Source organism: Lepidochelys olivacea (genome assembly GCF_965140295.1).
Source record: "Lepidochelys olivacea isolate rLepOli2 genome assembly, chromosome: 5".
NCBI classification, from domain to species: Eukaryota; Metazoa; Chordata; order Testudines; family Cheloniidae; genus Lepidochelys; species Lepidochelys olivacea.
Genome location: NC_140415.1, coordinates 35,917,551 through 36,030,671, shown reverse-complemented (window position 1 = coordinate 36,030,671; position 113,121 = coordinate 35,917,551). Strand labels below are relative to the sequence as shown.

The following is a 113,121-nucleotide window of genomic DNA, read 5'->3' as shown; positions in this document are numbered from 1 at the left end:
GGGATTGTTCTCACACCTGCAGCCCTGCTACCTAGTAGTGACTGTGGTCAAAGGAGTCTAAAAGATGAGACCTTTTTGGTAGAAAGGTCTACTCAACAGGGGCCTGCAGCTGAGGATAGCTAACCAACAAGCTGTCCCCAGCAGATATAACTTCAACTCATGGGCCTCCATGTTGAAGTTCAAGGAGCTAATTCCACCAGACTCCAGGGCTGAATCACGGCCATTGTTGATGAAGGGAAGACGGTGGCACGAACCTCTCTTCAAGCCTCCCTTGATGCAATAGACTCTGCTGCCCGCACCCTCTCATCGGGGTTAGCCTTGAGAAGGGGTTCATGGACAGTGACCCCTATATAGCCATATGCAAGAGTGATCCCTGTATAGCCATATGCAGGTATGGGACTTGAATGGGGATAGGCAAAGAGAATCTGGTGATGGGCAGGTCTTCCAGTGCTTCTCCACAACTGAATGGGGGGCTAAGGACACAGACTGCTCTAGTTCTTAGAGTGGTGTAGTTTCCATAGCGCAATCCCATGGCTGTTCTACAGCCTGAGGATGGAATTCCTGTCAGCTTTCCCCTGCAGACCTTGCCAGCATCTGACCCAGATAATGATCTCTGGGCATGGGAATGTGGAATTGACCTTTAGCTGTCAGCCTCAAGAGTCTAGGTATAAAATGGATATTAGTGTTTCTTTGGGGCCTGACTATGCCTACTAGGCCCTGCCTGACATGGGGCAGGGAGCATAGCTGCACTACCTGCCTCTGATTACCAGCCAATCAAAAAGTATATTCACAGAGAATCTATTGTAGTATTTGCTCATTTCTTCCAAAAACAAATGAGGAATGGAACTCATGGAGTGCAATAGCTTCTCCGGGACTTTGTTCTCTTTTCTTTGAGCCATGTTCAGAGGTGGCATAATTAGTAGTTTAAATTATATTTTGGTAAATTAGTGTGAGTGTCAGGGTCTTCCTTACTCATTCTTACACCTGCCTGTTACTTGTTTTCCCTGCTCCCTTGGGAAGTCTGATCTGAGTCTTACTAACACAGAAGCTCCTTTACAGTGCTCTGTCAGTACACGGGGGGCTTAGTATAAATGAAAATCAAACCCTTAGTGTTTAAGATACACACGAATGTACCCTGACTTACACCACCACTCATTTTACCTATGGATGTGGTCTTTTATCTCTGCTACCCACACAGTCTTTGCTTCCACCCTGTTATGCATCATACACATTGCTATGGTGAACAAGGGTGACACCCTACCCAGGGCCATCCCTAGCTATTTTGGTGCCCTGTGCAGCCCCAGGCCTTCGCGGGGGCTGGGCCCAGGCCTCCGTGGGGGACGAGGGCTGCCCACTTCCTGCGGGAAGTGGAGTGACTTGGTCCCAGCCTGCTCTGCTCCACTGGCTCACAGCAGCGCCACCAGCGACTGCTGGGGGGCAGTTCCCCCTCCCCCTAAGCCTGGGAGCCAGGGGAGCAGAGCAGGGTGGGGCCGGGTCCCGCAGGAAGTGGCCAGCCCCCGCCCCCCATGGAGGCCTGGGGCCAGCCCCACTCCTGCCCGCGGAGGCCTGGGTCCCCAGGCTGCTCTGCTTCTGCGGGAAGAGGAATGACCCAGCCCCAGCCTGCTCTGCTCCACTGGCTCCCAGCCGTGCCGCAGAGCCGGGGGAGCGGAGCAGGCTGGGGCCAAGTCGCTCCACTTACCAGACGGTGAGTGCAGGGTCGGGCCTGGCTGGAATCTTCAGGGGAGTGGGGGCGGGGCTGGGGCAGAGCGGGGAGGGGGCTGGAGCAACACAGCTGCGCAGGGCGCCCTATGGAGCTGTGCGCTTTGAGTATGGGTAAGGACGGCCCTGATCCTACCGATCCTGAATGTAAAAGTTTACTAGTATTTGCTTTCTCCCAAAGTCCAGTGGCCTGGAGAGTGAGAGTCCAGAAGCCTTCCTGAATTACACTCTCCTGCATTGAAGCATATGACGTTTGTAGTGCTGACGTGTGCTGTTACACAGCTGCTGTGTTCCATCCCAGAGGTGGCTGAAATATAAACCTCATATATACCTGAACCTCTCAGGCTTGTTGTAAAGATTAATTATTTTTAAAGTGATGACGCTAATGGGTTGAGCACCTCATAAGGAAACTATTGCACAAGTGAGTGTACACTGGGCAATCAATGTCCCACTTTGCAGGACATGGTTTGTTGCAATGCTTGTCCTTGCAGTGGCTTAGTATGTCTACACAGCTTCACATTTTGACAAAACCATTTTAATCTACCCATGCGCAGCATCCCTTGTAATAGCAATTGCACGATTCTTTCAAGAAATTTGTAAAGCTCCTAAAATTCACAGTACTATTTCTAGGAGCAGGGCATTCTGGGTAATCTGCAAAAGGAAGAGACTATATTGTGCGACAGAATAAGGAAGACTGGCTGAATTGATGCAGCTGCAACTCCTGTGGTTTTCTGTCAGCACTGGTTTGAAGCCATTATAGACTGCACTGGTTCAGCCAGACCAGAGCTGAAGACTTTGTCCCAGATGTTGTAAGCAACTTACAATCAATGTTTGTAAAACTCCTGGAAGAGCTGCTGTGTGTGGATCCAAGGCATGGTCAAGATGGTCCGCTACCAGCCTAGTGTGGAGGCAGGGGGTGGAATACTTTTTTGCTAATGTCACCAAGACCTCAAGATGCAGACTAGTATTAATTATTAGTAGTATTATTTATGTGTTCACAAGATATAGATGTTATGCACCCTGTCACTGAGCTGCAGGATATTTAAACTATTTTTTTTATATATAATCTTTCTTGCCACTCCTTTCTTATGCATTCCTCTGGTGAATAAAAGTACAGTGTTTGCCTTTTGCCAAAGAGATGTCCCCTGCCTCAGTGACAAATTAGGATGAATGAATCACAGATTTTATGGCTGGAAGAGACCTTGCCCATTTAAGCCAGCCTTCCCCCTCCCCCCGCACAGTTGCAGGAGCCCTTCCTCTATTCTATTTATCTTGGTGTTGTATCTATTTCTCACTCGTGCTCTTTAAGAATGACTTCCAAACTTACTGTCCTTGGTAAATGACTCCACTCCCTGCCCGGCTTTGTAGCTAAGAATTTTCTAGAGAGTGATTCTATATCCCTTACTCAAGAAGACTCCTTCTGGCTTCAAATGGGTGCAGGACTAAGAGCATGATTCAAAGCCCACTGAAGTCACTGAGAGTCTTTCCACTGACTTCAAAGGGCTTTAGAATAGGCCCTAAATGTGTGTCTCTAATTTTCCTTCTTTCGTTTTCAAGCAACTTTTCCTTGTTTTACCTCCCTCCTTAAGCTACTCTGAATAATTACTCCCTTATCCGTATTAATTTGAGATGTTACTTTAAAATAATAATAATGAATTCTGTGGCTCAGGTCTATTTCTAGCATTGTTATCTGCTTTCAAGAAGATGCTTGTCTGTCTTTATATAATTTAGATTGTATCTAGTATTTCTATTGATGGTTTTAAATAATCACGAGAAGTGACATCAGTTAGGTTCAATTTAGACTATTATTTATACACACATTTAGCAAAGCGCTTACATACATGCTTAACTTCAAGTATGTGACTTAATCACATATTTAATCACATACTTAAGTGCTTTGAAGAATTGGGCAATAGTAGTCATACTTTGTTAGGCACTTTACAGACATCTAAGAAAAGAAGAGCTTGCCCCAATGAGTTTACAGTAGAAGGCCCTGACTCTACAATCCATCCATACAAGCAGAATTCTGCACCAGTGCAGCGCTCCACTGACTTCCCTGAAAGAGTCTGCCCGTATGGATCAAATTGTAGAATCAAGGCATAAGTAGAGGGGAAAAATAAGGGATTGGGCATGGGATGCAAAGCAACTGAGTAGAGGCTTGGCCTGGGGCTAGTATGGTCCATAACTTTTGTAGGGTGTTTTGTTTTAATCTCTTCTTTTGCCTTCACGCCACACCTCTCCTTTTACCTCTCAAGGCACCCTGACCTTTTGCTGTCAAAGGGAGCAACAAAGAAAAACCTTTCCTGTTTCTACATGTTAGATATGCCTGTGGCAACAATTCTGTGAGCTGTTTGCACTGATGAGCAGGCTTACAAGAAACAAAGAGGAAATACTATAAGCAGTACCCACAAGCTCTGACATTTTTTTCACGTAGAAAATGGAGAGAAAAACACCTTGTTCATCAAATAATATTGATTTTTTTTCATTTTAGGACAAACTCCAATTTAGGCCTCACCCAAATCGCCTGCGTAGTTCTAGTAACTACATAAAAGATGCTAAGATATAGATTTTATGCACCCTGATACTTCCAGAAATAAGGTTGCCTGTCAAACCATTTGAGGCTTTAAGTCCAACTAGAAAATGTGGCAGGTGTCCAGGAGCAATGTCAAGTGAACTATACACAGAGGGTACTTTCCTGCACAGAGTGAAATTCACCCCTCCCTCCTCCAAGTCAGAAAAAAAAACCAGGTTACATGCCAGGAACTAAAGGTGTGTGAAAGAATGGCAGTCAGCCTGAGGAACCGCAACACAGTCCTTCCACACCGACTGCTCCAGAGTATGGGTTGGAATAGCAGCTGCTTTCCCCCCATGAAGGTTGGAAGCCATGAAATATTATCACAGTTCCCATGGGCTGTCCCTTGGCTCGTTCCCCCCCACCCCCCGAATTTTCATGTTGGCCTATCCCAGGGTTCTCAAACTCAAATGACCACAAGGGCTACATGAGGACTAATACATTGGCCTGAGGGCTGCACCACTGACCACCTAACACCCCCGCTTCCCCGGCCCCGCCCCCACTCCACCCCTTCTGTGAGGCCCCACCCCTGCCCCACCTATTCCAACCCCTTCCCTGAAATCCCCACCCCAACTCTGTCCCCTCCCTGCCCCCAGGGGGTGCAGGAGGGGTGCAGGGTGCAGCAGGGGGCTCAGGGCAGGGGGTTGGGGGGCAGGAGGGGTGTGGGGTGCATCAGGGGGCTGAGGGCAGAGGGGGTCAGGGTGCAGCAGGCGGCTCAGGGCAGGAAGTTGGGGTGCAGGAGGGGTGTGGGGTGCATCAGGGTTGGGGTGCAGGAGAGGTGTGGCAGGGCTTAGGGCACGGGGTCGGGGTGCAGGAGGGGTTTGGGGTGGAGCAGGGGGCTCAGGGCAGAGGGTTCAGCTGCAGGAGGGGCTCGGGGGGGGGGCGGGTCTGGCCCGGCGCGCACCGGGGGCAGGGCAGGCTCCTTGCCTGCCTGCCCTGCCCCCGCGCTGCTCCAGGAAGCGGCCGGGACCTGGGGTGGGGGGGCACAGTGGTCTGTGTTTTGCCCTGGCCACTCCTCCAGGTACCTCCCCCAAAGCTTCCATTGGCCGGGAACGGGGCACCGCAGCCACGTGTTTGAGACCCCTGGCCTATCCTGTCTGTCCAGGCCTCCCTTATCTAGAGAGGATGCAGAAGCCTAATTAGCAGCCACTCTGCCCACAGTCCCTTTTTCTTAGGCTATGTCTATACTACACAGCTTTTAGCAACATCGCTGCATTGCTACAGCCATGCTGCTAAAAGTTGTTCAGTGTAGCCACTGTTTGTCCTCTCTCCTGCTGACAAAACACTTCCACCCCCAACGAGCGGCATTTGCATTGTCAGCAGGAGAGCGCTTCTGCAGACAATGTGCTGTTCACACTGCTGCTTGTCACAGCAAAACTTTTGTCTTTCGGGATGTGTGCAGGGGGTTAATACCTCTGAAAGGCAAAAGTTTTGTCGTTCAATTGCCAGCGTAGACATAACCTTAAGTTTGCTATGGGACTTAAGTGTTCCCGAGAGCCCTGTGCCAGCTTTCTAAATGCCAGTGAATTTAACCAGGATGATTAGAACTGCTGATTTGAATTAAATGGCTGATGAAGAGATCTGGGAAAGCAGATTTTTCTGCTACCACAAGAATTTAACCACAAAGATAAGACTAGTGTTACTGTTTTTCTTGCTCATATGCCTTAGGTTCAGTACAGAATTGCTTTACTGTGAATGTACTAACATGGTTGCTAAGAAAACCCATATCTCTGGTCTAATCTCTCTAAGGAAGGGGTTAAATCAGTACTCAAAATGCTTATAGGAGTGCTCCAATTTTTCTTTTCGGCAGCATTGCAGAATAAAGGTGATTTCCTCCCTCCTTTCTCCCCCTCCCCCCACCCAATTTAAAATGCAGAAGAAGAGTGTTAGATTATCTCATTGACAAATTCAAACTTAGCAAGTTACAACCAGCCAAAATTCCTTTGCAGTTTCAACTGGATATCATACGCTTAAAATGCCTGGTTCGAACGGGTGTGTAGAATTGCTATACAAACTTAAAAAGCTGGTGCTTTCCAATCTTGTGGTGGTGGTGATAGTGGTGGTTCATACATTCATACTGTACCAGAGTGTGTGTTGTGGGATTTTCTTAACTAGTATAGGTAAAGGACTTTGAGATGCTATAGAAGTGCAAAGCATACTATTGGTTTCTAATGTTAAATCACTAGAATCTATAGCAAATAGTCTCAGTCATAATGTGCAATTTGCCTAAGTCATGTCTACACTAGGAAAAAACTTGGTGTTTTTAAAACATTTTAACTAGCACATCGTTGAACATGAATTTGTCCTTTGTGTAAAAAAAAAAAAAAAACATGATTCCTGGTCGTGATTAACATGCTTTTTGCTAATGCAGAAATGGCCATGAGAGGTAGTATAATAGGAATGGGGGTTCTTCTATGCACCAAGTTGCTCCAGGAGGTATTGTGAGTGGCTCTACACCATCTCCAACAGGTGCCTGTGCCTTTAGAGCACATTCTGGCTCAAAAGTGAGCCATAAGAGATGGGTAAGGCAGTAGTTTCTCAACAATAGCATCAAGTCAGAGGCACCCATTGGCTCATCAATACTTGGAACCATCAAAGAAAACTGTTATGAAACATTATTATTTCTGTTACTGCCAGAAATAGACATCAGCATTCTTTGGAAATGTGCTGAATGTGAGGGAAAGGAACATTGGTCCACATTTGCTGAAAATAACAGCCTTATTTATTTTGGGAGTAAGTATGGGGAAGACATACTGGAAATATTTTTTTTAAATACAACAAGAGACACTCACAGAGGAGCCCTTGCTGTCCCACTGGCATAGCAATTAAAAGAAATTATAGTTTGGGAAACTACGTCTACTGATAGCTGCCAAATAGCTAGTCACAATTAGTAGTGAACACAAGCCCCTAGTTTGGTGCTCTGGCTTAGCAAAATAAAAAATGTCCTTAAAATTGAAAATTTAATAGGCTGTAAGAGGCCTAGAGTCAATAATTTGGCTTTATACCCTTGATTTAAAAAGAAAAATAAATCCTGTAGATTTACAAAATTAGCAAACTCAAATTTTTTATTTAAATGTATTTTGCCTCAGTTTAAAATGTCTATTCTTCCTTGCTTCTTTTACTCCTCAAGACCTTCATTATCTAAGGAGGGCAGGATAGGATATATTCTGTTACTAATAATAACACTTATAGCTTTCACTGCACAAGCAAAAATAATAAAATGATCAGATCTCATCCTCCATGGCATAATCTGATCACTGTTGTGGTCAGGAGGATTTCCCCTACCAGCATTAGGTGATAGAATATTAATACTTTCATCTGTAGATCTCAAAGCACTTTACAAAGGCAGATATGTATTATTATCCACTTGTTACTTTATTTGTATTACAGTAGCACCGGTACAAGTGCCCATTGTACTAGGCACTGTACAAACTTCTTATAAAAGATCACCCTGCCTAATCTTAACCCAGGAGAGCACCAGAAGCTCCTTCTCTCCCTGTCTCTTGTGTGGAGTTCTCTATGTTATGTTAAAAACCCTATGTCACATATGTTCATGTGTGTCAGGCTGTGTTGTCCACACTTTGCAGTTCAATGATAGGTTGTTATACTAAGGAGTAGGGATAACACCTTTATTTATCTAAGTAGGCTAAGCAGGAGTTACTCCAAGAAAGCATAGGGTCACCTAATAAAAATAACAGATTTCATTAATAACTGGATAAACAAAGTTGTTTTTCACACAAGAGTGAGTTGGGCCCATGTGTGCCAGTTACTCTATTACTGTAAATGGAAGCTGACCAAGGCCCCAGGTATTTTAAAAGAAGAAACAGAATGGGCTTCAATCTAAGAAACGTTTAGGAAAATAGTCCAGAAAATGTACTAGAGTTTTAAAATAAAGTGACCAGTGATTTTTTTTCTATAGAAATGATCTAAAAGTCCTGCTTCATCCAAAGATTGTTAAGACTGCTAAAACAGAAAGCGCAACGCTAACTATTGCACACCATACAGTAATCTGGTTGTTTGGGGCTTGTTTCTTTTTTAAACATGACAACTGTGGCCCCTTGTAAGAAAATCGCCTTGCTGTTATCAACCTATTCTTTTTTTAGCACCAGCGTAGGAAGTGGATCTGCTGCAAGTGTTTCCTTTCCATTCAAGCCACAGGTAAACAAATGAGGTAGGTAGTGGCATCCTGTCGTTGGACCCCTACACTCTTGTTTTGCTTTACATTCCTTTCACAAAGGAATTGGCACTGACTTATCTTCATTGCTGTTCAAAACTCACACTTTTTAATAGCTGCAAAACCTTATTATATTCAACAGATTTTTGGATTTTCAAGGAACCAAAACCAAAAGTCTGTTGTTAAAGTGAAATTTCTTCATCCTACTTTTGTCAGACTGCAACTACACGTAGCCCTATGTTAAGATGGGGCCACAATTTCACCATTAGTTTTCCATTAAAGTTAATGGCAAACCAGGATTTACCCTAATTCTCCTTTTAAACACTAGGCCTTTCTGAGCTAAATTGTCATAAGGCTTCTATTTGTACATAGTCAACTCTGTGTGTACGATTACTTGGACAAACAATTTTTGTGCACACAATGATCCATCTACATGCAGAAAATCCTTCTTATATGCAGAAATCAAGCTCAAAGTTGTTTTGTGTATATAAATTCTAACATTTATGTGTACAATTAATAATGTGCAAAAATGGCTCAGGGAAATGATGTGTGTGTGCAAACTGGATGCTGGGTTGTAGTCCCTTTGAAAAATGGGCATGCAGTATCAAAGAGTATCAAATATCATGTTCCATGGCTAAGCTGATCACTGCTGGTGTCAGGAAAGATTTCCCCTACTAGCATTAGATCCTACCTGGCAGAGATCATTTCTCATTTATTACCTTAACACTAACAACATCAAGAACCAGAAGATGCTGTAGCAGGTTTGAAAGAACTGTATGTTTGAATGTAGATATTTTAAAACGTATTTAAATGGCCCAAGACAGCTAGACAATGACCCCTGTAAATCTGCAGATAGCTGTAAAGCTACAATAGAGACACAAAAAGATAAGTATTTACACCATTTAAGGTTGCAGTACTTTATAATACGCCAAAGGGCAGCCTGTCTTAAGGACACAGCTGCATTCTTGTTTAGATATCTTCATGATGCTAAATTTCATCCTGTCAGTTACTTTGATTAAAACAAATGTTTAAAGTAGCCCATTATGGCAGTGTGATATTCTCTGTTGGCTGAGTTTATAAGCCCTCGTCTCTTCCAGGAAATGCTTATATAGATTCATCAGTGCATTTTCCAGCATAGAAAAAACAATCATGTTCAAAATGGTGTGTACATAGAATACTTACTACATGGAAAAACACCTGCATGTTAAGAAAGTTGAGTATGAGACAGATACCAGAAAAGCTTCAGTATAAGGTACACAGTCATTTAACTGACTTTTTGTGCAGAATTGGAAGTTGCAGCTACAGTTGTATCAGATGTCATTCTGATCTCTAACATTCACAGAGTATTTTTATGCTGGTCACATATCATTATGTGTTAAGGGCCCGATCCTGCCAGGTGCTGAGTGACTGTACAGGACTGTATATTGTTAAACAATTGCCACTTTCAGGCCAGAGATGGTGGAAATCGATGGAGTGCAAAATCATAGAATCAGGCTTAATCTTGCTGTCTTCATGTAAGCAAACCTCCCGTTGTGTAAGGCAGCATTCTCGAAGCAGGGAGAACACTTGACTGGTGCAGGAGAGGCATGGAGCACAGGAGAGAACATGTCAGCATGAGAGGTAAACAAGCTGCAAGAACCCAGATATCCGTTCCCCCCTCATCTCATACAAACACTGGAAATGTGCTGATACATCTGCACATAATAAGGGAAATGGCTTGTCGAAAGCCACTAACCTTTCCTCCCTGCTCCTATTCAGGCCCCTAAGGTATCTGGCTGCAGTGACACTTATGTACAGGCCTGCAGGCTCAGGCAGCAGCTCACCCACTGACGTGCTGCTCTTTAGCATTCAGTTCAGCTTTGGATGGAAACAACTGACACCCAGACAGTAGAAGAAAAGTCATCAAAAAATGTAAAAGAGCAGAAAGCAAAGAAGAAATATACAAAGGGGGGGGGGGGACTAAAAATGAGAAACAAAAAGAAAAAAGGAGAGGTGGCAGCAACTATGTAAGGACATGGAGAGGAAATGTGAGGGTAGCCATCTGCCAATCCATCCCAAGGGATAGTGAGGGCTCCAAAATAAACAGGTTGGGAACCACTGGGGTATAGACTATGGGGTGAGGGCTATACAGTAGTTTCTGAACGATTTGGAGAACTTTGCAGGAGAAAAGCATGGTTGACTAGATTTTGAAAATGAGACAATCTTCCATTTATACAGGGCTGTTGTTCAAAATTAGAGGTGTGCAACTCTGTGCCTAATGTGTGACTCTAGTTACCACTGTTGTATGTGCTAAGTGGGTAATTCCATGAACATATGCGGAGATGAATAATTGACTATTTAGGAGCTCAACTACTCATTTTGCATGCACAATCACAGTAATTGTGTGCACAGATTGTGTGCATAATTGTGCATGCCAAATTTTGAATTTTGCCAGTATAAGGACATTATCTAATTGTAGATCTAAAAACATTGGTTCAATCTATTCCGTTAACAGCAGCTCATAGATAGGATGACCCATGTTGTGATGGACCAATTTTCAGAGATGAGCATTGGTTATTAGTGAAGAAAATAGAACTGTGAGCATCCGACACCTCTGGAGACTGGAAGTAGATTAACATTTTCCAACCACAGTAGTTAAAAGAAGCCATCCAGTATGTAATAATTGTGACGGGTTCAGTCACAGAGACCCCCTTGGGACTGTCACCTGACGTGCTAGAATTACCTCTGAGCCTGTTTTCCCTGGCAACTTGGGACTTCAGTACGCTGTCTTGTGGAGCCAGACACACTAGCCTGCTGCAACACAGACTGAGGTCTGGTCAGTGCCCCAAAGCTGCAAACTTTAACTAAAAACTTCTCAGCAGGTCTCCTATCTCCAGCACCCAGACACTCAGCTCCCAATGGGATCCAAACGCCAAATAAATCCATTTTACTCTGTATAAATCTTATACAGGGTAAACTCATAAATTGTCCACCTTCTATAACATTGATAGAGAGATATGCACAGATGTTTGCTCCCCCCCAGGTATTAATCTTACTCTGGGTTAATAAACAAAAGTGATTTTATGAAGTATAAAAAGTAGTATTTAAGTGGTTTCAAGTAATAACAGACAGAACAAAGTAAGTTACCAAGCAAAGTAAAACAAAACACGCGAGTCTAAGCCTAATACATTAAGAAAATGTTTACAGGTAAATCTCACCCTCAGAGATGTTCCAATAAGCTTCTTTCATAGACTAGACTCCTTCCTAGTCTGGGCCCAATCCTTTCCCCTGGTACAGTCCTTGTTAGTTCCAGGAGGCATCTTAGGTGAAAAGCAGGGGCTTTCTGATGACTGGGACCCCCTTTGTTCTCTTCCACCCCCTTTTATAGCTTTGGCACAAGGCAGGAATCTTTTGTCTCTCTGGATCCCCACCCCTCCTGCTACATGGAAAACTACCAGGTTTAAGATGGATTCCACCATTCTTCCTGGGCTGGCTTACACAAACACAGGAAGGCTTGCCAGTCAACAGAGCCATTTACAAGCAATTATCCTAGTCAATGGGAGACATCAAGATTCTAAACCACCATCAATGGCCCACACTTTGCATAATTTCAATAGGACCTCAGAGTTATACTTTATATTTCTAGCTTCAGATACAAGAATGATACATTCATACAAATAGGATGAACACACTCAATAGATTATAAGCTTTGTAATGGTACCTTACAAGAGACTTTTTGCATAAAGCATATTCCAGTGACATCATATTTACACTCATAAGCATATTTCCATAAAACATTATGGAGTGCAATGTCACAGTAATTTTATATTTTGAAACACATGCGATATGTAGCATCACCACTCAGTAAACAGGAACTGTATAAGAAATTTTCAGTAAATGCAACATGTTAGTCATAAGGTCTAAACTGCTAAATATTTTATGCTTCAGTCTTAGTGTATGTAATGTATCAAGCAATTAGGAAGTAACAGTAAATCTTTACATATGCCTATTACTGAAACATTTATTCATCTTGCTGAGGACAGCATATAAAAGAACAGTTTAGAGGGAAACTCATGTTTCTTGTTGTACGGACTGGCACTGGTGAATGAATTCCCTTCTAAGTTAGCTTAAAAGTCAAATACAGTTGTATAATATAATTATGATTCAAGCAGTACTTTATTTGATCCATTTAGGGCAAATTCTGGCTGGCAGTTACACATTGGTATATGCCAGAAAATGCAAAAACCAAAGGGTGGCACAGGGCAGAATTTTCTATTCTGAGTCTCACTGCCTTTCAAAGAGCTAGAAAGGCTACTCCACAATCTCTTTCCAGTCAAAAACATGGCTAGGACTGCTCCATGTGTATCAGGACATATCCATCCCGGGAGAAAAAGGCAGCCTGTCTAGCTCTAGCATCACAATACTTGGGGCTACTTTCCCAGAACAGCCTTCATAAGCAGCTAAATTGGAGACTGCAGGGATAACCTGGGACCCTCTGGCCCATTCCCCCTGCCCTCACCCACTAGCCCAAGAAGAAACAACCCAGGCAGTAGGCCCAGCAAGCATCCTTCTATCTTCCCTTGTCACCCCCATCCACACGAAGAACAGTAACAGCCAGGAGGATCTCACAGGGGATGGATTATTCAAATGTCTGAATGCTGAGAGAGTCTTACAGTTAAGATAAGATGAAGGTCTTCCAGCCCCCTTCCACCACATCCAGAGGACCCTGCCCGATGTATGAGACCCACCAACTTCTCTCTCCCATCTTCATGAGGGGAGGTGTAGCCAGGGGGAGCTTTTGTGGCCCCTTGAAACCATGATTCATTCAACTCTGAAACTTAGACTCTGGAATTTTTTCACATCTGTCACACTGCTATGGTTTGGTGTCCATCATCCTCCCCATCTACTACCAAACCAGCCTTTCAGAGGCTCAACCTCAGTCTCCCTGTACATGATGCTTCTCCCCACTCTCTTCCTCCTCTCTGGCTTCATCCTCCTCAGTTTCTCACCTCTTTTTCCCCTGCCTCAATCCTGAGTGCCCCCCAAAACAAACAAAAACAAAAGTCTCCAATACAAATAAAAAATATATACATATGAAAAAAGGAAACGGGGCACTAACATGGAGTGTTCGTCTGTGATCACCTGGGATGGGGTGCTCACCCCACACAAGCTGTGAGCAGGTTAATGTGGGCCAGAAGGGGCCAATTAACCTTACATGGTGCAGCTGGAGGGGAGCCAGAAATTGACTAATTGCAAATGGGGTGGAGCTGGGATAGGATTATAAAACCAGGAAGTGAGAGCAGGAGGAGGCCAAGTAATGATGCAAATCAAAGTGCAGTTTTCTGCTAGATTAAAAGACAAGTCTTTCAACAGCAACATGTACTCTTATGTAGGTGGGGGTAAATATGAAAATACTATACTGAGTGAATGGTTTAGTATGCAGGAACTTGAAAAAGCTATTGATAGCAAAAAGAAGACATCCCCAGGTAAAGATAATATATGCAACATAGCCTTTAAATATCTCTCTGAAAACTGTTTCAGGGTTCTTTTAGAATTATGTAATACTATATGGGGAAAAGGGAGTGATACTGGAAGTGTCAGACTATGCAGACCCAGAAAATGACCCACACAAGTGGATGCTTATAGATCTATTGCTCTTTTGTCCTGTCTGGATAAAATTATGGGGAAAATGGTGAATGAAATATTGGTTGTCCATTTGGAAAACAATGGCGGTATCGACAAGGTGAAGAGTGATTTTAGGAGAGGAAGATGAACCATTGATCATTGCTAAAATAGACACTGAACTACAAAAAAAGTATGATGCACCAAGGTTTCATGATAAGCTGTCTTACTAGATATTGAAAAGGCATATGGAGTGCTATGGAGGGAAGGCTTGCTTTACAAAGTAGGTGCATTAGGGATAAGGGGAGGAATGTATGCATTTCAGGACTCTGGCCAAAGGTAGGGGGGACTAGTGGCAGGAGCTTGGTAGGCAGGAGCAACTGCCAGAGTTCAGTCAGTATCAGGGTCAATAGTCAGGCCAAAGGACAGAATCAGAGACAGGTCAGGGATCAGACCGAGATTCAATACCAGATATCAGGATCCATGTGAGCAGTCTGGGATTCAAGCAGGGGTCATTGTCAAGTCGGATCTGAGGTTAATACCAGGAGTTCAGGGAGAGAGAATGCCAGATAGTCATGGCGACTAGCTAGCAATCCACACTGTTCCCTGGATACTTCCCAGAAAGCCCCTTGGGTTTATATAGGGGGGGGAGCCAATCAGGGGCCATGATGCTGCAGTCTGTCAAACCCCTTGAATCAGGACTACATGTGGACTTTGCCCCCAGTGGGTCACGTGTAAGGGAGCACAAGCTGCTACTGTGTGGCAGCGTGAACGTGTTTGTTTCGTGGCAACTCTGCAGGCCCTGGCTGAGAGCTGCTGAGCCTTACAATGGGTGGATTAGATACTTTTTAAGTAACAGGACCATGCATGTCAGGATTGGGAAAATTATGTTGGCTGTATGTAATATTAACACTTCCCGGTGGAGAACTGTTTTTATCAGCCTGATGTTACTTCATTAATATTATGATAAGTGATCTCCCAAAATGAATATGTGCTGGAGTAGATGTCACTCAATTCACACATGATTGTGCTCTGTGGGTTAGAAGCAGGAATACTAAAATGGCAGAAAATAGAACCAGCCAAGTATTATGAGAGGTCTGATTGGGGAAATGGATGGGGTTTCAAGTTTTCCATTGCCAGAACCAAAGAACTGATCTTGACAAAAAGGGATGCTATAAAGGAATGTAAACTGTATCTGTAGGGAAAACAAATAGATATAAAGATTTAAATTCCATGGGGCAATATTTGATAAATGGCTTTGGAAAGATCATATAGACTATGTTAAAGATAAATGTACAGGAAGAATTAATCTGCTTAGAAGTCTTGGTGGGACTAATTAAGGGGCGGATAAACAAACCTTGCTGAAGGTACACAGAGCCTTAATCAGAACAGATTATGGCTGCCAAGCTTTTGGGTCATCATCAAAATCAGAATTTAAAAAGTTGTATTTAGTACAAACCCAGGCACTATGAATTGCATGCAGTATATTTATTACAGCACCTGTATGTGCATTCATTACAAAACCTGCCCCCTGAACCTGCAGGCTCCACACCAGCCCCCAGGGCAGGGGCTTAGCACCCTCTTCGCTGAGGGGATGGAGCAGTCCAGTGCTAAGAGGATGCTAAGCGCCTGCCCCCGGGGACTGCTGTGAAGCCTGCAGGTTCGGGGCGTGAACGGACTGGAAATTGCTTACCCCCACCACTCCAGAGCTTAACTGCGGGGCAAAAAGGCTTCCATGTGCCAGCGTTGTGCAGAGCTTTGGCACGTGCAGGGTTTGGCTCCTCGTGGCCAGCGCCCCCAGCCAGAGCATCTTGGGCTTTCCGGGGGTGATGGTCCAGCCAGAAGCAGTGGGGGCAGGAAGGAGCCTGCCAGCCTGGCTGTTGATGAGCTGAGCATGCTGACCAAGGGCTGGTTCTCTGCACAGCACTAGGAGTGGGACATGCCCTGCTGGGAGTAGAAGGGGGATATGGAGGAGCAGCGGGGCTGGGAGGAGGTGAAGGGGCAAAGCAGGGATAGCAAGAGGGGAAGCACGTAAAGGACTCCACCACCAGCCTTTCACATCCACCCCCATTGTCAGCCATTGGATCCCCCCCACTCACCTCTGGTGGGCAGGCAGCTGGTGAGCAGGGATCTGGCCAGCTGCAGGACCCACCAGTACTGATGGGGGGGAGACAGAAAATATGGGACAATTTGCCCATTTTTAAGAAAAAGTCAGGACACCTGCAGGAGGGCTTAAATACGGGACTGTCCTTTTAAAAACGGGACATCTGGTCACCCTACCCTTTATCCACTTCACTCATCTCGGCCTCTTGCCAGACTCCCTAGCCCAGGGCAGGATCCCAAAGCTTACCCCCCCACACACACACTCCCCAAAACCAGACTTCCGCCTTGTCCCTGACAACTCTCTCTCGCTCTAGAGAGTGACTACAGGCTTCTTCCCTGCAGCCCCTTCCCTCTTTTGTTCCCTTCCTTTTTTTTTTTTTAAGTGGTAAAGCAGACTTAACTGAATGGTCTATGGCCACCACCAAATGTCATTCTTTACTACTTAGCAGTTTATAGTGTCACTTGGTCCTGTGCCCTTCAGGTAACGCAACAGTGCCTTTCTAGCACTACCCTATTTCCCTGATACTTTTACTAAATACCATGATGTAACTTGTTCCCTTAAGATGTTTCAATTTCTCAGAAAACTTTTTTCTTTATGAAAGTCCTTAAAACCCATGGAAAGTGACCCATTGTTTCTTTCACTTTCCAGAATACACATAGCTGCAGCTCACGAAAGCTCATGCTCAAATAAATGGGTTAGTCTCTAAGGCGCCACAAGTCCTCCTGTTCTTCTTGCGGATACAGACTGACACGGCTGCTACTCTGAAAATAGTCTATCTTTGTGTCTATTTATTTGAAAAAGATTTTTGTTTAAGCTGCAATGGCTAGTTAGTACTCTAAACAAAAGCAATTCATTTTTACTATCCAGGTCCTGAAGTATATAATTAGCCTCCATTCTGGGGCACAATTCAAAAAACTCTTCTTCCTCTTTTTTTCCCCTAAGTCCAAATTTTTTGCCATTCCTCTTTTAAATTTTTCTGCAGTAGACTTTTGAATTCCTGTGAACTCGAGTGTTTTTTGCCGCTTTGTCCGCCATTTCATTCCCTGTTACCCTGATATGCATTGGGATCCAAGTTAATGCTGCAAGAATCCCCATCTGTACTCACTCTCATATTAGAAATATAATTTTATTGATTAAATCACTTCTACGTGCTGAGACACCCTTTTTTAAAATTTCCATATGGCCTGAGATTGAATCCAACAAAAGGACCACTGCTGGACACACATCCCAAATTTAATTTAGTGCTAGTGTAATTATTACTAATTTGGCTATCATGATAATTACAAAATTGGATATTTTTTAGATGGACTAATTCCAAATTTTGGTATACAATATGTTGTCCCTACTCTGCCTGGGTTTTCTTTTTTGGGCCCAACTGTATTATTTGACAAAACCTACTCCATTTTTCGTCTATATCTTGGTACACTGCCGTTTTAATACCTACTGTCTCTTTTTACCCTTAAGTTTATAAAATAAATCTAAATCCACATTTAGACATTTGATTTTCCATCCATAACTAATTTTCCCATGTCTAAAAGTTTTGACATTGTTCAGTTTTTCCTTGTCTTTTAATTTCTGCCTCTAAACTTCAACTTCAACTCAAATAGCATGTTGAGTTCTAACATCACATTTTATAGTTTACCTATCAAATTCCCACCAATCCTCATACTTGTTTGGTGCTTTCAGTATTACAATTCCCATTAACTTTGGCCCCAAAAGTTAGGTCCAGTAGTTTCATTCGCAGTGTAACTGATATTTTACTAGAAGCTATCTGTAATGGACATCATCATCATCACTCTCACAACTGCGTTGGTCATTGGGGCACCATCACTGATGAGCAATCAACCTATTGTCTCCACCCCTGAAAATTATGTGTCAGTGTTTGAATCTCTGCAAAGTCCATTCCTGTCCACTCTTTTATGCTGTCAATCCATCTCTTCTTCTGTCTATCTCTTCTTCTCTTCCCCGATAATAGGACAGATGATCTTGTTACATGGCCGTATCACTTCAGCTTGTGCTACTTCATGGTTGTCAGGAGGTCTTCATATGACCCAGCACATTGGGTGATGATGTTGCGGACCTCTTCATTAGTGATTTGGTCAAAGTAGGAGATGTCCAGGATTTTACAGAAATATCTCATCTCTACTACCTGTATTTTCCGTTCAAGTTCTACCATAAGGGTCCATGTCTTACACGCATATAGAAAAATGGAGCTGACCAATGCATGCAGCAGTTTCAGTTTGGATTCCATGCATGTGACCCTGCATGCCCCCACTGTGTTGCGTCAGGAAAACATGGTGCCAGGTACCAGAAGAGCCAGGGCCATCCCAGGAGGCCAGCCATGCATGGAGGGTGGAGAGAGCGCCAGGCAGGGAGGGTTGGGTCAGTCGGTCACCCCCTCTGTGTGAGAGATGTACCGGAGTGTGTGTGTCACCCTTCCCTATGTGGACCATAAAACCTTAAAGATGAAAAGGTAAATAAAAAAAAATCCAACTACGCAGTATTTCTTTTTAACAGGGGCTCAGTCAAATTTGAACATTTGTACGATTGATTGCCGTTCAACTTGCTTGAATACGAGTAATTTTACCAGGTGTCCTGTATTCAGCATAGGAAAATATGGTCACCCTACTACAGGGAGCAAAAGAAGCTCTGGTGATAAACCAAGAGGGGTAGGAAAGAGTCCAGGGAAACTGCAACTGAGACTGAGCAGACCTGGATTGCTAGTCCTAGGAACCTCGGACTGGAACTGGGAGTTGCGAGCAAGCCTGATTTCCCTACTAACCACTGGGAAGTTGGAATGGAAGACCATCTGAGGAAGCATCTGGACAGCTTGTCCAGTGAGACTTTGATACCCTAGAAGGGGGGACTGTATAGTGACCTGACCAGAGGGCCTAATCATGAAGAGGGAGCACTTTGAGTCATGAAGAGAGAGAGGGCCACACTGCAAGCAACCAATGACAGAGTGCCACATGGGGCAAAAGCAAATTCCCAGACCTAGCCACAAGGAAGTGCACCTGCTGTGAGTGGAGCCCTTTACATCACCGTAACCACCTGATTTGTATGTTGTATTCCTGTCCCATCCCCTCACCCACCCTTTGTCTTTCATCTTTTTAGACTACAAACTCTGGGACAGGGACTGTGTTCCTATATGTTTGTGCAGCAGTTAGTACAATGGGACCCTGATCCTGACTGAGATAGGCATGCTACAATAAGAACATCACCACTAGGGGTAAGGTTCCCTCAATATACCCAATACAAAACTGAGTCCTTGGGAGATTTTCGTTTGATCACACTTATTCATCCAAGAATGAAACTTATCTGAGAGAGTCTTAAACCAACAGTGACACTTTCAGAAGTGGGTTAGTAGGCAGAAAATTGAAACCTCCTTGCACAGTATGTAATACTAGCATGTCTGAGTCATATCTGTCTACTTTACTGTTAACGTTTTCCCTACTGCTAGCACTGCAGAACCAATTCAGCCGTGAAAGAGTGGGTTGGATTTTATTCTGCCTTATGCATGATCAACACCAATGTTTGTTTGCTAAATTCTGATTGCAGAATGCTTATTACTGCAAATTATGTAAGAGGGAGAAAGAATTTAGCTTGATTCTCAGATTTCAAATTGAGCTTGCAAAACTGGCTGAAAAAACCTATTTGGACAAATAAACTGAGTAAACAGGATCTAAAATAAAATGTTAAATATAGAACCCTATAATGTTATTCTTAAGTCACTTTTCTAACTATAACTACACTTTTTAAAAAATGCTACTATTTAGGATTTGATCTGGTCCACCATGTGAAAATATCTATATAAAAAATGTATTAGCATATGAAGGAAATAAAGAGGAGACATAAAAAGGCAAATAGCAATAGGAGAAGCAGACACAAGAGCCACTAAGGATGAAAGAAAGGAACCATAGAGAACCACAGAGGTTGTCTAAACGAACACTTAGTTCATGATAAGGTAGGATATGAATCTGCCCCATGCTAACTTGCCATGCACTTAGCTGAGGTGTCTTTGTGGAGCCTGTTGCCATGCACTAAAAGTTCCCATGCGCCTTTTGACAAGCAGGGTATATCAAAGTGCATTAGGGAATTTTTAGAGTGTGCTGGCAGGGTCCTATGGACACTTCAGTGTACAATAGGCTAATGAGGGGTACAGTTAGCTCCTGGCAAGCTGGAGTGTAAGTGTTCATTTAGACAAGCCCACTGAATAAGGGAAAAGCAGTGGTGGAGCAGAGGTTAGGAATATAGAAATCAGAGATGGAAAAGACAGATCTCCAAATATGGTGAGGCTTTTGGAGCAAAGATCATGTCTACATCTAGCTTTGTATAGCTCCTGGCACATTAAGGCACCAATCCTGTCTGGAGCCTGTGTGCTGTGACGGGGTCGGGCCAGATGGCTATAGGAGAGTAATTTTTTTTTTTTATAGGAGAGTAATTTGTTTATTTGCATAACACTTACAAAGTAAAAACAGCATATGCAATGTGTCACACAGCAACCAATCACAATCGTTTTCTCATTAGCTTCAGGGGAGGGAAGTGTTCAAACTTGCCTGAGCCCAGAGCGGGGGCCTTCCTCGACTCTTGTGGTCTTCCACCCTTCCGAGTTACCTGGTGGCCCAGAGCAAGGGGGCTTCATCGACTCTCATGGTCTTCCACCCCTTCAAGTTACCTGGCGCCACGCCCAAGTGTCACCAACAATTCCCTCCTCTGAAAACACCCAACAAGAGGGGCAGGCTGTGGGGTGGACAATCTGGGACGGGGGCACATGCACCCACGTGTGAAAGGGCCCCTCTAAGGTGGTGGTGTCCACAGCAGCAATGGCTGGGGCCCCTTACTCTCTCCTCCAATCAAAGGGTCAGACAAAGGGACCCAGATGGGGACACCGAGCAGAGAACCTCGGACAGCGCCCACTGCTCCTCAAAAGCTTCAAGGGAGTCGGTGGACACCGCCCAGAGGATCTCCATCCAAATACGTGAACGGACCGAGGAAAATGGCCCCACAGTCACAGGGAACTCCATCGGCCAACCTCCTCTCTCTGGTTTTATAGATGGCCATTTTAGCCAGGGCCAGGAGGAGGTTAACTAGGAGATCCCGCGACTTTGTGAGGCCACGGATGGGGAGTGCATAAATAAAAAGGTGAGGGGAAAAATACAACCAAAAACGTAATAGGAGATTTGTGAGGAGCTGGAACAGGGGCTGCAGCCTGGTGCACTCCAAATGTATGTGCGCCAGGGTTTCCCTCACACCACAAAAGGGACAAGTATCTGGGACGGGGGTGAACCGCGCCAAGTACGCGCCCGTGCTCACAGCTCCATGAAGGAGCCACCAACTGATGTCCCCAACAGGTCTCGGAACCAAGGTGGAATATAGGCTGGCCCACCGGGGCTGCTCACCCTCCAAAGGTGGTAGAAGGTCTCGCCACTTTGTGTCGGGGAGGGACACTAGGGTGAGGGGGTGAAGGGTGTGGAATACGAGCGTGTATAGATGTTTCCTTGGCACGGTTTGGAAGTGTACCGGCTGTAGTTCATGCAGCCGGCTTGCAGTGAAGGGGTCAGGGGGTCCAATTAAAAGGTCCAGCGGGCCTGGGGTAGAGGGGTGGGCGGGGTGTGCCCTCGAGCAGGACCCGGTCGAGATAAGCTTGAGCAGCGGGTGGCAAAGCGGCCTTCATCTCCTGAAGTACGCACCGGGGGTGCGAGGTCTGGAGAGCCCCATGCGCTGGGCGAGCGTCAGGGGATCCAGCCAGTCTCCCCGGTCGTAGTCCAGGAGGTCTCCAACTCTCGTGACTTCTGCCAGGATCAAGCTCTGGCGCATCGAGCGGGACTCTGGCACCTGCACACACAGCTGGGGGTTGTGTAGCAGGGGCTCCATGACGAGATCTACCCCCTCGGTGGCCTCCACAGACCTGGTCGTTAAAAACAGTTTCCAAGTCCGGAGGAGGTCCTGGTAGAAGACCGGCAGCCCAGAGAGGTCTCACAGAAGACCTCCCGGACGGGGATAAAAGAGCTGCCGGTCATATCGGAGCCCTTGGATGCGGCGCAGGGTGGCGTGCGCCAGTGTGCTCCACGCTGAACTGCCTGCACCATAGAGGAGCCTCTGTAGGGCCTGGAGGCGGAAGACACGGACCTGAGTGTGTAGACACTTCAGGCCCTGTCCTCCTTCCTTCAGGGGTAGATGAAGAACCCCTACAGGGGCCCAGTGCGTTCCTGACCAAAAGAACCCCAGAACCGATGTCCGGAGGTTGGTCAGGAAACCCAGGGCCGGGACCAGGTTGTTGAGCCGGTACTAGAGCGTGGACAGGACTAGTTGATTAAGCACCAGCTCTCTCCCTCGGAGGGAGAGACATCAGAGTAATCTCGTCCATTTCCAGAGCCGCTCTATCACCCCGCCCTCTAAATTTTCCCAGTTCTCCAGCGGAGAGGGATGTGTGGCAGAAAGGTAAACACCGAGGTAGAGCAGCGGACCCATGCTCCACCGGATGGTCTGAAGCGTAGGTGGGAGGGAGCTCACCTGCTGCCAGTCTCCTACCACCAAGCCAGAGCACTTGACCCAGTTGACCCGGGCGGAGGAGGCTGCCGAATAGATGGTCTAGCAAGCCTCCACCCGCACCAAGTGGCCGGGGTCCTGGATCACGAGGAGCACGTCATCAGCGTATGCCGACAGGACCAGCTGTAGTTCCGGCTCCCGCAGCACCAACCCTGTCAACCTCCTGTGGAGGAGACAGAGGAAGGGTTCAATCGCCAGAGCGTACAGTTAGCCCGAGAGGGGCCACCCCTGCCGTACTCCTCGCCCGAAGCTGACCAGTTCAGTCAGGGTCCAGTTGAGCTTAACCAGACACTCTGTGGAAGTGTACAGCACCCAGAGAAAACCCACAAACTGGGGTCCGAAGCCAAACGCCTGCAGAGTGCTCAGGAGGTACCCATGGTCCACCCTATCGAATGCCTTCTCCTGATCTAGGGACAGGAGGGAGAACGACAGACCTTCTCTATGCCCGAGTTCCAAAAGGTCCCGAACCATAAATAGGTTATCAAAGATACTGCGGTCCGGGACGGTGTAGGTCTGGTCTGGGCGGATCACGTCCGCCAGAACAGACCCTAGCTGCAGCGAGATTGCTTTCACTACGATTTTGTAGTCCGTGCTGAGGAGCAAGACGGGACACCAATTTCATAAATTGCGGAGGTCCCCCTTCTTCGGCAATAAGGTGAGCACAGCTCGCCTGCACAAAAGAGGGAGGACCCCACTCTGCAGAGACTCAGCCCAGACGGTGACTAGGTCTGGGCCGAGGATGTCCCAAAACACGCAGTAGAACTCCACGGTCAGCCCGTCCATGCCTGGAGACTTATTAGTGGGCATACGACAGAGGGCTTCCGAGAACTCGGCCAGAGTGAGAGGCAATTCTAGCCGGTCTCGGTCGCTCGCGCTGACCATAGGGAGCTCCTCCCAAAGCACTCTGCAAGCGCTAGGGTCGGTCGGATCCGGGGAGAAAAGACTTGCGTAGAAGGCTCGGGCCCTCCCACACATCTCCGCTGGTTCCGTGAGGGGGGTGCCGTCTTCTGCCAGGAGGCAGGTGACGTGTTTCTTAGCCCCCCTCGTTTTCTCCAGGGCATAGAAGAAGCAGGAGCCGCGATCCATCTCCCGAAGGAGGTGGATGTGGGATCGAACAAAGGCGCCCCGGGCCCGATGGTCCTCGAGGGCCCGGAGCTCCTCCCACTTCTCCTGGCACGCTCCGCAGAGGAGCGGATCTTTGGGGCTGGCAGCCAAACGCCTCTCCAGCTCTAAGACCTCCCGTTCCAACTGCTCTATAGCCGCATTTCTCCGTCGGCTTGTGCCCCGGGTGTAGTCGTGGCAGAAAATCCGGGCGCTCACCTTCCCCAGGTCCCACCATCGCCGCGCCGAGGGAAAGGCATGCCGCTGCCCTCGTCAGGCCAGCCAGAATTCCCAGAAGGACGTCACGAAGCCCTCATCCTCCAAAGGCTGTTGTTAAAATGCCAATAGGCCGGCCCCAGCCTCTCCGCACAGAGAGAGGCTGTCACGGTGGCGGTCAGAAAATGGGGCCAGCTGAATGCTGGAGGAGTGGGCTCGTGAGAGATGGAAGTGTGATAAATAAATGCAGTCCAACCAGGAGTGGCTCGACTGATGGGCTTCCACTCGGACAAAGGTGAACATGGAAGTGTCATCTGGGTGGTGGTCACGCCAGATGTCCACTAGGGAGTGATATTCAACTATCTCCCGGAGGGTGTCCGCGGCGGCCGGGCACTGCTCGGTCCCCGAGCGGTCTCGCTCCTCGAGAGTGGTATTAAAATCCCCTCCCAGGACCAGGAACTCATGAGAATCTAAGGTGCCGAGGAAGGCAGACGCCTGCTGATAAAATTGCAGCCGCTCCGGGCCCAATGTCGGGGCATAGACGTTAACGAGGTTAACCACGAGCCCCTCTATACAGACCTGGAGATGCAGCAGGCGACCCGGCACGGCCTCGGTGACCCCCTAGCATCTCGGGCCGTAGGTCGGGAGAGAACAGGGTCGCCACTCCAGCCTGCCAAATCGTGGAATGGCTAAAGTAGACCCTGTCCCCCCACTCCAGCCGCCAACTGTCTTCAGCGGTCAGATCCGTATGGGTCTCCTGCAGGAAAATCACAGAGTACCCTCCCTCCCAAAGGAAGGAGAGCACCTGGGACCTGCGGAGAGTCCAGGGGCTCCTCGGAGGTGGTGGCAGAAGCAGCAGTTAGGGGGAGGGAGCATGGGGAAAAGAAGGGTGGAGTGAGGTCACCCAAATCCAGATTTGCTGGCAAAAGGTCATCCTCCCCCTGAGCGACCGGGGTCAGATCTCCTTGAACATGGAGGAGATGACACTTTCTGCCACGACGGTTGCCTCGGGGTTCACGGGGGCTTCAGGTAGTGTCAGGACAGAAGGGGCTTCCTCGAGGGTCTCGGAGGGGAGGGGAGACACTACCTTCCGGTGCTACCACGTCTTTCCCGGCTGACACCAGTGGATGGGACGCACTTGTGGGCAAAGCGGAAGGTTTGGCATCGGTGTCCCACTTCCTGGTCTTCCGGGGGGCCTCTGCCTCGGGTAGATGAGGCAGAGCTCAAGCCTTCCTCTTGCCTTGCTTCCCCTGGACTAAGGCCCAGCCCTCCATGGCATCATCTGGGGGCTGGTTAGCAGGGTTTGTGTCAGGGAGTAAAGGCGATGGCTCGGGGACTTGTGGGGGGAACGGTGGGGCGGCATAAGGGAAGGAGGATTCTCCCTGGGGCAGGCTCTCTCTCATGCCTGGTGGTATCTCTGTCACACCCTCCTCCATAGGCCCCACCAGATTGTCAGCAGCAAGGGCGGGGCTCTCCCGCTCGTCTGGGCATTGTAGGGAAGGTGCCCCTTGGGCCTGAGCGGGAGAAGTGGTGGTCCGAAGAGGAGGGGGGCAGGTTCGGGTATCGGGCAGCCAGGGGTGTCGGCAATGACGGAGCCGATGTCCTGCCGGGTCTTGGGATCCCAGAAGCCCCTCCTTGCCAGGCTAAGGGGCAGTCCCTCCGGACATGCCCTGACACCCGGCAGAGGTAGCACCGGGCTTCCCCCGTGGAGAATACACCCGGTAACTGGCCCCCTGGTGGGGGACTAGGAAGGACCCCTCAAACGCCTCTCCGTCACACGCCACCGACAGCAGCAGAAGCTGCACTTGCCGGCGGAACAAAAAGATGTGATGGAGGGTGGGGTCCTTGCAGCCCAACGGGAGAGGGCTGATGACAGAAACAGGTTTCCCCAGGGTGGAAAGGGCAGCTAACAGGGCAGCATTGGGGAGAAAAGGAGGGACAGAGGTCAGGACCAGGTGGACGCCCAGGTCCTCTAGTGGCTCTAGGGGGACAAACACCCCCCACCGCCAGGCCCCTTTCCACCGCCTCCTGGGCGGCAGCCTCCGATGCTAAGAAGAAGATGACCTTCCCATACATTTTGGAGGCCGCCACAATGGCCAAGGGCCCCACCACCCTCGCCGACGCCCGCACATAGGTCTCCACATGGGGCGAGGCAGGCACCAGGAGGCATCGAACACCGTGCTCCGTGTCACACCCCCGTGTCCCTACAAACACAGTCATGACACAGTCAATGCCTCCCCCCATACGAGAGCACAGTTCAAAAGTTACTCAGTCTTGGGCCCCCTCCACGGCGATTTGTAAGTTCCCCAGGTGGTTTCTTCTGGTAGACGGCTGTTTCTCTGTCTGTTCTGGGTTTTCTTTTTTGCACTCCAGAAATGCCGGAGCAAGTGATAAGATTCCTCTCAACCAGAGACGGGTCCGCAGACAAACAGCAAGCGGCTGGGTCTGGGGGCTGGGTCCTTCCACTCCCCACTCCGGGGAAGCGGGCCAGCAGGCCCCCCCTCTCTCGGGGGGGGGGAGGTCAGCTGGAGCGGCAGCAGCATCCGAGGGCAGGCAGGTGCTAACAGCCGGCCAGCAGCAGGCCAGCACTCTAGCAACAGCGGAGAAAGAAAAAAACAACACAAGGAAAAGAAAGGGGGGAGAGTGTCTGGCCCGGTCGGGGGGGAAGCTGAAAGCAGGGGCATAAGCAAGGAAAGCCCAGGCCAGAGGGCAGTAGCAAGAGAGCAGGCTAAGTAGGTCCCTCTTCCCTGGGTAAGGTAACAGGGAAGGTTTTTTTTTTTTTTTTTTTTTTTTAAAACAAAAAGAAAGTTTATTGGTAACGCTTACAGAATTACCAAAGGAAACAAAACAACTATGCAACAAAACAACGCAATCAGAAGGTATAACACAGCAGCTTTCAGGAGGGAGAAGTGTTCAGGCTAGCCTGGGCCCAGAGCGGGGGGGCTTCCTCGACACTCGTGGTCTTCCACCCTCCTGAGTTACTTGGTGGCCTAGAGCGGGGGGGCTTCCTCGACACTCGTGGTCTTCCACCCCCTCGAGTTACCCAGTGCCGCGCCCAGTGTCACCGATCCTCCCTCTCCTGAGAGTGCCCGGTAAGATGGGCACGGCTGCGGGGTGGGCGGTTTAGGGAGGGGGGGGTAGACACCCATGTATTATAGGACCCCTCCTAGATGACAGGAATGATGGTATCCACAGCGGCAATGGCTGGGGCTGGCGCCTCTCGCTCTTCCCCTCAATCAAAGGGTCAGACGGAGGGAACCGGACGGGGTCACCGAGCAGAGAACCCCAGACAGCGCCCACCGCTCCTCGAAGGCTTCAAGGGAGTCGGTGGACGCCGCCCAGAGGAACTCCGCTCGGATACGTGAGTGTACTGAGGATCGGAAAACGGCCCCACAATCGCAGGACGTTTCATGGGCCAACCTCCTCTCTCTGGTTTTGTAAATGGCTGTTTTAGCCAAAGCTAGGAGGAGGTTGACCAGAAGATCCCGCGACTTTGTGGGGCCACGAATGGGAAGTGTATAGATAAAAAGGTGGGGGGAAAAATGAAGCCAGAAGCGTAATAAAATATTTGTGAGGAGCCGGAAAAGGGGCTGCAATCTGGCGCACTCTAAATACACGTGCACCAGGGTTTCCCTCACATTACAAAAAGGACAAGTGTCCGGAATGGGGGTAAACCGTGTCAAAAACACGCCCGTGCTCACAGCTCCGTGAAGGAGCCGCCAACTGATGTCCCCGACGGGCCTTGGGACCAGGGTGGAATACAGGCTGGCCCACCGAGGTTGCTCACCCTCCAAAGGTGGCAGGAGATCCCGCCACTTTGTATCGGGGCGGGACACCAGGGTGTGGGCGTGAAGGGTGTGAAGCGTAAGTGTATATAAATATTTCCGTGAAGCAATTTGAAAGCTAACCGGCTGCAGTTCGTGCAGCCGGCTTGCAGTGAAAGGGTGAGGGGTGTGTTGGGATCTATGGGGTGGGGGCCCGATGGAAAGGTCCGGCGGGCCTGGGGTAAGGGATGGGCGGGGTGTGCCCTCGCACAAGGCTCGGCTAACATAAGCCCGAGCAGCGGGGGTCAAGGCGGCCTTCACCTCCTGAAGTACGCGCCGGGGGGTACGGAGGCTGGAGAGCCCCATGCGCCGAGCGAGCATCAGGGGATCCAGCCAGTCTCTCCGGTCGTAGTCCAGGAGGTCTCCGACCCTCGTAACTTCCGCCAGGACCAACCTCTGGCGCACCGAGCGGGACTCCGCCACCTGCACACGGAGCTGGGGGTTGTGTAGCAGGGGCTCCGTGAGGAGATCTGCCCCCACGGTGGCCGCCACGGACCTGGTTGTTAGAAACAATTTCCAGGTCCGGAGGAGGTCCTGGTAGAAGACCGGCAGCCCGGAGAGGTCTCGCGGAAAACCCCTCGGAGAAAGATAAAAGAGCTGCCGGTCATATCGAAACCCTTGGAAACGGCGCAAGAAGGCGTGCGCCAGTATGCTCCACGCCGAACTACTTGCACTATAAAAGAGCCTCTGCAGGGCCTGGAGGCGGAAGACGCGGACCTGAGTGTACAGACACTTCAGGCCCTGCCCTCCTTCCTTCAGGGGTAGATGAAGAACTCCAACAGGGGCCCAGTGCATTCCTGACCAAAAGAACTCTAGAATCAATCTCCGGAGATGGGTCAGGAAACCCGGGGCCGGGGCTAGGGTGTTGAGCCGGTACCAGAGCGTGGACAGGACTAGTTGGTTAAGCACCAGTGCTCTCCCTCGGAGGGAGAGACATCGAAGAAGCCTCGTCCATCTCCGGATCCGCTCTATCACCCCACCCTCTAAATTTTGCCAGTTCTCCGGCGGGGAAGGATGCGTGGCGGAAAGGTAAACGCCGAGATAGAGCAGTGGACCCGCACTCCACCGGATGGTCTGAAGTGCGGGTGGGAGGGAGCTCACCTGCCGCCAGTCCCCCACCGCCAAGCCAGAGCTCTTGACCCAGTTGACTCGGGCGGAGGAGGCTGCCGAATAGATGGCTTGGCATGCCTCTACTCGCGCCAAGTCGCCCGGGTCCTGGACCACGAGAAGTACGTCATCGGCGTACGCCGACAGGACCAGCCGCAGCTCCGGCTCCCGCAGCACCAACCCTGTCATCCTCCTATGGAGGAGACAGAGGAAAGGCTCGATCGCCAGAGCATACAACTGGCCCGAGAGGGGGCACCCTTGCCGCACTCCTCGCCCGAAGCTGACCGGTTCAGTCAGGGTCCAGTTGAGCCTAACCAAACACTCCGCGGAGGCATACAGCACCCGGAGAAAACGCACAAACTGAGGTCCAAATCCAAACGCCTGCAGAGTGCTCAGGAGGTACCCATGGTCTACTCTATCAAACGCCTTCTCCTGATCAAGAGACAGGAGGGCGAACGATAGACCATCTCTCCGCCCGAGTTCCAAAAGGTCTCGGACGAGAAAGAGGTTGTCGAAAATGCTGCGACCCGGGACAGTATAGGTCTGGTCTGGGTGGACCACGTCCGCCATCACGGACCCCAGCCGCAGCGAGATTGCTTTCGCTACGATTTTGTAATCCGTGCTAAGGAGTGAGACGGGACGCCAGTTTCGTAGATCGCGGAGGTCCCCCCTCTTCGGCAGCAAAGCGAGCACCGCTCGCCTGCATGACAGAGGGAGGACCCCGCTCTGCAAGGACTCAGCCCAGACGGTGACTAGGTCTGGGCCGAGAATGTCCCAGAACGCGCGGTAAAACTCCACGGTCAGCCCGTCCATGCCCGGAGATTTATTGGTGGGCATGCGACGGAGGGCTTCCGAGAACTCGGCCAGGGTGAGAGGCAGCTCTAGTCGGTCTCGGTCGCCCACGCTGACCGTGGGGAGTTCCTCCCAGAGCACCTCGCAAGCGTCAGGATCGGTCGGGTCCGGGGAGAAAAGGCTTGTGTAGAAGTCACGGGCCCTCCCACACATCTCCTCCGGACCCGTGAGGGGGGTGCCGTCTTCCGCAAGAAGGCAGGTGACGTGTTTCTTGGCCCCCCTCGTTTTCTCCAGGGCATAGAAGAAGCGGGAGCCGCGGTCCATCTCCCGAAGGAGGCGGATGCGGGATCGAACGAAGGCACCTCGGGCCCGGTGGTCCTCAAGGGCCCGGAGCTCCTCCCGCTTCTCCCGGCACGCTCCGCAGAGGGACGGGTCCTCGGGATCGGCGGCCAGGCGCCTCTCCATCTCTAAGACCTCCCGTTCCAGCTGCTCTATTGCCGCATTTCGCCGTCGGCTGGTGCCCCGAGTGTAGTCACGGCAGAAGAGCTTGGCGCGCACCTTCCCGAGATCCCACCATCGCCGCACCGAGGGAAAGGCACGCCACTGCTCTCGCCAGGCCAACCAAAACTCCCGGAAGGACATCACAAAGCTCTCGTCCTCCAACAGGCTGTTATTAAAGTGCCAATAGGCCGGCCCCGGTCTCTCTGCACGGAGGGAAACCGTTACAGCGACTAAATGATGATCGGAGAATGGGGCCGGCCGAATGGCGGAGGAGTGGGCCTGTGAAAGATGGAAACGGGATAAGTAAATACGGTCCAACCGAGAGTGGTGTGACCGATGGGCCTCCATCCGGACAAAGGTAAACGTGGAGGTGTCATCTGGGTGATGGTCACGCCAGACGTCCACTAGGGAATGATGGTCAACTATCCCTTGGAGAATATTCGCAGCGGCCGGACTCGGTTCGGCCCCTGAGCGGTCCCATTCCTCGAGGGTGGTGTTAAAGTCCCCTCCCAGGACCAGGCACTCGTGCGAATCCAGGGTGCCGAGAAAGTCGGACACCTGCTGATAAAATTGTGGCCGCCTGGAGCTCATTTGCGGGGCATAGATGTTAACAAAATTAACCACGAGCCCCTCCATACGGACTCGAAGGTGCAGCACGTGGCCCGGCACGGCCTCATTGACCCCTAGCACCTCAGGCCGTAGGTTGGGGGAGAATAGGGTTGCCACTCCAGCCTGCCAGGTCGCAAAGTGGCTAAAGTATACCCCGTCCCCCCACTCCAGCCGCCATCTGTCCTCGGCGGCCGGGTCTGTATGGGTCTCCTGCAGGAAAACTACAGAGTACCTCCCCTCCCGAAGGTAAGAGAGCACCTGGGACCTGCGGAGAGCCATCCTACAGCCCCTGGTATTCAGGGTCGCAATAATAAGAGGCATCATACGGAGGGCTGGGGGAGTGGGGGTCTTGTATTGGCGGGGGGGTTCAGGGCCCCCGGCGGGTTGCGCAGCAACCCATGACCCATCCCGTGGGTGAGTAGATCGCTTCGGAAGCTGCGGGCTCGCTCGTAGGCCGCAGCACCGCGCTTTCCTTGCCCCCTGCCCTCCTTCATAAGGGCCTTTGTGGCCTGGAGGAGTTGATCAAAGTCCCCCCATAGCCGAAGAGCCAGCTGTGCCCTATTGCGGGCGCCACGGGAGTGCTCTAGGAACTTCCGTAGCGCATGCCACAGCTCATGGGGGGGTGGGGTTACAATTCCCGAGGTATTCCCTAATGGGCCTCTTAATACAGCCTCGTGGTCCGCTAAGGCAGGTAGACAGGGTGCGGACCACCGACGGGGCGTCTGACAGGCTGGGGTTATTAAATTCACTTCACGCCTTGGGGTGGAGGGGGATGGCAGGGGAAAAATTGCCACTCCTAACGGGTCGCGACTAGAAAGTGCAAAGACTGCTCCCTGGGGGGGGTCTGCAAAAGGCGGAAAGGAAATAACCCCAGGGGCGGCATTAACATTGCAGGAGGAGGGACCTTGGGCAGGGGCAGGGGTGGGGGCAGGGGCAGGGGTAAGGCTCTGGGGTGCAGGAGGCGAGCAGCTAAAGGAAAGTGCCTCCTGAGCAGAGTCAAGGGTTAAGGGGGAAGGGGAGGGGCTCCCAAGAATGCTAGGTGCTGGCTCCATGGTGGTTTTAGCGGTCACGGCATCAGGTGGTGGACCGCCTTCTGCAGGGTGCTCACCCGGGAAGGCAAAAAGGGGGAGGGAGCATGGGGAAAGGGAGGCTGGGGTAAGGCTGCCCAGCTCGAGGCCAGCCGGCAGCAAATCATCCCCTCCCTGGGTGACCGGGGTCAAATCTAGGGCCTCAATCTCCGCATACACGGAGGAGAGGCCAACTCCTGCCACCCCGGGGGCCTCTCCTCTAGGGCCCGCCTCAATGGCCGCCTCGGGGTCTGCGGGGGGTTCGGGTAGCGTCCAGGCAGAAGGGGTGTCCTCAGAAATCTCGGAGGGGAGGGTTTCCCGTGGAGGGGGGATTCTGCCCTCCAATGCCAGTCCATCTTCCCCTCCCGACGCCGGCGGATGGATCTCGTTCGCGGCCGTGGCGGGAGGCTCGATAGCAGTGCCTCCTTTCCTGGTCTTCCGGGGGGCTTCCGCGTCGGGTGGATGCAGCGGAGCTCGAGCCTTCCGCTTGCCTCGCTTCCCCTGGACTAGGGTCCAGCCCTCCATAGCATCATCTGGGGGTTGGTTAGCAGGGGTCGTGTCGGGGGGCGGAGGCGATGGTTTAGGGGTTTGGGGAAGTAGCGGTGGGGCAACATAAGGGGCGGGGGCTTCTCCTTGGGGAGGGCCCTCTCTTATACCCGATAATATCCTTGCCACACCCTCCTCCATGGGCTCTATTGGGTTGGTACTAGCAAGGGTGGAAACCCCTTGCTCGCCCGGGCATTGTAGGGAAGATATCTCTTGGGCCCGGACGGGAGCAGCGATGGGTCGAGTAGGAGGAGGGTTGGTTTCAGGTACTGGGCAGCCAGGGGCGTCGGCAGCAACGGGGCCGATGTCCTGCCGGGTCTCGGGGGTTTCGGGTGCCCCTCCCCCCCGAACCAAAGGGCAGTCTCTGCGGACATGCCCCGCTGAGCGGCAGAGGTAGCACCGGGCCTCTCCGGTAGAATAGAAGACCCGATAGCGGGCTCCCTCGTAGGGGACTAGAAAGGACCCCTCAAGCGCCTCTCCGTCACGCGCCCCTGCCGGTGGTAGAAGCTGCACTTGCCGGCGGAACGAAAAAATGTGACGGAGGGTGGGGTCCTTGCAGCCCAACGGGAGAGGGCTGATGACAGAAACAAGTTTCCCCAGGGTGGAAAGAGCGGGTAACAGGGCAGCATTGGGTAAGAAGGGAGGAACGGAGGTAAGGACGAGGCGAACGCCCAGGTCTTCTAACGGTTCTAGGGGGACAAACACCCCCCCTACCGTCAGGCCCCTCTCCACCGCCTCCTGGGCGGCATCCTCCGAGGCTAAGAAGAAAACGACCTTCCCATACATCTTGGAGGCCGCCACAATAGCCGTGGGTCCCACCACCTTCGCCAACGCCTGCACGTATGTCTCCACGTGGGGCGAGGCGGGCACCAGGAAGCAACGGACGCCGTGCTTCCTGGTCAAGGCGGGGAAAGGGCCTCGGCCGCTGGTGATGGTGGCAGAGGCAGGGGGGGGGCGAGATGACGAGGCGGCAGGCAGCGGGGAGCCCGCTGCCGCCCGGGCATACGTCCTGGGGGCCGGGGGAGGGACAATCGCAGAGCTGGTGGAGGGAAACGCTGGGAGGGGCGCCACGGTTGATGACGAGGCCACAGCGGTGGGGGCAGCTCCCGTCATGGAGGGCTCAGTGGTTTTAGCGGGGCCCTTTCCCTTCCACCCGCCCTGGCCCTTCTTGCGAACCGGGGGGGGTTTCCTAGAATCTGGGGGGGGGGTGGGTGCAGCAGCAGCAGCAGCAATCACCCTGGTGCCTCCTGCTACCGGTGCCTCAGCAGGGGGGGTGGCAAGTACCTTAACAATAGTCGTAGGGGGGGGACCTTGGGGGTTGGGCAGGGGTGGTGGTGGGGAAGGGACAACTAATTCTAATAAAGCAGTCTCGCCCCTCTCGTTCCCCGCCATTGTGAGCAGGGAGAGACAGGGAGACACCGGAAGGAGAAGGGGGGAGGGGAGAAGGCAGAATAGCCCCTCCCTCCGCTGGCTGCGGACGGGAAGGAAAAAAATGCCGAGGGAGGGGGGCTGGGAGGAAGGGGGGAACAAAATCGGGGTCCAGTAAAAGGGGCAAGTTGTAGGATAAGCAGTCCGGGGGGGGGTGCAGACCCACACACGTTTGTCCAAAGAGTCTCGGTTGGTCGGTTGTTAGGTCCGGTCCGGAAGGCAAAGTTCAAAGCAAACAGCTGGATCCGAAGGGAGATGGCAGATTGCCAGCAGGGACAGACTGCGGGGGGGCCGTGACAGTTGTAATAACGATGGGGGGGGGTAGGGGCACCGATGGATCGGGGGTGGGGGTCTCCACGCCACACCCCCTGTGCCGCCACAAACGCAAGTAATCACAGTCAAACTCCCCCCCACGAGAGCATAATTCAGAAAGTTACTCAGTCTTACGGCCTCCGTCACGATGATTTATATTATTTCTTCTGTCCGATGAAATCTCCGTCTCCGGCTGTGTTGGCTGTGTTCCAAGTCCTCCGGTATGTTAAGAATGTTAGAAGGTCCGAGCCGCTGGCAAAACGGCTGGGTCTGGGGGTTTCCACTCCCCCCTCCGGACAGCAAAATCGGCAATCTTCCCCCCCCTCCTCCGGGGGCTCAGCTGAGGCAAATAGCTGCGCCCGAAAGCAGGCGTGGGGGGGATGGCCGGCAAAGGACGTAGATGGGAAAAAACACAAAAAATGGAAAGAAAAATCAAAAAAGCGTCTGGCCCGGTCGGGGGGGGACTAAGGCAGGTGCAAAAAGTAAGAAAAATCCGGGCCAGGGGGCTTTGGGAAAGAATAGAAAGCAGATAGCTGAGGAGCAAGCAAAAGACGTTCCGTTTCCTAACAGGGAAGGTTCCAGAACAGGAACTTTCTGGAGACAATTAAGACAGGCTGATTAGAACACCTGCAGCCAATCAAGAAGCAGCTAGAATCAATTAAGGAAGGCTAATAAGGGCACCTGGGGTGTGCATGTGAGGAGCTGGGAGCAAGAGGCACTCGGAGCTGAGAGTGAGAACGCGGACCGTTGGAGGACTGAGGTGTACAAGCATTATCAGACACCAGGAGGAAGGTCCTATGGTGAGGATAAAGAAGGTGTTGGGAGGAGGCCATGGGGAAGTAGCCCAGGGCATTGTAGCTGTTGCACAGCTGTTCCAGGAGGCACTCTAGACAGCTGCATTCCACAGGGCCCTGGGCTGGAACCTGGAGTAGAGGGCGGGCCCTAGTTCCCCCCAAATCCTCCCAACTCCTGGTCAGACACAGGAGGAGTCAACCTGGACTGTGGGTTCAGAAAAATGGCCAAGCTGAGGGCTGCTGTGAAGCTCCAAGGCGAGCAAATCTGCAAATAAGCGCAAGACCCACCAAGGTAGAGCAGGAACTTTGTCACAATACGTACATACAATAATGTAAATATTAAAAAATCTTCATCAGCTTTTCCATCTCCCAGACAGTACAGAATAATTTCCTGTGTTCGTGAGAATTTTGTCCCTCTAGATGTCAATGACTCAAGCCCTGAAGTTTCCCCCACTTTCAGGAAATTCCTCCCAATATACAGCCTAATTTCTCCTTTGCTCAGTTTCATCTGATTTAGTTATGCCACTATCTATACAATTGCTGTTTGCCATCTGAACAAGTTCTCTCTTGTGTCCTTCAGACACCTGTATACTGCTGTCAGACCAATTTTGGTCATCATGTTGCCAAAGTATACATATTTAATTATCTGAATCTTTCCTCCTAAGTTATTCTCGCCATCCCTTGGCAAATAATGTTGCTTTTTCTGAATTTACTCCCCTTTTTCAATATCTTTCTGGTACACAGAACTGAACACAGAATTTTAAATAGTCTTACCTGCTCTGAACAGCATGGATCAATGTAACCAAAAGCTTAAGAATTCGGGCAATAATGGGCTATGTCTGCTTCTCTCCTCCTGCCTATCTGTTGATGGTAATTAACCAGCTGTGTAGGTGCAAGCAACTTGGTTTCAGTTTTAGGGATGAAGATTCCTCCCCCTTGCTCCCTTGTAAATTCCACAGTCTTTGTAGTGTCAAGAGTGGACCTTCATTTTTTTTTAATGGCTCAGATGCAGCAATCTTATGCAGGCGAAACTTCTATTTTAACCTCTCTCAATATGAAGTAGGTAATTATATAACAATAGGTACATTGTATAGTGTCTGTCTTCCTGGAAATCATCTGTTGGTTTATGTACACCTACAGTTACTACAAAGAAACATATCATTGGAAGGGTTTGTTGGAAATTTGATGGTAGCAGTTTTTCTCCTCAATATATTTTTAAACCTGTGAACTATGGGCTTCATATACAGTGCTTTTTAAGAAGCCTTGACCACACAGTAGGGAGAAGTCACAAGTTGTGTTATCTGGCAGCCCATGTTTCCTAGTGGAACAAGTTTCTGCTTAATGCAGCCTTGTACAACATAACATGCTGCAATACAACAAATAAGAGATGTCAAAACCATGTGTGAATTTAGAGGAAGTGCTATGTGGTGGTGTGACAGAGTGGACTAGGCCCTTGCTGGAGGCCTCAGTGTCCTGCCATACCTGTCCCAGGAAAGGAGCAGCAGAGGATTCCTCCAAGCAGCCTACAGTGGCTGCAGGGAGCAGCCAGTCAGGGCCCAGGGTGGGCCATATAAAAGGAGCTGCAGAACCAGAGGTAGTCAATTCCTTGCTGGAGCCAGAGGAATGCAGATGGTGCTCTTGGCTGGCCAAAGGGATAGCTTAGTGCTGGCAGGGACTGAGGTGGTGAGGCAGAGCTCCTGGTTGGCTGCTGGGCCTGAACTTAGATGAGCCCTGAGGTAAGAGTGAAACTTTGGCGAAGACTGGGCCCATGGGGAAACTGAACTACTTAGCGGCCCAGCTGGGGACAGAAGGAACCAAGAGGGCAAAACCATTGCCTGCAGGAAGGAAGCCCTGGGGGTACAGCCCAATACCAGGGCGCAGACTATTTAGACTGCAGACACACCTAACCAGAAGGGGTGTTTGTGAGAGGTGGGTGCCATGCTGTTACAGGTTATAAGCAAGTCAAGACTAACTAACATATAATTACAGAAATTAGGGAGGGGGGGGACTTTGAGTCCATCCTCTCCCCTACCCAGAAACACCAAAAGTTCCTTACAATATATTTTAAAAAACCCAAGCAATGGGGCTTCCATTATTTCTCTTCAGAGACTATTCCACAGTGAACAAGATATCATAGGACTGGATCTTCTGCTCGAGTGGAAAACACTCTCTGAGGGAACGCTGTAGGAGGAAAACTCCTCAAGAATCCTATTGTGGAGTTCCTCCTCTGTCATTCCATTGGGGGCTGGGTTTGCACAACCTGTGCAATAGGCTATGAAGTTCTGGGATCTGCAAGAGGCCAGAGCCATCTTCATGTATGCCCTATGCCTCCAATTGGCTCTGATCTCTCACAGCACCAGCCCTTGCTCTATTTCCTGCCCCACCTCTGAAGGGCTGGGTAGATGGGCATCTCAGCATATTTGATGTTTGTCTTAAAGCCCCAGCTCTTGCATTAATTTGATAAGGTGAAGCTCTTTTCTTTTTTAAAAAAAAAAAAAGATTTCTGAGCTTCCTGGTTGTGGAGAAGACCCTTAAAATGTGAGCCAAGTACTCCCTAAAGCAGAGGTGGGCAAACTACGGTCTGCAGGCCACATCCAACTGGGGAGGCTAGCCCCTGACCCCTCCTCTACTGTTCCCCCTCAGCCTCAGCTCACTGTGCTGTCAGCACTCTGGGCGGCAGGGCTGCGAGCTCCTGCCGGCCAGCGCAGCAGCGTGGCTGGCTCCGGTTGGGTAGCACCGGTGCCAGTCCTGCTGCTCTGAGCAGCATGGTAAGGGGGTGGGGAGTGGGGGGTTGGATAAGGGGCAGGAGGTTGCAGGGGTCAGTCAGGGAGCAGTTGGATGGGGCGGTCAGGGGACGGGGAACAGGACAGGTTTGTTAGGTGTGGGAGTCCTACAGATAGATGTTAGTTGAGGCAACTCTACTGAATTGCACCATTTATACCAACAGAGAATTTGGCCCAGAATCTATAACCATAGGTGTAAGTTTCATTTTCACTAATAAGATTCAAAATGAAGCAATTAAAACTAGGGAAGATCTGGTACAGGACTGGAACTTATACTAACATTTGCAACTGTCCTGACCTACTAAAAAAACATTTCATATGAATGAAAACAAAACTTACTCACGTTGTAGGATGCATCATTATTGCACCAAAGTTATTCAATTTACCTGTAAAAGAATGAATCTCTACCACATTGTTGGGTTGATGTTACTCATTTGAGACAAGCAGCCACATCTTATTTCTTTTACTTTCATTTGCAACATGAATTTCAAATTATGTGTTTCTCCTGAGTATTCAGTATATGTAAAATAAAATAGCAGCCCTCACTCAATATTACTGTCTTGATGGTCACACAGCAGGATTGTACCCCGGCCCTGAGTAGTGAATCGTGAAGACCCTCCATGTACTGATATCCCTGTTTCCGTATGGAAGTGGGGTTCAGCCACTTTCATACCACCACTGCCCACACAGACCCTCCAGATACCTTTCCACATATCCAAGCCCTGCACAAGCGTGGGGGATGAGACTGTGTGAACTGGAAGGGACACATCATCCCTACTCCAGACCCATGGAAAATCTTCAGAAAAGACAGTACAGCCAGTAAGCAGTGCACAGTGATAGGGCAGCTCCGTTACAACCACATGAATGAAAAGTCATGTGAAGACAGAAAAATTAGTCTTAATCATGAAGAATTTGTTCTATTCTTCTGAGTAACTAATACAAGTACATGGTGTGATAGGATGTTCACCCCCAGACTTGCCCTGAAGGGGTTAATGTAAACTAAGAAGGGGGCCAATTAACCAGATAGGAAGTCAGGGCGCTGTAGTGAAGTAGTCTGCAGTCACTCTTTGGAAGAAAGGATGGGGGGGGGGTCTGCTTGGGGGCTACAGAGCCAAAGTAGCCTATAGTTACTCTCTGGGAGGAAGATGTTTTGGGCAGGGTGGATTTGATTTAAATCTCTAGTCAGGAAGACTCGATTTAATCATGGATTTCTACATAAAAAGTGCATTCTTGTTGGTTGGTATAACCTTAATACGTATTCTTCACAACTCAGAGATAGATGTAGGTTTCATTTTTAGAAGGTACACGCTGTACATTTTTAAAGTGATTTATTTTGAAAACTTTTCAGATTAGTTTTACAGCTATATCAGAAAAGGAATGATTGTTTGGTTATTTCATTTACCAAAGGTAATTGAAGATATTTATGAAGTCATTGGGAGGTGAACTATCTCCAAATCAACAGGTTAATCATTAATAGTTGAAGGATTTTCTTGCCATGCTGTATTAGGAGGAGAACATCACCAGACAAACATTTACATTGTTTTAGTTAACTAAAACAACAGCATTATATATTCTGGATTTTTTTCTTCAACAGCAAGCATAATATTTTAACAAAACAAGCATATGAATTTTTGAATTTAGTTAAACATTCAGGTTTTTTTAAAATCAGGTTTGGTTTTGTTAAACAATTTTAACTAAAATAGTTAAATGAAATATTTTTAAAAAAAAAAATTAAATTGACTGTCAGCCAGGTCAACATGAGAAACTTAAAATATTGGCTTCTGCAGCTAACTCATCATCTTCACCTTCATTTTCCTGTTTGTTCATAATCTGGAAAAGAAAAGCCAGCTTTCCTGCTTTTTCAGGTCCCAAATGATTTCTCAATTTGGAATGAATTAATCCAAAGGAAGAAAATATTCTTTCTACACTGGCAGAAGCTACTGCTGTTAAAAGTGAGATTGTCACTTCAACAGTCTGAATCCAAGTGCTTAAGTGACTTCCACCAGTTCAAAACATCATCAGCAAACATATATTCCTTGAATGGTTCTTATTTCCAAACTGGGTCATTATAGGTTTTCCCTTCTAATGAGAGAATGGTATGGTAGATCTCAATTCAATGAAGCTTACACTGAGAAAGACCTCAAGACTACTGGAATATGCTGCTCAAACAGTTTCACTTTTGTTTCTACTGCCTGTCCCTCCCTTCTCACCTTTATCTCCAGACTTCTTCTCTTTATCCAGATCTATTCTGCCCCCAACAATTTTCTATTCATAGGCACCAACTTTCCCCAGTGCTGGTGGGTGCTCACGCCCCCCTGCCACTGGCCCTGTCCCGACTCCACCCTTTCCCCGCCCCCATTCCAACCACTTCCCCAAAGTCTCTGCCCCATCCCTGCCCCTATTGAACCCCGTCCCCAAATCCCTGCCCAGGCCCTGCCTCTTCCCTGAGCATGCCGCATTCCCCCTCCTCCCCAGCGCTTGCCATGTGAAACAGCTGTTTTGCAGCACAAGCGCAGGGAGCTGGGGGAAAAAGCGGGCATGAAGCGCACTCAGGGGAGGAGGCGGAGGTGAGCTGGGGCAGGGCAGGGAGCTGCCGGGGGGTGCCAATTTTTACCTGTGGGTGCTCCGGCCCTGGAACACCCACAGAGTTGGCGTCTATGCTTCTATTCATTGAACTTTTTGAAACTTTGCACTTTTAGAGAGAGGTACAAAGGGATCGACACTCTGTACACAAATAGGGTTGAGGTCTGTTATTTGTCACCTCTATAGATTTTCATTATTTAAAAACATTTTTGCTGTTAACCATCATGTTATCTCTGGAGACACAAATCCATAGTTTGAGAACTGCAAAACTCAGCATCTCTGATGGTATCTTCCAGACTGAGCACTGAATCCCATAGGGTAGATAGAAAGATTAACTTAAATCTATACAGAAGCCCCTGATACCCCATAAGATTGGGTCTCTAATCCATGAACTACTGGAACTCATTTACAAAGCTTTTCTTTACATTATATTACATGAATATATTGTCTCATACTATAGAATTTATAATTCCTATTCCATGATAAGATATCTTTGAGCTATAATGTATCTTTATCTTTAGACAGGTTTTTCCCAAAAAGCATTTTATCAAAAAAATCAGATATAAATTTAAAAAAAACCCATGTATTTATTTAAATCATTGATTTTATCCACCATGGTTTTGCGGCTGGCAAATGCAGAGAAGCAGGGGCCAGGAGATTAGGAAAGGCTCAGGGAGGAAGCAGTAAGGTCCAGAATGGAACAGGCTTTCTCTGCTGATTAGAGGGTCCTTGAACTGGAAGCCAGAGTAGAGGGCAAGCCTGGGTTCCCCTACCAGCCACTGGGCAAGTGGCACTATCTGGGCAGTGAATGGGAAGACTGCCTGAGCCTGTTTGTAAGAAGGGATTTTGGTGCCCCAGAAGGGGAGGGCACATGTAATTTGGTCATAGGGCTAAACCATGAACACAGAGTATCTTGCCAGGCTAAGAGCCAGCAAGAGAAGGCAGGGTGTATAGCGAGAGGCAGAAAGGTGTCAGACCTGCAATCAGCTCATCCCCAGAGCGATCAGGTGAGGCACACTTACAGTGAGCAAACCCAGTGACATGGAAATAATTTACTGTAGAGTCCTTAAACTGCCTGTGAAGTATAACAATTCTTTATCAGGGGAGCCAGGAGCCACCCATGCAACATATGATTGCAGTCTGATGTAGTGCTAGGGTGGAGGAGGACTTTTTGTTCCACCCCACTCTGGAAACATATCAGAAATTGCTTCATAGATTCCAAAGCCATAAGGGACCATTGTGATCACCTAGTCTGACCTCCTGTATGACACAGGCCAGAGTTTTCCCAACATAATTTCTAAAGAATGAATGTTTTTCTAAAAAATCATCTTGATTTTAAAAATTGCCTCTGAGGCAGCTAGGGGCTGTCAGGTTACTGAATGAGAGAGTAAGCAGAGGAGGTTCTCTCTTGCTTCTAAGTAGAAAGAGAGTTGAGTATGTGCTATTTAGGATGTCTTCAGTAGCACATCTAACATTCTTTGTTAGCAGGAAGCAAAAAACATGCTAAAGTGGGACATAAACTACGCAAATTGTTTTTGCTATACCTCCGCTGGAATCTTGCCAAGGTTGGATGACTTTTATGCAGGATCAAGCAGAGTGTAGAAGAGAAGGCAATACTGTAGGAATAGATGGATGCTGTGAGGGACACATAAGGACAATTCCCATAGCGAACCCAAGCACTATAAGAGGTATAGAACAGGAAAGCAAGGGGAAGGAGGGAAGGAAGAAAGGAACAGGGTAGAATAAAGGGAACCAGCAACAATGGAACTCTTAGCATTGAACAAGGGGGGAGTGACAGTTGTGGAAAGGAAGGGAGCACAGAGGACCTGATCCAAAGCCCACTGACATCAATGAGTCTTGTCATTGACTTCAGTGGGTTTTTGATCAAAACCAGAGTTAAGAGATAAGAGGAACAAAGAGGGAAGGGAGACGGAAGGTGCAAAGGAAATTAGGGCACCAGCCTAGAACTCAGAAGACCAGCCTTCAATGCCATGTTCCACCACAAAATTTCCTGTGTGACCTTGGGCAACTCACTCAGCCTTTCTTGGCCTCATTTCCCCATCTGTAGAATGGGGATAATAGTACTTTCCTACATTAGAGATACTATATTGTTGGGCTAACTGCATTAAAGATTGTGAGATGCTCAGATTCAACAGAAATGGGGAGGGCACAATTATATAAGATAGATAGGACATAGACCCACTAGAACAGGGGTCGGCAACCTATGGCACGCATGCCAAAGACGGCACGTGAGCCAATTTTTAATGGCACACTGCTGTCTGCCGGGGACCATGGCAGACAGCAGTGTGCCATTAAAAATCCTGCCCGACCCGGTCCACTCTTCTCCACGCCCCGGTCACCGCTCTCTCCTTGCAGGGCAGGCAAGCTTCCCCCTCCCCCGGCCTCTTCCCAGAGCATGCTGGGTTCCTGCTCCTCTTCCTCTCCCTCCCTGAGGGCGATCAGCTTATGACCCTTGCTACGGAGGGAAAAGTGGAGCCGCAGCGGGCTCTCTGCTCCGGGGACCTTGGGGAAGGGGGTGGAATCGGCATATCCCCTCCAGCCCCCTGTTGTGAGCTATTCAGGGCAGGGAGCTGGGAGCACCCCCATGACCCCAGCACACACCTCCAGCCCTCTCTCCTGACCCCCTGCATACCCTCACACACCCCCTGCCCTGAGCCTTCCCCACACACACCCAGCCCTCTGCCCTCACCCCTGCACCCCCACACATCCCAGCCCCATGCCCTGACCTCTCCCCCCCACGATCCCAGCCTTGACTCCAGCACCCCCCACATACCCAGCCCCCTGCCCTGACTCCTGCACCCTCCTTGCACCCCCAGCCCCCCCACACCCCATGCCCTGACTCTTGCACCCCCCCATCCCCACCCTGAGCACCAAACGGGAGCTTCTGCACCCCCCCACACATTCCCACCTGCACCGCTCACACCAAATGGGAGCTGCCCAGGTAAGCACTCTACACCCAAACCTTCTGCCCCAACCCTGAGCCCCCTCCCTCATTCTAGCTCCTGGCCAGACCCTGCACCTCAACCCCCAGCCTGCTCCTTCACCCCCAGCCCTGCTCTCAGCGCACTCCCACCCCTCATCTCAGTGCAGAGAGAGGAAGAGAATGGCTAGAACCAGGGAGAAGGTAGGTACCTACTGTATGTGGGCAGGGCTGGGATCCCAGACCGGCAGTGGGCTGAGCGGGGCTGGCAGCCGGGACCCTGGCTGGCAGGAGCCGGCGGATGGAACCCCAGACCGGCAGTGGGCTGAGCTGCTCAGCCCACTGCCGGTCTGGGATCCCAGCTGCCAGCCCCGCTCAGCCCACTGTCAGTCTGGGGTTCTGGCTGCTGGCCCCTTGCCAGCCAGGGTCCCCGCCACAGGCCCCACTCAGCCCACTGCCGGCCTAGGTGAACAGAACCCCAGGCCAGGAGCAGGCCAGCAGTGTAAGCATTTTAATTTAACTTTAAATGAAGCTTCTTAAACATTTTGAAAACCTTGTTTACATATGACAATAGTTTAGTTATATAATATATAGATTTATAGAGAGAGACTTTCTAAAAAATGTTAGTGTATTATTGGCACGCAAAACCTTAAAGTGAATAAATGAAGACTCAGCACACCACTTCTAAAAGGTTGCCGACCCCTGCACTAGAAGAAGTGAGAAACTGGAGAGAGAAGAAGGAAATAAAGATATATTAGAAGAAACCCAAAGGAGAACTAGAGAATACAAGAGAAGTGTATACCAGATCCTTGGTCACCTAGATACTCACAGTTGTCACAATAGTTTGCTCTTTCCATCTCACACATCAGTATTATTAGAGGGCTTACAGGCCAAGTTATAGCCTTGTGCATACTCCCTGCCTCAGATTATGCTTTGTCACCTGTGTAAACAAACCAATGGCTAATGGGGTAACACAAGCTATCTCTCAGGGCATAATCCTAAAACAATGTGGTTGCATAGCTATCACTGAAAGCATCATCTGAACACCAATTAAAAGGTGGCAAATTCAAGACTGATGAAATACTTTTTCGTACAATCCATAGATTGTGGCACTCAGGGCTGCATGAAATAATTGAAGCTAAGAATTTAGCAAGATTCAAAAAGGGTGTGAAGAGATATATATGGATAAGATGAATATCCAGAGTTATTAGTTGATACTAACAAATTTTGGAAGGGATGTTAAACCTCATGCTTCAGGGTTTAAGCCCATCTTTAACTGTTAGAGATCAGGATGAGACCTAACGTGGAATAATCTGCCCTTCATATCTACCCACTGCAGGATTCTTATACTTTCCTCTGATGCAACTGGTGCTGGCCACTGTTGGAGACTGTGATGAAGTATATACCCTATCCTGGTTCTGAAAGGATTAATGTCAACCTGAGAGGCCAGTTAATCCATGTGGCTGCATGTGGAGGTGGACCAGCCCCATTAAAGATGAGTCCCAGCTGGTAAAGCTTGGTGATGACAATAAAGAAAGGACATCAGTAACAGAAAGTTAGTGAGAGTAGGGCTGGAGGTAGCGAAGCCTGGGACCAGACTGATTGTTCTAAGTCAGGAGGAAGCGAAGCCCAGTGATGGTAAAGCCTAAGAGGCATTTGGATTGAAGTTTGAGGCCGCAGGGAGAGAAAAGAACTCCGACGCTCTGGGACTAGAGAGTGGAGAGACTGAGAGAGTTAAGGAGGAAGTCCAGAGGAAGAGCTGGCCCTGGGATCCTCTCCTAGGTAGAGAAGTCAAGCAGGAGGCTAGGAGAGACCCAGAGTAGTCACTAGGGGTGTAGCAGATGCTGGTGGTGAGGAGCCCTGATAAAAAGGCAGGATTTGGACTTCCAGGAAGAGAGCCCTGGGAGGCATTCAGTGGAGGAAGAGAGCAAGGCAAACCTAAAAGGAAAGACAGCTCAAATCTGAGGAGGCCGGAAGTTGGTGTAAGTTTATACCTTCACTTGGGGATTTGTTGGGGGATTCCAGAGGATAACCTGCCCCTGAAACAGGGGTGAATTTAGAGAAACTATGGAAGAAGCCTACTGACCAGCTATGGTAGGAAGGAGTCTTGGAGACAAAAGCAAGGAGTCTTAAGGAGCAGACCTGGGGTGATGGCTATAGGGTCCCTAGACTGGAGCCCAGTGCAACAGGCAGGCCTGGATTCCCTTACCAGCCACAGATAAGATGGCATGAAGCCACTGAGAAAGGGATATGGACGACTGGCAGCCCTGAGAAAAGGGTGTATGGACCACTGGGTCCAGAATTGTGGGTGGCAGACCAGACAGAGGGATGAGTCATTTGTTTTTGTTGGACTTCCTGTTACCACAAAAAGAGCAGTCTAAACATGCCCTGTCAAAGAGCTGAGTCCTGAGAAGCAGCAGACCACCACAGGACTGAAGTAGCCATCAGCAGGAAGCACTAGAAGAAGAAAGCTGAATATGTCACACCAAGCTGTGAGGAGACATGCCAGCTGTGAGTCAACTCTTCCACAGAGACACATTGGAGTAGATAGACCTTAAGTCTGATCCAGTATGTCAATTCTGATGTGGATGCAGAAGTGTAACCAATATAATAATTTGGCCTGCACACCCTCTGTCACAGTTCAGGGCAACTGCACCTGTATTTCCCCTTCCATGGTCCACCGAGGGCAACCACTCTAGCCTCCCAGCTCCTCAGCTGTCACCTCTTGGGTAGAGAACTGTGCCTCTCTCCCTCCTGACCAGGGTTTTTCCAGGCTGCAGTTTTCTGTGATATTCCCAGCAAGCCAGACGGCCTCAGAAAGGGTTGCATGGTAACTTGTAACTGCTGGCAATTAAAGTTGTTCGTGGCCTCTGGAGAAAAAGCAAAGCATCTTAGGCAATGTCTATACTACAGTGGTAAGTTGACCTATGCTATACAACTCTAATTATGTACCTTAGGTTGAGTTATCGCAGGGTCTACACCGTAGGGGGTCGACGGGAGAGTTTCTCCCGTCGATTTACCTTACTCTTCTCTTTGGGGGTAGAGTACAGGGGTCGACTGGAGAGCGATCTGCTGTCAAGTTGGCGGGTCTTCACTAGACCTGCTAAATTGACCACCGGTAGATTGATCTCAGAGCATCAATCCTAGCTGTAATGTAGATATAGCCTAAGCAAAGACATTTATTCTTAAGGTGAAAGCTTTACCGAGAAAACATACACCCAAACTCCAACAAGGGCTCTGGTAGGACTCAGTCCTTTACACCCCACAAACAGGTTTTTTTGTGGTTACACATAGGTGACAGTCTTAGCTCAGAACTGGCACACCCATGAATCTTTCCTTTATACAGCTTTGGGCCTTTGAGCTTGAGACTGCACTAGAGGTAATCAGAAGACAATGGTCCTCTCCTCAGGATGTAGTTTCAAAAAGCTGGGTTTTTGCATAACCAATGCAAGAAGGGCTGGATCCAATGGGTCCATCTAGCCCACTATTCTGTCTGACAGTGGCTATTGCCAGATGCTTCAAAGAGCATGAAGAAAATAAGACAATTTCCAATGATCCATCCCCTGTCATCCAGTCCCAGCTTCTGACAGTTAGAGGTTTAGAAACATCTGGAGCATAGGGTTGCATCCCTGACCATCCTGGTTGATAGCTATGGCCCTACCAAATTCACGGGCCATGTCACAGACCATGAAATCAGACCTTCCCCATAAAATCTAGCTATTGGAGGGATAGGGCTAGGGGTGCTCCAGCCAGGGGCTCCTACCATTCACTGGGCTCCAGCTGCTCTCCGCCAGGCTGGGGAGGGACAGGACTTCTGTTAGGTGGCTTATTCCTTCTCCCACTTACATCTTCTCGCATGAACAGAGAGCAACAATACCCAAAGTCCAAAGGTGCAAACAATTTGATGTTTATTGGGGTGAACTTCCAGCAAGCATGATTCCAGTTTCCTTCCTTCCTCCTTTCCAGCTCTGACACCACAGAGCCTTACACCTGTTTCCCTGTTCCCATTCCTGCCCTTCGCCAAACATGATTCCAATTTCCCCACTCCCATTCCCTGTTCCCATCTCCCCCACCCACACACCCACCCCCTCACTGCCTGATTGACTGCAGACTATATAGTAAAACTTGAATTCTGCTTAGCTATACCTTAACCAATCATTTTCCTGAAATTTAACTAACCAATCCTAACATATTGTAACATGATTATGTAACCAATTATATCCCACCACCTTAGTTTACACCCAGCAAAATTAATTATACAGCAGACAGCAACAACCACAGAACCAGACAGAGATTATACAGACAAACAATAGCAAAGTGGGAACTATAATGGCAAAACAATACAGAAGTGAGGATTTCACATCCCAGCTATTGATAAGTGAGTTCTTGCCAGACAGGATGCTAGCAAACTAAATTTTCTTTTACATTTTCTAGGCACTTCCCTTTCTCTGGAGGTGATAGGCACTATCAGGACAGGATTGTATTCCTAACAGCCTAATAGCACCTTATCTCAATGTGACTAGGTTGGAATGTGAGGATGTGACCCTTTGCTTCCCAGCTTATGGCTGCCTCTGCTGCTTAGCCAAAGGCCTTAGCCTAAGAACAGGGCCTCAGACTGTCACAGAAAGAGAAGGCCCTTACACAAGCAGACAGTGATTTGATTTTTTTATCTCTCTATAACTAGCCAAGAGATAAGAATACACCTAAATACTTAAAGTACAGGCCTTTGCAGACAAGCCTGAATATCTATATCCTAACAACTTCCTCTTCCCCTGCACAGCTGCTCTTAGGGGGAGAAACTGCAAAGCTTATAATTCATTTGCAAACTTAACACCCTTAATTTGGGCTTGAATAGGGACTGGGAGTGGCTGGCTCACAACAAAAAGCAGTTTTCCCTCTCTTGGTGTTGACACCTCCTCATCAATTATTGGGAGTGGACTACATCCACCCTGACTGAATTGGCCTTGTCAGCACTGGTTCTCCACTTGTAAGGTAACTCCCTTCTCTTCATGTGCCAGTATATTTACACCTGTATGTGTATTTTCACTCCATGCATCTGAAGAAGTGAGTTTTTTACCTACAAAAGCTTATGCCCTAATAATTTTGTTAATCTTTAAGGTGTCACTGGCCTCCTTGTTTTTGTGGATAAAGACTAACACCTACCCCTCTGATAAATAGCAGTATCCTCCCACAGCAGCCTGGGTGGCAATGGCATGGCCTAGCAGTTCAGGTATGCACCCAGAGTCCTTCATGGGGTTGCTGGTACTCAGGAGTTAGCCTGGGCTAGCTAGGTTAAAGCTAGCTTGCTATGGACGCCAGCTCCAGTCTCACCAGCTGATTGCAAAGTAGACATACCTTGTGTGACAGGTTTCAGAGTAGCAGCCGTGTTAGTCTGTATTCGCAAAAAGAAAAGGAGTACTTGTGGCACCTTAGAGACTAACCAATTTACTTGAGCATAAGCTTTTGTGAGCTACAGCTCACTTCATCGGATGCATAAAGTGGAAAATACAGTGAGGAGATTTATATACACACAGACCATGGAAAAAAATAGATGTTTATCATACACATTGAAAGGATGTGTATGATAAACTTTAGGCATCCGATGAAGTGAGCTGTAGTTCACGAAAGCTTATACTCAAATAAATTGGTTAGTCTCTAAGCCCTGGTCTACACTAGGACTTTAGGTCGAATTTAGCAGCGTTAAATCGACGTAAACCTGCACCCGTCCACACAATGAAGCCCTTTATTTTGACTTAAAGGGCTCTTAAAATCTATTTCCTTACTCCACCCCTGACAAGTGGATTAGCGCTTAAATCGACATTGCCGGCTCGAATTTGGGGTACTGTGGACAGAATTCGATGGTATTGGCCTCCGGGAGCTATCCCAGAGTGCTCCATTATGACCGCTCTGGACAGCACTCTCAACTCAGATGCACTGGCCAGGTAGACAGGAAAAGAACCGCGAACTTTTGAATCTCATTTCCTGTTTGGCCAGCGTGGCAAGCTGCAGGTGACCATGCAGAGCTCATCAGCACAGGTGACCATGATGGAGTCCCAGAATCGCAAAAGAGCTCCAGCATGGACCGAACGGGAGGTACGGGATCTGATCGCTGTTTGGGGAGAGGAATCCGTGCTATCAGAACTCCGTTCCAGTTTTCGAAATGCCAAAACCTTTGTGAAAATATCCCAGGGCATGAAGGACAGAGGCCATAACAGGGACCCGAAGCAGTGCCGCGTGAAACTGAAGGAGCTGAGGCAAGCCTACCAGAAAACCAGAGAGGCAAACAGCCGCTCTGGGTCAGAGCCCCAAACATGCCGCTTCTATGATGAGCTGCATGCCATTTTAGGGGGTTCAGCCACCTCTCCCCAGCCGTGTTGTTTGACTCCTTCAATGGAGATGGAGGCAAAACGGAAGCAGGTTTTGGGGACGAAGAAGATGATAGCTCACAGCAAGCAAGCGGAGAAACTGGTTTTCCCGACAGCCAGGAACTGTTTCTCACCCTAGACCTGGAGCCAGTACCCCCCGAACCCACCCAAGGCTGCCTCCTGGACCCAGCAGGCGGAGAAGGGACCTCTGGTGAGTGTACCTTTTAAAATACTATACATGGTTTAAAAGCAAGCATGTGAAAGGATTTTTTTGCCCTGGCATTTGCGGTTCTCCTAGATGTAGTCCTAAAGCCTTTGCAAAAGGTTTCTGGGGAGGGCAGCCTTATTGCGTCCTTCATGGTAGGACACTTTACCACTCCAGGCCAGTAACACGTACTCGGGAATCATTGTAGAACAAAGCATTGCAGTGTATGTTTGCTGGCATTCAAACAACATCTGTTCTTTATCTCTCTGTGTTATCCTCAGGAGAGTGAGATATAATTCATGGTCACCTGGTTGAAATAGAGTGCTTTTCTTCAGGGGACACTCAGAGGAGCCCATTCCTGCTGGGCTGTTTGCCTGTGGCTAAACAGAAATGTTCCCCACTGTTAGCCACAGGGAGGGGGGAAGGTTGAGGGGGTAGTCACGCGGTGGGAGGAGGCAAAATGCGACCTTGTAACGAAAGCACATGTGCTATGTATGTAATGTTAACAGCAAGGTTTACCCTGAAAGAGTGTAGCCACTGTTTATTATAAAATATGTCTTTTTTAAATACCGCTGTCCCTTCTTTTTTTTTTCTCCACCAGCTGCATGTGTTTCAATGATCACAGGATCTTCTCCTTCCCAGAGGCTAGTGAAGCTTAGAAAGAAAAAAAAAAAAAACGCACTCGCGATGAAATGTTCTCCGAGCTCATGCTGTCCTCCCACACTGACAGAGCACAGACAAATGCGTGGAGGCAAATAATGTCAGAGTGCAGGAAAGCACAAAATGACCGGGAGGAGAGGTGGCGGGCTGAAGACAGGGCTGAAGCTCAAATGTGGCGGCAGCGTGATGAGAGGAGGCAGGATTCAATGCTGAGGCTGCTGCAGGACCAAACCAGTATGCTCCAGTGTATGGTTGAGCTGCAGCAAAGGCAGCTGGAGCACAGACTGCCACTGCTGCCCCTCTGTAACCAACCGCCCTCCTCCCCAAGTTCCATAGCCTCCACACCCAGACGCCCAAGAACGCGGTGTGGGGGCCTCCGGCCAACCAGCCACTCCACCCCAGAGGATTGCCCGAAACAAAGAAGGCTGTCATTCAATAAATTTTAAAGTTGTAAACTTTTAAAATGCTGTGCTTAAAGTGCTGTGTGGCATTTTCCTTCCCTCCTCCACCACCCCTCCTGGGCTACCTTGGTAGTCATCCCCCTATTTGTGTGATGAATGAATAAAGAATGCATGAATGTGAAGCAACAATGACTTTACTGCCTCTGCAAGCGGTGATTGAAGGGAGGAGGGGCGGGTGGTTAGCTTACAGGGAAGTAGAGTGAACCAAGGGGCGGGGGGTTTCATCAAGGAGAAACAAACAGAACTTTCACACTGTAGCCTGGCCAGTCATGAAACTGGTTTTCAAAGCTTCTCTGATGCGTACCGCGTCCTCCTGTGCTCTTCTAACCGCCCTGGTGTCTGGCTGCACGTAACCAGCAGCCAGGCGATTTGCCTCAACCTCCCACCCCGCCATAAACGTCTCCCCCTTACTCTCACAGATATTGTGGAGCACACAGCAAGCAGTAATAACAGTGGGAATATTGGTTTCGCTGAGGTCTAAGTGAGTCAGTAAACTGCGCCAGCGCGCCTTTAAACGTCCAAATACACATTCTACCACCATTCTGCACTTGCTCAGCCTGTAGTTGAACAGCTCCTGACTACTGTCCAGGCTGCCTGTGTACAGCTTCATGAGCCCTGGCATTAAGGGGTAGGCTGGGTCCCCAAGGATACATATAGGCATTTCAACATCCCCAACAGTTATTTTCTGGTCTGGGAATAAAGTCCCTTCCTGCAGCTTTTGAAACAGACCAGAGTTCCTGAAGATGCGAGCGTCATGCACCTTTCCCGGCCATCCCACGTTGATGTTGGTGAAACGTCCCTTGTGATCCACCAGAGCTTGCAGCACTATCGAAGAGTACCCCTTGCGGTTTATGTACTCGGCGGCTTGGTGCTCCGGTGCCAAGATAGGGATATGCGTTCCGTCTATAGCCCCACCACAGTTAGGGAATCCCATTGCAGCAAAGCCATCCACTATGACCTGCACATTTCCCAGGGTCACTACCCTTGATATCAGCAGATCTTTGATTGCGTGGGCTACTTGCATCACAGCAGCCCCCACAGTAGATTTGCCCACTCCAAATTGATTCCCAACTGACCGGTAGCTGTCTGGCGTTGCAAGCTTCCACAGGGCTATCGCCACTCGCTTCTCAACTGTGAGGGCTGCTCTCATCTTGGTATTCATGCGCCTCAGGGCAGGGGAAAGCAAGTCACAAAGTTCCATGAAAGTGCCCTTATGCATGCGAAAGTTTCGCAGCCACTGGGAATCGTCCCAGACCTGCAACACTATGCGGTCCCACCAGTCTGTGCTTGTTTCCCAAGCCCAGAATCGGCGTTCCACAGCATGAACCTGCCCCATTAGCACCATGATGCATGCATTGGCAGGGCCCATGCTTTCAGAGAAATCTGTGTCCATGTCCTGATCACTCACGTGACCGCGCTGACGTCGCCTCCTCGCCCGGTATCGCTTTGCCAGGTACTGGTGCTGCATATACTGCTGGATAGTGCGTGTGGTGTTTAATGTGCTCCTAATTGCCAAAGTGAGCTGAGCGGCCTCCATGCTTGCCTTGGTATGGCGTCCGCACAGAAAAAAGGCGCGGAACGATTGTCTGCCGTTGCTCTGACGGAGGGAGGGGCGACTGACGACACGGCTTACAGGGTTGGCTTCAGGGAGCTAAAATCAACAAAGAGGGTGGCTGTACATCAAGGAGTATTTCAGGCAGGACTTCACGGAGGTTCCAATAAGAAATGGTGCACCTAAGTTATCGTTCTTATTGGAACAAGGAGGTTAGCCTGGCCTCTGATTGATACATGGCTAGATTTACCTCGCTGCACCTTCTCTGTGAGTGACTGCAGTGTGACCTAGAGGAATGAGTCCCCTAGACAGGGGAGGGGGGAAGCAAATGAGTACAAAACAAATCTGGTCTATTTCTTGTTTTGATCCACTCCATCTATCTTTTACATCTTTGGCTGGCAGCAGAAGGACTGCATGCCATCCACATCTCATGGCTGCTCGGCAGAAGATGGTACAGTACGACTGCTAGCCATCCTCATCTCTTGCCTGCTTGGCAGAAGATGGTACAATACGACTACTAGCAATCCTCATCTCTTGCCTGCCTGGCAGAAGATGGTACAGTACGACTGCTAGCAGTCCGTATCGCCTGCCCACTCACCATAAGACGGTTCAATAGGACTGACTGCAGGACTAAAGAGAATGACCTGGTCAAGTCACTCCAAATTTAGTCCCTGCGCCCATGTCTGCCCAGGCGCTCCCAGCCGACGTGGCCAGGAGCACCTCGGACATGACAATGACGGCTACCAGTCGTACTGTACCGTCTGCTGCCACAAGGCAAGGGGTTGCTGCTACTGTGTAGCAATGCCGTACCATGTCTGCCAGCACCCAGGAGACATAGGGTGACGGTTACCTGAGCGGGCTCTATGCTTGCCGTGGTATGGCGTCTTCACAGGTAACTCAGGAAAAAAGGCACGAAACGATTGTCTGCCCTTGCTTTCACGGAGGGAGGGAGGGAACGGGGGCCTGACGATATGTACCCAGAACCACCCGCGACAACGTTTTAGCCCCATCAGGCATTGGGATCTCAACCCAGAATTCCAATGGGCAGCGGAGACTGCGGGAACTGTGGGATAGCTACCCACAGTGCAACGCTACGGAAGTCGACTCTAGCCTCGGTACTGTGGAAGCGCTCCGCCGAGTTAATGCACTTAATGCACTTAGAGCATTTTCTGTGGGGACACACACACTCGAATGTATAAAACCGATTTCTAAAAAAACGACTTCTATAAATTCGACCTTATTCCGTAGTGTAGACATACCCTAAGGTGCCATAAGTACTCCTTTTCTTCTTCTGTGTGACAAGACATCCCTGATTTCAAGTGGAATGCTCCAAAGACCCTTTTTCCCACCCCCTCCGGTTGAAAGTGGATTACAAATCTATGAACCCCCCTCCATAGCTACAGGAGGGTTAGCACAGTCCAACAGCTGCCCCCTCCTCCCCCCCGCACACAGAGGTCTGCTGGCAGACTCAGAATAATCCAACCGCCACCCCCGTTAGAACCCGCCACAAACGCCTCTGACCCCGCGGCTACAGGTCCGACAGCACGGTCTGACCCGCAGGGAGAAGGCAGAGGTAGACCCCTAGAACTGCAGGAGGAACAGAACATTCCATACGCATCCCCGCGGATTAGAACGTTCCAAACCCCTCCACCACCCCTCAGGTGCAAGAAGGAATAGAACCTTCCGCTGCCCCCATCATGCGGGGGGGTAAACTCCTACCATTCCCCTCCACCCGCTTAAGGGCCAGGCAGAATATTCCAAACACCCGCGGGGGGAGGGGAGGAGCGCCCTGCAGGCACAATGAAATCGCCCTGGTTCCCTCCTCTCCTGCTAGCAGTGAGCCTGCAACCCTAGAATTCTGGCATCCCGGAAGCTCGTTACGGGAAGCCCCGCCTTCTTCGTGACGTCACCCCCCTGGGGGGCTTGGGCCAATGGGTATCCGAGTTGGGTCTGGGAGGACGACAGTGACCCGTACTGCCTGTACAGGACGGGATCGGGAATATGGTCCAGGCCTGGGCTGACGCCGCTACTTAGCGAATGGGTGAGCGGGACCCGTACCGTGGCTGGGCTGTGAGGGAGGCGGCGGGGAGGGTGGGGGCTCCCCAGGAGTGTCAAGGAACTGGGTGGGGGGTCGGTCAGGGCCGGACTGGGGCTGCTTGCGGCTCTTCTCGCCCCAGGGCCCCTCCTCGTACACTCTTCACACACACACACCCCCGCCCGATAACATGTTGGGGCTGCAGGCCCCACAGACTCCCCCCTTGCCGCCCCGGGTGTTTCTGTGCGGGTCCCCGAGCCGGTTCTGCTGGGCCCGCTCGGGGCGGCGCGCGCGTTGGGTGGGGCGAGCGCGCTGGTGAGGAGCCAGTCGAGCAGACCCTCCGCGGTGGCCGTTGAGACGGTCCGTTAACTGGCCCCGTGACCCCGGCGGAGCCGGGAGCAGAGCGGCAGCCCCGGGCCGGGCCGGGCGGGGGGAGGATAGGAGGTGTCTGGCAAGCGCCCGCTCGGCCGCCGCGCTGTCCCGCCCGCTGATCGTGCCCGGAGCTGGGGAGCGCTGCCCCGGCGGGCGGGTGCCCGGTGAACTGAGCTAACGGCGTTTTTACTAGTGCTCCCGCTTGCTCTGCCGATGTCCTGACTTCCCCAGCGCGCCTGCACGGGGAGCCGGAGCCTGCAGCCCCGTGGCGTGGGTTTAAAAGGCGACATGACTGCACGCTTGCCAGCCCTTTTTTCCTGTCCCCTCAAACTACTTCTTAATTATTCTGGTCTTTCCATCACATTCAGAAAGGCAGACGTGTGATGCCTGGAAAGAGGCGGCCTGTGACGTCCTCTTCTACTCCTATTTATAACCCAATCCCTGACATAAATGAAATGGCAGCCTAGTTTGGCACCAAAATACCCTCTAAGATAACTTAATGCCAGCATTCATACTGCTTTCATAGCAGCCAATAATAAAATGCTACAAGCGACTCGGACACATTGTATGCAAGGTGTAATTAGGTTAGAGGATTTTTTAGTGCTCTGAAAGGGTGATCCTGTAGAGTGGGAAGCTGACCTGGGAGTTGCAAGGCATTGGTTCTGTTCCCAGTTCTGCTGCTTGCCTGCTGTGTGGCCTTGGGTAAATCAGTTTGCTTCTTTGTACCTGTTTTCCCATATATGAAATGGGATTAGCTGTGCTTTGACTTCCTTTATAAAGCTCTCTGACCTTTTCAGAGGAAAAGTGCAAGGATAAGAGACAAGTATGATACTTTTTAATATAGGTAACTGAACTGAAATACACTATATGATGAGGTTGGGGGGAGAGAATGGAAATTTAAATGTTTTAAATCTCTAACCAAATCAAGAGAGCACAGAATTGAAAATGGAGATACTTTCCTTCCAGGAATCTATTAATAAAAAACAAAGCTTCATTATTTAACTACAAATCTGAAAATAAGAGCTTTTTCTCTAAGGTGGTGTACAGTTTTTCCTTCTATATGCTGTATCTACTTAAGGATAACAAATTTGTATGATTCTACTCTGGGTGAAATTGGTACTATTGTAATCAACTAGCCTTCTGCCTACATCTATTAAGTCATATGTTTACTTGAATAAATTAAGATTATACCACTACCTACTCTTTTTAACATTGGAGAGCTAGTACCACCATATGAAAGGTAACTGATTTTTTTTCTGCCCCCCTTCTTATAAATAAAACTGTTGTTTGCTGATGGATGAGCCCAAAAGAACAAACTTGACTTTCAAATACAAGATTGAATATCTAGGGCTGGTAGTTAGAAAACATTTTTTTATTTGTAAACTGAATAGATTAATCCCTATTGGTGACTTCAAGTTCAAAACGTGTGCTGTTTTTTACATAGTTTAAAGTCTGAAAAGTGACTGCAGTTTACAGAAAGTTATCTGTATAGTACATATGTTATCTCATAAAAAGTGTTGAGATCTGCAGTATAGGGATATAATAGTAGTTTAATTATGTTCCTTAATTTATTGCAAACAAAAATTTAGTGTAATTGACTTCAGTTTGACCAGTTTTTAAGGTACTGGTAATCACTGACTTTTTTCATTATGTCACTACTGAGATACTATAGGAAAACGTTAGATGACTACAGCATGTTCCCTTTAAAGGAGCTGAAGGAGACAAACTAAAGAACAATCTTGTGGTAGAAAAGGCAAAAACACTGCTTGATACACATTTGCCACATGTTGATTTGATACTTACAATGTGAAATGGGTTTAAGATTCCACCATGAGGTGTAAGGCAAGTGTGTGTGTTGCAGGCGGGGGATGTATGTCTGTATTTATCAGTGAACTCAATCTATTTGAATATATATTCTTTATAATAATACCAAGAAAATTTATAGAAAAACAACTTTGCGGTAGCACTTAGGAGATTGTCCAGAAAAGTTGAAATGACATTTATATTCTTATTTGAATTCATGAAAAGTTGTCAGAACGTTTACATTCTTATTTGAGCAAACAAGGAAAATAGACCAGTTGGCTAGTAATGGTAACATTAACAGCTTGATCCCTTGCTTGTTAGGCAGACAGAGCTGTGAAAGCAATTTGTGAGGCCCTTGGAATCATCACTTCTTTGATATCTTTTTCCTTTTCCTTTCTTTTCATTTTGTGGCTGACTGAAATAAGTTAGGAAATCTCTTTTTGTGCAGCAGTTTGGGACAATCTAGTATGTATTGTGGACAAGCAAAATGTAATTGCTTCCTGTCACGCACTGCTGATCTGCACTTAAGACGCCTGTGTTTCTCTGCTGACCAATCAGTTCTGCTCAACACTGAAAATGAAAACTGGCCTTCCCTAGGTTTTGTTCACTGGGCCCTCTACTTGCTAAATTCTCCCTCGAGTTTTCTAGTATCACATTATTTATAGAGTGCACATGTTGGACTTTTGTATGTCCTTGACTTGTGAAGTGCACATTAGGAAGCAACTGCTGTTCAGTGCCATTTATTGTACATGGGGAAACTAAGGTGGAAGGTCAGTCTTTTTCAGATGTACCAGTCAGTCAAAATTGTACCCAAAATTGTAAGTAGAAGTCAGATCAGAAGCTTGTGTGGTTGCTTCTCGTCACCAATCCCAGAAACAACATAGACCAATGTTTCTTTTTGTCCAAATTGAGTTTATGGATAAGAGGCAGCAACAGCAGTGTCTCTGTTCTCCTCATCCCCAGCATAAAGCCTTAAAGCCACAGAGCAGGATGGATTGATTTTAATCAGAGCAAATTAAATCACTGATTTTAACCATGATTTCAATCAGCAAGCAGGAAACCTTGATTTAAATTATTTAAACTTTAATCTTGTTTTGCATTTCTACTTTTTGATTATTCTCTTAGAGAGGTTGACTCTCTGTTGTTAACCATTAAAACACGTTGAACTAATTATAGTCTTTACACTAAATACTTCTTTGTTAACCAGGAGGATACTCTATCTATATAGTTATATATCTTAACATACATCTATTCAGATTCTTGTCTTACTTTTTTATGTTAGATAATGCTGAATGATGCATTTCCTATTTATTAGATTAATTTTTTTGTTCAAGCTCTATTTGTATGGAAATTGGAATTCAATTAAAAATGCGCAAACTTTTTTTATTAAATAAAACTTAAATGCGCTGGATACATATTTTTTCTTATTAAAACGTGATTTGCATTTACAATTGATTTATTAAATGAAAAGTATTATGCATCTTGAATTGAGCTGAAGACCATTTCCTCCATGAGTTTAGAGCTAATAGATTTTATCTTATACCTAGTTTTTATTCATAGAATGGAAAAAAGAAAACAATCTTTCCTATGTTTTCAACTCACAGTTGGTTTTATTTGAGCAAACAGGTCGTTGAGCTGTACTAGTGGAATAAGCAGAAATGAAGAAAATAATCTTTTTGTACAGGCAGAAGAGGCTATTGCTGTCAAAAGCTGGTTTAGCTCTTCAACAAACTCTTGTTCCTTGTGCTTAGCCAGTGACTTCCACCAGTTCAGTGCTTTGACTTTCTTTAAAACTTGGCAGCAAACATGTACTACTTAATCTTTTGAAATTATTTTAGTAGTTAGGTGAAGCTTTGACATAGATTGTCATAATTTCAAATTTAATATTAAATAGTTTTATTTTAAATTTTTAACGGAAAAAATCTGATGATTTTATTTTTTACCCATCCTGGAGCAGAGGCTCTATCACAAACCCATATTCACTTAAGCATCTTCTCCCTTTCCACCCCAGTCTTTTAACAAGAAAGCATGGTCTCTGAATCAAGAGTGGTGTTTGGTTTTTCAAGTGGTGAGAAAAGTACGTAACAAGTAATAAGTGAACTGAATGACAAAACATAAGTCCAACCATGGAAGATACATACAAGATGTCTAGTGTTCAACACAACTTTATTTTTAAGACTTAATTTTTAATTTAAAAAAAAAGGCAGCCAAATTGCTTTTTGGGCATGTAACTTTAACATTCAGAGGACCATTAATAAATCATTTTTAAAAAATTAAATTAAAAAATTCTAACATGGACTACTATAACAGGTTTGCTGATGCAGAAGCTAGTAATTTCAGCCATTCTCATGAGAGAAGATAGCCTTAACATCTAAGATTGTGGGTAATGAATGGGAGGGAGAATCTTTTTGGGGACATGGAGAAATCCTTGCCAGTTGCCTGGATTCAGGTAAGCACTGAGTCATTATAATTATGAAGCAGTAATCCAGTGGAATCACAAATTGCTTGTTTCACTACTGATTTGAAACTACTAACTTCTGTCTCCATGTTCCTCAAAAATAGTTTGTCACTATTTACGACTTTCCTTAAGGTTAAATGTACCTGAAAATTTGTGTACTAGATATACTTGAAAAAAATAGGTTGTAATTGAAGCAATGTTACTTATTAATTTTGTTAGCTTTGAGGCCTCATCGTACCCCTTTTGAAATCAATGAGGAGGTTGCTGCTCGCTTTAGTGAGAGCAGCACTGATCATGATAGACCTGTTTCTCTACTGCCTTTTTACACTTATGCAAAACAAGTGGGGGGGGTGAGGGGGAGAGACAATACTGTTCTGATTTGGTAGTGTTTTATAGCCCCTTCCAGGGTGGATTTGATTTAAATCACTAGTCAGGAAGAGTCAATTTAATCATGGATTTCTACATAAGAAGTGCATTCTTGTTTGTTGGTATAACCTTAATACGTATTCTTCACAACTCAGAGATAGATGTAGGTTTCATTTTTAGAAGGTACACACTATACATTTTTTAAGTGATTTATTTTGAAAACTTTTCAGATTAGTTTTACAGCTATATCATTCCTTTTCTGATTGTTTGGTTATTTCATTTACCAAAGGTAACTGAAGAAGATATTTATGAAGTCACTGGGAGGTGAACTCTCTCCAAATCAACAGGTTAATCGTTAATAGTTGAAGGATTTTCTTGCCATGCTGTATTAGGAGGAGAACATCACCAGACAAACATTTTACATTGTTTTATTTAACTAAAACAACAACATTATGTATTCTGGATTTTTTTTCTTCAACAGCAAACATAATATTTTAACAAAACAAGCATATGAATTTTTGAGTTTAGTTAAATATTCAGGTTTTTTAAAATCAGGTTAGGGTTTGTTAAAATTGTTTTTAACTAAAATAGTTAAATGAAATATTAAAAAAACCCACAAAAATTAAATAGACTGTGTCAGCCAGGTCAACATGAGAAACTTAACATATTGTCTTCTGTAGCTAACTCAGTCATCTTCACCTTCATTTTCCTGTTTGTTCATAATCTGGAAAAGAAAAACAAGCTTTCCTGCTTTTTCAGGTCCCAAACAGTTTCTCAATTTGGAATGAATTAGTTCAAAGGAAGAAAATATTCTTTCTACACTGGCAGAAGAAGCTATTGCTGACTTTCTTTGAAACATCATCAGCAGACATATTTCTTGAATGGTTCTTATTCCCAAACTGGGTGTCTTTCCACCTGCTGCCATTATAGGTTTTCCCTTCTAGTGAGAGAATGGTATGGTAGATCTCAATTCAACAAAGGCTGCACTGAGAGAGACATCAAGACTTCTGGAATATGCTGCTCAAACAGTTTAACTTTTGTTTCTACTGCCTGCCCCTCCCTTCTCACATTTATCTCCAGACTTCTTTTCCTTGTCCAGCTCTATTCCACCCCCAACAATCTTCTATTCATTGAATTTTTTGAAACTTTGCACTTTTAGAGAGAGGTAAGGGATTGACTCTGTGTACACAAATTTGCAGAGGGACAATACAGTTGAGGTCTGTTATTTCTCACCTCTATATATTTTGTAATTTATTTATTTAAAAACATTTTTGCTGTTAACCATCATGTTATCTCTGGAGACACAAATCCATAGTTTGAGAACTGCAAAACTCAGCATCTCTGATGGTATCTTCTAGACTGAGCACTGAATCCCATAGGGTAGATAGAAAGATTAACCTAAATAATCTATACAGAAGCCCCTGGAACCCTACAAAATTGGGTCCCTAATCCATGAACTATTGGAACTCATTTACAAAACTTTTCTTAAACATTACATGAAGATATTGTCTCATACTATAGAATTAGAATTTATAATCCCTATTCCATGATGAGATATCTTTGAGCTATAATGTATCTTTATCTTTAGGTTTTTTACTCAAAAAGCATTTTATCAAAAAAATCCAATTTTAAATTTAGATCTGTTTTTTTTTTTTTGTTTTTTTTTTTTAAATCATTGATTTTTATCCACCCTGGCCACTTCACACTCTGTACAGATAAATCCTCCATTTTGTGCAAATGTGGGCCCACTTCTCCACTATATGTCTACTGGATGGCTATTTGCTCCTTACATTGTAAAGATATGTCTGTTGCCTGTGATCAGCAGAGAATTTTAATAGAGTTCTTTGTTCTTCTCATCTGTAAGACCAGGCTTCAAGTCCCAGCCAGCCTGCTGTCTATTCTGGAGAAGTAGTAGGGTCTCCATAGTTTAAGGCTGTTTTTGAACCCCTTTGTAATTGAAAAAAAGAAGAGAGAATTCTTATGCTTTCAAATCTTTAGGATTAGATCCCACTTTCAACTAGAATACCTTCTGAAATTTTTGAATATTTATTTAAAAATTAAGACTTTAAAAGTAGCTTTTTCTAACCATGTTTTCAGTCTAATCTTTGTGTCCCTCTATCTGTCCAGCAAAATCAAATTATCTGTTTTAGAGTTTTGTACAGGCCCTCACCACTGTAGCATCTGAGTGCCACTTCTCAAGTGCAAAAAAATGCATATTTCAGAACACCACAGAATTAACTCTGGTCCAGAATAAATACAGTTCTTTCATCGTTAGTCTGAAAATACAAATATGGCCCCAAATCCTTCTAAAAATAAATATAGAAACTGTGGGGACCCCTTAATCTCTGCATATCAAATTGCAGGACTGGGGTCTACCTAAGTTAACGTACTGGTCAATGTCAAATGCAGGTGCACATACTTAACTTTATCGTAAATTGATAACATTCTGTACTTTCCCACCAATTTACATATACAATATTAATCTCAAGAAACAGTAGTTAGTAGTATTTTCTCCCAAAAAATTATACCTGTGTGGTACCATTGTGCTAGGTGCTGTACAGACAAATGACAAAGAAGACAGTCCGTACTCTAGCGCCCTCATAATCTACATGACAACGGGTAGCCAAACAGAGCTTGAGCAGGTTGGGATGATGAGAGACCCATATGCTGAAGAGAATGTAGCAAAAATGGCAGCTCCACTTAGCAGTTGCCTATCCAGTGTCAGATGAGAGCAATCTGCAGGCATTATGACAGAGGCAGGTTTTATGGAGAGGATGTAAAAGAAGACAAGGTGACCAGCTATATGAAGTTTGAGATTTTGCTATGTGTAATTTCTAGGTGACACTTCCTTTCTGATTTATGAAGAATGTGACTATTTATTGTTCTGATGAGTGTGTATAAGAGGTGATATTTTACTAGCTGTTGGAAAACAGTGGACAAAGTAAAAAGCATTTGAGTGCTCAAAACTGAAAATTTAGGAAAAGGAACCAACTTATTCTTTGAACATGTGTTTAATATGTATGGGGTAGTAAGATTTTTTTTTATTGTTTTTTTTTTTCCTGGAACATTCTCTATAACTTGTGTAGTTTTTTGTTTCTGCATTGAAAAGATTGCTAACAATACTCAGCAGTTATCTAATGCTTCATCCTCATGGGGTTGTACAAATATTAAGTAAGCTTCCAAATATTTTACCTTGTGAAGTAGCTAAATAAATCCCATTTTTTCCAGGTAGGGAAATTTAGACACATGTCCAGATTTCCAAGTGTACCCAGCATAGGAGTGCTGCTTTAAATTATTCTGAACATTAAAGACCCCCAAGAAGCTATACACTAACTGGGGATTGTTAATATGTAGTTTTGTCTATGATGGGGGACTCTAGAGAGTCCTGTAGAACTTGCCTAACATTAGTTCTGTTCCATCTGCCTACTTCTCACACTGGGAAAATCTCCACTGAGGGTGTTTTGCACTGCTTAAGTAGGGCACTACAGTTGAATCAGCTCATTATCTGGCTCTAGGGTTAAGGGATTTGCTGTGGGCCATGTAGCAAGCCAGTGGCAGAGCCAGACTAGAACTTGTGATGTCTGACTTTTAAAGCCACCCATTATTTTCTCACCCAGAATTCTTTGTGCAATTTTGTCCAATAAAATGTGGGAAGTGAAGTTGGATGAGGCCTTCCCTGAGTAAAGGGAGTGCACTGGGAAATCCAAAAGAGAGAATGTGAGTGGGTTTTTTGTTTTAATAATTATCGTGGAATTTTCTCTCTGAGTGTGAAATGTGGGGAGGGTGATAATGATGTGGTAGCGAAAGTTTACCTATTGCATTGCCAGTCTCCTATTCCTTCCATACCATTTTCTAATTTTGAGTTTACTTTTTTAAGGCTAACATTTCCACTTGTTCCAGAAAACACTGAACATGAGGGGAAAAAATAACTGTAAACAGAGGCTCTGAATGTAGTTCATTGGTCCCTTGCAGAAATAAAATGCACTTTTATAGAATAGCTTGTATTTTCAATCACTGTAAGAATCCTAGTTTGTGGTAAACACTACAGTAAATTAATTGCTGTACACTCCCATACTATGATTGTTTGAATATGCTATTTATAGATTGCAGAGATGAATGGCCATTGAGTTTAAGCTGCATGGAATTTAAGTACAGCCTGGTTTATAACCAAACGGGACTAAATTCTTCCCTACATTGGTTACTTTCCCATAGGAGAGTAGTTCCCCTTCCTACCCCTCTCCCCCTTCCCAGTGAAATAGTCTAGATCCTATCAGCAGAAGCTTTGTGGCCAAATGTCCCCTGACTGCAGCTGACACTGGAACTGCCCTCAGTAGTGCGCCTCAAACTATGGGGGGAGAAGACTCTCTGTAGTAATTAGGCTGGTTTGCCATTTGCATTACGGAGTGAGAAATCCAGAATAGGCCTGCTAGCTCCACCCCTTAAGAAGGAGAAGGGTCTGCAACCCATCTGTATGAAGGGGAAAGCGTACGATGGAATGCTTCCAGGTCTCCAAATCTAGATCTGGAGCTGCAGGTTGGAAGCAGGGAAGAGCATGAGAGGTTAGAACTTTCAGACTTGGAGGAATGAAATACGAGTCTACTCAAAGGCTATAAAATGATTGTTATATTTTGAGATTATTAAGCAATTTGTAGTGTGTTTCTCTTTTGTGAATACTTAGCAGTGAAAATTAGCAGACTGTTAGTCACTAAATATGAAGTTTGCCCCCGAACATGAAAAGGTAAATTTAAATTCTAATCATGAATGGGAGGTGTTTGGTTTTGCAGTGGAGTCTTCACCTCTGAAAAACAGGTTTTAAATGTCAATTACTTTAAAAGTGAAGTAACTCTGGTAACGTTAGGCCTGGTCTACAATACGAGTTAAATCTGAATTAACTCTGTACCCATCCACACAACGAAGCCATTTTTTCGACATAAAGGGCTCTTAAAACCGATTTCTGTACTCCTCCCCAACAAGGGGATTAGCGCTGAAATTGACATCACTGTTTCGAATTAGGGTTAGTGTGGACGCAATTCGAAGGTATTGCCCTCCGGGAGCTATCCCACAGTGCACCATTGTGACCGCTCTGGACAGCACTCTGAACTCAAATGCACTGGTCAGGTGTACAGGAAAAGCCCTGGGAACTTTTGAATCTCATTTCCTGTTTGGCCAGGTGAGCTCATCAGCACAGGTGACCATGCAGAGTTCATCAGCACAGATAACCATGCAGTCCCAGAATCGCAAAAGGACGCCAGCATGGACCGAACGGGAGATACAGGATCTGATCACTGTGTGGGGAGAGGAATCTGTGCTATCAGAACTACGTTCCAAAAGACTAAATACCAAAACATTTCAAAAAATCTGAGGCCATGAGGGACAGAGGCTACATCAGGGATGCAACACAGTGCCACATGAAACTTAAGGATCTCAGACAAGCGTACTAGAAAACCAAAGAATCAAATGGATGCTCCGGGACAGAGCCCCAGACATGCCGCTTCTACGCTGAGCTGCATGCAATTCTTGGGGGGGCCGCCACCATTACCCCACCCCTGTCCGTGGACTCCGATGATGGGGTACTCGCCGCTATACCTGAGGATTTTGCAGATGGGGAAGATGAGGAGGTCAACGAGCTTGGGGAGAGCACACAGCACACCATTCTCCCCGACAGCCAGGATCTTTTTATCACCCTGACTGAAATACCCTCCCAACCCAACGAAGCCGGAGAAGGGACCTCTGGTGAGTGTACCTTCTTAAATATAATATATGTTATAAAAGCAAACATTTTTTAATGATTAAGTAGCCCTGAGGACTTGGAATGCATTTGTGGTCAGTACTGCTACTGGAAAAGTCTGTTAACGTGTCTGGGGATGGAGCAGAAATCCTTCAGTGACATCTCCAGGAGAGCTTCATGGAGGTACTCTAAAAGCCTTTGCAGAAGGTTTCTGGGGAGAGCAGCCTTATTCCATCCTCCATGGTAGGACACTTTACCATGCCATTCTGGTAGCAAGTAATCTGGTATCATTGCATGACAAAGCCTGGCAGCGTATGGTCCCGGTGTTTGCTGGCATTCAAGCAACATCCGTTCTTTATCTCTCTGTGTTATCCTCAGGAGAGTGATATCGTTCATGGTAACCTGGTTGAAATAGGGGAATTTAATTAAGGGCACATTCAGAAGTAACCATTCCTACTGGGTTGTTTGCCTGTGGCTGAAAAAAAATCCTCCCCGCAGTTAGCCACGCGGTGGGGGGGGCAGGGGGGGCATGGCATTGGCGCTGAGCTGTTCGCATTTGGCTAGCAGGGATCTTCCCTGATACCAGCCAGGTGGTGGGGGGAGGGGAAAAGCGATCATCCCAGAGAATTGGATGGGGGGAGGGGGTTAGTTTGGTTTCCGCTGCTGCACAGTAACAAAAAAAACGCAGCACTAAATGGCCAACTCAATGGGCTTTGCTTGGTATGGGAAAGGAGGGTACTGCTGTTATGAAGGTTGCAGAAGCCGAAAGACTGTGGCTTACCATGGCCACCTGCAAGCCGAATTCTGTTGCCTGGCACTGCGTGTGTGATCTCTAACACCAAAGCCGCAGGCACTCAATATAAGATGCAAAATGCAACCTTGTACCAAAATCACATGTGCTATGTGGTGTTCACCGTGAAAGAGTATAGCCATTGTTCTGTAATGTATCTTTTTAAATACTTCACTTCCTGTTTTTCCTCCAGCAGCTGAAAATGTTTCAAGCCTTTGGGACGGAGGAAGGAGGCTATCTCAGTTAAGGCGGCAAAAAAAACGCACACGCAATGAAATGTTCTCTGAGCTAATGCAGTCGTCCGGCACTGACAGAGCTGCATGGCGGGACACAATAGCAGAGTACAGGACAGTGGCCAATGAACGTGAGGAGAGGTGGCGGCAAGATCAGAGGAAGCATGAGGCAACACTGGGGCTACTGCGGGATCAAACGGACATGCTCTGGCGTCTGGTGGAGGTTCATGAATGGCAGCAGGATCACAGACTGCCGCTGCAGCCCTTGCTTAACCGCCCTCCCTCCTCCCCAAGTTCCATAGCCTCCTCATCGAGATGCTGAAGAACGTGGGGGGGGGGGGAGAGGCTCCTGGCACCCAACCACTCCACCCCAGTGGACAGCCCAAGCAACAGAAGGCTGGCATTCAACAAGTATTAAAGTGGCCTTTTCCTTCCCTCCTACCCTCCTCCCACACCCCCACCTGGGCTACCTTGTGAGTTATCTCCCAATTAATAAAGAATACATGTTTTTTAAATGATAGTGACTTTATTTCCTTTGCAAGCAAGCTGTGATTGAAGCGGGGAGGGCAGGTGGTTTACAGGGAATTTAGAGGCAACCAAGGGGGTGGGTTTTCATCAAGGAGAAACAAACAGAAGTGTCACACAGTACCCTGGCCAGTCATGAAACTGTTTTTCAAAGCTTCTCTTATGCGCAGCACTTCCTGCTGTGCTCTTCTAACCGCCCTCGTGTCTGGCTGCGTGTATTCAGCAGCCAGGCGATTTGCATCAACCTCCCACCCCGCCATAAATGTCTCCCCCTTACTCTCACAGAGAGTGTGGAGCACACAGCAAGCAGCAGTAACAATGGGAATATTGGTTTTGCTGTGGTCTGAGCGAATCAGTAAACTGCGCCAGCAACCCTTTAAACGTCCAAATGCACACTCTACCACCATTCTGCACTTGCTCAGCCTATAGTTGAACAGCTCCTTACTACTGTCCAGGCTACCTGTGTACGGCTTCATGAGCCAGAGCATTAAGAGGTAGGCTGGGTCCCCAAGGATAACTATAGGCATTTCAACATCCCCAACAGTTATTTTCTGGTCTGGGAAGTAAATCCGTTCCTGAAGCCATTTAAACAGACCAGAGTTCCTGAAGACGCGAGTGTCATGCACCTTTCCCGACCATCCCACGCTGATATTGGTGAAACGTCCCTTGTGATCCACCAGTGCTTGCAGCACTATTGAAAAGTACCCCTTGCGGTTTATGTACTGGCTGCCCTCGTGGTCCGGTCCCAAGATAGGGATATGCGTTCCGTCTATAGCCCCACCACAGTTAGGGAATCCCATTGCAGCAAAGCCATCTAGTATGACCTGCACATTTCCCAGAGTCACTATCTTTGATAGAAGCAGCTCAATGATTGCGTTGACTGCTTGCATCACAGCAACCCCCACAGTAGATCTGCCCACTCCAAATTGATTACCGACTGACCGGTAGCTGTCTGCCGTTGCAGGCTTCCACAGGGCTATTGCCACTCGCTTGTGAACTGTGAGGGCTGCTCTCATCTTAGTATTCTTGCGCTTCAGGGCAGGGGAAAGCAAGTCACAAAGTTCCATGAAAGTTCCCTTACGCATACGAAAGTTTCGGAGCCATTGGGAATCATCCCAGACCCGCAACACTATACGGTCCCACCAGTCTGTGCTTGTTTCCCGAGCCCAGAATCAGCGTTCCATGGCATGAGCCTGCCCCATTAACACCATGATCTCCAAATTGCAGGGGAACACAGTTTTAGAGAAAAGTGTGTTCATGTCCTCATCACTGCGCTTCCGTCGCCTCCTCGCCTGGTTTTTCAGGTGCTGGTTCTGCGTAAAAGGCACACTAATGTGCGAGGTGTTTACAATAGTCATAACTGCTGCGGTGAGCTGAACGGGCTCCGTGCTTGCTGTGCTATAGCGTCTGCTCCTGCTCGGGCAATCCAGGGAAAAGGGCACGAAAGGATTGTTTGCTGTTGCTCTGATGGAGGGGGGGCGACCGACAACATGGCTTACAGGGTTGGCTTACAGGGAATTAAAATCAACGAAAGGGGTGGCTTTGCGAGAAACAGAATGGCCCCCTCAAGGATAGAACTCAAAACCTCAAGGACAGAACTCAAAACTGGGTTTAGCAGGCCATTGATTCACAGAGGGAGGGAGGAGAAAATAAATACAAAACAAATCTGGTCTATTTCTTGTTTTGATCCACTTCATCTATCTTTATACATCTTGCTGGCAGCAGACTGTGCAGTATGGCTGCTGGCCATCGTCATCTCCTGGCTGCTCATTAAAAGACAGTGCAGTAGGACTGCTGGTAGGACTGAATCGCCATGAGATGAAACTTAAAAGGGTAATGACCTGGCTGAGTCACTCCCATGTTTGCCCAGGCGCCCCTGACCTCATCGAGGTCGGTTAAAAGAGCACCCAGGAATTGCTCGACGACGGCTACCAGTCATGCTGCACTGTCTGCTGCCAAAAGGCAATAAGCTGCTGCTGTGTAGCAATGCAATACCACGTCTGCCAACACCCAGGAGACATACGGTGAAGGTTAGCTGAGCAGGCTCCATGCTTGCCATGGTATGGCGTCTGCACAGGTAACCCAGAATAAAAGGCGCGAAACGATTGTCTGCCGTTGCTTTCATGGAGGAAGGGAGGGAGGCAGGTATGGGGGACCTGACGATATGTACCCAGAACCACCCGCGACAATGTTTTAGCCCCATCAGGCATTTGGATTTCTACCCAGAATTCAAATGGGTGGCGGAGATTGCGGGAAATGTGGGATAGCTATCCACAGTGCAACGCTCCGGAAGTCGACGGTTGCCTCAGTACTTAAAGTATTTGTGTGGGGACACACACAATCAACTATATAAAAATGCTTTCTACAAAACCGACTTCTATAAATTCGACCTAATTTCGTAGTGTTGACAAAGCCTTAGTCTAAGCCTTAGTGTTTTGTTTTAATGATCCCAGAATTCCAAGCTCAAAAAAGAAAGACTTGGAGACAGACAGAAGTCTAGAAACCCAACAGCTTTCCTAAAGAATGAAATACTTCGCTTGCATACTTTGCCTCATATGAAATAGAAGTTTGAGTGTACAGACTTGAGTTCAGTGCGTAGACGCACAGTTTTAATTCCATACCCGTCTATTTATATCACGTAGGCTTGCTGGTTTTTCCTGCAGTGATTGGAAAAAAGGGATGTTCTTTTCCTTCTCCCATCCTGACTTTCTGCAGGGTATCAAGGGTTGCAGCAATAAAGGGAAGCTGGTGGTCACACAAATGCAGTAAATGGAAACTACATAACATCTTTGTTTTTTACAGGAACTGTAAGCAAAATGTCTTCTCGATGGAGCTGGGTGATGAATGCTGTATATATTTTCGTGAGCATTTGCTCTTTTGGAGGTAAGACTAAATGAAAATGTTGGACAAGTCATGGACTTATTAGAGCAGCAAGCTGTTGCTACTGATGTTTATGTTGCAGTAGTGCCTAGTGGTCCCAATGAGGAATTAGGGCACCATTGTGCTAGCTATTTGTAGAAACAAATAATCCAAAGAGACAGAGTTCTCGCTCAATTATGGCAACTGGCATTGATGTCCTTTTAGCCAGCTGATCTCAAAAAAACAAAAACAAATTAAAATTAGTTCCAGGTGCTACACCTGAAGCTCTGTGGTCACATTTTCTTATGATCTCTCCCTTGTTGCTGTGGGAAGAGCAAAGCAAAAGGCAGAAATTGACTATACAGGGGTAGCACTAGAACAAATTGGGCACAGTGCTGTCAAATGCAGAGTTAACCTGGAAAAATAGATGTTTCTTAAAATTGTCAGTTATAGCAGTCTTCTTTAATATGTAACATTCTAGGTAAAACATTCATACATACAGAATTCCTCACCTTAAATTACACATCTAAGAATGAAATAAAGGAGAGATTGAGAATTAGTTTTTGGAGGTACTTCCTTCTTTGAATTATACCTCTTAAAAGGTGCCGCTGGAAAGCACTTTAATCCCAAAAGATATGGCTTTCTTCTCCTTTTATAATTTTTGTCTTTTTTTTTTCCATTTTCTATCTGATCGATAGCAGATGCTGTTATTGATTAGATTAATTTTTATTTTTTTGTCTCGTACTGTAATTTTCTGTTTCCCTCTCTGCTTGGTGTTTCACCTCTTTTTTTTCTTTCTTTCCTTTGTCCTTCTGTTTTCTCTCTGTCCCTTTCCTACCTTGCAGACACACATGTTGTGTTTTCTTTATCTCCCTAGAATACAGCCTCCAATGCAGGAATGCTGTCCTGCTTAGTTGGCTGCACTACTGCAGCACTTCTGTCAAGGTTCCTCCCCCACTCTGAACTCTAGGGTACAGATGTGGGGACCTGCATGAAAAACCTCCTAAGCTTATCTTTACCAGCTTAGGTCAAAAACTTCCCCAAGGTACAAAATATTACACCCGTTATCCTTGGACTGGCCGCTACCACCACCAAACTAATACTGGTTACTGGGGAAGAGCTGTTTGGACGCGTCCTTCCCCCCAAAATACTTCCCAAAACCTTGCACCCCACTTCCTGGACAAGGTTTGGTAAAAAGCCTCACCAATTTGCCTAGGTGACTACAGACCCAGACCCTTGGATCTTAAGAACAATGAACAATCCTCCCAACACTTGCACCCCCCCTTTCCTGGGAAAGGTTGGATAAAAAGCCTCACCAATTTGCATAGGTGACCACAGACCCAAACCCTTGGATCTGAGAACAATGAAAAAGCATTCAGTGTTTTACAAGAAGACTTTTAATAAAAAATAGAAGTAAATAGAAATAAAGAAATCCCCCCTGTAAAATGAGGATGGTAGATATCTTACAGGGTAATTAGATTCAAAAACATAGAGAACCCCTCTAGGCAAAACCTTAAGTTACAAAAAAGATACACAGACAGAAATAGTTATTCTATTCAGCACAATTCTTTTCTCAGCCATTTAAAGAAATCATAATCTAACACATACCTAGCTAGATTACTTACTAAAAGTTCTAAGGCTCCATTCCTGATCTATCCCTGGCAGAAACCAGCATACAGACAGACACAAAGCCTTTGTTTCTCTCCCTCCTCCCAGCTTTTGAAAGTATCTTGTCTCCTCATTGGTCATTTTGGTCAGGTGCCAGCGAGGTTACCTTTAGCTTCTTAACCCTTTACAGGTGAGAGGAACTTTCCCCTGGCCAGGAGGGATTTCAAAGGGGTTTACCCTTCCCTTTATATTTATGACAACTTCTGTGTGCTTTGCTCCCTACTTTGCCCATATACTTCCAGCAAAGGAAAGTGAAGCTGCAGACTGGATCACTAGGTGTGACATAGTGGTTCTCATGCAGGCTGGCTCACTCATAACCATCGCTTCCTCTTCAGGAGAATTGAGAGCAATATCTAGTACGTCTCTTCAGTGGGATAATCTGGTGTCATTCATGGATACTAAGGGCTAAGTAGCAACTTTAAATCTGTAATTCTTAGACTAGTGATCTATTAATTTATGCTTAATTTGCATACTGAATAACTGAACAGATTTTTAAAAAGTGGGTTTGTAACTCATTCCCTTTAGTACCTGAGGCCTACGATAGTATATGTAATCAATAAATCCTGTGCCAGTGTGGTAATTCTTACATTGGTTCTGCATTTCAGTACACAGACTGTTTGTACTTTTCTCTCTTCAGTAGAGATTTTAGTTATTTTAGGCTCACAATTGTGAGAGTCATGAAGCGTTCCCTTCAAAAGAAAGGAATTAATGTGAGTCAACCGAAAATGCCACATTGAGCGATTGCACATGTCAATTCCACTGTCATTGTGCTCATTCCAGTGCAGGGTTGTCAGTTTTTCCCTTTAGCAGTACCCACCGGGGTGGCATGAGCGTCGTCTGGTGCCTCACGCACTGCATGCAGGCGTTAAGGGCAGAGCCACCCACAACCTCCCATGATGATTGTTGGAGCTCCCTTTCCTTGAATCTGCAAGTCTTCAATTGAACTTGTAAATAGTACACATTGTATAGTTAGTGTAGTTTTAGTTAGTTGATTAGTGTTTTAAAAAAAAATGTTGTTTTGGGTACCAGCCCTGTTACCAGAGAGATGCCTCACTCTTTGGGTATCAAGCCCTGCCATCTTGTGGTAAGGTAATGCCTAATAGCGACCTTCACCCCAGCTGCTTTAAGTGCTTGGGGGAGCTTCACATGAGTGACCAGTGTGGCATTTGTAAGGACTTTAAGCCCTATTACAAAAAAAAACCAGGGCAGGGCAGTTAGATTGAAATATATGCTTCTAGAATTGACACTACATCCTCTTATCTGAGACATCTACTGAGGGCCGAGTACCGAGCACCTTGGCTTCGGTCTGTAGCACACCTCTGGTGTTACTAGTACCATGGGACAGATTGGCATTGCTGATACCAAAGAAGAGGCATAAGAAACTGGACTCTGTACTGGGATCATTGAAAGAGGTGAAGAGGTCAAGCTGTTCTAAGGAATCATGAGGGGATTCAAAGCGGACACATTTCCCAGAGCACACCTCTAAGCGCTGGAGTTTGATTTTAGAGCCTAGTGCAGGTCTGCAAGACTGGCTCCCAAAACACCCTCATGCCCTGGTATCACAGACTGTTTTCCCAGTACCATCTGCTCCTGAAGCATTTGAGGTGTCAAGAGAGTTGTTAAAGCTCGCGGTGCCACTTTCACCAGCAGTTCAAAAGACTTGCCTGGCATCCAAGATACCAACGTCAGTGGCTTTACCTCTGCACTGCACAGTTCCAGCTGATTCACTTATCAGGGTATTGATTAAAGTGGTACCATCTAGGGGAAAGCCACAGATGATCTCCCCAGTTCCCCTTCATAGTCTGAACCTTCTTCACGAGTATTGACAGGTACGGCACCACCTTGGTTGCAGGAAGTCATTATCTTCACTGGACTCTGCAGAAGTCTGCGTCCCAACCTAGCTGGCTCCACTGTTGGGGTATACCACCTGCCCGTCCTGATTTCAGCATCAGTACGAGTAAGGGGGTTATTGAAAGGACCTTGGGGCCAGGCACCTTTGGGAACCAAGGCCATAACAGTGGCCCTTTTGGAACTGGTGGGAGTTCCCCCCTCAATGAAGAGCATCCCTACAGCTACCTCAGCTGGGTCTATCTACTGGCTGTCTAGTATCGATGCTGCAAGCACCCTAGCGTCAGTGCCAAGCCTGGCACCGAACAGATTTGGGATCCCTCTCGTGAGCAGCCACAAGAGGAGCAGAAACTGGACCAGCCCTTGGTAACATAGGCATCCTCTTCATCATCCCCTGATGAAGCAGTTGTAGTGGAACCTATTTCTCCGTCTCCTGATTTATTTTAAGACTCATCAGGAGTTGTAGAGGAGGATGGCTATGGCCCTAGACATCCACCCGAAGGAGGTCTGGGAAAAATCCCACAGGCTGGTGGACATCTTGGCATCTGTGGCCCCAGCTAAAATAGCTCTTCCTGTTTATGACATTTTAAAACTACCAAGGTCCTCAAGCAGACCCCAGCTTCCCTGCCCTGACTGCAAAAAGAGTGGAGAGGAGGTTTGAGCACCTATATAATCATTCTCCTCTGGGCTCCCTTGTGTTGGCGGCAACCAGTGAGAAAGAAGGACAGGAGCACCAGGCATCAGTCCCCTAAAAACAGAGGGCAAGAAGCTAGACTTATTTGGGAGGAAGTCCTGAGAGCAGCCCCCAGTCTGTGTCCCTGCCCACTAGGGCATGCAGCCCAGGGCAGGTCGAGGGTCCAGGGTTCCCCACAGCAGCCCAGCTTCCGGCGAGGTCAGTAGGTGGGGCTTGGCACGAAGGGAGAAGAAGGGGACAGGGTGCTGTGGCAGGGGGTGGGCAGCTCCAATGTTCTTTGTGCCCATGGCCCCAATAAATCTTAATCCACCTTTGCATGGGGAGAAAAATTTATAGAAGCTCATCCTTGGAAATGTGCAGTACAGACCCGCAGGCTGCTGTTGAAATATGATTCTGTGTATTGGGAGTCTGTAGCAAAATTCAAGGACAAGTTACTGCATCCTCTAGGCCCTGGGGGACCATGAGCAGGTTTCAGGGGGTTTGTGAAGCATAGCTGGCGTTAGACTTGCTAAGGCCCAGAGCAGAATGCCAAAGCCCCGCCACGCAGGACTACATCCCAGGGCCCCATCACCCAGGACTGAAGCCAAAGCCTGAGCAACATAGCTTTGCGGTGCCCCCTGGGGCATGGGGCCCTGGACAGTTGGCCTGCTTGCTACCCCTTAATGCTGGCCCTGGCTTTTATATTCAGCAAAACAGTTGTGGCACAGCTGGGCCATGGAGTTTTTATAGCATGTTGGGGGGCTCAGAAAGAAAAAAGGTTGAGAATCACTGCTCTAGAGAAGAGTTCAAGGCATTCATTGCAGAAGGCTGTCTGGTTGCCAAGATGGCTTTCCAGTAGGTGCTCGACATAACGAACACTGCTTCCAGAGTTAAGGCATCAGTGTTTGATGATCAGGGCCTTGTGGTTGCAGAACTGCAGCTTAGTTCTGGAGATCCAGCAGAGCACAGAAGACCTACCTTTTGATGGTCCATCTTTGTTCTCTGACAAAATGGATGAGACTTTATTTTTGTTTTAAAAACTTATGAGCGTCTCCATTTATTAGGGTTTTATACCCCTGCCGCAGCAGCAACAGCAATATCAGCCCCAGCAGTATTCTGGCAGGAGCCATATTAGGCAAGACCGTGAGACTACTCCAAGAAGCGGAATAAATAACACAGGAGAAGACCATCTGGGTCTCTAACTTTAATCATTCAGCCCATCCTCCCTCAGCTTCAGACAAGCAGCAGTTTTGATTGTCAGAGTAGCATACCAGTTGCAAACCTTCTGCCATTTGCAGACAGGTTTTCTCACTTCCACAGTGCTTGGGAAGCTATAAACTTAAACAAATGGGTCCTAAGCACTGTGGGATTAGGTTATGTCATTCAGTCCTCTCCATGCTCCCACCCCATCCCTTTTGAGGGGCCCCTCTGATGAGTCACTGCTCCTTCAGCAGGTCTGAACTATGGGAGCCATAGAGGAAATCCCTCTGTAGCACTGGGGAAAAGGATTCTACTCACAGTATTTCCTGATTGCCAGATGCAAGGTAGAAGTGAGACCTAACAGGTACATGAGGTATATGAGATTCTGCATGGTTACCCTAGCTATTGCTTTGAATCACAACTGGTTTGCTGCCCTCAGTGTTCATGATGCCTGTTTCCAAGTGGCGATTTACCTGAGCCACAGGAAGCTGCTGAAGTTTTGTGGTCGTAGGTCAGCATTATTAATATCAGTGCTCCCCTTTGGCTTCTCTGCTCCTCAAGCTCTTACCAAATGCATAGCAGTAATAGCTGCACTTCTTGGGGAAGAGGAATACAATGTATTTCCCTGCCTGGATGATTGACTGGTGAAGGTCAAGTCCAGAGACCAACTCCTCCACCATGTCCTGTTCTCTCTGTATCTTTCCAATCATTTAGATCTGGTCATAAACAAAGCAAAATCAACTTTAGTACCAATGCAAAAAAATGAGTTAATTTGGGCCCTACTACTTCTATGAGTGTGAGGGCATTTCTGCCAAGGAAGCAATTTCAGACAAGTCATCATCTGTCTGTCCCTCCAAGCTCACCCTTCCACCACAGTTGGAGTATGCCTGAAATTGCTAGGTCATATGGCTGTATGTACTTATGCAGTCCAGAATGCGAGACTGCATCTTTGTCCTCTTCAGGCCTGGCTCAAGCTGTATCATCCGAACTGGGTCTATTGCCCAAATTGTCAGACATTGGACTCCCTAGTGCAAGTGTGGTCACCCATTCTGCAGTTCCTTGAGTGGTAGACAGACCATATCAATCTTTGCAGGGGTGTTCCCTTCAGCCATTCTCCACCAGTCATAACAGGAGTGATTGGTGCTCCCACAATAGGTTAGGAAGTACATCTGGGGACTTCGAAAGTTCTGGGACTGTGGCCAGATCTGGAAGCTTCCCTTCATATCAGCGTCCTGCAGCTATGAACTATTTACAGTGCGTGCTGGCCCTTTCAGTTACACGTAGAGGACACAGCCGTTCTCACCAAAAATACTACCATGGTATACTGTGTGAACGAACAGTAGAGAGCTCACGCCAGCCAGCTTTGTCAGGAGGCAGTGACGTTTTGGCAGTTCTGTGTCAAGGAAAATATCATTCCACAGCAGCTTATCTATCAAAGGTGTGGAATTGCTCAGCTGATCACCTTGGCAGTGTCTTTTCTCAGAATCACAAGTGGTCTCTGAACAGTGTGTTAAGGTCCATCTTTGGGAAAGGGGCATTCTGGCTATCGACCTGTTTGCGACAAAAGATAGGGGCCATCTGTTTTGCTCCCAAGCAGACCTGAGTCCAGGCTCCTTGACAGACGCCTTCCACCTGAACTGGGGATCAGTGCTCATGTATGCCTCCCCCCCCTCCCCCAAACCTCTCAGATTCCAGTCATCCCAAAGGTCATTCTCAGACTGAAGTTTGAGACTGATTCTCAGTGCACCAGCTTGGCTGAGGCCATGTTGGTTCTCAGTCTATTGATTTGTCTGCCCATATGTCTACCTCTTTATCCTGACCTACTGACCCACCACCACAGTCGGATTTTGCTTCCAGCACTGAACAGTCTTCATCTCATGGCGTGGATGTGGCATGGCTAGATGAAGAGAAGGAACGACATTCAGAAGCTGTTTGACAAGTGTTGCTTAATAGTAGGAGGCCCTCTACTAGGGCTATGCATTTGGCCAAGTGGAAGTGAATTTCAGTTTGGTCGCTAGCTCAGGGGTATTCAGCCAGTACTGGCCTGTATTCAGGACATTTTGGAATATCTGTTATGTCTTCAATCTTCTGGTCTCTTGATCAGTTCATTGAGGGTTCACTTGCAGTGATCTCAGTGTTTCATCTGCCCATCCAAGGGAAGTCAATTTTCTCAATCTCCATAGTAGTGAGATTTTTGAAAGGAGTCATTCATCTCCACATTCCTGGGAAAGACGGGTTCAGTTTGTGAGACCTTAATCCAGTCTTATTTGCCCTGATGGGGCCTCCATTCAAGCCTCTGGCAACATATTTTCTGTCACTCTGTGCTAGAAGACACCCTTTCTTCTTGCAATAATATCTACAAGGAGAGTAAGCGAGCTTCAGGCTTTATGTTGGAGCCCCTTGTACTCAGTTTTTCAAAGACAAAGTGGCCCTATGGTGACATCCAAACTTTTTCTCAAAAATTGTTTTGCAGTTTCCCTCTAACCAAGTGATTTACTTGCCAGCATTCTTTCCTAAACTGTATTCGAATTCACATGAACAACGACTTCAGGTGTTGGAGGTGAGACGACCCCCCCCCGCACATCAGAGTCTTTGCCCTTGATGTTCAGTGCAAAGGAACCAAGAAGAATGCTGCTCTTAAATAGCCTGGGGAGGGGCTAATGTCCACAGGACGCAAGCACTGACCCTATGGATATGGCTAGGCAAAGTTCTTTGGCTTCAATGTACTGGGCATGCTCATTCCTGAGTGGAATACGTGTCTGCATCCACATCTCAAAGACCAACAGTTACAGAATAGGCAAGGTAACTGGCTTTTTTTTTGTGATTAGTTGTATGAAATCCACTGCCTTCCTAGTGAGAAATATGATGACCTGCATATTCCCCATGATTGGGCTTTGCTAGCTGGTCACCAGTTGACTGACTCAGAAAAACCAAAAGTTCTTTTGTTTGGTTCATTACATGTCCGGGGGAATTTAGTAGGGAAAATAACTGTTGAGTGGAAATCTAAACAGATATGGATTGTATTCATTATTTTGATGAATATATATTCCATTCATTTCAATATACTAGATCGTGGTGGGCAATAATTTTCACAGAGGGGCCATTCTGTGAATTTTGGCAAGCTGTCACGGGCAACACATTTCTACTATATTAATGGAGAGGGTCCGGGGTCTGGGAGGGAGTTTGGGTGCAGGAGGGTGCTCCAGGCTGGGGCAGGGGATTGGAGATCAGGAGCGGGTGCAGAATCTGGGAGGGAGTTTGGGTGCAGGAGGGGGTTCTGACCTGGGGCAGGGAGTTGGGGTGCAGGAGGGGTGCGAGGTGCAGACTCTGGCTGGGAGGCGCTTTCCAACAGGTGGCTCCTGGCTGGCAGCGCAGCAGGGGTCAGGCAGGCTGCTTGCCTGCCATAGCCCCATGCTGCTCCCAGAAGTGGCTGTGACCGGCTGCTGCTGGCATGTCTCTGCACATCCCCTGGGGGAGAGGGGCAGCAGGTCTCCGTGTGCTGCCCATGCCCTCAAGCACCGCCCCATAAGGAAACCGGGATTGGGGCAGCATCTGGAGCCGCCTCCCATCCCCCCACCAAGGACGCACAGAGATGTGCCAGCAGCAGCCGGCCACTTCCGGGAGCGACGTGGGGCCACGGTAGGCAGGCAGCCTGCCTGAGCACCCTGCTGCGCCACAGGACTTTTAGCGGCCCAGACTCGGAGATCGCGACCGGGCAGAGGAGGCCGGACAGAAATGTTAGTCATGGCCGTATTTTGCCCACCCCTGTGCTAGATAGAGAGTCTTTAAATGAAAAATTTACTGAATTTCCTAAAGATACAATTGTTGTGATAATTGCTACTCAAGCAACTTTTTGGGGGGACGGGACTGAATAATTTCAGAAGTCTCGTTTTTGATAGAGCACCTTTTAAAATAGCATGTACAGAATTTTTGTAATGGGTATTTTTGTTGTTGTTTACAAAGGTCTTTCCAGCAGTGGGGAGAGGATGAGTGTAGGAGAAAAAAAAAGATACTTAAGCTTCCCATCTTTAACCTCATTTTCTCTGTCTCTGTCATTTCAATTCCAGTTCTTCTGTTGTTACTGGTAACATTCTCTTGCAATACCTGAGGAAGAGTTTGCACATGGACTTCCCCTAAATCTGTGCAGGAGTGATTTGCTCGTGCTAGTGCATTAGACAAGAAATACACTGTATTGTGCAGGGCAAGTGTAGCTGTCTATACACACATACAGCCAGATGCACAAAATAGTCTTCAAAAATATTTTTCCTAATCTTTCAATAGCAGGAGTGTTAGATTATTTGTAGCAATAGTAATACAAAGATTTCATATGGAAATGTGATATTTCAAATTGATTTTATCCTTTTTAGTTTCAGGTGGACTTGTGCAGTCATGCGGTTACATCATCCCAGAGTCTCCACTGTTGACCCTTGGCTCCAATTTTACAGCACTGTGCATTCTCAATGAAAGTTGTCTTGACTTTGGCAATATACATGCCAGTCAGATTATTTGGAAAATCAAAAGTTCTGTAGTGCCTAAAGAACAATACCGTGTAATAAACAGAACTGTTTCCAGCGTCACGTTTAGAGACACCTCTACTTTAGCTACTCCTCTGACATGCAATGTTTTAGCAGATGGACAGATTGAACAGAATATCTATGGAATTGCAGTTACACTGGGCTGTAAGTAGCTTTTTATTCCTCTTTCTTTCTTCTTTGAATATTGTAAATTTTCCATTAAATGTTTACGTACACCGAGATACTGTATAAAGTTGTCAAGAATGTTCCATTTTCTTCTCTGCCTTGTAGAAAATGTTTTTCAAGGACATTTTGGCATATCCTCTTAACCCTTCTTCCTCTCGAACAATTGTACAAAAAAAATCCCCCAAATCTAAACACACAGAACAAATGAAAGTACTTTGAAAAAGATGATCCACAAAGCAGAAAATACATTTTTAAGTATTTCATATACATAAAAGGGTACCAAAAGAACTACACATGCATGAAGCTCTGTGAAGAAAATGCGAACATGTCACAATTAAAATGGTACCTCTTAGAGATCATTGAGCTAATGAAGGGCTTGATAGAAAGAATATGGTTCTTGAACAGTCTGATTTTTCTTAAGCATATTTTTAATGATTGTCCCTCATGCTCACAATATCTGTTTGGTTTTTAACTTAGTTTGTTTTTCCTTTTTAATAAAGTTCATAAAACTTCATGTTCAGTTTCTGATGGGGTTATCAAGTGACCTGCTCTTCATCAGGTTCACAGGTGTCAAAATCGCATATTACCATTGGAATGCATTAGTTGAAGAAAGGAAGTATTCTTGGGACATTATATTGCAACACCACAAAAATCGCAATCCTCTGGAAGTTAGTGGTAGGAGACTAGAATATTTCTAACATATAGAAATGAGAAATCCAACTCCAAGGTTAATTAGCTCAGCCATGCCTGGAGTATCGTATTGTCTGTCTTAGTACTTGCAAAAAGGTGAAGAACAAAATGTAGTGCAGAAAACCCATGCTTAGGCCCCAGACAATAAAAATATCTGGGGATTAGGTGTGGGCTCTCTATATTGGGGTGAATTTTACCCATTCTGTACACATGGTATCTTGTGTATGTGAGAGAACCTATCTATAATAATAAGCCATTGTGATCTGTTAACATCTTCATAGCTAAAACTCCTGAAATATTATCAATACTACAGCAATGTGTGGTCTCTTATTTCTTCCTTTTCCTTCACAAACAGATCTGCTGCCATCACTGCTGCCTTCCTTTCCAGTGCATTCTGTGCTAGCCTTCTAGGCCTTACGCTGTCCCAAATTTCATTCCATCCCCAGATCATGTTTTCTGTACAGTGATGACTCCTACCACTACACACTTTTTTTCTCAAGGCATCTATGCATTACACTTCACTAGATGTTCTCTATCTCATAATATTTAGCATTTACTAAATGCAACAGTAAATAAATTTTCTCATTTTAACTAAATTACTTGCAACAGTGTATTCATCGCTGCTTTCATTGGAATCAAATGTATGTGCACATAAATTACAGACAGTAACTTTTTTCATACAGTGCCCCCAGAGAAGCCTGAAAATTTGAGTTGCGTTGTGCGTCAAATGTCAAAAAATAAATTTATTATGACTTGTACCTGGAATCCTGGAAGGGATACATTCCTAGCCACTGATTTCTGTTTAAAATCTCAATGGTAAGTATCTTGTTTAAACTTTATAAAAGGCAGATATATCACGTCTTCATCGTTTTTAGGGTTTTGCATGTAGGCTAAATAAAATTTTCCAATATTTTAAGATGGTTAAAAAAAATTTTGAAAGAATATATTTTGAGTTAGACTGTAAATTTAGACTTCTGAAGCTGCTGTAGCCTGTTTGTCAGGGTAAAACATTTGACAACTCAAGTTTGTCCTACAGTTTAAGATTTTAAACTTAAGCAAATAAAATTATTTTTTCCAAGACAGAGAAAATCTAGGGAAGAGAGTCCTGTACAGATCTCATTGGTATTAAGCTATTGTACAGCTTGAACCAGATTCTGTATCAGTTATGGGTATTTCTGTGGCAAGCATCACTGTAACTGATGCTGAACAGGTAAATAAATCTGAATGGTGATAGTCCAGTAGGTTATGTTCTTTACCCTTGAAGACAGCTTTTTTGGTTGGGTGTCTGTCTTTTGTTTGTTTGTTTGTTTTAACCTTGATTCTGGTTATGGTGAGAAAGCTATGAGCTGCTCAGATTGCTTGTACTCTCCCACTAGTGTCACTTCAGTGTTGCTTAGGTTCAGTTTGAACCAGCCAACCGCTTTGCATCCAAAAGTTGTTGTCTCTTTTAATCGTAACTAAACTTCACAAGAAAGGCACTGGTAATATCTGTTCAAAATGAGGTGAAAGCTTGGTGGTAAGGGTGTCGTCAATGAATTGTTCACTACAGGGTCCATTACATGTCTCAACCTCTTCAGGAGATTTCATGTAGATTACTGGGGTGGAGATGGACAGGATGCAAGACTCCCCAGCTGATCAGTTTTAGGGAAGAGGAATAGATTCCCATCCCAATTCTGGGTAGCTTTTGAAAAGAATTGAAGCCATTGTGGTGATGTGTTGTCTATTGCAGCTGTAAGCAAGTCAGCAGCACCTTGTTGCTGTGTTGAAAGCTGCAGAGAAGTAAAGCAGTGTCATAAAACTTCAGTGCTTTTAATGAATATACACCATAGGTCATCCTTTAGAGCTGTTAATATTGTCTCCATATCGTGTCCCAGTCTGAAGCCTGGGTCCCTTTCATGTTATACCTATCACTTCACCTGAAGGAAGAGGTCTCTGTAGCTCAAAAGTTTTTCTTTTACCTACAGAAATTGGTTGAATAAAAGATATTATCTCACCCACCTTATCACTTTACAAAAAAGTTATGTATTTTAATTCCATAACTAAGGATGGTTGGGCTTCTTGTTAAGGCATGGGACTTGGATTTGAGAGACCAGGGTTCTAGTACCAACTTTGCTGCACATTTACTGTATGACTAGGGCTAGATTCATTCCTTTTTAAAGCACTTCGAGATCTTTGGATAGAAAGTGCTTTATATAAATGCAAATTACTGCTTTATTTTACCCTTGCTTTTTCTTTAACTCTCAATTTAGGCCACTAGAAACCTTGCCTGACTGCAAACCAAAAGGCGTAAATAACTCTTGTGAGATTTCCAATGTTCAGTTTTTTGTCAACCTGGAGGTCTGGGTGGAAGCTAAGAATGCCCTTGGGAAGGCTGAATCTGAGCACATTAATTTTGATCCTGTGGACATTGGTAACTATATGCTTTAATTAAGATCCTGAAATACTGGAGAATTGCAATAGAACGAATTGCTACCTCTCTGAATATTGTTGAACTAGCGTGCAGATGCTGTTTCTATATTGTAAAATACTTTAAGCTGTTGGCAACAGTAGTTCTGTGCTCCAAAAAGTAGTATACTATGGACTAGATCCTGAGCAGTGCTGGGCAGAAGTCTTGATATGAAAGGTGATGCTGATTTTTCTCTCTCCACCTCACTCCAGATCTTGGGGGGGGGGGGGAAGCAGCCTGCTACCCAGCCAATTTCTAATGTAAAGTGTAGCAACCTATTGGACCTACCAATTCTCACCCCAAAAAAGCCTTTCTGGCAGCCAGTTATCACCAGAGTAGAGTCACATCTACACCGGGACTGGAGGGGTGCCATAGGAACCACTATAGTATAGTCACCTAGTCAGGGATAGTACTACTCCAGCCAGGTTTATGCAGCTGTAAGCAGGACTAGAATCTGGCCTTTCATTTCTGAAAGGTGGAAAATTACAGACCTCATTGTTCAGCTTTTCTACAGTACATCATCTCCTCCAAAGAAAGTGCACTCTTCAGGCATCTGGTACTGTCAGTGAGTAGTCTAGAGAATATAAAAGAGAAATGAACTTGTAAACCAATAAAAATATGCCAGGTGCATTAAATACCATACTTCATGCTATACATATGAATTAAACAATACAGCACTTGGAAAATTCAGTACTTTCTCATTCTCTTCTAGTGAAACCTCTACCTCCACGCAACTTAACAGTCAGTTCGGGAGAACTACCCACTGTCTTGAAACTGTCATGGGAGAACCAAATCATAGTTGTTGAGATGGAGCTGAAATTTAATATTCGATACAGGATCAGTGACAGCACAGACTGGATGGAGGTAACCTTATTTTAAATGTTTTATTGATTTCTTGTGCACTCTGCCACACTAATCCAGAGTCCCCATTCACCATCATGAGCAACAGAAGCTCATCTGTTGCTTCAATGCCCTTCCTTGGTACTATATAAGCCATACTTTCCTCACTGTATTGCCACCTCCAGAAGTACTGCTTTACTGCACTACATAACTTATTTCTCTTCAATGACGGTTTCTTGGGGGTGTGGGGGGTGTTCCATCCCATTATGTATTGATACCTGTGACTGCTGGTACCCTTCCTCTCATTTAGTTCGCTGCTTTACTGCTCTTGGGAAGGGTGTCTCAGCTCTGAGCCTGAGTAGACATTTGAGGAACAAGAGGCAAGGATAGACAAGGAGGTGACCCCCTTTTACAAACATTTCATTGTCGCCTGACAAGGCAATAATGCCACCACTGCTATCATTGGCTGATGACTTTAGGCTATTCCAGTAACTAATGAAGCAGGTCACTGGCACCTTGCAAATTTCCCTGGAAAAAGTACAGGATTCACCTCGCAAGCTCCTCAACATATTGCACACCTCTGCCTCAGCATGGTGGTACTGCCAATTAATAAAGCCTTCCTAGAGTCAGCCAAGAACAGCTGGAGCCTACCACTACTACCCCCACTACATGAAAGCAGTTTAATAGAAGCCCTGGCTGGGACATAGTATTTTTGAGTTTTTATTCTCTCACGCAGCACCAAATTCTCTAGTTATGGATGCAATCGATGAAAGGGGCAAGCAACATATTCAGAAACCTCCACTTATAAGAAGGACCAGAAACGTCTGGACCTTTTTGGTTGTAGGTGCTACTTGTCAGCAACATTACAGTTCAGGATAGCTACTCACCAAGCGCTGATGTCAAAATATGACTACCTGAACTATGAGTAGTTCAATGCTTTTATTGACCATTTGCCAAAGGAACATCGAGAACAGTACATCGCCATAATAATGGAGGGTCGGTTCTCGGCAAAAACACTGCAGTTTTCAATCAATGCAGCAGACACTGAAGCCTGGTCTGTTTCCACCACAGTAGTGATGAGGTGAACTTCCTGGCTTCAGTTGTCTGGGTTTCCACAAGAGGCACAATCCCTAGTGGAATATTTACCTTTCGATGGCAGAAGCTTTTTGCAGATTCCACAGACTACTCGCTTCATACCTTTGAAGGACTCTGTGACAACACTTCAGTCTTTAGGGTTATACACACCCTACAAAAAAGAGGACGTTTAGCAGGTCTCAGTCGGCACAAAGATTCTGCTCTGCTCAATTATCTACCTACCATACGCCACCAGAAAAACCAGCTAAGAGGTCAAGATTTTCAAAGAAAAAACCTGAAACTGCCTGGACTACTTCATCCTAGTCTCCAGCATTGTTCAAACACCAGTTTTGTTGTTTGGACAGCAAGAATCCAAGTCACCCAATGACCAGATTTTCACAGCTGCATGACACAACTCCCCTTCCTCATTTTGGGCACCTCCTCTCTCTCTTTCATCAAGCATGGGAGGCTTGATGGACAAATAGATATTGGAGGCCATTACTTTGGGTTACGTTATCCAATTTACCTTCTTCCTGCCCTTCTAACGTCTTTCCCTGTCCCTCTTCAGGAACCCTTTATATATTTTCTCCTTTATTGTAAATGTTTTTTTTTTCTCACAACAATAGGGAATGAACAACATTTTTAAAGAACAAAATAAAAACTGGCTGGGAGATTTGGCAACTGATCTAGCATCTGAAACTATTTAACTCACTTCTTAAAAATTGACTGGAGTTCAGGTTGTGCAATCCCTTAGGCTATATCTACACTACCACTTCTGTCGATATAACTTATGTTGCTCAGGAGTGTGAAAAAAAACGCACCCCGAACGACGTAAGTTACACTGACAGATGCACCAGTGTGGTCAGTGCTGTGTCGGTGGGAGACCTTCTCCCGCCGACAAAGCTACCACTGCTTATGCAGGTGGTTTTTTTTTATGTTGACAGGAGAGCTCTCATGAGCGATCTTACAGCAGCGCAGCTGCATCGCTACAGCTGTGCCACTGTAAGATCACTAGTGTAGACATGGCCTCAGATAATGTGAATGAAACAGTCTGTTGTCATTTTCACTTTCAGGTATTCACAGTGCTAGTCTACCTTGCAATATTGTTTCAAATGCTTTCTTTCAGAACTTCTACCTTCATTAGAAATCGTTCCACAGCACTTCTGCGGAGTTTAAATTTTGTGAGAGAGAGAGAGAATTTCGTTTGACAGTCTCTAACAACACATTTCTGCTAATTGCTTCCATCTTGTTGGATGATATCCAGTGACAATTGCAACAAGAAAATCTAAAATAGAATGGTTCTTACTTTGCTTTTTTACTTTAACATCAGAGAAGGACAATAACAATTTTTACTATAAAGTTCTTGTCCACAAACATTAAGGACTGATGGAATTTGATTCAGGCTAATTACTTGCGTGCTCTGAATGTAAACCTGGTTATTCATCTTCAGTGTGGAATGTGTCACTCGAGCACCCATCAAAGATACATACATTGTACACAGGATTAATTTGTGACTTTGGTCCTGGTAATGTATGCGTTGTGCTTGATTTTCCAGTATGTCTCATTAGACATGTATGAACTGGTGCTCTTTAAATGTACTTTTGTCTGGAGAATATTTGACTTTTAGATTTAGTTTAGTTTGCAGGTTTATTTCATAATTAAATATTCTGACAATAGACCCTTTGTCTTGTCATCCTCCCCAAGGGTGTTCTCAAAAATCATGGCAGTCATAGCTGCCTACCTCTGTCATCTAGGACTACGTGCCTTTCCCTACCTTAATGACTGGCTTCTCTAGGGTCAGTCATTTCAGATGTGGTCGGCAGTTCAAACAACAACTTCGTTCTGAAGTCTAGGCCTGCAGATAAATGTAGAAATAGATCTTAACCCCCACACAACACATTCTCTTTATAGGAGCATTTCTAGATTTGATAATGGAGGGATTTGATCCCTCTCAACAGTTTCCTTGCTCTAAAGGCCCTTATCCAAAGAGTGCAGCTCAGCCCTCAAGTTGCAGCAAGGACACATCTGCAACACCTGGGACACGTGGCATCTTGCATTTTTTATTACACAAAACACCAGATTGCACCTTTGATGTCTCCAGGGGTAGCTCAGAACAGTTTCTGTACCCAGCAAACACAGTCTGAACAAGCAGGTATCTGTAGCCAGTCAAGTCCGACAGTCACTCACCTAGTGGAATAATCTATCCAAGATTTGTGCAGGAATCCCATTCAGACAGAATCCCTCTATGGTCATGTTAACATTAGACACTTCCCTCTTTTGATGGAGAGTACATTTATGTCCTCTCACAGTCCAGGAAAGATGATCCCAAGAAGAACAGCACTTGCACATAAATCTGTTGGAGTTAAGAGTGGTCAGAAATGCTTGCCTTCATTTTCTTCCGTTACTCAAAAACAAGTCCATCAGGATCATGACAGACAATGTAGATTGCATGTATTATCAGTCATCAGGGTACAGCATATTGCCCCTCACTTTGCGCCAAACTGATAAATCTTTTGAAACTGGTACATAGTCATCTTGGCTTCTTACCTCCTGGATATACGACACACTCAGCAGACATTTCTCCTTAAATTATGAATGGGAGCTGGACTCTCAAGTCCTAAATAAAATATTCATAGCTTAGAGATTTCCAGAGGTTAGCCTTCTTTTTGCCATGGTTCTCAACACAAAGTGTAGGAAATTCTCTTCCAGAGAGTGACTGAATTCCCAGTCTCTTCAATATGCTTTTCTCATTAAATGGACAAAAGGTTTTTTTCTTATCCTCCAACTCCATTACTCTTAAAGGTCTTTATGAATATCAGACAGGTCTTTATCAATATCAGACCAAGCCAAGGTCATTTTGATTGCGCCAACATGGCCAAGACAAGTTTGGTTTCCTTACCTCATCAAACTTGACTCTTGTCCATGGCAGCTCCTGATCAAACCTTGACTGCTGTATCAGGATGCAGGTCACATTCTTCACACCAGTCTGAACATTCTGCAAAAGCAAGCATGGTTCATCAGTGGCTCTTTGGACTAAAAGCTGCCTGTTCGTTGGAAGTACAAAATGTACAAAATAGCAGAAAAGAATCTACAAGACATACTTCAGAAACGATGAAGATATAATCTTTGGTGTAACCAGTACCATCTTTCTCATATCCAGTTGTCTCTTTCCACAATCTTGGATTACCCATTGGAATTGAAAACTTCAGGCCTTTGTATGAGTTCCATCAAGGTTCATTTAGCAGCAGTAACAGCATTCCATGTGCCAGAAGAAGGTTTCTCGATTTTTCACTCCTCTGACCACAATGCAATTCCTAACAAGCCTTATGAATCTTTCTCTACAGATTAGGGCCCCTACATTGCTTTGGGATTTCAACCTGGTTCTTAACCATCTCGTGAAACAGCCCTTTGAGCCACTTGCTACGTGCTAGCTGCTACATCTGACTATGAACAAAGCCTTTTTGGTGGCCATCACTTCTGCTGGAAGGGTTGGGAAGGATGAGGGTTCCTGCCTTCTCCAAGGAGAAGGTATCATTACAGTCCCACCCAAAGATTTTGCCTAAGGTTTCTTCTGAATTTCACGTTAACCAAACTGTTCACTTTCCAGGTTTTTTTTTTTTTTTTCTTTAGCCACATCAATTTATTTGGAGTCTCTTTCATACACTAGATGTTAAGGGGGCGTTAGTCTTTTACTTGGACATTCAGGAAGATCCATAGACTTTGTCTGTTGCAGAGAGGTCTAAGGGAGCATCTGTCTCCACTCAGAAATTTCTAAATGGATCTCTCATTATTGCCTGTTTATGGTTTCATTGAGGCATCACCTCCTCATAGATTTGATTATGCACTCTTCTAGATCAATCTAGTCTGCAGCCCTATTCCAGTTGCTGAAATGTACAAGGCTGCAACGTAGCCCTCAGTGCACACGTTTTCCGACCATTGTGCCTTAGGTCATGCTGCAAGATCAGATGCTGCAGCAGGCAACACAGTTCTTTCTTCAGTGATAGACTGATCCAAAACTCCCACCTCCTTAAGGGGTTACTTCTAGGGAGTCACCTAAAGTGGAGCATCCACAGGGACACTTTTCTCAAAGAAGGAGAGGTTATATGCTTTCTGCAGCAACTGGAATTCTTTGGGATGTATGTCCATGTGGGTGCTCCACAGCCAACCCTCCTCCCTTCTTCTCTGGAGCTGCCTCTGTGGGGCTTTGCAGTAGAGAAAGTGCTGAGGATGGTTCACCCGCGCAGCCTTATGTAGCCTCAGTATAGGGCACAAAGATGGGTAGAGCACATGCAGAAGCTGAATGGGCACTGCTACCAAAAATCTCCAATCAAAGGTGCAGGAGGTCATGCGCACCTAAAGTGGAACACACATCTCAAAGAACTACAGTTACTGCACAGGGTGATTTATTTCATTGTACTCAGGTGGAGGGGTTAATTTCTTTTCCTCTGAGGAATTTCAGCCAGAAGACTAAACCACTGATGAGCACTTTGAGAGGTCTTCTGTCAGGTGTTCTACTGGTCTTACTCTGAACTCTCAGGGTGTTAATACTGTGCATGATAAACTGTTAGCCACTTTTGTTGCCATGTGAGGGATTTGCTATGACAAATGTGACTGAAAGTTATAATAGTAGGATATTATAGTCATAGGGTAGATGTGACTTTTATTTATCTGGAGGTTCTGGGCCTGTTATCTGATAATTCTGAGGATTGTATTTCCAGGATGAAATACAAATTTGTTTAATTTTGTTTGCCACTGCTACAGTATGAATATTAAAATGTGTGTGTGACAATTCTGAGGCACTTTTATAGAAAGGTCTTTACCTACTACAACATTTCTAAATCTTAACTAAAACACGTACACAATATGTAGTGTAAAGTTTGGATTAGTGTGAGTTTTTAGAATGGCCACATTAATCACAGTGGCAAAGCTTATGAGTGAGTTATGAAGAGCCATCTTAAACAAGCATGAATAAAACCTTTATAGCTCTTCACATTGATCTTTCTCTGCATGTATATGACATAAATCTTGTTTTCTGGTAATTTTTTAATATCTCTGCTTGTAAAAACTTGTATACTACCATGAGTCTATTGTGCAGACTTTAGAGGGAGAAAATGTTTAGATTTTTTGTTTGCCAATTTCTGTGTAAAATTCTAAAAATAGCTTTTATGGAAAACTGTGGTGTCATGATTTAAGGTCAAATGTATCCTAAATCAGCATGACTAAACCCTAAATACTTTACATCATTGGGAACAGGGTGATTCCTAGCTCTTAAACTGGATGAATGAGGGGTTCATAACATGGATGGCTTGCAGTATATTGTACAGTAAGGTTGTGAATGGGCCAGAGCAAATATTCCTACCTCTGAAGCTGGGATCAGAATAATCTTAACCAGTGGGAGGGGGAACTGCATGTATGAGAAGGCAGGGGTGGGATTTCTGCAGTAGGTGTTTTTCGAATATTACAACGAAAAATGTGAATTACTTAAACACTACTCAGAAATTTTGGAATAATAAAAATAATCCTGCATGAGATGGATTATAATACAAGTGAAGTGCAAAATACATACACCTGTTCATATGGACATCATGACCCTGTATGTATATATTCTGCACCAAAAAAAATATATTAATTCCACTCTGATTGAGAAATGAAGCTCCTAGAAGTCAAAGAATGCAGAGTTGACTGAAGTTTCAGGGCTTGATTCAGTGCTGTGCTAAATCAATAATCCAAGGCACAGGGCTCCTAGTGTTAAAGTCTACTCAAAAGAGGATTGTAGTGGTACAAGGGTTTAACTGATCTTGCTGGATGGCTAGTAACATTTTTCAAGACCTCTTTTTTACCTTTGCAGGTTCCTCCTGAAGATACAGCTTCACACAGAACTTCATTCACTGTTCAGTCCCTTAAGCCTTATACAAAGTATGTGTTTTCACTTCGTTGTATGAAGAAAGATGGGTTGGGCTACTGGAGTGACTGGAGTAAAGAAAAGAGTGGGGTCACATCTGAAGCTAGTAAGTAGTATTTGATATTAATGTTTATTTTTCTAAGGAGTTAACTATTGTGATACTCCAAAATACATGCAGATGTCTGGCTGTGGTTGCCTGAAATGTTACCCCTTTTAGCAGGTGTTGATCTTGTTGGGAAAGATTTAAGTGTGTTCTGCTGACTTGGGTCACATGACTAATTACCCCTTGTGGCCAGTGACTCTCAAGAATGGTGGGAATAGCTTTATTGAGGGGATCTAGGATGTGGGCTGAGTAGTAGGCGTAAGGTGGTAACCCTACTGGGAGCCAAGCCAGGGGAAAAGGCTTGAGTTGAACTCTATCTTCGTTTGCTTGTTAATAAAGCCAAACCCTAAGAACCGGGTCAGGTTGGTTTTTTTTTAACAATACAGTATTAAATGCAATGCAGTGCAATACAATGCAGTATAAAGGTGCAGTTAAAGCAGCACTTTGGTGCTATCCTTTTTGTGTTAATAGTCTGGAAGTACCTTAGTTTTGGTAGATGTTACAGTTTGACTTGCGTGGAATTTTTAGCAGAGGGTAATTATCCATGAGCAATCTTCTCTTTGAGAGGGAGTGTAGTGGATGTAAGTTTATAATGCTTAAAGTGCATTCCACCTTCAAGCTAGTTACACTTACCTGATTTTTAAGGGTTAAAAGAAAGCAAATATGTATAATTTGACATACTATTGTCCAGGAATACTGGCAGCAGTCTTGCTAGTTGATGGGAAATAATAGGCTCCTTTTCCACATTCGCTGCTGTAATGGTACAGTGGGGATTGAAAAACTCTCTCTTGCTCACCTCATTCACTTGTCACTCCTCTGTGCTAATTGGTCTGATACTAGCAGTGACATGAATGCAATATGTGTTGGTGGTTCCCAATGGAACCAAATCTCTGCTTCTTCCATAAGAAGGTTGAATGATCATGGTGGTCCCTTCTGACCTTAAAGTCTATGAATGGCAATATTTGTGTGGTATTTTTTAATGATCAAAGGTCTGTGCTCCACTTTTTCCAGAAACTTTCCAAATTACTAACAGTTGCCCAAATGTTCACTTACAACATAATGTAAGGCACAGAAGAGGAAAAATCTCCTCCTGCCACCCACAAATTGTTTCCTCTTGGTTTTCGTTCCACTCCACAAGAGAGGCGGAAAGTGGCCGTTGTTGAGCCTCTACCTTGATGTTCTTGGAACCTTGGATAAAACCATAAAATGCAGCAAAGCTGCCAAAAGTTGTAAATCATGACTGGTCTGTGGGTCTTTTTATTAATCACTTTGATTTTTATTTTAAAACATTCGTAGGTGAGATTTCAGATTCCAAGGAATACAACTGCCAGGAGAAATAGTAAACAAAGATAATAGTCATATTTCTGTAGCGATAGTAACCCCTGTGTGGAAGGTCTTTTAAAAGATTGAGCGCATTCTCCTGTCTTATACACCAGGAGGATACTGGCTCTACTCTAAGAAAGCTCATGGTATTATTCCAGTTAACAATCTCTTTTTTTCTTTTGGGGGGAGGGGTAAGATGAGTGAACTAATATCTTCTATTAAACCAACTTCTGTTTGCCAGAACTTGGGAATGGGTGACGAGGGGAATCATTTGATGATTATCTGTTCTGTTCATTCCCTCTGAAACACCTGGCATTGGCCACTGTCAGAAAATACTGAGCTACATGGACCATTGGTCTGACCCAGTATGGCCGTTGTTATGTTCTGTGGGTGAGAGAGACAAGCTTTCAAGTTTACACAGAACTCTTCTTCAGGTCACCCACCTTGTGTGTGTCTCATATCCTGGGACCAACATGCCTATAACAACACTATATACAATCTTTTATTTTTAAAGTATTTTTTTTGTATCTGTATGGAAGGGTTCCCAAGGAAATTCTAAAACACAGCATCATCTAGCTTGGATACACTTTTTTTAAAGAGATGCAGGAGACTAATGATATGCTAAAGTATTATGATTTAAAACCAATGAAAAAATAATCTGTATCCCTCTTAAATTTTTTTTTTCATATCAGAACCATCTAAGGGACCACCTCTGTGGAGGAAGATTGACATATCTCATTCTCCAAACTCCTGGACTGTGCATCTGATATGGAAGGTAAGTAGTAGTACAAATGATTACCTGATTGCACAAGTCTTTAAGGCACAATAGAAAAAGTTTATAGGCACGCTTTAAAATCAGATTTATTTTTTGTGTGTGTGTGGAAGTGAAACAGTTTCTTCATCTCTAACAAAACTTAAATATGTAATCAAAATAGTCCATGTTTTATGATGCTCTATTGCGTTCTCTACACTTACGTTGTGTAACAAAAATAGTTTTTCCATTAATATTTACATGTGCATTGGAGTGTGGATAGAAAAAATAGCTATCATCTGTCTTACTGTATTGGAACTAAGTTAAATGATGTAAATATTAGGTATAACCAGTGAACAGAGTATTCTTTTTAGTTCAGGCATATTCTGACTCCCCGCCCACAGACCATAATTTGCCTGCTTACTGGAGTCAGTTTCTGTAAAATACAAGCTTTCATTAAAAAAGAAAAGTATCACCTTCCCAGTGTTACCCATGTCATAGCCTGAAACAACTGTGAGAGGTGTTATTTGACCTTCTGAATGTAACTGGTACATAAACTAAAGACCATGGTGTCACCTACAATACTCTCATCTGCAAGAGATTATCTTTCTTATTTGGACTAATCAGTCCAAATTTGAGAAACCTGGGGACAAGGTAGACCCAGAGTTCTTCTTTTTAACACTCATCTGTTGCTAGCTCTGTCTGGAAAAAGAAGGTGGGAAAAGCTCTTCGGTTACTCCATTATCTTCTCTATGTCACAACTACCTAACATCTGCAAAGGGGGTGTGTTCACTAGTCTCAACAAGAGGATTTAGAACTGAAATTTGCTGATTCCTTATCTCTATTTAGAGAACATATGTGGTGATGAAGGAGAAGTGGGAGGGTGCTCAGATGCTGAGAAGAGGGAATATTACAAATAATGTAGAGACAGAAGTGTCTTTTTTCCTTCTTTCTGACTAATAATAATACCTAGCTCATATATAGTACATTTAATGAAAACCTATTTAATGTCATTTTGCATTCCAATTAAAGCCTGAGGCCCAATCATGCAAGCCTTTTTCACATGTGTAAGGATTTTTGGTGAGAGAGTGCTTTATGGGATTGGACTCTTGGTTTCTGTTGTCACACTTTTTTCATAATTGAGTAGAAATATCACATGCACACAGCAGAAGAAATCAAACTTTTTAAGACTAAGTAAAGAAATTAATCTTTATTTTTGAAAGGCACGGGTGATAGAGGTCAACATCAATAAAACATGAAATAAAACTAAACCACTTTTTAACAGGAATTGGATCGTTCTGAAGCCAATGGAATAATCTTGAGATATGAAGTGACTGTCAGAGCAAGACCATCTCTGTCACGTCCACCTGAAAAATACAGTGTTAATAGCACAAACCTGACTTTAAATTTAACAAATGGAACATATGATGTGACAGTAACTGCTCATAACAGGATTGGTGGATCTCCCCCATCAGTTTTGCTTATTCCAGCAAGTAACTCAAAAGGTTAGTTTCTTTCTTGATTTTTAAGAAATCAAATGTATTTGTAATTATACAATCAGGAAAGTCTGCCAAATAAGAATTCTCAAAAAAAAAAAAAAAAAAAAAAGTAACTCTCTTGAGATATTATTTTTAATGAGTTAACTTAAGTCTCATAATTGCAATAGAAAACTGAGGGTCTTCCAGAATTATTTCTTTGTATTTAAACTACCACTATATTTATAAACTGTGAGAATAAATGTGAACACTCCTTGTTATAGGTCTCTTCCAACTGGGGATTCTCTGTCTCTTTCACAGCATGGCCACATCTTGATTGACCACAAATCAGTCTCCCTTCCCCATAGTGATTGTGCAGACTACTTCCTGCATAACATCCCCTGTGCTAACTGTCATAATATTAAATTATTTGTGTATTTTTAGCCATATGTAATGTGATAAGCTTTTTGTTTTTAGTGGAAAAGTTTAACCCAAGGGTCAGCAACCTTTCAGAAGTAGTGTGCTGAGTCTTCATTTATTCACTCTAATTTAGGGTTTCATGTGCGAGTAATACATTTTAATGTTTTTAGAAGGTCTCTATAAGTCTATAATATATAACTAAACTATTGTTGAACGTAAAGTAAATAAGGTTTTTAAAATGTTTAAGAAACTTCATTTAAATTTAAGTTAAAATGCTTAGCCCCCCGGACCGGTGGCCAGGACCCAAGCAGTGTGAATGCCACTGAAAATCAGCTCGCATGCCGCAGGTTGCCTACCCCTGGTTTAACCCTTCCATTTCATCCTCCACTCCCATCCATGCTGTTACTCTTTCTCTGATCGCCTTTCCACATCATTCTGTGCTACCTGATCACCTTTTCTCTGTGTATGCTACCCAGGCATTTTGTAATCTAATCTCTCTGTGCTTCCCTTATTTCCTTCCATTTACTGGTCACGCCAGTACCTGTTCCCTCTCCTCTTAATGTATCGGAATGCCCCCTAATAAAGGTAGCATGGCTGGTTCCTCCTTTTTCCAACCATTGAGATCTCCAGACTCTTCTTTCTATAGAAGAGCCTGGATGTCACCTGTACAAGCAGCTAGAAATGTGGAGCCAGCATCATGTTACCTGCCAGTTCTCTCCACACCATCAGTAAGGTAAGGTGCAGTCTCTAGACCACTGTTTGAAAACCACTTCTTTAAATTAAAGGTAATGGTTTGAGCAAACTGAAAGGTAATGGTTGGAGCAAAACATCTGCGTTTTCTATTCTTCTGCTGCTGTTGTACAGCATTAGGGAAAAGGATCTGATTATCTTCCTCTGAAAGTCACACGAATATTAGCTCGGGTTCTTAGTGGAGGAGGGACATAAGGAAGAAAAATAATTTTCCCAACCTTGTGATCCTAGCTTTTTAGGAAAAAGACACTGCTGTCTCTGCATTATTTGTAATATTCCCTCTTCTCAACTACCTTATAACATGGGGTTACTTACTAGTTGATATTTGAAAAGTGCTTGTGAATATGGGGAAGTGCAGAATGCTAAATTGTGTTCTTATCCTACCAAGAAATTGCAGATTAATTTTGGTCTCTAATGAATGTTCAGAAAAACATTGATTTCTCAATGTCTTCTCTCATACGTCCATAGAATCGTAGAAATGTAGGACTGGAAGGGACCTTGATAGGTCATCTAGTCCAGTCCCCTGCACTGATGCAGGACTAAGTATTATCTAGATGAGTGGTTCTCAAATTTACTTGATTGGTTCTTTCTTTGTGTCTGTAGTTGTTTAACCTCCCCCTCCCACAAGTACTTGTCCTGCCACCCAGCTCTGAAGGCAGAATGCAGAGCAGTGGCTGCTGACCAGGCGCCCAGCTCAGAAGGCAGCGCCGCACCAGCAGCAGCCCAGAAGTAAGGGTGGGAGTGTGAAAAGTGATATCACTTTTCACAGCAGATTTAGCACCCCGTTGTCACCTTTACTTCTATGCTGCTGCTGCTGCCCTGGGGCTGACAGCCAGAGCCCCGCCACCTCCAGCTTGAGGGATTGGGCAGGAGAAGGAAGGAGAGCCCTCCTGAGCCTGGGTTGCCTCCTTTGAGGGAATGTGGGAGGGAGAAGGAGAGCCCAGCAGGGCTCCAGGTGTGCACAGCCCTTCTGCAGGAGCCCCAGCCACTCGGGCCTAATGGCCAGAGCTCTTTTAAAAAAAAAAAAAAAAGCCACACACACCTTGACACATTCCCACACCTGCCTTTGGAGGCCTGCCCCATTGTTTGAGAACCTCTGATCTCGATCATCTCAGGCAGCTATTTGTCTAACCTGTTCTTTAAAACCTCCAATGACAGAGATTCCACAACCTCAGTAGGGAATTTGTTCCAGTGCTTAACTACCCTTATAGATAGGCAGTTTTTCTTAATGTTTAATCTAAATCTCCCTTGCTGCAATTTAAGCCCATTACTGCTTGTTCTGGCCTCATTGGATAAGGAAAACAATTTACCACCCTCCTCTTTTCAAATATGTAAAAGGTCATTATAGACTGTTATCGTGTCCCCCTCACACTTCCCTTTCTGACTAAAGAAACACAGTTTTTTCAATCTTTCCTCAAAGCTCATGTTTTCTAGACTTTTAATCACTTTAATCACTCTCCTGTGGACTTTCTCCAATTAGTCTACATTTTTCCCAAAGTGTGGTGTCCAGAATTGGACACAGTACCCCAGTTGAGGGTGTATCTGTGCTGAGCTGAGTGGAAGAACTACTTCTCAAATCTTGCTTACAACACCCCAGCTAATGCATCCCAGAATGATGTTTGCTTTTATTGCAACAGTATTACATTGTTGACTCATATTTAGTTTGTGATCCACTATAACCCTCAGATCCTTTTCCGCAGTACTGATTCCATATGCAGTCATTTCCCATTTTCTGTCTGTACAGTTGATTATTGTTAGGGGGCTTATTCCTTCACCCACTTACTTCCCTGGTCCTTCTCACATGAACAGAGAGCAACAATACCCGAAGTCCAAAGGTGCAAACAATTCGATGTTTATTGGGGTGAACTTCCAGCAAGCATGATTCCAGTTTCCTTCCTTAGTATCCTCCTTCCCAGCTCTGACACCACAGAGCCTTACACCTGTGTCCCTGTTCCGATTCCTGCCCTTAGCCAAGCATGATTCCAACTTCCTTACTCCCATTCCCTGTTCCCATTTCCCCCTTTAGCAAAACATGATTCCAATTTTCTTACCCCCGTTCCCTGTTCCCATCTCCCCCTTTAGCAAAACATGATTCCAATTTTCTTACCCCCATTCCCTGTTCCCATCTCACACACCCACATGCCCACCCCCACCCACACCCCGTCACTTCCTCATTGACTACAGATTATATAGTAAAACTTGAGTTCTGCTTAGCTATACCTTAACCAATCATTTTCCTGAAATTTAACTAACCAATCCTAACATATTGTAACATGATTATGTAACCAATTATATCCCACCACCTCAATTAGTTTACACCCAGCAAAATTAATTATACAGCAGACAGGAACAATCACAGAACCAGACAGAGATTATACAGACAAACAACAGCAAAGTGGGAACTATAATGACAAAACAATACAGAAGTGAGGATTTCACATCCCAGCTATTGATAAGTGAGTTCTTGCCAGACAGGATGCTATCAAACTAAGTTTCCTTTTACATTTTCTAGGCACTTCCCTTTCTCTGGAGGTGATAGGAATACAATCCTGTCCTGATAGTGCCTAACAGCCCAATAGCACCTTATTTCAATGTGACTAGTTTGGAATGTGAGGATGTGACCGTTCGCTTCCCAGCTTATGGCTGCCTCTGCTGCTTAGCCAAAGGCCTTAGCCTAAGAACAGGGCCTCAGACTGTCACAGTAAGAGAAGGCCCTTACACCAGCAGACAGTGATTTTGATTCTTTCTTTTATACCTCTATCACTAGCCAAGTGATAAGAATACACCTAAATTCTTAGAGTATAGGCCTTTACAGACAGGCCTGAATATCTATATCCTAACAATTATGCCTTCCTAAATGTAGTACTTTGCCTTTGTCCTTATTGAATTTCATCTTATTTATTTAGACCATTTCTCCAGTTTGTCAAGATCATTTTAAATTCTAATCTTCTCCTCCAGAGCTCTTGCTACCCCTATCTTGGTATCATCTGCAAACTTTATAACTGTACTCTCTGTGCCATTATCCAAATCATTTATGAAGATATTGAACAGAACTAGACCTAGGAAGATCCCTGTGGGGCCCCATTTGATATGCCCTTCGAGCTTGACTGTGAACCATTGATACTATTCTGTGTATGCTTTTCTAACCAGTTTTGCATTCACCCTATAGAAGGTTCATCTAGGCTATATTTCCCTAGTTTGCTCATGAGAAGGTCTTGTGAGGCGGTATCAAAAGCCTTATCCAAAGTCAAGATACATCACACCTATTGCTTCCCCATATCCACAAGGCTTGTTACCCTGTCAAAGAAAGCTATTTGCTTGATTTGACACAATTTGTTCTTGACCAATCCATGTCGACTGATACTTAATCACGTTATTATCTTCTAGGTACTTACAAATTGTTTGATTATTTGCTCCATTATCTTTCTGAGTACTAAAGTTAAGCAGATAGGTCCATAATTTCCTGGGTTGTCCTTATTCCCCTTTTTATAGATAGGTACTGTATTTGTCCTTTTCCAGTCCTTTAGGATCTCTCCACTCCATGAGTTGTCAAAGATAATTACTAGTGGCTCAAACATCTCTTCAGCCAGTTCCTTAAGATGTATTTAGTATTCCTCTAAGATGTATTTAGTCCAGACCTGCTAACTTGGACATGTAACTTGTCTAAGTAATTCTTAACTTGTTCTTTCCCTGTTTTTTAAGCCTCCGTTTCTACCCTATTTACCCTGATGTTCACTGTGTTAGTCATCTGATCAATTTGGTGAAAACTGAAGCAAAAAAGGCATGTAACACTTTGACCATTGCTGCGTTTTCTGTTATCTTCTCCTCCTCATTGAGTAATTTACCTGGAGTCCTGCATCTTCCTCCTGCTTCTAGTGTATTTGTAAAATGTTTTCTTCTTACCATTTTTGTCCCTAGCTAGTTTAATCTCTTTTTTTTTGCCTTGGCCTTTCTAATTTTGTTCGTATATGCTTGTTTTTTATTATATTCATCCTTTGTGATTTGATCTAGTTTCCACTTTTTGTACAACTTCTTTGAGTTTCAGGTCATTGAAGATATCCTGGTTAAACCAGGGTGGTCTCTTGCCATACTTCCTAAGCATCAGGATAGCTTGCTCTTGTGCCCTTAATAAAGTCTCTCTGCCCACTCTCCTGAGCCTTTTTTTCCCCCATTTTAGACTTGCTTCCCACGGGATCTTATCTCTCAGTTCTGAGTTCTGCTAAAGTTTGCCTTCTTGAAATACCATTATCTTTATTTCTGCTGTTTTCCCTCCTATCATTCCTTAGAATAACAGATTCTTTCATTTCATGATCATTTTCACTCAAGCTGCCTTCTGCCTTCAAATTCTCAACCAGTTCCTCCCTATTTATCAGAATCAAATCTAGAACAGTCTCTCCTCTGGTTGCTTTCTCCATCTTCTGTAATAAAAAGTTGTCTCCAAAAAGTGTATTCCAAGAACTTGATAATCTGTGCCCTACTGTATTATTTTCCCTACAGATGTCTGGGTAGTTGAAGTCCCCCATCACCACCAAGTCCTGTGCTTTGAATGGTTTTGTTAGTTTAAAAACCACCTCTTCTTTCTGGTTAAGTGGTCTATAGTAGACCTCTACTATGACATCAGCCTTGTTTTTTACCCCTTTTATCCTTAGGTGGAGACTTTCAACAGGTCTGACTCCCACTTCTATCTCAATCTTAGTGCAAGTGTATACATCTTTGATATACAAGGCAACACCTCCTCCCTTCATTCCCTGCCTGTCCTTTCTGAACAAGCTATACCTTTTTATACCAATATTCCAGTCATGTAAATTGACCCACCAAGTCTCTGTGATGCCACTTATGTCATAATTGTGATTATTCACTAGTATTTCTAGTTCTTCCTGCTGATTCTCCATACTACTTGCATTAGTATACAGACGTCTAAGATGTTAATTAGATTTCCTCTCTCTATTCCCTCTTCTCTCTCCCTTGTCCCTGCTGTGATTGCCCATGTTCCTGCCAGATTCCGACCCTACCCCCAAGTGTCCATGTTCTGGACTTACCTGTTGGCTTTTGTCTCCTGCCCCTGTCAAACCTAGTTTAAAGCCCACCTTATTAGGTTAGCCAGTCTGTATCCGAAGATACTCTTCCCTTTCCTTAGCACGTAGAACCCCATCTCTGCTCAGCAGTCCTCCTTAGAACAGCATCCCACGACCAACGAAGCTGAAGCCCTCCTGGCAACACCATCCACACAGCCATGCATTCAACTCCAGGATGTCTTTGCCTGGGTCCCTACCTTTGGCTGGAAGGATCAATGAGAACACCACCTGCACCCCCCAGCTCCCTCACCCTCATTCCCAGAACCCTGTAGTCGTTTCTGATCTTCTCAGGATCATACCTTGCAGTATCATTAGTGCCCACTTGAATGAGCTGGACAGGGTAATGTAGGGCCACATGATCCTCTGCAATCCTTCTGTAATGTTTCAGATATGGGCCCCTGCCAGAACATCTCCTGGGATGCCAGGTCAGATGGCTGATGAATGCCTCCATCTCCCTTTGAAAGGGAATCACAGACCCACCACCCTTCATTTCCTCTGGGGAGTGATGGCCACGATCCTTCCAGCCTGGTTCATACATAGCTTCTCCTCCTTCACCTTTTGGGGGAGACTTTGTTGCCAGGGCACCATACCAATTTTTCACTCTATGGATGGTGGGCTGGGAGCAGAAGTGGAGCGCTGCCTGCTGTTAGAAGTAGCCAATAGCCAGGTTCCTCCCTGTGAAGGAGCTGTTTCCTCCTCCCTTGGTGGTGATACTGCAGTCCTCTCCAGCTGGATTGCTTTCTCAACCATGGAGGTCTCCATATGCATATTTTCAATGAATTCCTCATGTGCACAGATGCTCCTCAGCCTAGCCACCATTTCCTGTAGCTCTCCTATCTGCCTCCTAAGAGAGTCTACCAGTAGGCACGTCTCTCACTAGATGGTCTCCTCAGCCTGTGAGGAGACCAGGAAATGCAAGCCACAGTCTCTGCAAATCCATACCAGGACCTGGGTAGAGGAATCCATTGTTGGATTCTTTGTCTGGACAGAGGTGCAGGTGGAGGAGTCAGGAGCAGTGTTGGTATTAGCAATGTGTGCCTTTTCAAACCATGGTGATTTTATTTTTTCTTCCTCTCAAACTCCCCTGTCTGCACCCCCCTGTTCACTAGCTCCCCTTGGTCGCTTAGCATCTGGCTTTTAAGCCCATCTCTCCTAGGTCAACCGACCCCTCTCATTAACACACAAGAGAAGGGTGATCAGGGTAACACACAAGGATCAAAGGACAGGAGGCTAGAGCCTTAATAGTGAACAGTCAGCTAGCAGCTTAGTAGGCCTCTCGCTCCTACTCCCACATAGTCTTCCCAAATACAAAATCACCAACAGACTACACTGTAAGCTTTAAGCAAGCCAAAAGAAAAACCAAACAGACAAACAAGCTCACTCACCCCCAAGAGTTAGTGCTTGCTCCTTCTTCAGGAGGGGATTTCCTTTTCTCCCTCTCCCCTGTTTGCTGCTCCCTGTTCATATGTTACAGAATTGCATCAAAATGGCTTTCTATACCCACTAAACCTTTCTCATGTTGAAATTTTGATGGTTTAATTTACTTTAGAGCAAGAGTAACTATGATTCCACAGAATAGCAAGTTCAGGTGCGTTTGTGCTAGGAGAGAGCTATCTAATGAAGATGTTCTGTATTAATGGAATCTCATTCCTTTTTTCTCATTCTAGCTTCTGTGAAAGATATTAAAGCATATCCCAAAGATGGCAAGCTTTGGGTAGAGTGGACGGCTCCTGACAATAGTGTTGTTAAATATGTGATTGAATGGTGCATGGTGTCTGACAGCTCGGACTGCACCACAGAATGGCAGCAGGAACTTGGTACTTCTCAAGGCACATTTTTAAAAGGTATATTTAGCAAACAATATCATATTTAAAAATATTGTACCTATTATTATAGACCTTTCAAGACCTTTCAAACCCAATAAGGTTTCTAGAATAGTCAAAACCTATCATCCTTCATACATTTTGGAAGTTTTCAGTGGCTCTTTTGCAACAGACTCACTTTGTGAATAAAAAGGATCTGGAAGAAATGCATACTCTTATAAAACAGAGAGCTAACCAGTAAGAAATAGAAAATGTGCTGAATTGTAAACAGCATGCTGCCGCTGGTGGCTAATGCTCAGTGGGTATCTGCTACAGGACATAAGTGCCAGGTGGATCTTTTGCAGGCATTTAAACTGCTGAAAAACCTCAATTTTTTTTTTAAAACAAGTTAAAAATTACCACATGATAATATGAATGTTGGTATAATCTTGTGTACTGGCAACTCAGAATAAAACTGCGTATAAATCCTTGGGTTTGAAACAATTCAAGAAGGGAACTGTAGCTTTGAAAGGCACACCATCAGATTAAGACTTGACAAAAAAACAATGTTATATTATCTGGTATTATTAAATAACGAAAGAACTTTAAAATCTAATTTGTCCACTGTCTGTTCTCGTTGTTTTACTCTGGCAATTCAGTTCGCTTGGACAGTGAAACTAGACTTGGTATCCAGACTTGGTATCACCTCCAGGTTCTCAGTGATAGCACAATCCTTGTACAGCAGCACAATCCTGTACACAACAATTGCAGGGAAATAGCTTGTGCTTCTTTTTATAAATTCATTGAAATACATTTTGTTTCATTAACTTTAAAATTTTGGACCTGAACTATCTAATTGATCCTCTAACTAGTCTCTTTTTGAATGATTGATGGGCAATACTTCAGAAAAAGAAATTCAACTGTGTTTCCAGGTGTAAGGTACATTGATAAACTGTTTAGCAAAACTGAAGTAAAAGAACTAAATATTTCATTTTAACTGAAATCTTTACTAAAACAATGTTTTTTCTTATAATTTTTGAATTAGGAGATATAAAGCCATTCAAGTGTTATTTGATAACTGTTTATCCATTGTATACTAATGGTCAAGGAAATGGACAATCTACAAAGGCATATCTTCAGCAAAGCAGTAAGTACAAAATACACATCTTATTTCAATTGACCTTTCTTGCTAACATAATATAGTCATAGAAGTGGGAGAGAGACCGACTAGGTCATGTCGCCCATCTCCATGCACATGCAGCAGTTTCCCCTATTGTACACTTCTTATATTAATGGCTTTATCCCGTCTGTAATTTTCAAATGACTTTGCTGCCTTCCTTGGGGAAACAGTTCCCCTGTCTTTAATATCAGGAGGTATTTCCTGATATTCAGCTTAAACTTTCCCTTTCTTAACTTCATTCCAGTGTTTCTTGTAATACCCACACATTGCCCTAAAAGGTTTTCCTCAGCATTTCCACTCTTCATGTTGTACTCCCATTATTCCTTAGGCAAGTTACATTGTCTCATTCATTATACATCATTCTCTCCAGTTTCCTAATAATTTTGGTGATCTGAATCTGAGCTCCCTTCAATTTATCGATATCTTTCTAGTAATAAGGTGTCCAGAACGAAAAGCAGTATTCCCACTAGAGCTGTATAGAGGGGGGCTTTCACGTGCTTGCTGCGTGACATACCTTTGCATATACAACTATCAATTGCATTGATCTTCTTCCTTGGCACATCAGTGGTAAATTCATGTCCAAACTTGTCTATTATTGGTCCTAAACCTATCAGCTTCCCATATTTTTCTCTCCCCCGTTAATCCCTGTATGGATTTTTGGATCACTCTTTCACAGATATTAGTTTGCACTTGTCCACAGTGAATGCTTTCTACCCACGTTTCTGTTCTTATCTCTAGATCCTTGTGGTTTCTTTCACCATTTCTCTTTACTTGCAACTAATAGCAATAGTCTTCAAATTTCATTAAAGCATTTACCACCTCCTAGAACTTTAAAGATGATAAATAAAATCTCTCCTAGCAGATCCTTTTGATACTTCACACATTCGTGCATCAGATGAACTCAGATTTGTGTGAAGTGTGGTTAAACAGAAGACATTATACTTTTTCCATGCTTATTTGAATTGAGTGTAAAACTTCATGAGACATTATCAACAAATGTTTTATTACTGAAGTACAAATATCAGCCATTTTCCTTGTACCCATTCCATAACAAAAAAGGTACTAAGTTTCTTTGGCAAGATCTACTTGTGTTTAAATTGTCTCAGAAGTTAAGTGAGACAATTCCCATTCTCCCCTCTTCCACCCCATATTTTTAGTGTGTTGTTTTTTGCAAAGGATAGAAGTTAAAATTATTATGCTGCTATTGCCAAGATCTTTCCTCTTTAATTTTGTTTTAAGATTAGTATTATCCTTGCATCTATCAAACATCTGGTACTTCCCCGATCTTCTAAAGTTCATCAGTTGAACAAAGTTTCTATACCAATCCACTTTGTCTGGATCCACTGATTTGTTTGTGTTTTACATTTTCCAAGTAATCCCTTACTTGCTTTTTATAAGAATTATGTTAAGGTATTACTCATGTCCTAATTGTTCAAAATGTGTTGCTTTATTTTTCATGTAGAAGTCAGATTTTTAGAGGAATTTGCTGTACAAATATTTTTGTATTTTCTGGAAGTGAAATAACTGACTTTGCAGATAACATCTTCAAGATATTATTCCACTAAAATGTTTGAGCATGGTTTTATGTAGAGTTAAAATGTGTTGTGTATTAACATGCTGCTTTTCCTAACAGGACTATAATGTACTCTTAATTGTGGTCTCCTTTTATAGTGCCTGAAAAAGGACCCACTGTTCAGACAAAAAAAGTAGGAAAAGCTGAAGCCGTTTTAGTATGGAAACCTCTTGCAGTGGATGAGCAAAATGGGTTTATCAGATATTACACTATATTATACAGAACTATCAGTGGCAATGAAACAGGTAACAAAGGCCAGATAATACCAGTTTTTAGTATTAAAATGTATTTCTTTGAATATTAACTTTCTGAAATATTGAGTTACTGACTACTGCACAAAGCAAGATAGAGAATTTTTTTTTTTTTTTTAAAGCGAGAAACCTTTTACAGAGAGAAAGTATACTTGATTCTGCATTGGATCCCCTGTAGCTTAGTTACATTTGAGAGCAGAAGTGTCCCTGATAAGAGTACCAAGTGTCTGGTTCAGAACATGTCATACAATGAGATTTAAGGAGCTCAATTTATTTAGTTTATCAAAGAAGATTGAGTGGTGACTTGATCCTAGTCTTTATTGTCTACATGTGGAAAAGACCTTTGGTACTAGAGAGCTATTTTATCCAGCAGACAAAGGTACAACAAAACTAAACACATTCAACGTGAAAATAAGTGCACACTTAACAGTAAGGATAATTAACCCTTGGAACAAAAGTGGTTTCTCCGTTGCCTTGAAGTCTTTAAATCATAACTGTATGTATTTCTAAAAGAAATGCTCTTGTTCAATCACAGATTATTGGGCTTTATACAGGAATTTCTAGGTAAGATTCGGTGGCATGTATTAAGCAGGAGGTCCCACTAAATGATCAGATAGCCTTAAAATCTATTAAATGGAGAGGGGTCAGTCACTATAGACCTACACTTGTTTAAATGTCTATTGAACCTTATGACATATAGGTAATTAGAAGACTTGTTATCCACAACATCACTACTAACCTCTCCAATTCTGTCTCATGATCTCTTTTATAGCTACTTATTATTAAGGCTGTGATTTAGTCACAGCAGTCACGGATTCCGTGACTTCTTCCGCTTCAGCTGTCAGCAGCTGAAGTCAGGGCTAGTGGCGGGACTGTGCACCCCTGTCCTGCAACTGGGGCTGGATGGCTGGAACCAAGACCCTGCAGGGTTGTGTGCCCCTGTCCAGCAGCTGCAGTCAGCTGCGGAGAGGGAGCTGTGCACTCCCTGTGGCTGCGCCCGCAGCTTCTACAAGGAGCTGCTGCTGGGACAGTGTGCCCCTGTCCTGCAGCTGCAACAGGGGCCGTGTATCCCCCTCGCAGCTTCCAAGGGCCATGCGCTCCTCCCACCCCTGTCCTGCAGCTGCGGCCAGCTCTGGAGCAGGGGCTGTGCTCCCTGCTGCGACTGCTGTATCTGGGACTGTCAGTTCCCCCTCCCCCACATGAAACCCCATTCCTCCCCCCTACTTAGTCCTGCGCCGGTTATTTTTAGTAAAGTCACGGACAGGTCACGGGCTCCGTGAATTTTTGTTTATTGCCCGTGACTTGTCCGTAACTTCTACTAAAAATAACTGTGACAAAATCTTAGCCTTACTTATTACATATTTTAATTTCTTTTCAGTGCCTTTACGGAAGATAAGATTTAATGATGGGAGTTAGGCATTTAGGCATACACACTTTTGCATGTGGAATATAGAAAATAATTTCAGTAATTTTTGTCTTTGAGTCCATTTTCAATACTATGGAAGAGTGTAACTTCCCATTAAATTATGTCTTGAGTACTTTGTTCCCGTACATATATATATAGTAGTGTTTTAGTCTAACATGTTTGTGGATATTAAACAGGTTGTACCAGATAACTGTATAAACCTTTCTCTTCTAGCTGTGAATGTGGACCCTTCCAAAACAGAATATACCCTCTCCTCCTTATCCAGTGACACTTTATACATGGTGAAGATGGAGGCACATACAGACGAAGGAGGCACAAGTGGTCCTGTATTTACATTTACTACACAAAAGTTTGGTAAGAAGTGATCAGATAAAATGTATAGGGACTCATTTTAAAACGGATTAGTCATGCAGTTGCTCTCTTATTTTATGCAAACAATTTTTGTTTCTTCTAGTAATGCCTAAGGCCCCAAACCTATACAGCTTCTTTGTACAATGAGTTCTACAGAAATATAGTAAAGGGCATTCTTCCCTAAATGTTCTGTGTTCGTAATTTAAAATAATATGTAACAAATGGGGTGCTGAGAAGGGGAGAGGATCACATAAGAGTAATGCAGGTATTTTTTTTTATAGACTAGCTGTGTGCACAGTTTTGTAGGTATAGTGTCGTTTTCTATTGCAGGCAGATGGTTGGATCTGTGACTTAAATGTCAAGTACTGCTTTCTTAGGTGCTTTAAATATGTTATGAACTCTTCTAAACTGCAATTGAAGATTCTCCCCAAATATCACAGACTCACTTCACTGCTATATTGCTCTAGGTTCCTATAATGAGAAGGTGCTAAAAGTGGGATTTCTTTGTTACCCCTACTCATGTAAGTTCATAGTTCTTGTAAAGTATGCAGGGATGATACAATAAGCAAAATTAGCTAAGAATGTTGGCTATAAAAAGACTCACTGAGACTTTAAAGATAACAAAACAGATCATATTTCAGTTCAATTCTACTAGGGTATAATCTTGTAAGCTTTATGGCTCATGACAAGACAACACTGTATGTACTAGTCTGTTTTTTCCTTTTGGAATGATTGTCAGAGAAAGTTCTGCTGAGCACCTTTTCCAAAAACTAAAGTTGCTTTTTTTCCCTTTTTTAGGAAAAGGAGAAATAGAAGCCATAGTTGTACCTGTGTGTCTGGCATTCCTGTTGTCCATCCTTCTGGGAGTATTGTTCTGCTTTAACAAACGGGACTTGTAAGTACATATAGCATGTATTTCTATCACATTTTACTATATGTGAGCATGACAGTAATATTTCACTGTAATTTACGTATCATGGGCCTGAGTCTCATCTCTCACTGATTTATATCTGTGAGAAACTCCTTTGAAGTAAGTAAAGCTGCACCATATTAAAACAGGTTTGGGAGGAGGGCAGGAATTGGTTCCGTGTTCCTCTTCGAGATATGGAGACTTTTGCTATAACAACGCTGTAACAATACTTCAAAGAGCTCTTTTTAAAACGATTGTTCAAGCCTATTAACTGAATGTGATAGGAAATTCTTGCTTTTCCTTGCTAGTTCTTGATTTTCAGTATAAACTGAAATTTTTGATTGCCTGAGTTTCATATAGTTAATACACCATTAAGGAATTCTTTACATCCCACCAAAAAAACCTATTTTTCACAGTCTGTGTAATAAAATGAGTTAAATAACGTAAGGCAGCTTTTTTTGAATGGGGAGGCAAAGGCACCACACCACTAGAAGATGTCTCCCTCTCTCTTCATTGTAGCTTTTTCTGTCCTGTCTTTTATCTCTTTCAAAAACTCTGCTCCAAGTAGTAGCTGCTGGGATAGACACTGATTTTCTGAGTTCCCTGGGGGTGCTTGACTCCCCATCCAATTCCAGGCCCCACCCCGCTCCCACCCCACCTCTTCATGCCCTGTTCTGCCCCCTCTCTCAAGCACACCCCGCCCTCATTTCGCCTCTTTCTGCCCCCATTCCTCCCTCTCCCCCCCCCAGCGCCTCCTGCCTGCTGCTGAACAGCTGATCCTTGGTGGGCGGGAGGCGCTGCGGGTAAGGGAGAGGAGCTGATCAGTGGAGCCTGCCAGTGGGTGCTGAGCACCCACTTTTTTTTTTTTCCTGTGGGTGCTCCAGCCCCAGAGCACCCGCAGAGTCAGCGCCTATGGCTGCTGGCACGTTGCCTTTGGCTGGGGAAATATATAAACTGTCTCTATGCCTGGTCACTTGGCTAAAGAGTACCCTGCAGATATCCCCAACAAAATTAAATGTTCATAATGGGGATCTACCAATCTACCTTTACTTGTCCCTCCTAGAGCTGCCTCTCAATGGGCCTTAGCTGAAAGACTATCTGGCAATGCCTGTTAACTAAAACTATTTACTTGTCAGGGCATATTCTCTTCCCTTTCTTTAGCAAAGAGGTTTAAACAGCTAGGAGCAGCCATCACATTGTATTCTATAACTGTTTTAATATTTGATGGTCTTTACAAATTACTGGGTTTTGATAGCTGGTTATGTTTAAGGAGCTTGTCGCTATTTCATCAGGAAAAATGTCATGAACCAGTTTCAGTTGGATTGTCTTTAAATGTGTGTGCATTTTTTCTATATTTTTTTCTATTTATTTATATTTTTAATTGCAAAGTCTGTCTAGACATTTGTGACGCTCCTCACCATGGCATCAGAGCATCTCTGTCCGCATGGTCCATATATGTGTTCTAAAAAAAAGAAAAGAGAAAAAAACAGAGCCAAAGATATTTACTTTTTCCAGTATATTGAGTAATGCTCATCCAGTGAGTTTTAACTGTCACTTTGTGCCTTCAAAAGTGCTATAGATTTATTTTATGACCTCTCCCAAACCCCCTACTATTCTGTTTTGCTTTTATTTCATCTTATTTTATGTGGGTTGGGGAGCCCCGAATAGAAATGTCACAAAACTAGGCTATAAAGCCAATCTTCTCAACTTGCCGTGAAATGAAGTGGCAGTGAGCATGAAGCATTCTAGGTATGACTTTGCAAATGAGCACATCAGACGTCAAATGTGACAGGACAAAATCGGCATCTGTAACACTTCTGTCAAATATTTTAAAAGACCAGTAATTGTACATTAAGAATATAAAGCACAACTGTAACCATGTTTGCAAGTTTTGAGGGTTCAAGAAATGTATTTTCCGTTCTTTTTTTTTTTTCATCCTCTTGTAGAATTAAAAAGCATATCTGGCCTAATGTTCCTGATCCTTCCAAAAGTAACATTGCTCAGTGGTCCCCTCAAACTCCAACTAAGGTAAGAGTGAATCTTTATGATAGTACATAAAAGACCTTAAGAATAAACTGACCAGTAGGAGCCCTCTAAATGGATATTCAAAGAGAACTTGGATTTTCAACCTGTTAATCCTGAGATATAGGAGGAAAATTTTATTTGAGTACCATCAATGTGTTCGGCATTAGGCAGATACGGTCCCTGTCACAAGGAGCTCACAACCTAAATTGGTTTCTGTTAATATGGGGCTAATTTTAAGTTTCGTAGGTTTAAGGTTCAGGGCTTGATTCTTCTCTCACTTCCCCAAATGTGTAAATCATGAGCAACTATGTGGAAATCAATAGAATTGTTAGAGAGTTGAGAATTGGAAATATAATGAAATATAAATACAAAGAGAGGGGTACAGCAGATATTCCCATCTGTATGTGGAGTTGGCAACAAGCTGGCATGCTACACAGTATTTTAGTGTGTAGTGGAGGAGGGGAAGGAGGGGGAATTCTGATCAAGAAACCAGGACAAACTCTAATGAAAATTCCTATGAGATATTTAATATGCAGGTAGAGGAGATAGCATTTCTGTTGTAAGGCGTTAATCTGAAATAATTCTGCAGGATGTAATGCATGGTGCTCAGTTTATTCTCAGTATCACAGAAAATTAAGGGTTTGGGTAGACCCTTCATGAAACTCTGGCTCCAGGGAGTCTGTGTACTTAAGACTTTGATACTTGGAAACGTAAACCACATTTTCCATCTTATGGCAAATACTCAAGAGGAACTGCCAAATTCTGCAGTGAGCAGAGCCTGTGGTAGTCTCAAAGTGCATAAAGAATAGAAAGTGAGACACCGTGACTCTTTTTCCCTCATAGGCAACACCTAACTTCTTTTTTTTCTTTTCTTTCAGCATAATTTTAGTTCCAAAGATCAGATGTATCCAGAAGGCAGCTTTACTGATGTAAGCGTGGTTGAAATAGAAGCAGATGACAAGAAGTCATTTTCAGAGCAAGATCTAAAACCCTTCAACTTGCTTAAAAAGGAAAAAAATACTTCAGAGGGGCATAGCAGTGGTATTGGAGGATCCTCATGCATGTCTTCTCCTAGGCAAAGTGTTTCTGACAGTGATGAGAGTGAATCTGCTCAAAACACTTCAAGCACTGTACAGTATTCAACTGTAGTACTCAATGGCTACAGAGACCAAATTCCTTCTGTTCAAGTCTTTTCAAGGTCGGAATCCACCCAGCCGCTGCTAGATTCAGAAGAGAAGCCAGAAGATAACCCAGGAGGAGGTGAAAGTGCAACTCCAAGGCAGCAGTATTTCAAACAAAATAGTAGTCAGGATGAAACCAGTACAGATGGGTCACATTTTGAAAGAGCAAAGCAAGTTACTCCTCCAATAAACGAGGAGGATCTTGTTGGACTTACACAACTACAGATATCAGATCACAGTTCACAGCCGTGTGGCTCTGGGCAAGAGAAAAATAAACCTGAATCTGCTTTGGCAGATGTATTAAGCCCAAGTACTGAGGGACAGATTCTGAGACTGGAAACGATGGGGATAAACACAGCAACAGTTGATGAGGTACCAAAAAGTTACATGCCACAAACTGTAAGGCAAGGGGGCTATATGCCCCAGTGAAAGGAGAGAGACTGGCTCTGTTAGGCCTTCACTAGTGCCTGATCCATTTCTTTTTCCCCTGTGTTTCTGATGAGTTAAGCTAAGTATTTTTATCTGATTTCAGATAAAAATATTCAGATTCATTTAGTGAAGAGAATTTGATGGAGGGTACATGAGTACTATATTTCATTGGGATATTTCCAGTCCAGAATTACTGGAGGTCCTCCTATAAGCACTACATAGATTCTCTTATTTGTCTGAATAATTGAACAGGCCTTTGTGCTGCCTTGCAGTTTGTTTGTCTTTGTAATGTCACATTTAAACTCGATGGATTGAAAGTAGCAAGTTTTATTTTGTTGCATAGGCGAAGGGGCATCTAAGAGAAAAATACGAGGAGCCTTCTGGCTGTGCATGATATCAAGATGCCTACTTTGGATAAGCTTGATTTAGACCAGAGTTTGTTCCTCCAAAGGGAAAAAATGAAAGTACAGTATTCTATATTTTTAAAAAGTTATCCAGTGACCAAACAATTTCGGCCCACCTTCATCCCTGACTAACTCTGTTGACTTCAGCGGAGATACAGAAGGGGTGAATTTGGCCAATATTTGTAATGCAATAGCATCAGACTAATGTCTCAAAGTATTTTAGGCCTCATATAAAGAACTGTAAAACAAAGGACTGAAGTACTTGTCACAAATTGCAATCAAAATGCTATCACTGTTTAACTCCCTATGAATGCTAGTGTAGTCATCAGTATTCTGCCCCCCCCCATATATATATATATATATATATATATACACACTCATCCGTATATAGAAACTAGACATAAAAACTACCGACCTTGTAATCTGAGCCAAATGCCTGGCAATTAAAGTTTCATATTTAGCATTAAAAACTTTGAAGGAAAATGTAGGTAAGAAAAACTCCCCTGTAGGCGAATTGAAGTGTTTATTTAAAAATGAATATCTGTTTATCTCAAATCACTGACTAACCATACCATATATCTTTGTTTTAGAATTTGCCCATTTACCATACAAGGTTTGGGCAGGGAAAGGCAAGAAGTAATAAAATGTAATATTCTAAAATGAATTAGCATGTGTAGGTTTAGCTTTTACAAATGGTTTAGAAAAAAAGTACTACTTCCTTTTTGCTGTGCTGCCAATACTGGGATTCTACGCTGTCCTTGCTACAGTGTAATGAGCTCACTGAAACCAAAAGTGGCATAAGGAAAACCATACCTTGCTGTCGCAAGTAAGGCTGATACTTCGAGAAAAATCTAGAACCGTGAACTTGGAAGTTAACAGGTAAAAACATCCTTCCATTTTTCATTATGAGCCTGTA

General features: G+C 45.3%; 2 protein-coding genes across 2 annotated transcripts; both read left to right on the top strand.

Annotated features, from left to right (window-relative positions):
• Nucleotides 1-54,498: 54,498 nt before the first annotated feature.
• Nucleotides 54,499-112,869, top strand: IL6ST (interleukin 6 cytokine family signal transducer). Its single transcript, XM_084629350.1, has 16 exons — nt 54,499-54,607; nt 69,679-69,759; nt 79,492-79,803; nt 81,198-81,330; nt 82,764-82,924; nt 83,673-83,824; nt 90,723-90,882; nt 92,895-92,977; nt 94,239-94,458; nt 102,341-102,517; nt 103,521-103,622; nt 105,327-105,473; nt 107,119-107,259; nt 108,055-108,151; nt 110,113-110,194; nt 111,070-112,869. Exons 1-16 carry the CDS (start codon nt 54,604-54,606, stop codon nt 111,799-111,801), a joined length of 2,784 nt encoding a protein of 927 aa, XP_084485476.1. The 5' UTR covers nt 54,499-54,603; the 3' UTR covers nt 111,802-112,869.
• On the top strand, nt 59,193-66,791 carry LOC311521309 (uncharacterized protein; the record flags this gene model as incomplete). Its single annotated transcript, XM_084629599.1, has 3 exons — nt 59,193-59,225; nt 65,042-65,333; nt 66,312-66,791. 3 exons carry the CDS (start codon nt 59,193-59,195, stop codon nt 66,671-66,673), a joined length of 687 nt encoding a protein of 228 aa, XP_084485725.1. The 3' UTR covers nt 66,674-66,791.
• Nucleotides 112,870-113,121: the final 252 nt, after the last annotated feature.

Coding starts and splice junctions, on each gene's coding strand:
- IL6ST (XM_084629350.1), top strand. Junction 108,152..110,112: donor TGCTTTAACAAACGGGACTT/GTAAGTACATAT, acceptor ATCCTCTTGTAG/AATTAAAAAGCATATCTGGC. Junction 110,195..111,069: donor CCCCTCAAACTCCAACTAAG/GTAAGAGTGAAT, acceptor CTTTTCTTTCAG/CATAATTTTAGTTCCAAAGA.